Raw genomic sequence first — 144,179 nt, 5'->3', positions numbered from 1 at the left:
GGGTTCCTATTATTTGGATTTGGTAATGGCTGAGAGGGAAGTTGATTAGATTTCTGCTGGGATTGAAGTGCTAATTGAGAATTTTGATTTTGTGGAGGAGGTTGTTGTTGTTGAGGGTATGGCAATGATAGTTGTTGACCTTGGTTTGGAAGTTGTGGAGCTTGCTGATTCTAAAATGATGGAGGATATTGATAGAATTGTGCAAATCTCCCATAAGGATTTTGCATGCTTTGCATCCATGCTTGGAAAGCATTTTGAGGTTGAGGCCAAGGTTGTTGCCAAGGATTCCAACTTGGTTGGGTTTGAGAATTCATAGAGTTGTTAAACCCTTGATTCTGTTGTCCTTGCCAAGGTCTCCTTGCAATAAAACAGAGAGATTCAAGTGTATCTGGATCCTCTTGAAAGACTGCTTTGAGGCCAGGAATTGAGGGACAATCCTTGGTCTCATGAGTTTCTGAGCAAATTACACATGTTTCTACAACGTGTGCATCTAAGGGACATTCCCTTAAAGCATGTTTCTTTCTACATTTCGGGCAAAAGATAGCCAAAGCCTCGGCTTCTGCTTTTTGTTTATTGTGAATCTTAAGGGTATCAAGTTGTTCACTAAGACTCCCTAAGATGTCAGTTTTAAATTCATCAAGCATACTGCCGATTTCAGCCCTACTCACTGATCCTGTTGCAGATTTATTTGCCCTAAGGAGAGAAGGATCTCTAGGCCCTTTTTGAGTTTTTGATTTGCCCCTTGAGAGATGGATACAAAGTTCTGCTATGTCATTGAGAGAAAGTTGAGAAATATCCCCTTTCCCCATCATGTTTAAGATGTCTATCCATTCATCCCTAATGGCTTTCAATAAGAGGGCTTTTAAGGTCTCTTCATCCAAGGTATTCATTTTTTCTCTTTTCAAGTTATATTGAAATCTTTCAAGTAAATCTTCTAGACTCTCATCTTCTTTTTGTACCATTTTAAAAACCTCGTCCTTGTGATTAGTAGGCATGCAATAGTCTAAATACCTATCCAAAAATGTCTGTTTCATCTCATCCCAAGTCCTAATGGATTGAGTGAGTAACCCCATGAACCATTTCAAGGCTTGATCCTTCAGTGTTGAAGGGAACAACTTGAGTTTCTGAGAGTCATCCAGGTAGTCATAAGTTCGACACACCACTTCAAACTCAAATAAGAATGTTTCAGGGTCCTCAGTCCTTAACCCATGGAAGTTAGGGAGGACAGATGGTGATATGTTTTTCATAGTGGCTCGGGAATCCTCATTAACAATGGGAAACCCAAATGAATTATCCCCATTTCTATTTCCTCCTCCAATGGGACCTCTACCTCCATTATTATTATTGTTATTTCCTCCTCCTCCTCTACCTCTACCTCTACCTCCTCCTTCTTCCTCTGCCATGATGATTCTCCTAGGGATTTCAAAATCTTCTGGTTCCTCTACAAAAGGTGAATGAGAAGAGATTTCTCCTTCTTCTTCAGATGATTCCAATTCCTCAATTACAATTGGTCTTCCTGTAGGAGAAAGAGAAGAGTCTCTTCCTGGTTCAAACTCAATAGAAGGTGTAGGAGAGTCAACTCTTGGCTCTTGAATTCCAGGAATTCCAGGACTAGGAGTTTCGGTTGGAGATAAGGGGGGTGTCTCTTGTCTATCCCTTGAAGCAGATGGACTTGTAAAAATTGAACTTCGAGCTCTAGCTAAAAACCGTCCTCTAGAATCTCTAGCTCTATGCATGTCATTTTTTTTTATTATTTTTCTTCAAGTCAAGTTAATAGTTCTTTTTCTGATCTTCCAGTTCACTCTAGGTGCAAGAAGAGAGCATACTCAAGAAACTACTAAATCAATAACTTTCTCCTTTCTGATCCTCCAGATCACTTTAAAGTGCAAGAGGAGAGCATACTTGGATAGGTTATTAACTTCTTTCCTTGAAATTTTTATGTTTTTTTTTTTTTTTTTTATCTAAGTATGGCTACTTAATTTCACTTCCCCGGCAACGGCGCCAAAATGTTTAGTCAATTTAGTGTTCCTAAATTGATGTCATTAATTGTCAACCCGGGGCTCGTAAGCTGATGAAGTGAAGGTGTACTATATGTACTTAAGCAACTTTCTTAGAGCTTTTGTCGTTTGGGGTGTTGTTTATGGTTAACTTATCTTCCTAAGATGGAGTGATGATTATAGACAGATGAGTGCAAGTGTGTGAAAAGTGAGTTCTAGATGAGTGAAAGTGTGTGAATGGTGATTTCTAATTACTTGCTGAATTTGTAAAGGAAAAGAACTTGAAAGAAGTAAATAGCTTGAAATGACTTGAAAGCAAATGACCACGTTCTAATGGCATTAGTCTCTATCCATATTGCTGCAAATAAAAGAAACAAGAAAATCACTTCAAGGATTGATGATAATGGTTATCTCTTCCTAACTCCCTGCTTCTACCACATAGTACTGCGTAAAACACGATTAGGAAGTAGCTGAAGACAAATCCAAGAATTGATAAAAACTCTAAGTGACAAATTATAGCACTACTAAGCCTTTTCCATCATACTGCTTCCTACATGTGTGATTATGTGTAACAAGTGGAAAAAGTATTAGTGCCACAAGCCAAGACTACTTAAAAACAAGCTGCAATTAATTAGTGTTCTGTTCTCTGAAAGATAAACCATTCATGATAAAGAGAACATAAATTAGTTAGCATCCAACTTGTAAAACTAAGCTAAAAACTAGTCTAGAAAACAGAGTAAAAAGGGCAGCGTTATGAATAAGACAACTGCAACTACCATTAGATATTAAAGCAAATACAATACACTTAATCCCGGGTCAAAACCTGCAAAGAGACAAAGCTGATCAGTGAAAATAAAGGCTGCAGCAATGAAAAGAAAGTAAGTTGTACATAACTTCAAGAAAAGGAAATGCTGTAAGTAAAATAAAGAAATTGCAGAAGTATGAACATGAAATACTTATACACGGGCAGTCATGGACAGGGGCCCTCCATCCAAACAACCCACAGAAAACTCAGATGATGTAGAACTTCAAAACAGCACTGTTTCCATTACTTTATATGCAGAAATACATAGTCAAAGGGCTGGAACAGCACTATAAAACAGAGTTTTAAAAGTGTGCTAAAATTCTCACAAAGTCATAAACTACAACAGCTCAAAAAGTTAACATAAGCGTACGCAGACGCAAGTATTTATAGGCGTCTGCAAGATAGCCTAATGCGTAAAGCATAAAACAGAAAATCAACAGAATGTCATGTGTAATTAAGTGCAGTCAACACGTCATATGCCTCATGGTCGAGCTGGAGGTCCTGGTCGTTATGGGCAATGAATCCAACGTTGGATCATGTTCCCCACGGCTTGCAAAACACGGACAAGTCACCTTTTCCACCGACGTAACCTAACAGCTTACGCATCAACGTTAAGCTGCCTTTATTTGACCGAAACTTGACCCTCTTTGACCGGAGGTACAGGTGACGTGGCTGGCTGAACTGATGGCACAGGAACCTCGAGCACATATATTCCAACATGCCCATGTGGCTCGTTCTGCAAAATGGCACGTGGAACCTTGAGATCAACAAAATGGCTGTGGGATCATCAGATGGCTGCGGAATCAGCAGATGGCTACGGAATCAACAGATGGCTGCGGAATGCCTGTAAGTATGTCAAAAACTAAACAAAACAATCACCCATTAGCAAAGCTCACTTGATCATGTTTAATGACAACTAATGTAATGATCTGGGTGGAAAATGAGGCAAAAGAGAGAGGAAAGTGATGAAAACAGTAGGTAATGATGGATGATAAGGTGTAAAGTAGAGACTCTACAATGCCCACAACAACCTCAGGAAGGTTTGCTGATGAGGAACTCAAGGATGATGACAGGTAAAGAATGGGGTCTGTGGTGTACATCATCTCAACATTGGGGGGAGAGATCACAATATTAGGGCCAAAGTTTCCTTGTTCTGGTTGACTGGTGGTACTAGAATCCACAAGTAGAGGAGTAGAGGCTCCATTATGAGTGGCCTCATATTCATGAGTTTCCTCAAGGAAATCATGAAACTCATAGAGACGAGGGCAACAATGGGAATAGTGACCATGAAGATCACACAAGGCACAAGGTGGTTTATGTGAAGCATTTTTAGTTTCTTAGGTGGGACTTGTATGTTAACATGGACTTTGTGGGTGTTCAAATTAGGGAATGCTTCGTGAATGAAAATTTTAAATTGAGGAAGTTTAGGACAATTGTTGGTGGCGTACCTAACAACTTCACACAAAGCATACGGGGGTGTCGGCTTTGGGGCCTTAGGGGCTGGAGGAGCTTGGGGATCCTTGTCCTTTGAATACTTTCTTTTAGCTTTTCCGCCCTATCCAGATGCATTCGCAATAAGATTTGGTTCCTGTTGAAGTTGTAATGGCACTGAATCAATGACAGGGGTCATGGGGACCGGTTGAACTGGGGTCAAAGCATGATATGGTCTTGGCTGACCAGGTAAAATGTTTGCAGCGGGATCAATGTACCATGCTGGGATCCCTAGAGTCATGTTACGAAGGACCAGAGAAGCCATGACAGGTACAGAAAAATTCCCGGAGGCGGAAATAAGAAAGGTGTCTGGCCGACAGGATAATGTCTCCGTGGAATAACTCCTAGATGGATGAGACCTAGACGAATAGTTCCTGGTGGAAACATATGAGAGGCACCCACAAATGGAGGAGTCCCTAGGGAAGTGGGTCCAGATGGTCCAACTGGAAGAGTAACATCAAGGTGTTGAGGACCTGGATATTGGTCAGATGTATCAAACTGCTTAAGAGCAGTCCATGATGCTTGTAACATGCAAACACTCATAGAATAAGGTTCATAAATGAGATGGGGAGGACCAGGGAAGGCACCCAAAAATGAAGAATCCTTATAGACTTCTGTTGAGACACTGGTGCAAGGAGTTGAATGCTCGTTGTCGGACATCGACGAGATGATGGACTTGGGGTAGGTCATAGATGTCAGCTCGTAGTAAGTCAACTGATCAATGGTAATGATCTTCCCTTCATGGGGGAAGCACATCTTCCGGAACATCACAGATGTGACAGCTGACATGGGATGTGTTTAACTACTCCCTAAGAGGACGTTCTAATCCAAATGGGCATTAATGACTTCGATATGAACATGGGCATTCTTGCCCATAAGGTTCACTCAATAGTTGTGGTACATGCCAAGGGGTTGGGAGGAGTGTCCATCCTAAGCACGCAAGGTGATGGTTGAGGGGGATAGCTGAGGTGACTTGAGTTGTTTCCAAATAGTAGCAAACATCACATAGGTGGATGCACCTTTTTCAATAATGCATTTGGAGATGATGACATTATGGACTCGAACTGGTATCTGAAAAGAAACAGATGAAGGTAATGGGGGTTGCTCTGATGTATCAACCAGAAGGACAATCAAACGATCGTCGAAAGGATCCACTGCACCCACGGCAATTAGTAGAGCCTTCTTTTGGGAAGGGCATGACTGGAGGACTTGCATTATTGACATGGTGACAAGTGATTGCCCCAAGTCATCTACTATAATGTATGTATGGGAAAATTTGATAGAAGCCACATTATGTGGTAATGGTCCCTTTGGGATCTTGGGAATGGCCTCAACTTTGGGTTGAGGGATCTATAAAGGACCATTTGGTGTCATAAGAGGCTTAGCAGACACTTTGGTTTTAGACTTGGTAGCTGACGAAGTGGAGGGCTTGTCATATTGACGCGAACAAGTTTGTAGGTTGATATGGGAGGGGTAAACCTCATCAAAGTTCATCATCAAGATCTGGTAGTCACTGGGACTAGAAGGTTGGGGGAGGTGAGCTGCTTGACCTGGCTAGGGTTGAGTAGCGAAAAATCCTTCCTGGGGGAAGGATTTGTGACCACGACCGGTTGAGATGGCGTAGGATTTTGAGGCAATTGTTGACCTTGATAAACTGCTTGAGCTTCCCACATTTGGCACATCTAGGGTAAAATAGAAAACTCATGTGTATAGTGGCCATGTACACCACAAAATGCACAAGGCTTGATCATACAAATAGCCTTGTTCTTCTTGGGCTAGCCACCCCATTGCTGGTCATTGGTGTTACACTGTTTCCCCTGGGGTTCACTAGGTTGGTTACCTTGGTTACCCTGTTTACCCTTCCCCTTATTATTTTTCTTCAAATTCTAGGGATTGGTAGCACTCTATTGCACAAACACTTGTCCCTAAGGGGGAAGTGGTTGTTGGGGTTGAGGATGTATGGGAGGGTGTAGTGCTAATGCTTGAGGGGATGGAGCACCAGGTTGTGCATAAGAAGGAGCAATAGTTTGGTAGATGGGTTAGGACCCTGGAAAAATGTTGCTAGAAGGAGGGGCATAAATGTTGGAGGAACTGATGCCCGCATAAATATAGCCATAACTCAGCTAAGAATATGGTGAAGAGTGTGAAAGGGATCCAACAATACCATCGACAGCATGAGATGCCCTCAGTGCATTGGCACTTCTAGGACGAGGGAGGTCTAGAATTACAGTATAGACATAACCATATTGAGCATAAATCAGATCATATCTTAAAGTGGTCTGGAGAGCTTCTTCCTTGATCTGACGAAAATGCGACGCAAAATCTTTCCCGATGGGGGATAGAAGGCTCTTGATAAACCAATCTAGATAAACATGGTCTTCGAAAGGTGGGGAACGACATGTTCTCCTCTTTCGATGCCACTCTTAAACATGGTCAGAAAGGCGAGTGGTAGAGGACTGGCAGAATGTGGTCAGTAACTCAGTACCAGTGTCGTACTAGAGAGGTAATTAGAAATATGATAAGAATTATTTAGCAAGCGTCATGAAAACGGAATCAGAGGTGGAGGGCTAGTTTACATACCATTTTGCAGCGTCTCCAGTGAGTGTGTGTTGGAAGAGCCGAAGATGAATGGAGTCATTGGTTATGGAGTTCGACGAACACCAGATGTGGAAGGATCGAACATGGTTGGTAGGATCCTCTCCAACAATACCCTCAAAATTTGGGATGCCTGAGGGAAGCTTAGTCATCATAGAGGGCCAACCAACATCATGGTGTATGGGGCTGCTTATCAACTGGTTGAAATCCAGTAGACTTAACCTAGCCTTAAATGGGAGCACGGAGGCTGCTGGAACAGTTCCTGAGATTGTTTCGCTTGATGTGATGACTGGTATAGCACCAGAGCCACCACCAGTTTGGGTTCTTGCACCAACTGTGGGTTTAGACATGGTGATGATATGCGGTGAAGGAGGCTCGAAATCAGATGAAAAATCAAAAGGACTAGGAGAAGAGTCAGGATGGGGACTGGAAGGGCTATGAACTCGAACCCGATGGGGAGGAGTAATATGCCCAAGTGGAAACTGGGGGTGAAGGCCTAATAGTATCCACAACACACTCCTTGGTGGCACAATGATGGAAGGACACACAGAACATAGAAATGGTGAAGGGAGATCAACAATATATCTTTTGTCTCTGATACGGTGAAATAAATTTATTATGTTAAGTCTTGGCTTGGTGGTGTAAGCCAAGTGCCCTTTGCTTAAGGTGTTCTTGTGTGTGCAAGTGTATTAATTGATTAAGCCCAGATCATGTTTTTAAAAAAGAAAAAAGTTTACTGCAAATTAACTAAAATAAATAACAAAAAATGAACAACAAAACAATTAACTAAACCCCACCCAAACTGGGTTTACAAACATTGTACTGCTTGGTGGCTAAACCTATGGAAAATACACTTAAACAATCAAGAGATCTGAATGTTGGTGTGACTAAGATCAAGTGACTCTAAACTACTGGAAAGTGGTGTAGCAACAACAAAAAACCAGAGGGGAAGATTGTTGCAAAAAGATAGGGAGATGGGTGAAACACCTAGGGCAACTGATAGGACCCTAAGGGAATGACCAAACAAGTTTAAAGCAAAAAATTTGGATGGTAGAAACCTATCTTATCATATCTGAAACAAAATGTTACAGATTTGATAAATGTGGCTGAAAGTGTTGTAGAAACTCAGACTTCTCACTCAGCTAAAATCCTCCTAGAAAGGTGGAAGTGTACTACAAGCCATAGGGGAAGCTAAATTCGACTTCGACAAGTAAAACAGAATGGATCAAGGCCTAAGCAAGATGAGATAGAGTTCAGACGCCCAGCAGACAGCTCTCAACAAAACCTAGAAACAGATATGAGAAGAACTCTAAAACCTAGAAATCATAGGTTATGACCTGTTTTTTTATGAAAGCTCACTTTTTGGGCTGAAAGCTACATTCTAGAACCCAAATCACACATTTTGGGCTTAAAATTACGATTTCTATTCCGAGACTCTCGTCTGCAAATTTCGGAAAAAAGTGTTTCCTTTGTTGTGGCTGGTTCTTGTGACCTACGAAAAAGACCAAAAAGCTTGTGGAAGTCAGAAATTTATCTGATCTAGGGTTAAAACACTAGGAAACATTAATAGAATTAAAAAATGAAGAAACCCTAAGCTGAAAACCAGAGGTCACCCAAGTTTCTGGTTCTAAAGTATAAAACCTAGCGGAGTCACCAATTTGTTGTGGTGTTTTCTTCTCAATGATGTACAAAAATAACCCATTTAAGATTGTGGATGACAAATAATCTAAACAATAGAAATAACTATTAAACATTGTAGATCTGCAACTATTGATAGAAACAAAACTTGCCAAAAATTTTGATCTATGCTACGATCATAGTTAAGTAGTGAAAGAAAGAGTAATAACCGCAATTATTCAATGGAATCTAGATATGTAAAGAATAATTTTATAATAACACCTTTGAAGAGAACATATAAATGTTACCAGTCCCCCTCTATGGGATGGGTTCTTGGCTATCCTCAAACATCTTCAGCTCTTGTAGAGTCTCTCTCCTCTATAATGCATAAACCCAACAAAAATATGGTGTGCGACAATGAAAATAGTCAGAGTTACAATAGTGAATGCAACAATTAAAATAATCAAAATTGAACAATGAATGGAAAACCCTCCTATTTATAACAAAATATTGAGTTATCCTCCAATAATGAGAAATAATAAAATATTATTGATCTCATTCTTGGAATAATCACTTGGAATATTTTATTATATTTGTTTAGGAGGGAAAAGATATTTAAACTTTTATTTAGAAATAATAATTAAATAAATGATTTATTTATCATCTCAATTAATTAGTTAAGGAACAATAAACAAATAAGGATTTATTTAATTATTCCTAAGGGATTTAGTCAAATTTAACAAAGAATAATAATTAATTAGTGATTAATTATTTATTCTTAAACAAAAATAAGATAAATAATGGTTTATCTATTTATTTTTCATGATTGGGTCAAATTTGACAAGGAATAATAGTAAAACAATGGTTTAATTAATTATTCCTAGAAGGAAAACAAATAAATAGTGATTTATTTAATTATTCTTCACGGGTTTAACTATAAATTACTTAATATAGGTAGTTTATTAGGTAATTTCTCACAGTGAAAGCAATTTTACTAGGGTGAAATTGGCTTTACATGGTGTACTTCGATCCATCTAGTAAATTAGGCTAGATGATCATTTTTTTGGTGATAAAAACAAGCTTCAAAATCATAATATTATTGTTGGTTTCATCTCTTGGACATGATTTGGTTAATTTTGTTGGACAATATTGTGAATGAATAAATGGCTGATCATTTTTTGGTGATAAAAACAAGCTTCAAAATCATAATATTATTGTTGGTTTCATCTCTTGGACATGATTTGGTTAATTTTGTTGGACAATATTGTGAATGAATAAATGGATTATTGTACTTTCTCTTTGCTTAAATTTTTATGAAAATCTAATAACAAGAAGAATTTTAAAGGGTTTTCCCCTTGTCTCTGACCAATCCTGGTGTCTCTATTTGTGAATGTTTCTATTCTATTGTTCCTTTATTTTCCGCTGCATTGATGATGATATTGTTCTTTCTATATAATTTCATATGTTACTAATGATATTATGATGTTGTGGGGTGAATTAAATATGTAAATAATGAAATGCAATTATCAAAGCAAAGAAAGATATAGCCCTAAAGGAAATTAACAAGAGATAAAAAATGAAAGTGTATTTCCATAGGGTATTGGTATTATAGAAATCTAATAATATCTCCTAGGTAGAGAAACAAGCCATTATGGATAAGTGGTTCTTCCATGATTGGATTTATTATTTGATTGAATTGGAACTTGAAATGATGGATGTATGGTTTATTTGGTTGCATATTAGTCCCAAATCCACCTTCCTTGTAGTTGGTCTCTTCCTAGAAGGAAATATAAAAACAATGAGCAGTATTAGTGATTAAACATAGACTAACAAAGAATTAAATTAAGTGGAAACAATTCATAAACAACAACTAAATAAAACTAAAATAAAACAACCTAAAACAAGCTTATGTAGCAAAACAAATCAATAAAGAAGTAGGAAAAGGGTCCAATTTATTGCAGAAGAGTTACAAATGAATTTCAAAAGACACTTGCAGATATTTTATTGAGAAATGGTTGTCAGTTGTTCTCAACAAGGATTTACCCTTCTCAATATCTTTTGCAAACTCTTGCTCTCTCAAAGAAGCAAATAAAACTCTCTCAAATGGTGGAATTATCCTAGCATTGGTATGCTTGATTTCTTTGGACAAATTTCGGCAACATAAAAATACACAAATTATTTTTGTTTTTGGTTATTGGCTGGATGGGCCCTGACCCAGGTTCAGCATTAGTCAGCCAAGAAAATCCCTACACTATTGGCCCTTTTAGAATCAGTCCATGGAGCGCGAACCGAAGTCTCACCTGAAGTAGTATGGGGGGATGCATGAACCAAGTTTCCACACCTTGAGATGGTTGTGATGTCGACTTTACACCTTAAACCCTTTCTTCATGCAGATCGATATGCCTTTAGGTCTTATCAATGTACTCTCTCTTCTGTCTCTTCGAACCCTCACGAAGGTAGACGATCGTCCTTCACACAACCCTAAATGATGATTTAAGCCTTTACGCACCTTTGTAAATGTGCTACTGTATAAGTTCAAAAATTATCTCAAGTGTTCACCAACTTTATTATACAATTAATATTGTCTTCGTGTAAACGTATATTCTTACTTGCGTTCAAACAACAGATAGAAACATATATATTCGTGCATCAAATTAGCATTATAACATAAACCTAGAACTTAACATAACATAATCACATGCGATCCACAGACGAAAAATACACAGTAATTTCAGAATAATTCTCTTTATTGATGGTTTAGATTTTCAATACATACTCTATCTACCCTGCGCACACAGTTGCAGGGGTCTGTGCACTCAGCTGCGGACTTCTATCCTAGGCCTCTGTGCACTCAGCTACAAGGCCTCTTCCTATGCTAAAACTCTCACTCTTAGCTATTTATAGACTCATCAAGCACTTCTACTTCAATTGTTTTCTCCTTAGACTCCTCTAAGATCTCCTTTTTATACAATCCCATGGTTTGCGGACCAAGGGTAGATCTCTAAAACCAACACAACCTATCTAGACTAAAGGCAGAAAACCATTTTTGACTCTTGATATCTTCATGCTCCGCAACCACAAAATGCAGAGACTTTACATTTCTTCATGCAAACTTTGGGCCTTTTGCCCCAAAACTTGGGGTTTTAACCCCAAAATTGACCCCTAGGGAACCATTCCTAACAGGCCCCAAACACAAACATGGTGACTCACCGTCGAGTCACTCACCTAGTTCGTAGATCTTGTCGTGAAGACCTCCCAGCTTGACTTGGAAAATTGCTACCTCAGTGGTGCACTTTATTGCTTCCTGCTTCATCCCCTCGACCAACTGCTCTGTTGCTGGCCCTACGTTGTCTGACTTAATCTTTTGCTGAGTCTCCTGTAGACTAGTCAGCATGCCTTCAATAATGGCCATGATCAAGTAGGTCTCGTCCAACCAAGGCTTCAAGCAAGCCTTCAGAATAGCTTCCTTGTGTTGAGCTGCATCTACATGCTCTTTCAACGCCTTGGCCTCGTGCAACTTGGCTAACCTCTGTGTGATGGTGATAGTGCACGCTGTCGCTTTGACTTCATCGTAATGTTGTTGCATCTCTTGCACTTTTATTTCTAGCTACTGTAGAATAGGATCTTCTTGCAGGTAGGTGACTACCTTGAGTGACTCTTCGAAGAGTGTACTCTCTACTGCTGCTACTGCATCTTTCACAGCAGTCTCGCGCTACTCTCTGATCTCTAGTGGATTCGAAGGCTAGGCCTTCAAACACAACTCTACAATTTTAAGGTTCAGCTCTAGCTGAACCTTTGGCAATTCAGTTTGTGCATCTTGCACTCTAGCAGCTAGATTCTGAACCCTCACATCTATTGGCTCAGCCTTGGCAATGCCCAGCTCTGGGACAATCTTGCACGCCTTAGCCACGATTGTGGTAATACGATGGTTCTTGTGTGTAATTTCATTTACAATGTTAAGGGTAGAGTCTCTCTACATAGTTAGCTGGGTGTTGTTGACCTTTTATTCATTGATCACCTGCAACGCATGTTGTTCACGGGCCTAAATTTTTGTAATCACATCATTCTATAAAAGGCGAAGCACCTCATTGGGAAGTGTGGCTAGGTTGAGTCCAACTCTCTTGAGGGCACTGACAGTGGGTATGTCAGCTTTAGTCTCTGTTGTCAGTGCTCCATTTGGTAGCACTATTGCTCAGGGATCCCTTGCGTGCAACATCCCTGCGGCCTCTGAGGTGTCAGGCGCCAAGCTGGTTGACACTGCACTGGTTTGTATTTGTGATGTGTGGATATGTAACTCATGCATACCCATCTGTATAGCACCCAATGCCTGCTATTGTTTCTTCTCAAACTTCTGCAGTAATTCTACGGCGGCATCCCGCACCATATCACCTATGTCATTTAAGTCCCCCTCTGTTAGGGTGATCGGGTCTAGAGACATCTTGCTAGCATTGGACTTCTTCTGCGACCCTACTTTTTCTAGATCTCTGGTGTGCTTGGTGCAAAACAGAGTCATATTCAGGTCCACTCCTCCTTGCTTTGTCTGATCATCATCTTGCTCGGTCTCCAGGGAAGGTGATTTCTGAATCTAGTCAAAACTGTGGCCCTCTTCGCCTCCATGTCCACCCGACTACTGTGCAGCAGTGAGCTCTACCTTAGCCTTGTCACCAGCCTCCTTTTCCTCTTCGTGGTCAGCTGTTCCATCTTCAGCTTGGCTTCTTCCTTCTTCCGCTACTCGGTGGTCTTGCTAGATCCTGTTGTCAAATTCGTGGCATTACGCCAATCTGTCAGCCAGCAGTCGAGGAATACTGCAATTACATCATCTATGGCTAAGTATGGCAGGTCATGCCATTTCTGCTCAAGGTCCTTTCATGCCCATATTGACACATGGTGGAATTCAACCTTGAATTCCACGTACTCCTACAACTTTTCAAAATTGGTAGGTGTCAGCCGTGGCTTGTGGTTGATGGCCATATGGATTCTCATCTCCTTCAAGATACAGAAGATCTTGCTGTCCTTTATCCATTTTGGATCCTTCATCACCCACAGTGAAGTAAACTTCGCTGCCTCTAGTAGGTCCAATGTGACTGGAGGAAATTGGATATCTTCAGTAGCTCCCATGCAACCAGTACTATGGATAGCAATAGCCATGCATAGTGGAAAGCCTTTCTGTGATCTTGTGCCTCGTGGTAGTTTGCAAGGAAATCACCGCAGAGGTAGCATGCCCAGTTAAATTGAACTCCCTCCGCACACTGGGCTGCCTAAGATATCACTGGTGCCATAACTTCATCTGCGCGACACTTCCGCATGATCTTACCTACAAAGATTTGCATCGCCACTTTGATCATGGGATCAGAGATACTCGAAATGGTGTAGTCATGTGACTTCTTTACGAGCTTGAATTTTTCCTTCATTTCCTCGGCAAGTGCATGCTCACTAAACTTTCCACCAAATTCCATGGCCCGATTTTCTCCTATGTATGGAAGCTGTGTGATCCTATGAATCAGCATGGCAGTGATGGGTATCAGCTCCTCCATCCATAGTCACCTATCATACACCAAGCACATCAGTTTCTTGATCACTACCATCATTATAGGTGTGCGGTTGTAATGTGGTACCCATAACAGGTTTAACAAGCTTGCCTTGTCACGCCTTTCAGAAACTTCCTCGACTCCAAAGTGGTCACTCCAGTATTTTTGTGGAAGACACAATGCGTAAGTTGGTCTGTTTCTAAATGAGGGATGCACTCCATGTCAACTAAGTCCCAGTCTTCCAAGTTCAAATGGGGACATGCCCCAAGCGTAGTCCCTCAAAGACAATTTGGTTCGACAGGAGGCGTGTGTGCAGGGTGACCTTACTCTCATCAATATCTTTGGGCACCTTTGTCTTGCCCCTGCACGGAGGAATGTATTCAGGAAGCTTAGAGATGGGGTCCAACCCCTCCATTTCAATGTCCTCTGTTTCCACTGCAATATCGTTAGCATCGATGGGGATTTCTTCAACCTCTTCTTCCAGCTCTAGGTAAATGATTTTGGCCTTTTCTTGCGTGGTGGGTTTTCCCAGCCATGGGTGCTTCCTAGGTGATGCACGCATCGGTGACTGCATTTTCTACTTGTCCTTCTTTGGTTTTGGACCCTCCTGGGTCGGCGTAGGCCTTGGCCTAGGTGTCCTGGGGGATTTAGGCACTTCTCCTGGTACTTGCACCAGTGCAACTTCCGGGGCAGCTCCCTCGGCTGTCATTGTTTTAGTGCTCATAGCTTCTGCAAGCATCGACATGATGCAAAGAAAAGACTCTTGTGTATCCTTTGGAAACGTCTCTGTTGTAGCCTACATTTTCATTTAAATTTTTAGTATTATTTAAAAAAAAATGAAATTGTTTTGAAAATCAAAAGAGAATTTGAAAATTTGAAATATTAGTTGCATTAATGATGGAATTGGAGGTGTTATGAAAGTGGGCCTAATCCATCTATTAAAGCTCGAGCACATCCATGAAGCACGATCAAAATCTTGGCAGAGGAGTCACATTAAGTTCTATGCAAGGGAATAAGGAACACGGATTATAATTCATAGCCCAACCCCCATAGTTGACCCTGACAACGACACGGCTGATTGAAATCTATGGCCCATGATCACTGTGGGGGTTCAACCTTTATCAACCTCCCATACACTCCCTACCCCCACAGCAAACCACCCCCATCACTCCACTCCATCTCATCTCCTCCACATCAATCGCCATCCTGATTCATTACCGTCCACCTCATTCACCATACCCCATCACCTCATCTGCCACTCCATTAATTAGTTACATTAATTACAGATTTTCCCCCCCGTTTGAATAATATATGTTTAAAGACAGGAAAAACCTCATTGTATTAGTCTTTTGTTTTAGTATTAAGCAAAATTGTAGCCAGTTCAGCAAATATGAGTCAGCAAGCTGCAAAACCCTCTACTCAAGCCACAGATTCAAACAGTGAGCAGTAATAAAAAAATCATACTCTGATTTCTTTTACTTCTTATTATCTTATTTTATTCAGAAGAATGAGGTGTCTTTTACCCTCCAGTGTAATATTTTGTAATGGATTTTACTTTAGACAATTAGAAGGTAGTTAACAACTGCCCCTTGATGTATAAAAAGAGGAAAAAGTATAGAATAGAAGGTCCGAATTTTGAAGAACCTAGAGACTATGTTATTGTATTTTTGATAAACTGATGATTAATGAAAGAATTAGGAGTTTTCCACACATTGTTGGGTATGATTTTGTAATTTCACTGTTATGTGTCATCATGTGTCTTACTTTCTTTAAGTATCTTAATGAAGTTGTGGGTCTTTGTTTACTTATGTGAATGAGGTTAAAATTCCTTAAAAGGGCGCTCCTATATTTAAGGTTCCTACTTCTACATTTCTTCTAAGTTATAGATAATAATTTCTGTGAAAAACAACATATTGTCTCTAACTTCTCAAAGCATTCTTCACTCAACATTTGTATTCAACATCCTTTGGCATTCTGAGACTTCCATATCACCTAAATATTAAGGGTTCTATTGAAGCCCTGAAAATCAAGTCTACAACAAGGGGGATACCCACCCAATCCAGACCTTGGTTAGCAGCTCCTTTTCCATTTGGTGTAGTGGGTCTGACTAGGGATATGGGACCAGTTTCCCAATTTATGTGTGTGTTTGTGAATAATTGATATTTCCCTTCTAAAAGTTCCTAAGTGAGATGCTTTAATTCTAACTCTAATCTAATAACATGAAAATTTTATTCTAATAAACAGAAACATTTAATTCTACACTAACCCAGGGTGTAATCCTTCTGTTATGCGATCTAAAATGATTTCAAATAACAATTGGTAATAAAGATCATTCAACTGCTATGAGAAAAGAATTCAATAAAGATGAACTACTTTGTATAAAAAGTTAGACGAAACAGTTGTGAAAAACATATCGCATAATAAGCTATTCATACATCAAGCATAAATAAATAGCTATCACCATACAAAAGTGCCAAATGATAACTTAAGCATTCACACATCAATATATAAACAACCGAACTTGAATATCACTTTTGACACAAAAGGCGTAAATAGTTAAGAGATAGAATTACCATTTATAACTAGTCCTACTCATGAGCTTCAAGTGATAATGACTTATCTCTTCTTAATCCAACGTCCACTAAGAGTACAGAAGTGCAACATCAGTAGCATATATCAAATACAGATATCAATAAATCCTGTTCCATTCATTCATCAAAACCTCCTTAGAGGATACAAAAGTGCATGTTTTGGGGATAAGTTTTTGACAAATTTCAGGACCCTTCTCTAAATGCATGAGAAGGGTTTAAATACTACTTAACTAAACCTAAAAATAACTTATTACAAAAAATGTAGGATGCGGTTTAAATGACCGTCCTCACTTTGGGCAAAAATAAAACTAAACTAAAACCAAAATTACTAACTAACTGTGTATCTGATCCTTGAAATCACATGCATTCAGCATCTGTTTGAGAAGAGTCAGTTGGCTGACTTCCGATTTCAGCTGTGCTGAGAAAACAGAATCAGTGAGAGCTGGCACCATCTTCTTGGCAGAATTGATGATATACTTGAGAGTCATCCATTGGCTATGTGGTTTTACCAAGTACATTCAGTAAGAATCTCAATTCAACTTGGTTAACATTTGGATTGATTCTGCCTTTTCTTGAGCCTTCTGTCTCCAGTCTGTCTGTAGTTGTTGTGCCTTAGGTAGATACCCTGGAGTGGTCTCTGAGATCAGGTTTTCTCTATGCAAATTTTCATTTATACAATCAATAACGTTGTTTTCTACCATTGCCGCTTCTTCTGCTACTTGTTCTGCTTCCCTGAGTTGTGCATCTCATTTATTAAAGAACATTTCTTTGTGATTGTCGTTGATCCTTGGTGCGCCTGCTCTTTTTCCCTCCTCTATTTCTTGCCAAGTCAAATAATCAGTAACTCGCTTATAAATTAAATCATAATCATTTCATAAATATATGACTTGATTAGTGATTTTATCGCTTATTTCGCAGTAATAGTTCCATTGTGATATCTTTTGGCACAATGCTTCCTGCTGCTGTAGTAGTTGATCATTCAAGGAAATGGATTCTGTGATGATTTCTGTAATTTTAGGGTCATCCTTGTGCATCTCCTGCATATCCAAAAAAAAAATTTCTTTCTCTACCAAACTATTCTGGTAGCTTATCTGCATTTGTTGGAAGTCCTGCTGTGGTTTTTCAAATTGTTTCTGCGCTTCATTGTTGGCATTGGCTTGTTGCAACTATTGTTGAAAAACTTGTATCTGGTTTTCCCTTTCTTTTAGCAGTTGTTGTACCTCAAATTCTTTGTCAATGGTTGCAAAGGCATATGCTCCTGCGATCTGCGATAATTTGGTGAGATTCTCAATGGGATCGGTAGTAGGATCTTTCCATAGGACGTCTAATTGTTCTGCCTCATTAGCAAGCACGTTTTCAAATTTCATTTTCTTCCTTTGTCTCCTTACTACTGCCTTGTGTTGCAAACTATAGAATACATCAAGAGGAGCAATTTCTTCTATCCTGAGGATGAGTTTAGAGGATGGGGTGATGGGAATATATTCGATCTCTGGGACATTGCTAATTGTTCTTGTGATTATATCTTCTGTTGCCTGTACATCACTTGCAGGTGTCTTTGTACTTGGTCCCTCTAGATTGATCAATTCATTGAAGGTATCCCATTCTTTATCTGCTTCGGTTTTTTTTGTTGATGGCAGAACTATGAGAGGGGGAGGATCTGCTTGTGGAGAGGTAAAAGCCTGGTGCTGTGGGAGCTCTTTTGATTGGGTGGTATCCTTTATTGACCCCTCACTTTTACCATGGTCACTTTCTGATCTTTTGGAATGTTCAGATGTTTCTTTTCCGGACTTAGATTTAGAGCTCTCTGTGCTTGAACTTCTACTGAGACTGATACTCAGATTTGGTTCCCTTTTGGGTTCCAAGCATAGATTTTCTAAAGGGATACTAGCTAATCTCCTTTCCCTGTATATCTTAAACTCTTGAAATTCTGCTGGAGAGAATTGCATTTGGGCCGAAAGTAGAATTTCTTCAAGTGCATTTTTGTGTTGGAATATGTCATCAAAAAGATCATATTTTCCAGAAAACACCTTTATCTTAAGTGCAGTAGTAAAATTCTTAGCAACATCATGAGGGTCGAACGGTCTTGCTGAAAATTTGAATAATTATAAACATATTATGTTGTTTACTTCTATGAATGCATGGCCTACATCAAATAGTGAAAAGGCTCCATAGGCTATAGGAAATTGTGGCCAAACAACCTTCTTTTTATCTTTCAAATCTTTAGTCAAACCTCCTTCTTCGCAGGTTTGATAAGCAATTTCTTGTGCCATGAGTTTATTAGGTACATACAAAGGTAAGACATGAGGGGAAGCATAACTTCCGAATACCCTGATATATGTAAACAGTTCTTCCCTGAACCATCTCGCAATGGGGAGTATGTCTACTTCTGCTTCAGGAGAACATCTTGGAGCATTCTTATCATACAACATTTTGTACAGGGGCAGCATGATTCCATGACAAATCTTGTAGAAGTGTGGAGTGAACTTAGAGTCCCACAATTCTTTATGATAGATATGAATGGGTAAGGGGTCTTGAGTCATCCATTTCCAACCCATCACAGGAAACTTAGAAACATAACATATTGCATCCATCACTAAGCAGATAAGTAAAAAGGGGGGATAAATTCTCTGAGAAACAGTTCTTTTAAACCGGTAATTTACAATGGCTGTGACTAGGTTATCAGACAATATTTTAGCCCAATCCACAATAGTAGCATCCGCGGCGACATCTAATAATGGTAGCCATTCTGATGAAAATTTGTTAATGTCTAGCATTTTAAAAAGTCTACAGAGCATGGTAATAGCAAAGAAATACAGGGAGGTGAGAGAAACAGTACTATACATACCATGTTTATCCTTCTTTAGCAGTTCACCCCTCCTCGATTAGTCTTTGGTGGTTTCTGCCAGGTCTTGATTTTATTTTGAAAATTTCTCCACGAAATGTTTGTTATAAGTGGCCTGTGGCTTTGGCAAATGATACATGAGCCTCAAATATTGTGCAGCAAATGAGCCAATGAGTCCTTGACCCTGAGTCTTAAACTGTCTATTTTTGATATCCACATTGTCCAGTATCCATTTAACCATGTCTGTGTATGGAAGAATTTTGGGCCTCGCTACTATTCAGTGTAAGAACGAACAGGCTAGCTCTGTAAGGGATGCTTCAGAGGAACTATGTGAACCTACAGTAGCCTCAACCTCCATTACTCTGGGATTCTCTTCCTCAAGTAGATTGTACATGCTTTCCAAGGTAGAAATACTAGCATCTCGGTTGCAGGCGGTGTCTGTATACAAGGGTGCCATTTCCTTCTCTTCAGAGCTCGAGGCTTTGCCTTTCTTTCCCATAGTATCCTGCGTACTGCTTTGTATCGTTCTCTGTTCTTTGTTCCTGTAATTTACAAGTGAAGTGAGAATAATGATAAGGAAAGGTGACGAGAAATATTTAAATGCCCGAAGACATATAAAATACACCACCTTATGTGAAATGATTTTTTGATAAGCACAAAACCCTATTTCATTAATTACTGGCAACTAATTCATTAATTAGCATTAAAGTGCATAACCAGGTCTCGGTTTATGGAAACTACTTTTTTGAACAATGAGCCCGCAAGATCTGTGATTTTGCGATTTTGCGATTTGCTTCGAAATATCGCAGATCGCAACATCGCAGAATCATGAAATCGCAGAATCACGACATCGCAGAATCACGACATCGCAGAATCACGACGTCGCTTTCTTTCTATATCGCAAACTTACAATATCGCATTATCGCATAATCGTGCTATCACATTGCCACTTTTATCGCAATATCGCAGAATTGCTCTATCGCAATATCACAATATCGCGATATCGCGGGAGCATGGCATATGACAATTTTCATTAATCTGTTTCCTGCGATTTGCGATATGCGCCATCGCATATCGGTAGTTTAAAGTTTTTCAATGGAAGCAGTGTTTGACGCATGCGATGCAATATATGTCCATAGTCCCATATCGTGATTTCACATTTTTAGAATTTGGCTTGCAAGGGGGTATTCATGATCCTTTTGCGATGCGATATTTCCCAAGGAATAATGCTACTTTATCATAAAACTTAGGTTTTTTTTATTTTTCAAGGGTTTTCTCCTAAGTTTAAGATGGTAAGTTTTATTGAAAAAGGAAACATAAGCACTAGTTGATTTTTTTAAACTTTTTATGAAGGGTCCCCACTTATTTGTTATTAGTAATAACACCAAATAAGAAGGGGGGTTGTTGCTGGACACAACAGGTTCAAAGTCAGGTCCTTCAGGCCCTTCACATGAGGATATATCATGCAAGTAGGTGACATGAATAATAAAAATTAATGTCTTAAACAAAATTTCTACACAACCAAGAAATTGGCTTGTTAATGGACAACATTAATTGGCACCGTTGTCAACGACGAAATCAATAATATTTTGCACTAGGTTTTCAATATTTTCCTCTGGTTGTTCAGTGAGGAGGGAATATTTGGTGGTATTGAATAGAAAAAAATAAATCTGGCTTCAAAGAGGCCTCACACGAGATCAGATACCACACAACATAAAGCTAAAGCTCTTTCAAACCCTGAGAGATTAGTTTCCAAGAGGGTTGGAAAGCCAAAACTCCATTTACACCAAGTCCTACACTGTCTGCACCTAGCAGCAGTTCAACACATCTTTCATCTAAACATTCACCTTTTATTAACCAAGAACTACCTTTTACATCCACTTCACTTCAAGAACCCAACTGTGAAGAACAACCTTTAGAGTTTTTTTCTTTCTTAGTATTCAAAAATATATCTGCTATAGTTGTTCAACCTAAGCCTATAACTACATTGCCACCTTTTCATACTCCATTTACTCCTCAGATAGGTTCTACATCTACTGGTACTCAAGGTTTAGTAAGTTCAGGAGCAAACATGGCAACACTTTCATTCTTGTTGAATAGGTATGCACCTATTTAGTTGTCACAATACTTGAATCCAATTCCTCAAGAATACTTAAAAATTCTTCCTCGTTTCTTAGGAGAGGATGAATAAACAACAGAGAAGCATATAACAATGTTTTGTAATTTTGCAGAAAATCTCAATGTTGAACACCTGGATGTTGTTTTAGGATTTTTTGTGCAATCCTTGGATGGTGAAGCAAGAAAGTGGTTTAAAGGGCTTCCTAATAACTCTATTCCTACATGGGAAGAGATGGAGCACCAGTTCACCCAGAGATGGGGAGAGAAAGGAGACCATGGGTATTCACTTACAGAGTTTAATGCTATTAAAAGGAAATATGATGAAAGTGTTGTTGAGTTCATAAGAAGGTTTAATAAACTTTACAATAGTCTTCTAGTGGAGATCAAGCCCCATCCTACTAGTGAAAAAATAACTTTTGCAGGAGCATTTGAATCAAATTTTGGGTTCACATTGAGGGAGAGGATCCACAACCCTTGATCAAATCCAAACTGATGGTTTAGAAATAGAAGCAAATCTGGTGGCTGAAGGTAAAGCACCAGAGGCACAGCCTACCCAAGATAAGGGAAAGGCTAAAGTGGAATTCTCTCAAAATCAAACATTAGAGGATATGAATAATGTGATTAAAAATTTTTCTAGTAAATTGATTAAATTGGAATTGGAGAGTAATGATTCTCAGAGGCAAGTACATCAAAACATAAACTTTAATCCCCAATATAGAGGACAACCTCTACAAATTTTGTAGAAGGAGAGAAAAGACCAAGATCGGGTTCAAGCACCACTTTACTTAGAGGCAGATCTTGATGAAGTACCAGAGCATTCCAAGGATCATGATGATCATATTTCCACATTGTATGCAAGAGATGAAGATGAACTAGGTGTTGAGGGAGAAGAATATGCTGAAATAGATGCCATGTATGATGAGAATGAAATTGATGAATATTGGAAGTAGTTTACTGATTTTTTGTAGGTAGAATTACATCAGAAATATGACTTGAGATCAAGAAAAAGATCTAGAATTCAAGAAAATGAAGGTGAGCGACAAGTTCCAGCTCCCCTTCAAAAGGTGACTCCACAAGAACCACAACCTGCAAAACAATTAAATAAATGAAAGCAACAGTAGAATAAAAATAGAAAAACTCAAATACTTCAAGGTGAGTCTTCTCAAGATAAAAGTGATAAAATTCATTTAGAAAAAAATGTTTCCATTCTACAAGAGATTTCAGTGATGAAGAAAAGTGAAGATGAAAATGAAAGGAATACTAAACAAGTTCATGTATTTAGTGTCACTAAAGAGATAGAAAAAATCAGAATTCAGGTGCCCCTCACAAAGTTGGTCAAAACACCAGTTTATCAAAGAGAGATTGCTAAGTTTATCAACCTATCTCAATATGTGAATATAAATGACACTGTGAACCTACAGGAAGATAAACCAACAGTGGTTTTTGGTCGACATGTGGAGGAGGTAGATTCTTCAACACCTCCTTTCTACATTTCTTTATTGATTCATGATTTCCTCTTGCATAATTGTATGTTTGATTCAAGAGCCTCACATAACCTTATGCCACTATTAGTAATGAAACATCTAAACCTACAAGTTACTAAACCTTACAGAGACCTGTATTCCTTTTATTCAATTAAATTCAAGTGTCTCAGGGTCATTAAAGATATGGTGGTGTCATTAGCCCATATCCTAGCTAGAAGCTTGGAAAATGATGTAGTGGTAGCAGATATCCCCGCTAGGTTTGGAATGTTGCTATCTAGGTCATGGGGGGGGAAATTGGATGGTGTTTTGAAATTGGAATTTACTTATGCTATCATACCAATTTTTGTTGGAGAAGAAAGAAGGTCGTATAGAGAAACAAGATTTGTTAACGCAAGCTCAAAGAATGGAGCAATTAATTCACCTATTTATAGCCAAGAAAAAGATGACTTTTCTTGCTTCATGCTACATGTCAATGCAGAGTTGGCTGAAGATAACTAGAGGCAGCTTACTTTAGCCTGTGTAAATACAAAGCTATAAATAGAAGGGGTGTGGAAGTGCTTCTTTGATGGAGCCTATTCTAAAGAAGGAACATGTGCTAGTTTCCTTCTAATTACACCTGTAGATAATATGATCCCATTTTCTTTTAAATTGGAGTTTGAAGCATTTAATAATGTGGCGGAATATGAATCCTTGATCATTGCTTTGCAAACAACAAAACAAATGGGAGTTAAGTCAATTTCCATTTTTGGATATTTAGAGCTGATTATAAAGAAAATTAAGAACCATTGTCAAACAAAACAACCTAGGCTCGGGGCATATAGAAATGAAGTGTGCAATTTATTTGAGAACTACTTTGAGGCTTTCAACATATATTTCATTCCAAAAGATGGGAAGGCATTAGTAGACTCCTTGGCTGTGGCTGCCAGTACTTTTATTCCTCCTATAAATCCAAAGGTAAGATATGAGGTTGAAATGAGGAATAGGCCTTCTGTTCCAGATAATATAAAACACTGGCAGGATTTTGAGGATGATTAGCAGATTAAGGAATTCTTGACTATGATTGAAGATTTTCAAGGCACTGAGATTGATCAAGATGGACATGAAACAACAGAAGGTGCAGAAGTATGTGGTTTTAAAAATTCCATTGTTAATCAAAAAATTATTCAATTGAAAGATAATATTTTACCAAGGGGGCTTGTCCCTCTGGAAATAATTTTTAACTCCAATGATGTTGTTGTTAGTTCAGAAAATAAAATTTAACAGGATGAGCAGATTCAAGATCACAATATTGGAACCCAAAAGGAGCCCAAGTTAGTCAAATCATTTAAAGGAGTTCCACTTAATTATAAGGAGAGATATATTGAGATTTTCAAGAAGTACACTGATGTTTTTTCCTGGTCCTATGAGGATCTCAAGACATATGATGTAAGCATTATTCAGCACAAGGTCCTCTTGAAAGAAGGGATGAAACCATCTAAGCAAAAACTCAGGAAGATCAATCATTCGCTTTTACCGTTCATTGAGAAAGAAGTTAAGAAACTTCTTGATGCCAAGATAATAGTTCCACTCTGATACTCTGATTGGGTGGCTAATTTAGTACCTATAAGGAAGAAAAATGTAGAAATAAGGTTATGTGTGGATTTTAGAAATATGAATAGGGCTTCCTTGAAAGATAACTATCCATTACCAAAAATGGATCATGTACCGCAAAAGATAACTGGATCATTCAAAATGTCAATGCTGGATGGGTTCTCTAGGTATAACGAAGTGGTTGTTGATAAAGAGGACCAGAAAAACACTTCCTTCACAACTCCTTGGGGAACCTTCATGTATGCTCAAATGCCTTTTGGGTTGATGAATGCAGGTGCAAAATTTTAGAGGGCTATGGAGATTGCATTTGTGGGTGATAAGTTTGTAGTGATATACTTGGATGACATTACTATTTTCTCTAAGTCATATGAGGAGCATCTAGACCATCTTAAAAAGGCTTTTGAGAAATGTAGAAAATTTGGGCTTTCTTTGAATCCTAAGAAGTCTATTTTTGCTCTAGAAGAAGGAAAAATGTTGGGGAACATTGTTTCCAGAGATGGAGTGAAGATAGATCCAACAAGGGTGCAAGATGTGCAGAAAATACCCTTGCCTAGGAGTAAGAAAGACATTCAAAAATTTCTGGGAAATATAATTTTTCTGAGGTTTGTGTCTAATTATGCTGAAATTGCAAAAGAGATTACCAATATGTTGAAGAAGGAAAATGAAGTACATTGGACCAAGGAAGCCAGAGAGTCATTCTCTAGGAACAAAGAAGCATTACAAGAAACTCCAATTTTAATTAGCCCTGATTATCAAAAGCCCTTTCAAATTTTTCTTTCGCATCACTTAATTCAATAGCTGCTATTTTGTTATAGAAAAATGATGAAGGAAAAGAGTAGCCAGTTGCTTTCTTTAGCAAGATTCCCAGAGAAGTTGAACTCAAGTACAATATTCTTGAAAAACAGGTATATGCTTTGGTAAAAGCCCTAAAGGCCTTTAGGACTTATGTGCTATAGTCACAGATCACTGCTTATGTACCAAACGTTACAATAAAGGATGTCTTAGTCCAGAGTGATGTGGAAGGCAATAGAGGAAAATGGATAGCCAAGATCCAAGAGTATGATTTGGACATAAAGCCCACAACGTTGGTGAAAGGGCAGGGAATTGAAAAGGTGTTGATAGAGTCAAATTTTTAGGCATTGGGAATCAGCCTTCTAACACTTTTAAATGAGGAAAACATTGAAGAAGGTGAAGAAAAATCAAACCCATGTATGAAGATCCGATATAAATTTTATGTTCAGAATGGTACAAGAACATAGTTCATTATTTATGTTTTCTCTCTTATCCCCAATCATTGGATAGAACAACATATAGAGCATTAAAAATCAAAGCACAACCATATGTGATTGTAGAGGACAGATTATATTGGAAAGATCCTCTGGGAATTTTATTGTTATGTTTAACAGAAGATGAATCTACAAAGACCATTAAAGATTATCATGAGAAGTTATGTGGTAGGAATTATAGTTGGAAATATACTGCACACAAAATCCTCTAGGCAGGATTTCATTGTCCCACCCCATTTTGTGATATATATAAGTTTGTCAGAAGATGTTAGAAGTGTCAACTTTTTTCCGAGAAGAAGAGGTTAGCTCCTTTGCAATTGATCCTAGTCTTCATAGAAAAACCATTCAGACAATGGGGGCTAGACTTTGTTGGACAAATTAGCCCACCTTCAAGTGGACAACATAAGTGAGTTCTTATAGCTACTGATTATTTCACCAAGTGGGTAGAAGCTATGCCTACAAAGAGTGCAAATGACCAGGTGGTGATGAAGTTCTTAGAGGAAAACATTTTCAGCAGATTTGGATGCCCTGTCAAAATCATAACTGACAATGCTAAATTGTTCAATTCAAGTAAGTTTGTTGCTTTTTGTCAAAAGTATAATGCCATTTTATCTCATTCAACAACTTATCATCCCCAGGAAAATGGACTGGCTGAATCCACAAATAAAACATTGATGAAAATTCATAGAAAAACTATTGGAGAGAATCAAGAAGACCCAGATTCGAAATTAAAGTTTTCCCTTTGGGTTGTCCAAGTGACTACAAAAAGATCTATAGGCAAATCACCTTTTGAGTTAGTGTATGGAACTCAAGCTCTGTTTCCTAGTCAGCTTATGAAGCCTGTGATTGCAATGATTCAGGAGGCAAAAGAAGAGCCCAATGCTCTAATAAGAAGGATGCATAAGGTAGTGGAGTTGAGTGAAAGCAGAGATGAGGTAAGAGATAATTTGATTATGTATCAATAAAAAATGAAGGGTATTTTTGACAAAAAATCCAAATAAAATGATTTTAAAATTGGAGACCTGGTGTTCAGGTAGGATACGAGGAGAGAAGATAAGGTAAAACATTGGAAGTTTGATCCTCTCTAGTATGGCCCATTTAGGATTATAGAAGTAAGGGAAAATAATGCATTCTTCCTAGAGAATCTTGATGGTGGAACTTTACTGTTGCTTGTCAATGGATAGTACCTCAAACATTATTTCCAATTCTGAAGCACAAGCATCCTATCATTGTATATACCAGAGTGAATTCATTGTACAAATTCCATAGAATTAAATTTGGCATAGAAATACATGACTCCATGCCCGAAGTGAAGGCACTGATCTACGGTTCTTAGTGCTTTTGTAGAAAAATCACTATCCCCGGGTGGAGCCAGGTGTTGTAGGCTACACTGTCATTTAAATTTTCAATATTATTTAAAATTAAAAAAAAATGAAATAGTTTTGAAAATCAAAAGAAAAATTGAAAATTTGAAATACTAGTTGCACTAACTATGACATTGAAGGTGTTATGAAAGTGGGCCTGATCCATCTATTAAAGCCCGAGCACGTCCATGAAACGCGATCAAAAGGTTGGAAGAGGAGACACGTTATGTGCTCTATGGGGGAATAAGGAGCATGGGTTATAATTCATAGCCCAACCCCCGCAGGTGACCCTGATGTCAACACGGCTAACTAAAATTTACGGCCCATGATTGGGGTTCAACCTTGATTAACTTCCCGTACACTCCATACCCCCGCAGCGGGCCACCCCCATCGCTCCACTCCATATCATCTCCTCCACGTCATCTGCCACCCTCATTCAGTACCATCCACCTCATTCACCGTACCCCGTCACCTCATCTACCAATCCATTAATTAGTTACATTAATTACAGGTCTTCCCTCCCGTTTGAATATTATATGCATAAATACAGGCAAAACCCCATTGTGTTAGTATTTCATTTTAGTACTAAGCAAGGTTGCATCCAGTTCAACAAATCTGAGTCAGCAAAACCATCTACTCAAGCCACAGATTCAAATAGCTAGCAGCAATCACCAATCATACTCTAATTTATGTTACTTCTTCTTATCTTATTTTTTTGAGAAGAATGAGGTGTCTTTTACCCTCCAATGTAATATTTTATAATGGCTTTTACTTTAGTTAGTTACAAGGTAGTTAAGCAGTTTTGACAGTTTTGGTAGTTACCAATTGTCCCATGATGTATAAAAAGAGGAAAAATTATAGAAAAAACGTCCGAATTTTGAAGAACCTGGAGACTATGCTATTGTATTTTTGATAAATTGATGATTAATGAAAGAATCAGGAGTTTTCCACACATTGTTGGGTATGATTTTGTAATTTCTTTTTTATGTGTCATCATGTGTCTTCTTTTCTTTAAGTATGGTAATGAAGCTATAGGTCTTTGTTTACTTATGTGAACGAAGTTAAAATTCCTTAAAAGAGCGCTCCTATATTAAAGTTCCTACTTCTACATTTCTTCTAAGTTACAGATAATAGTTTCTGTGAAAAACAACATATTGTCTCTAACTTTTCAAAGCATTCTTCACTCAGCATCATGTGGCATTTGGAGACTTTCATATCACCTAAATATTAAGGGTTCAAAGTCAGGTCCTTCAAGCCCTTCACACGAGGATACATCATACAAATAAGTGACATGAATAATAAAAACTAATGTCTTCAGCACAATTTCTACACAGCCAAGAAATTGGTTTCTTAAGGGACAACATTAATCAATTAATGTTGTCCCTTAAGAAACCAATTTCTTGGCTGTGTAGAAATTGTGCTGAAGACATTAATTTTTATTATTCATGTCACTTATTTGTATGATGTATCCTCGTGTTAAGGGCCTAAAGAATCTGACTTTGAACCCTTAATATTTAGGTGCTATGAAAGTCTCAGAATTCCATAGGATGCTGAATATAAATGCTGAGTGAAGAATGCTTTGAGAAGTTAGAGACAATATGTTGTTTTTCATAGAAACTATTATCTATAACTTAGAAGAAATGTATAAGTAGGAACTTTAAATATAGGAGGGCTCATTTAAGGAATTTTAAGTTCATTCATATAAGTAAACAAAGACTTGTAGCTTCATTACCATACTTAAAGAAAGGAAGACACATGATGACACATAACAAAGAAATTACGAAATCATACCCAACAATGTGTGGAAAACTCCCGATTCTTTCATTAATCATCAGTTTATCAAAAATACAATTGCATAGTCTCCAGGTTCTTCAAAATTCAGACCTTTTTCTACAACTTTTCTTCTTTTTATACATCATGGGATAGTTGGTAACTACCAAAATTGTCAAAACTGCTTAACTGCCTTCTAACTGTCTAAAGTAAAAGCCATTACAGAATATTACATTGGAGGGTTAAAAACACCTCATTCTTCTCAGGAAAATAAGATAAGAAGAAGTAACAGAAATCAAAGTATGATTGGTGATTGTTGCTCGCTGTTTGAATATGTGGCTTGAGTAGATGGTTTTGCTAACTTAGATTTGCTGAACTAGCTGCAAGGTCACTTAGTACTAAAACAAAAGACTAATACAACGGGGTTTTTCCTGTCTTTATATAGATAACATTCAAACGAGGGGAAAGACCTATAATTAATGTAACTAGTTAATGGAGTGGCAGATGAGGTGATGGGGTACAGTGAATGAGGTGGATGGTAATGAATGAGGGTGGCGGATGAAGTGGAGGAGATGAGATGGAGTGGAGCAATGGGGTTGGCTCGTTGTAGGGCTAGGGAGTGTACGGGAGGTTGTGTTATATACCTAGGGGGGATAACATGGGGTACAAGGGGAGGTATCCAAGGGAATAATGTAATAATGGGTTGGGCCATAGTAAAATAAGGTGGTTAACCCATATCATGTAAGGGACCACAAGTAGTTAGTAATAATGTAATGGGTCCATGGTATTAGATAGATGGTATTGAGGGAACCATGGTAATGACCCATGGTATTGTATGTATGAGGCCTATAAAGAGGCTAGAGACTCCACATTGAGGGATCACGAGTCATAGATTTAAGTCAGTCATGTTGACGTCAGCATCAAATGTGGGGGTTGGGCTATGAATTATAACCTGTGCTCTGTTACACTAAAAAATGTCACCTTGACTACTTACAGTTAGTATGGCTCAAATCAGCAGTCATGCTACCCTCTTAGGCAAGTCTTATGCCTCTGTTATCCATCTCAAACTCAAAGAAGAGAGAAAGTCTTGTAAAAACTATGTTTATCTCTGGGGTCGCAGGTTCTCTCTAGCCTTACCTGCGGGGACGCGGACCATGTTCACAAACTCCGCGTCCATGGACGCTCTGTATGTTAAGGGACAGGTGCGTCCCTCTGTAAAAGGCAAAATGCGCGAGTTTTATCTTGAAAAAGTTACTTGTGGTTACTTCTAGAACATTCTAGAGGTCGGTTTGATGAAATGGATGCGCCTCCAGTTGGTTCATGTATCTCTATTAAGGGGGAACTTATCCCATCAATAAGGGAGCTATCCCACCCATAGAGGGGGATGATCCCATTGATAGTGGACCTGAATAACCTCTTACAGCACTATAAATAAAGGCATTGAGCCAGAAGGAGAAGAGGTTGGAACTATACATTTTCTTTGGGTAAATGCTGCAGGATTTAGGTCTTCCATTAGAGCCTTTGTGAGGAGAGATTGTCTTCACTTGATTCTACTTGGGAGAGGGTGAGCTTTGTCAAAGTAGAGGAAAACCCTTGATGGACCCTGGGAGGAACTTGCACAACACCAAGGCCAGGTTGTAAGAGTTTCTTTGTTTCGTTATTAATACAAACTGGTTTATTTTTCTCAATAGCTTGTGTTAATGAGTTATTTCATGTGTTCCTTGGTCTGCATGTTGAATATATGTTTTATTATATGAAATGCAAGTGCTTGGTAATTGTTTGATTGTTTGTGGTTGCAGGAATTGACTTGAAGGAGGAGCTCATCCGGATCGTCAAGAACGGACTTCAACAACAGCGTTTTGGAATAAGGTAAGCCTAAACACTTGTAGTTTTCATGTTGTAAAAGGTGTATTTAGAGAAAGATCACTCCATTTTGTCTTGTTTGTCATTAGAATGTCTTAGACTTCTAGGAAGGTCAGTCGTGTCCGCACCCTTGACAGATTCCGTGTGACAAATTGGCGACTCCGCTGGGGAATCCATTAATGAGAGAGTCTTTTCCTTTATATGAACTTTGCTTTGAGAAAATCATCTTTATTTTCTGGTTTTTGACTGTGAGAATTAGTATTTGGGTGGCTTAGCTTTAGATTTAGTTAGATTTGGTTTTTCTTCATTTTTCCAGAAGGACGCACCCTCTTAGTACTGCACAGTGCGTCTTTGGACGCGCTGTTGCCGTCTGCACAGAGCGGGGCCGCACCTGTGACAACGGGTTGCCTGCGTCTTCCTGTAAAACTTAAGAAAATTCCATTTTTGCTTTAAATTGCTTTTAGATTTTGTTTTTCCTTAGTGTTTTCTGCCCAGATCCTTTAGTACCCTGTCAAGAATTTTCACCTAAACTTGTTTTGTGAGCTTTGAGTGTTTTAGTGGTTTTCAACGAAGTTTTCGACCTAGGGTTTGATTTTTTGGAAAGGCTTTGTAGTGACTTTGATAGTAGAAAGTTGTCCAGCCTTAGATCTCTCTGGTTAGTCAACCTTCTTAGAAGTCGGGCCTGTCGTAAAGTCTCCTTTTGTGAGCAACTTTCCATTTGAGTTGTTTTGGGTCAAATTTCGAATTACTTGTTTATAAAGTATTGATTTCCATTTTACAAAAAGAACAAAAAGATTAGAGTTTTGTTTTGGCTAGTTTTTGATTCTGCAATAAGCTAGTCCTTGATTTGATTGTGATCAAGTAAAACACCTTAGAAATAATCATTGTTAGTTTTGGCCTCGTTAAGATTGCTTAGAGTAAATTTGCCTTTAGTTTGTTTATGAGTGCATTTTCATAGATGGTTTTGCTAACTTAGATTTGCTGAACTAGCTGCAAGGTCACTTAGTACTAAAACAAAAGACTAATACAACGGGGTTTTTCCTGTCTTTATATAGATAACATTCAAACGAGGGGAAAGACCTATAATTAATGTAACTAGTTAATGGAGTGGCAGATGAGGTGATGGGGTACAGTGAATGAGGTGGATGGTAATGAATGAGGGTGGCGGATGAAGTGGAGGAGATGAGATGGAGTGGAGCAATGGGGTTGGCTCGTTGTAGGGCTAGGGAGTGTACGGGAGGTTGTGTTATATACCTAGGGGGGATAACATGGGGTACAAGGGGAGGTATCCAAGGGAATAATGTAATAATGGGTTGGGCCATAGTAAAATAAGGTGGTTAACCCATATCATGTAAGGGACCACAAGTAGTTAGTAATAATGTAATGGGTCCATGGTATTAGATAGATGGTATTGAGGGAACCATGGTAATGACCCATGGTATTGTATGTATGAGGCCTATAAAGAGGCTAGAGACTCCACATTGAGGGATCACGAGTCATAGATTTAAGTCAGTCATGTTGACGTCAGCATCAAATGTGGGGGTTGGGCTATGAATTATAACCTGTGCTCTGTTACACTAAAAAATGTCACCTTGACTACTTACAGTTAGTATGGCTCAAATCAGCAGTCATGCTACCCTCTTAGGCAAGTCTTATGCCTCTGTTATCCATCTCAAACTCAAAGAAGAGAGAAAGTCTTGTAAAAACTATGTTTATCTCTGGGGTCGCAGGTTCTCTCTAGCCTTACCTGCGGGGACGCGGACCATGTTCACAAACTCCGCGTCCATGGACGCTCTGTATGTTAAGGGACAGGTGCGTCCCTCTGTAAAAGGCAAAATGCGCGAGTTTTATCTTGAAAAAGTTACTTGTGGTTACTTCTAGAACATTCTAGAGGTCGGTTTGATGAAATGGATGCGCCTCCAGTTGGTTCATGTATCTCTATTAAGGGGGAACTTATCCCATCAATAAGGGAGCTATCCCACCCATAGAGGGGGATGATCCCATTGATAGTGGACCTGAATAACCTCTTACAGCACTATAAATAAAGGCATTGAGCCAGAAGGAGAAGAGGTTGGAACTATACATTTTCTTTGGGTAAATGCTGCAGGATTTAGGTCTTCCATTAGAGCCTTTGTGAGGAGAGATTGTCTTCACTTGATTCTACTTGGGAGAGGGTGAGCTTTGTCAAAGTAGAGGAAAACCCTTGATGGACCCTGGGAGGAACTTGCACAACACCAAGGCCAGGTTGTAAGAGTTTCTTTGTTTCGTTATTAATACAAACTGGTTTATTTTTCTCAATAGCTTGTGTTAATGAGTTATTTCATGTGTTCCTTGGTCTGCATGTTGAATATATGTTTTATTATATGAAATGCAAGTGCTTGGTAATTGTTTGATTGTTTGTGGTTGCAGGAATTGACTTGAAGGAGGAGCTCATCCGGATCGTCAAGAACGGACTTCAACAACAGCGTTTTGGAATAAGGTAAGCCTAAACACTTGTAGTTTTCATGTTGTAAAAGGTGTATTTAGAGAAAGATCACTCCATTTTGTCTTGTTTGTCATTAGAATGTCTTAGACTTCTAGGAAGGTCAGTCGTGTCCGCACCCTTGACAGATTCCGTGTGACAAATTGGCGACTCCGCTGGGGAATCCATTAATGAGAGAGTCTTTTCCTTTATATGAACTTTGCTTTGAGAAAATCATCTTTATTTTCTGGTTTTTGACTGTGAGAATTAGTATTTGGGTGGCTTAGCTTTAGATTTAGTTAGATTTGGTTTTTCTTCATTTTTCCAGAAGGACGCACCCTCTTAGTACTGCACAGTGCGTCTTTGGACGCGCTGTTGCCGTCTGCACAGAGCGGGGCCGCACCTGTGACAACGGGTTGCCTGCGTCTTCCTGTAAAACTTAAGAAAATTCCATTTTTGCTTTAAATTGCTTTTAGATTTTGTTTTTCCTTAGTGTTTTCTGCCCAGATCCTTTAGTACCCTGTCAAGAATTTTCACCTAAACTTGTTTTGTGAGCTTTGAGTGTTTTAGTGGTTTTCAACGAAGTTTTCGACCTAGGGTTTGATTTTTTGGAAAGGCTTTGTAGTGACTTTGATAGTAGAAAGTTGTCCAGCCTTAGATCTCTCTGGTTAGTCAACCTTCTTAGAAGTCGGGCCTGTCGTAAAGTCTCCTTTTGTGAGCAACTTTCCATTTGAGTTGTTTTGGGTCAAATTTTGAATTACTTGTTTATAAAGTATTGATTTCCATTTTACAAAAAGAACAAAAAGATTAGAGTTTTGTTTTGGCTAGTTTTTGATTCTGCAATAAGCTAGTCCTTGATTTGATTGTGATCAAGTAAAACACCTTAGAAATAATCATTGTTAGTTTTGGCCTCGTTAAGATTGCTTAGAGTAAATTTGCCTTTAGTTTGTTTATGAGTGCATTTTCATAGATGGTTTTTCTAACTTAGATTTGCTGAACTAGCTGCAAGGTCACTTAGTACTAAAACAAAAGACTAATACAACGGGGTTTTTCCTGTCTTTATATAGATAACATTCAAACGAGGGGAAAGACCTATAATTAATGTAACTAGTTAATGGAGTGGCAGATGAGGTGATGGGGTACAGTGAATGAGGTGGATGGTAATGAATGAGGGTGGCGGATGAAGTGGAGGAGATGAGATGGAGTGGAGCAATGGGGTTGGCTCGTTGTAGGGCTAGGGAGTGTACGGGAGGTTGTGTTATATACCTAGGGGGGATAACATGGGGTACAAGGGGAGGTATCCAAGGGAATAATGTAATAATGGGTTGGGCCATAGTAAAATAAGGTGGTTAACCCATATCATGTAAGGGACCACAAGTAGTTAGTAATAATGTAATGGGTCCATGGTATTAGATAGATGGTATTGAGGGAACCATGGTAATGACCCATGGTATTGTATGTATGAGGCCTATAAAGAGGCTAGAGACTCCACATTGAGGGATCACGAGTCATAGATTTAAGTCAGTCATGTTGACGTCAGCATCAAATGTGGGGGTTGGGCTATGAATTATAACCTGTGCTCTGTTACACTAAAAAATGTCACCTTGACTACTTACAGTTAGTATGGCTCAAATCAGCAGTCATGCTACCCTCTTAGGCAAGTCTTATGCCTCTGTTATCCATCTCAAACTCAAAGAAGAGAGAAAGTCTTGTAAAAACTATGTTTATCTCTGGGGTCGCAGGTTCTCTCTAGCCTTACCTGCGGGGACGCGGACCATGTTCACAAACTCCGCGTCCATGGACGCTCTGTATGTTAAGGGACAGGTGCGTCCCTCTGTAAAAGGCAAAATGCGCGAGTTTTATCTTGAAAAAGTTACTTGTGGTTACTTCTAGAACATTCTAGAGGTCGGTTTGATGAAATGGATGCGCCTCCAGTTGGTTCATGTATCTCTATTAAGGGGGAACTTATCCCATCAATAAGGGAGCTATCCCACCCATAGAGGGGGATGATCCCATTGATAGTGGACCTGAATAACCTCTTACAGCACTATAAATAAAGGCATTGAGCCAGAAGGAGAAGAGGTTGGAACTATACATTTTCTTTGGGTAAATGCTGCAGGATTTAGGTCTTCCATTAGAGCCTTTGTGAGGAGAGATTGTCTTCACTTGATTCTACTTGGGAGAGGGTGAGCTTTGTCAAAGTAGAGGAAAACCCTTGATGGACCCTGGGAGGAACTTGCACAACACCAAGGCCAGGTTGTAAGAGTTTCTTTGTTTCGTTATTAATACAAACTGGTTTATTTTTCTCAATAGCTTGTGTTAATGAGTTATTTCATGTGTTCCTTGGTCTGCATGTTGAATATATGTTTTATTATATGAAATGCAAGTGCTTGGTAATTGTTTGATTGTTTGTGGTTGCAGGAATTGACTTGAAGGAGGAGCTCATCCGGATCGTCAAGAACGGACTTCAACAACAGCGTTTTGGAATAAGGTAAGCCTAAACACTTGTAGTTTTCATGTTGTAAAAGGTGTATTTAGAGAAAGATCACTCCATTTTGTCTTGTTTGTCATTAGAATGTCTTAGACTTCTAGGAAGGTCAGTCGTGTCCGCACCCTTGACAGATTCCGTGTGACAAATTGGCGACTCCGCTGGGGAATCCATTAATGAGAGAGTCTTTTCCTTTATATGAACTTTGCTTTGAGAAAATCATCTTTATTTTCTGGTTTTTGACTGTGAGAATTAGTATTTGGGTGGCTTAGCTTTAGATTTAGTTAGATTTGGTTTTTCTTCATTTTTCCAGAAGGACGCACCCTCTTAGTACTGCACAGTGCGTCTTTGGACGCGCTGTTGCCGTCTGCACAGAGCGGGGCCGCACCTGTGACAACGGGTTGCCTGCGTCTTCCTGTAAAACTTAAGAAAATTCCATTTTTGCTTTAAATTGCTTTTAGATTTTGTTTTTCCTTAGTGTTTTCTGCCCAGATCCTTTAGTACCCTGTCAAGAATTTTCACCTAAACTTGTTTTGTGAGCTTTGAGTGTTTTAGTGGTTTTCAACGAAGTTTTCGACCTAGGGTTTGATTTTTTGGAAAGGCTTTGTAGTGACTTTGATAGTAGAAAGTTGTCCAGCCTTAGATCTCTCTGGTTAGTCAACCTTCTTAGAAGTCGGGCCTGTCGTAAAGTCTCCTTTTGTGAGCAACTTTCCATTTGAGTTGTTTTGGGTCAAATTTCGAATTACTTGTTTATAAGGTATTGATTTCCATTTTACAAAAAGAACAAAAAGATTAGAGTTTTGTTTTGGCTAGTTTTTGATTCTGCAATAAGCTAGTCCTTGATTTGATTGTGATCAAGTAAAACACCTTAGAAATAATCATTGTTAGTTTTGGCCTCGTTAAGATTGCTTAGAGTAAATTTGCCTTTAGTTTGTTTATGAGTGCATTTTCATAGATGGTTTTGCTAACTTAGATTTGCTGAACTAGCTGCAAGGTCACTTAGTACTAAAACAAAAGACTAATACAACGGGGTTTTTCCTGTCTTTATATAGATAACATTCAAACGAGGGGAAAGACCTATAATTAATGTAACTAGTTAATGGAGTGGCAGATGAGGTGATGGGGTACAGTGAATGAGGTGGATGGTAATGAATGAGGGTGGCGGATGAAGTGGAGGAGATGAGATGGAGTGGAGCAATGGGGTTGGCTCGTTGTAGGGCTAGGGAGTGTACGGGAGGTTGTGTTATATACCTAGGGGGGATAACATGGGGTACAAGGGGAGGTATCCAAGGGAATAATGTAATAATGGGTTGGGCCATAGTAAAATAAGGTGGTTAACCCATATCATGTAAGGGACCACAAGTAGTTAGTAATAATGTAATGGGTCCATGGTATTAGATAGATGGTATTGAGGGAACCATGGTAATGACCCATGGTATTGTATGTATGAGGCCTATAAAGAGGCTAGAGACTCCACATTGAGGGATCACGAGTCATAGATTTAAGTCAGTCATGTTGACGTCAGCATCAAATGTGGGGGTTGGGCTATGAATTATAACCTGTGCTCTGTTACACTAAAAAATGTCACCTTGACTACTTACAGTTAGTATGGCTCAAATCAACAGTCATGCTACCCTCTTAGGCAAGTCTTATGCCTCTGTTATCCATCTCAAACTCAAAGAAGAGAGAAAGTCTTGTAAAAACTATGTTTATCTCTGGGGTCGCAGGTTCTCTCTAGCCTTACCTGCGGGGACGCGGACCATGTTCACAAAATCCGCGTCCATGGACGCTCTGTATGTTAAGGGACAGGTGCGTCCCTCTGTAAAAGGCAAAATGCGCGAGTTTTATCTTGAAAAAGTTACTTGTGGTTACTTCTAGAACATTCTAGAGGTCGGTTTGATGAAATGGATGCGCCTCCAGTTGGTTCATGTATCTCTATTAAGGGGGAACTTATCCCATCAATAAGGGAGCTATCCCACCCATAGAGGGGGATGATCCCATTGATAAAGGCATTGAGCCAGAAGGAGAAGAGGTTGGAGCTATACATTTTCTTTGGGTAAATGCTGCAGGATTTAGGTCTTCCATTAGAGCCTTTGTGAGGAGAGATTGTCTTCACTTGATTCTACTTGGGAGAGGGTGAGCTTTGTCAAAGTAGAGGAAAACCCTTGATGGACCCTGGGAGGAACTTGCACAACACCAAGGCCAGGTTGTAAGAGTTTCTTTGTTTCGTTATTAATACAAACTGGTTTATTTTTCTCAATAGCTTGTGTTAATGAGTTATTTCATGTGTTCCTTGGTCTGCATGTTGAATATATGTTTTATTATATGAAATGCAAGTGCTTGGTAATTGTTTGATTGTTTGTGGTTGCAGGAATTGACTTGAAGGAGGAGCTCATCCGGATCGTCAAGAACGGACTTCAACAACAGCGTTTTGGAATAAGGTAAGCCTAAACACTTGTAGTTTTCATGTTGTAAAAGGTGTATTTAGAGAAAGATCACTCCATTTTGTCTTGTTTGTCATTAGAATGTCTTAGACTTCTAGGAAGGTCAGTCGTGTCCGCACCCTTGACAGATTCCGTGTGACAAATTGGCGACTCCGCTGGGGAATCCATTAATGAGAGAGTCTTTTCCTTTATATGAACTTTGCTTTGAGAAAATCATTTTTATTTTCTGGTTTTTGACTGTGAGAATTAGTATTTGGGTGGCTTAGCTTTAGATTTAGTTAGATTTGGTTTTTCTTCATTTTTCCAGAAGGACGCACCCTCTTAGTACTGCACAGTGCGTCTTTGGACGCGCTGTTGCCGTCTGCACAGAGCGGGGCCGCACCTGTGACAACGGGTTGCCTGCGTCTTCCTGTAAAACTTAAGAAAATTCCATTTTTGCTTTAAATTGCTTTTAGATTTTGTTTTTCCTTAGTGTTTTCTGCCCAGATCCTTTAGTACCCTGTCAAGAATTTTCACCTGAACTTGTTTTGTGAGCTTTGAGTGTTTTAGTGGTTTTCAACGAAGTTTAGACCTAGGGTTTGATTTTTGGAAAGGCTTTGTAGTGACTTTGATAGTAGAAAGTTGTCCAGCCTTAGATCTCTCTGGTTAGTCAACCTTCTTAGAAGTCGGGCCTGTCGTAAAGTCTCCTTTTGTGAGCAACTTGCCATTTGAGTTGTTTTGGGTCAAATTTCGAATTACTTGTTTATAAAGTATTGATTTCCATTTTACAAAAAGAACAAAAAGATTAGAGTTTTGTTTTGGCTAGTTTTTGATTCTGCAATAAGCTAGTCCTTGATTTGATTGTGATCAAGTAAAACACCTTAGAAATAATCATTGTTAGTTTTGGCCTCGTTAAGATTGCTTAGAGTAAATTTGCCTTTAGTTTGCTTATGAGTGCATTTTCATAGATTTTAAGAGTTGTTAAGATTGATTTTTTGGTTACATTAGATTTACTTGCTTTATTAAAAGAAAAATACAAAAACATCTTCTTAAAAAGTCTTGTTTCAAGTAGCTTTTTGTTTTCAAAAGAAGAAAAGAGTTTTTTCGTGCATGTAAAGAGAAGTTATGTTTTTATGCTTGGAAAAGAAAAACGAATTGTTTCTTTGATTGTCTTCAATTAAGAAGTTGCTTTTATAAAGATTGCATTCTCTCAACTTTTTAGTTAAGCAATTCATCGAAAAAGTAAAGTAGTGGATAAATCATTCTAGGTGCATTTTGTAGTGGTTTCGAGTCGAGTCAACACACCACTAGTTTCACTTCCATCACCTTTTGACTTAAGAAACAACCTTAAAAGTAACGCTTAAATTAAAATCAATCTAGTAATCTTTATTTTTCTAGGGCTCTGAAGCACCAACATAGCTTAGGCTAGGGTCTTGGAGTAGGTGAGTACTTAACTCTCCAAGACTACAAAACCAAACAGATAGTCTATCTTGAGTAGAACAAATCCAATTGTTTCAGTTACATTCTGGGAAAGCTCCTCTTAAAGGAGAAGCACGAGCTCGTGTCCGAACCAGTGAGGGGATCATTCCTCCCTCGTTGGGAACGACGCCAGGCAGTACGTATTACAAACGGTAAACCTCGGATTAACCATTGTCGAGGAGCCAGGGGTCACTTATCGGTAAACCTTGGATTGTTGTCAAGGAGCCGGTAAGGGGATTGGAGCTTGCTACTCTGCCCTTGCGTGCTGTCGGAGTTTAGACTGTTCCCCCAGGTGTAATTGTTGTGATTGGTAACCTTAGTGGCCATAATATCTAGGATTCTACCCAAGGTGACGGTGGAGGGAAGGTCCCACTGTACCTGGAGCAGACGTCGGTTATACTCACTTGGATTTTCTGGGGGGTTCGCTTCACTTCGAGACGGTTAAAGTGGAGGAACTTGGTCCAGTCTATTCATTAAGCAGGTTGCCGGGGTAACTGTTCCACCCACTATTTCTGTACTGAATCCTGCGAGGTTGGGCCTAATCACCAACTAGCGTTTTTGGTCCGGAAGACTACTGTTTGTGTGTGGTTTGACGCTCTAGATTATTTAGGCGTGTGCTTCAAATTTGATTGGTTCTTTAGAAGACTTTAGGTGGTTTGATTTGAAATTTTTTACTTTGTTTTCGTGTGTTGTAGTTAAAATCTTTAATTGTGGCGGAATTACCGAGAAGGTCCCGTCGAATTGCGGGCCAGTCTCCTGAAGTTGTTTCTGTGGCCGAATTGTTGAGAAGATCCCGTAGACTTAGGGGATCCCCTCCTCGAGACGACCCAGGTAATTTAGAAGGGTTAAAGGTCCTTGTAACTCCTCCTAGTGGCAGTAGAGTAGGATCACCTGAAGAAGGAGAATCTTCCTTGGTAGTCCATCCAGATTACCAAAGTTTAGAAACAGGTTACAATCCCGAAGCTGTTACAGTTTCCGAGCTTGCTGGTAGTTTTTCATCTGCCAGTGAAACAGGCGAAGAACCTGAAATTTCAGAACCTGTTACTCCAACTCCTAGTGTTCCTGATTCACCAAGAATAGAAAGAATTATCACCGAAAATCTTCCTGTTGGATTAATTGCTATAGAAGAACTTGTTCCAGAGGAAGAAATAGGCGTTTCTGATTCTGAAGATCTAATTACCCTTGATCTAAGGGAGCGTGAATCCATCTTTTACAGTCCTCCTAGAAGTGAATCTTGGTACCTTGCATTAACCAATTTTTTAGACAACTCAGTAGGTTTTTCTACACCTCGTACTCCGGTTCCACCTAGAGGAATTCATTCTCCTGTAAATATGTCTGGTCAGTCATCTGTGTTTTCACAAAGTCCTGAATCATTTTTACATGGCGGTCCTTCTGTTCCTACTGGGTATCAATCACTTTCTGGTACCTTTGCGGGAGCATCTCCTCAACCCATTGATCATGGGTTATTAGTTGGAAACAGTGGTAATGTACCATTGAGTATAGGTGAAGTTTATATGATGTCAGGTTCAACTCCCATTAACCAACCTCAAGGTGGCCAATTACCGCCTGGGGGGCAACCTTCGTTAATGCCTGGGGGGCAACCTCAAGGTACTTCATTTGTGACTGGGGGGCAACCTCAAGGGTATCAACCCCAAGGGTATCAACCCCAGCCTCAATATGTACCCCAAAGTCAACCTCAGTATCAGTATCAACCTCAAGGATGGCAACCTCAAGGATGGCAACCCCAAGGGTATCAACCCCAAGGGTATCAACCTCAAGGATACCAACCTCAAGGTCAAGGTCAACCCCAGTATTCGTATTTACCTCAAGGTTATCAACCTACGGGTCAATACCCTGGTCAAGGTTATCAACCACCTCAAGGGCAATCATATGGGACTGCACCTTACAGTTATCAACCCTATCCTCAATACGGCTATGGATCTCAGTATCCTCAACCTGTTACGAGTCAATACCCTGGAATGTTAACATGGGATCCGTCACAGGGTCAACAGATGTCGCAACCAAGTATACAGTCGGTACCTCAAGCAGGACAACCTGCAGTTCCTGGTCCACCCCAGCAACCGCAACCTGTCCAGTCAAGTGTTCAGACCCCTGTAACTTCTGTAGTTACTCAGCCGCCAATTGCACCTGGTACTCCACCTCACACGGCTGCAGCAACTACCGCTTCATCTACCATGCTTACTTCTGGAGTATCGGCAGCTCCGGTTTCTACTGTCCCTGTAACCACTCCTCAGACATCTGTACCGTTGTCTGGACCCACGGTTCAAACCACAGTCCAGATGCCTGCAGGCCAACCTGGTACAAGTACGGTTGTTACTACTCAACCTCAATTTGTTCAACCTCCGTACCAGGGACAGTATCAACCTGGGCAAGCTGCCCAACAACCGGTTTACCAGTATCAACCGTATCCTGGGTACACTTATCAACCACCTCAGCAACCCCAGTACGGTCCGGTTAATCCTGGTTTTCCAGGAGGATATAATATCCCAAATGCGACTCCTGTTCCTAGTTATCCTGGATATCCTCCTCCTGGGGCTGGTATTGTGACTCAGAGTTTTAGAGATCCTAACCGGCAGTTACCGTTTATTGCGACTTTAGATTTACCCGACTTGACGCGCCTAACGAACGATCCAATTCAATATCTTCCGTTCTGGCCGCCAATGCCAAATAAGTTGCCCAGCGATATACCCAAGTTCGAAGGTAAGTCTGGAGAGGATCCGTCTAATCACGTGATGACTTACCACCTCTGGTGTGCATCAAATTCCATCTCAGATGATTCCATCCGCTTACGTCTTTTCCAGCGTACACTCATTGGTCTCGCAGCCAAGTGGTACATTGAGTTACCACGGGCCTCTTTTTACAACTTTAGCCAGTTAGCTACCTCGTTCTTAACTCATTTTCAGTTACCAGTCAGATACGATAATGGTACAGAATTATTAACTTCGCTAAAACAATCGACATCCACGTACATTTCTGATCACATCCATGAGTGGAGACGTCGAAGAAGATTAGTGAAAGTTTTTATCCCGGACCAAATCTTAGCTGAATGGTTTGTCAAATCATTATTACCAAGAATTACTGAAGATGTAGCTAAGGCCGGAGTAGTTACTGAGGAGCAAGTCATTGCTCAGGCACAATACCTTGACTTAGTTTACACTCAGTCGGGTACGTTACACGAGAAAATTCCGGATCTTCCAAAGTCAAACCAAATCGCTGCTGCTCCTTCGGGATCTCATGCCGCTGATGGTATGATCGGTATCGTGACTACGAAGAGTAAGAAGAAGTCTTCCAAGGCCTCCAATACTCCAATTATCACTTTGCCTGATTCTCCGACAGGAGAGTCTTCTCCTCCTGAACTTACCGCCGACATTCACGCTGTAGAGTCATCTACGGCCAAATCCAAAAACGGTGGAAAGAAGAAAGGAAAGAAGAAGGCTAAAGCAGACAAGGCTCCAAAGGAGAAAACGGAAAAGTCGGAAACCAATGACGAAAAGCGCAAACCTCGATATCCTTGTCTTATTTGTGAAGAAGATCATTTTACGAGAGACTGCCCTCATCGGGCCGAGGTAGTGAAAATAGTCAAAGGTTCTCCCACTCCTGCTGTGTTAAAAAATCCATTTCCAGAGCAGGAGAATAAGATGATAGGTTCTTCTTCGAATGCCAGTGAAGAACCCATTTTGATGATGTCTCATGTCAGGATTGCGACTCGATCGCAAGATTATGGTAGTAAGGCTCCTGTTGATGGTAAGGAAGCAGAATCTTCTCACTCTAACCCATCAACCTCAGCTCCTGGTTCCGATCCACTACAGATCGAAAAACCTAACCCAGACTTAGTGATTAAGCCGCCCGCCAAGGGTGTACTTCGAAGGTCTGCTTTCAATCCACATGCGAGAGCAGCCCAGAATTACAACATTGTTGAAGACTTAGCTGTTTCACCTTCAGCAATGTCGGCACTCGAAGTGCTGCAATCATGTCCAGCGCAACGAAAATTGCTTTTGTCGGCTATTGGAGCTGTCGATGTTCAGGACCCGAACCTAATGATCTTTGATCTAGAAAGTAGTACACCGCGTCTCCCCCATCAAATGGCTTTCCAAATTCCAGTGATAGTCAAAAACAGGCCTATTCATCGGACTGTGATTGATGAGGGAGCTTCTACGTGTATTATGTCGATTCAATGTTGGAGATCGCTTGGTTCTCCTTCGTTGAACCAATCCCCCACCATCCTTAAGGCCTTTGATGGCCGTGGGTTCCGTCCGTTTGGTATTCTACAAGAATTGCCTATAGGGGTCGAAGGTAAAACCGTTAGTCTGGATGTGGAAGTGGTTGATGCCCCTCTAGACTACAACCTTCTTTTGGGTCGAAGTTGGTCATATGCTATGACAGCGGTCGTTTCATCGGTCTTCAGAGTCATTAAGTTTCCACATAACGGTAAGATCGTGACTATTGATCAGCTGACATACTTTTCATCCGACCCAACCTCTTTAGAAACTATCCAGCATGTTGGTAAAACGACAATCCCTTATAGGGACATTGGTGTAGGTTTAGTTAAGGATTCCGGTTTACTGGGAACTTTTCCTCTCCCTCCACTCAATGCAGACCCTTCGTTCGCAACAATTCATATGATCACGTCAGAAAACATTATTTATGATGATCCTTGGTATGTTCCCTCTGACTCTGAGCTAGACTCACTCGGTGATGTTATGCCGTTGAGTCCGTATGAGATTGCTTATGAAGCTCTTATGTCTTTTACCGACTTTCATTCAACCGACCAAATGAATGTGGTCAGTGAAGAGTCACTTTTCACCTCACCCTTAGAACGGATAACGTTTCCCGAAGAAGTGTCATCTGACGAACAACTTCGCGAAATCCTAAGTGTAGATGATCTACCATGGGAAGATCTCCATCACAGATCTTCGTTTTTACCTAAGGATGATGCATTTGAAAATGATTTTTCATCTATCTTTACCGCTGAATATGTCAAAGACGCTCAGGATCCAACGAAACATTCTGATTCAGAGCTGAATTTAGGGAATATTTCTCGTACTATTCCCATTGATATTTCAGTGAAGCCCGGAATCGAGGAGAACATTCATATAGGTGCCGCATGTACTGAAGAAGAAATCCAAACTTACAAGGCCCTATTCCAAGAATTCCGCGACGTGTTTGCCTGGTCTTACGAGGAAATGCCGGGAATTGATCCTGCCATTGTTGTTCATGAAATCAAAACCTACCCGGATGCTAAACCCATTCGGCAACGGTTGCGTCAGATTCACCCTCGAAAAGCGGCTGCGATTAAAGCAGAAGTCGAAAAGCTGTTGAAAGCAGGTTTCATTTATCCGATCCCGTTAACGGATTGGGTATCGAATATTGTTCCCGTCAATAAAAAACAAGGAACAATAAGAATCTGTATCGACTATAGGGATATCAATCGAGCTTGTCCAAAAGACAACTATCCTACGCCTTATATCGATCAAATTATTGATGATTGTGCCGGAAGTGAGATGTTTTCCTTCATGGATGGTTTCTCAGGCTATAATCAAATCAATATTCTACCTGCCGATCAACCAAAAACGGCATTCATTTGTCCATGGGGGACATTTGCTTATTGCAAATTACCTTTTGGACTTAAGAATGCCGGGCCACTTTTCAACGGGCGATGTCTTATGCATTTCATGACATCAAGCACATTGTGCAACCCTATCTCGATGATTTGCCTGCTCATTCTTTACAACGAGCTGATCACCTTGTCCACCTACGAGCAATCTTTATGAGGTGTAGGCATTATCGAATTCGGTTGAATCCCCACAAGTGTGTTTTCTGTATAGAAACAGGTCGATTGCTGGGATTTGTTGTTTCAAAAGCCGGCATTCGCGTCGATCCCTCGAAAGTCGAGGCTATCATCAAATTGCCTCCTCCTTCGAGTTTGCGCCAACTCCAAAGTTTGCAAGGGAAAGCGAACTTTTTACGCCGATTCATCCCAAACTACGCCGAGGTCACTAAAGGTTTTACACGGTTGTTGAAACAGAACGCACAATTCTTTTGGGACGAGATTGCCCAACAATCTTTTGATGCACTGAAACACGCGTTGACCCATGCACCGTTATTGCATCCTCCCAACTACAACCAGGACTACTTCTTATACCTCGCAGCTTCGCATTCCACCATTGGAATGGTGTTAGTTCAAGAAGATGAATTCAAAGCAGAGCATGTGATATATTATCTTAGTAGAACCTTAAATCCCACTGAGTTAAAATATTCGCATGTGGAGAAATTGGCCCTGGCAGCCGTTCAAGCTGTCCAGCGTTTTCGTCACTACATTCTTCTCCGCAAGACTACAGTTATTTCGGATTGCAACCCTATGATTTATATTTTGACAAAACAACTGCTAGGGGGCAAGTACTCTAAATGGATTGTTATCCTGCAAGAGTTCGACTTGGAGTTCGAGAAGTCCAAGTCTAAGAAATCTTTAGTTTTTGCGGAATTGATGTGTGATTTCCCGAGTGCTGACACAGAGACTGTGGCAGAGGAGTCCATTGCGGACGAATCTTTGTTTCTTATTAGCACTTTAGATCCGTGGTATGGGGATATAATCATCTATCTCCAAACCCAAACCTTTCGGCCTGAAGCTTCCAAGGAAGACCGTCGAAAAATTCGGTTTCGATCCCAGCAATACAGAATTATTGGAGATACACTTTATCGCCGGGGGGCAGACTTAGTTTTTCGACGTTGTTTAACTCACGAAGAGGCTGAGAGAGTTTTGAATGATTGTCACTCTGGAGCATGTGGCGGTCATATGTCTGGGTATGCCACAGCTCAGAAGGTGTTGCGCGCTGGCTATTTCTGGCCGTCTATGTTTAAAGATTGTATCCTTGCTGTCAGAACATGCCACAACTGTCAAGTGTTTGATCGAAAGATGCGCGCTCCACCTGCTCCTCTCCACCCTATAATTGCCGCTGGTCCATTCGCCAAATGGGGCATTGACTTTATTACTTGTAACCCTCACTCGGCCGGGGGGCATGCGTATATCATCCTCGCGGTTGATTATTTTACAAAATGGGCCGAGGCGATGCCTACATTCGACGCAAGCGGCAAGACAGCTGCAGTTTTCGTATTCAATCATATCATAACTAGGTTTGGTGTCCCACAAGCAATCATTACTGACCATGGGAGCCATTTTCGAAACGTCATGATGACTGAGCTTACAAGCCAGCTTGGTTTGCGCCACGATAGCTCTACTCCTTATTATCCGCAAGCCAACGGTTTGGTTGAGTCAATCAACAAAGTTCTAGTCATCATGATTCGACGGATCATTGGTATCCATCGAACGAATTGGCATAACATGTTATTTTCGGCGCTATGGGCATATCGAACTTCAGTGAAAAATTCAACAGGTTTCACCCCTTTCCAGCTAGTTTATGGCTTAGAAGCTGTGTTACCTATTGAATGCGAAATCCCATCACTTCAAATGGCTGTCGAATTACTTCCAGCTACTTCCGAAGAGGAGAAACGGTTATTATACTTGGCTAAATTAGATGAGACTCGACGTGACGCTACTTTAGCTATCGAGACTCACGCGAAACGAATGAAAGCTCAGTACGATAAAAATGTAACCCCTCGAAGTTTTTCGGAAGGAGACCTAGTACTATTATATGATCAAGCTAACGATAAGCTAGGTGCCGGAAAATTCGTTCCCATGTGGCATGGGCCCTACATTGTAAAGCGAAAGCTAGCAAAAGGGGCTTATGAGTTAGTTGATTTTGATGGGGACTCTTTGGGTAAACCCAGAAATGGACTTTACCTAAAGAGGTATTATGCTTAAAATGATGGGTATGGAGAAATTTTTAGATAGGTTAGATTTTCTTTCTAGCTAGCAAGTGTGTTAGTTTAGTCAGTGTGCTTAGCTTAGCAAGTGTGGTTTTTCGTCATTATTCTGGCTTATCTTGGTTTTACTCTTGATATTGTAGATGTCGACGCCTCTCCAAACATACATTGGATTTGCTGATGGTGCTTGTCGTAATACACGGAATATCTCTTCCGCAGCTTGGGTTATCTATTCGCCCTCTGACGAGTTAGTTTCTATGCATGGGGTAAGCCTCGGTCAAACAACGAATAACATTGCAGAATACAGTGCAGTGGTTGAATTATTATCCGAATCTATTTCATTTGGAATTCGACGTTTGATAGTGAGGTTAGATTCTGAACTTGTTGTATTACAGCTTAATAGAGTTTATGCCATTAGAAATCCTGTGTTATTAAGGTTGTTTTTGAGAGTGCGTCTCTTGGAACGTGAATTTGATTACATTGAATATCAACATATTCCAAGGTCTTTGAATACATTAGCAGATGCAATTGCTTCTCGAATGTTGGACAGACATTTACAATAATCATGCAAGTAAATTTAAAAACATTTCATCACATATGTTAAACAAGATAAGCCGGTAATAGTGATATATATAGATAGAAGTGTGTCAAAAAATATATACATCGTCTTCGATCATAGGTTTAAAACACCTTATGATCGGCAAAATGATAGTACAAAAAGTCAAAAATGTCACATGTGACTACAAAAGTGACTAGTCAATCACTGGTGGTGCTCTCTGTACGACACCACTGCGCGGGCTACCTTACGCAAAAATCTCCTAAACGGTCCAGGGACCGCGACTACGAAGCGCTGAAGCCTGATAGGAATGTCGTCCATAGTAGTCTCAGGTATATCTGCCGTGAGACGCTCTAGATCATGCTCCAACTCAGCTAGTACTTCTGCTGTCGCATCCTGTGGGGCCGGTACCGGTGCAGCTGGATGTAGTCTATCATAAGGCCGGAGGTTGGCTGGACGCTGTGGACCAACATCTGCATTTTGAAAGATTTACTATTAGTTTTGAGACGATATATATAAAAAATACAAAAAATACATAACTAGAAAACTTGTGAAAATAAAAAGTACCTCTGTCGTCCCATTGTTCTCCCTGTGGAAGAACCATGTCCGGATCACCTCTGAAATCCATTCCGGCATACGGAAAGTCCTGTATCACAAAAAGCTGGCCCTCTAACCAGTCAAAATAACTATCTGAGAATCGAACTACTGTCGCGCCCTCGTCAGGATGCCGGGCCATCACCGCAACCCATCGTATCAGCTTTGGCTGCTGAGGACCCAAGATATCAACAGTGAGTTGCTGAGGGATCAGCATTGGAATTCTCTCCAAGGCAAAGCTCACGACTATAGGCCCATATCCAAAAGTCTTTAGTCGTCCGTTCTTTGCCTTGGTCAGTTGGCTCTTCATATGAGCCGACACAGCTTCACACCAGTTGAAAATGGTGCCTTGGTAACAGTCAATTGCCATCCGCATTTGGGATCCGGAAGCAATGTGTAAAGCGGCCGCGCCGCAAATTCTGGTAACCGTGAACGCTATGACTTTGAGTTCCGGTAGAGTGATGTGTTTTATCTCTATGCCTTTTGAATGGTGAGCCCCAGGTGTGCACCAATTCTCGCGGAGACTATCAAGGGATTGGCCACCCGGCCTAGTCCCCGCAAGACTGAGTTGCTCACCTCTGTTTGGCAAGCCAGTGAGAAAGTATACATCCGAGGGCTCTATCTCGAGCTGGTGCCCTCCTATGTAAAAGCATTGTTCTTGTACGTTCCATCGCTCAACCAGCCATTCCAAGAATCTTACCTGGCCCCTCATGCCCGGTATGGTCCAATATTTGTATAATCCGCATGCTCTTAGGGCATCCAGGGAAGGTTGATGATTTATTGCAGCTTCATCTTCCTCTACATGCTCTCTTTCTCTCCAGTCTAACATGATTAATGCCCTGCATATCAAAAATAGCAATTAGAAATTAATTTGGGAATTTTTGGTGGTTTTTTGAGAGAGTTGGGGTTTTGAAATGCGCGTTTCTCGGAGGACGCACCCCGGCTTTGTAGCACAGGGCGCCCGGACGCAGCTGGCCTGAAGGCGGGCTGCGTCTTCCGACCGTTTTCCCGTATGAGAAAAAGTCGGGGGACGCAGGTCACCCGAAGGGCACCTGCGTCCGCCGAGAGGCGCATTCCAAAACCAAAACCCCCCCAAAAAATGAAACTAAAACCTAAAAATTGATTCTAAACGGATAGAAATGCAGAGTAGGATGTGTAAAATACCTGGATGAGACGGCGTTCGATTCCAACGGTCAGATTTTCCGCAGCGACCACGGGAAGTTTCTTGTCAAAAGCTCCTTTTTCAACCTCAACAGTGAAACGGTAAAAATGACATGGTAAAAGGTCTTTTTATAGGTTTTTTGGATGAATTAGTTCATTTTTTACCATGAAAAGATGTTTTTGAATGTATTTTTGCCTATTTTAAACAGGTATGAGTAATGTGTCGCTTTTGTGCAGGACAAAGGGATTTCGAGGGAAATTGTAATTTTTCACAAACAAAATTTCAGAGTCATCTTTTAAGCCCTTTTCTGACTCCTAAAACATGAAAAGATCGCCGAGTGTTTCTTTTTCACTCGTTAAAACGGAATTAAAAGACGGTCCCCTTTTAGCTCTTTTCTGACCGCAAAATCAGGAAAAGATTGCCGGGTTTTTGTCGTTTCGAACTCGATAAGGAAATAAAACGACGTGTCCTTGATCGCTTTTTACTTTTCAGGTTAACGACACTATTATGAAAGTACTCCTTGGTCGCAAGATCAAGCGGTTCCCCCAGGTATTATTTTATACTTTTTCGGGCTTGAGGGACACAAATATACGAAAAAGTTCAACGTGGAGTCTCCTTTAGTTTTTTCAGACTCTCTAAAATTGAAAAACGCCGAGTTTCTCCTATACTGGGCTCGTTAAACTTTTACAGTAGAGGACCTGTTCAATTACAAACAGGAACGAACCACTCCTTCCTAGGGTTCGAATTTAAACTAGGTTGGACTCGTCCGAAGGATGAGCTTATAATCAAGCATATGTTATCCTCCTCAAGCTTGTTAAAAATAAAGAGGTACTTGCCAGAAATGGTGGGGGAAAAAAGAGAAGAATGAACCTATTTGTCACCTTTTGTCTCAGAAGAAACTTTATTACCGCTCTTGAACACGACACTTTTCATTCACCTGGGTTGGGAAATCTTTTACCTCACAGTTGACCAAATCACTTTGAAAGTCTTTAACCGGGTTCCAGGGGTTAACTTTGAGTTATTCGTCACCAAGCCATCTGTTGTGTCGTTATGTGTTCAAGAGGTCTGCAAGAAAAAACTTTCATCTGCAAAATACTTGTCATCCATTTGACCATCCCTGAGTCAGTCCTTACAGCAACATTTCTTCAACTTGAACAATGATTTCGTGTTGCGGGCTTGCCTGCAACGGGTCGCTTTCTATCGACATCGACACATTATCTAGAAAGATGACTTAGGAATCGACAGTACCTTGAAGTCTGCATGCATCAATGGCAGGTTTCTCGCCTTTGACGTCAGTTTACATCATTGACTTTCGATCAGAGGATTCCGTGAAGTGTTCGACATCAAAACATCTATTCACATTTCACGGGTTGTGCTTGGTACTTTGAGAACCATTGACATTACTGGTGGTTTCTCTCACGCTTGTTAACAGTTTACATCATTGACTGGTAATCAAGTGGTTTCTACCATGTTCGACATCGAATCATTTAATCACATGGCTAGAATCGTACCAATTCGGGAAGTAGAAGTGAAGACCCTGGATCTAGTTTCTACCATCCAGGCTGCGAGGAGTTTTGTATTCATTATCTATGTAGACTAATCATAAACAGATGGCTGCGTCCATACTGTGTCTACAAAAGTCTATAAAAATGATGTACTGCAAGATCATTCCTGTATCAGAATAGTTAGTCCATTAGTTAAAGTTTTGAATCTGAGTATGGGAATGCCTACCTCAGTGATGATATAATCTTATCCATGTATTTTGTGTTGAAAATTGCAGGTTCCAACCAGGCCATCCACAAGGCAATCCTTGAAATGATAAAGCGCTTCACCCTTCCTAGAATTACAAAACCCTATTCTATTCCAGGCTTCGCACTTTAGGGGGCAATCTGTTACACTAAAAAATGTCACCTTGACTACTTACAGTTAGTATGGCTCAAATCAACAGTCATGCTACCCTCTTAGGCAAGTCTTATGCCTCTGTTATCCATCTCAAACTCAAAGAAGAGAGAAAGTCTTGTAAAAACTATGTTTATCTCTGGGGTCGCAGGTTCTCTCTAGCCTTACCTGCGGGGACGCTGACCATGTTCACAAAATCTGCGTCCATGGACGCTCTGTATGTTAAGGGACAGGTGCGTCCCTCTGTAAAAGGCAAAATGCGCGAGTTTTATCTTGAAAAAGTTACTTGTGGTTACTTCTAGAACATTCTAGAGGTCGGTTTGATGAAATGGATGCGCCTCCAGTTGGTTCATGTATCTCTATTAAGGGGGAACTTATCCCATCAATAAGGGAGCTATCCCACCCATAGAGGGGGATGATCCCATTGATAGTGGACCTGAATAACCTCTTACAGCACTATAAATAAAGGCATTGAGCCAGAAGGAGAAGAGGTTGGAGCTATACATTTTCTTTGGGTAAATGCTGCAGGATTTAGGTCTTCCATTAGAGCCTTTGTGAGGAGAGATTGTCTTCACTTGATTCTACTTGGGAGAGGGTGAGCTTTGTCAAAGTAGAGGAAAACCCTTGATGGACCCTGGGAGGAACTTGCACAACACCAAGGCCAGGTTGTAAGAGTTTCTTTGTTTCGTTATTAATACAAACTGGTTTATTTTTCTCAATAGCTTGTGTTAATGAGTTATTTCATGTGTTCCTTGGTCTGCATGTTGAATATATGTTTTATTATATGAAATGCAAGTGCTTGGTAATTGTTTGATTGTTTATGGTTGCAGGAATTGACTTGAAGGAGGAGCTCATCCGGATCGTCAAGAACGGACTTCAACAACAGCGTTTTGGAATAAGGTAAGCCTAAACACTTGTAGTTTTCATGTTGTAAAAGGTGTATTTAGAGAAAGATCACTCCATTTTGTCTTGTTTGTCATTAGAATGTCTTAGACTTCTAGGAAGGTCAGTCGTGTCCGCACCCTTGACAGATTCCGTGTGACATGCTCCTTATTCCCTCATAGAGCTCTTAATGTGTCTCCTCTACGAACCTTTTGATCATGCTTCACGGACGTGCTCAGGCTTTAATAGATGGATCGGGCCCACTTTCATAACACCTTAAATGCCACCATTAGTGCAACTAATATTTCAAATTTTGTAATTTTCTTTTTATTTTCAAAACTATTTCATTTTTTATTTTATTTTAAATAATATTGAAAATTTAAATACATTGTAGGCTACAACAATCTCAAATACTAAACTTGCTATCAAAACTTCAAAGTTTTCACGATTCATGTGCGCCTGAGAGCTCAACACCTCAATTCTCAAAATGCCAAGTGTTTTCCACTAGGAAACCCTCTATAATTTATAGGTATTTTTGAATTCAAATCTGACCATTCCCCCCAAAATTGGTTCATTAATGTGAGATTGGCAGTAAATTTTCAAAGATCTGGTACAAACTTCTAACTTAAATGTCGCCCCCTCCCCCATTTGGATATTTTTTCATTGTCAAATCATGAACAGTGACTTTAATGGTCACTTTCCAGCTATTCTACATGGTTTTCCTTTGGTAGCGTAGTTGCCTCCATGCTACTACGGGCTCTATGAAATTTATTCATTCCACACAGTTCTCCCCTCATGCAGCTCCCCAACCCAGGCAGTGTAGTTTATAGTCCCACACCTCCTTTCAGCTGCTTGGAGTGCTAAGAATATTCTTCCCTCATATAATCACCTAGCGAGATGACTGGTGTATGCCTTCAATCGACTGCCATTCACCTTCCCTGGGAAGGGTTCTCCATTCAATTTGACTGGCTGAACTGATCCACCATTGGTAATCTCCTTGATGACATGTGGCCCTAGCCAGTGCATCCTAAATTTGGCTGGAAATTTATCAAATTTACTGTCATATAACAAGACCAGATCATTTACCTTGAAGGTGTGTAATTTGATGTGCCGATCATGCCATGCCTTTTAGCTCTCATTTTGAACTTGTTGATGAAATCCAGTTAGAAATCGGTCCTCCTGAAGCTCTTCTAGCTGCACAGGCCTCTCTTCCAGGGCTCCACGATCCTCCATTCCTATGAGTGTCGCTATGTGTAGACTAGGTACAATGTATTCCATTCGCATCACAACTTCTATGCCATACACAAGTCTGAAAGTCATTTTTTTAGTTAGCTTCTTGCAAGTCATTCTATACGCCCATAGCACCACGAGTATGCGCACATCCTGGTCATTTCTCTGAGCGTTGCAGACCTTCATCAATGTGCTCTCCAGTATCTTATTGAATTCTTCCACTGTCCCATTAGCCCAGGGATGATAAGGCATACTTTTCTGATGATACACCTAAAATTCTTCTGTGAACACATTGATTCTTTCATTAAGAAAGTGTGTACCATGATCACTCATCAAGATCTTTGGACAGCCAAATATTGTCAACACATATTCAAAAATAAACTTTGTTGTTGTCGTGCCTGTACAGTCCTTCACAGGCTGTGCCTCTGCCCACCTGGTCAAGTACTCAGTCGCGGTGATGATGTACCACACACCCGTCTTCTTTCCTTAAGGCTGAATTGGACCCACAAAGTCAATCGACCATTTCTTGGATGGTTGTAACATCACCTGCAGCATCATAGGTATTCCATCCCTCCGTGACGGCTTGCCAATCCTTTGACATGTGTCACATGCCCTACAATATGCTTTCGAATCCATATGCATGGTTGGCCACCACAACCTAGTGCGTAGAATCTTATGCGTTGTTGCTTTCACTGCATAATGTCCTCCTATAGCTCCTCCATGAGCCTCAGTGAGGATGTTGCTTCATTCAAAGTCAGGAACATAAAATTGCAATATTTCATCTGACTGCATTTTGTACAAGTGCCTTGCAATGATAGAAACGTCTACCACGTGCACTACCAGTTCCTTCTTCTGTTGACTTGTATAGCCTGCCAGAGCTGTTCCTGTCATCAGAAAGTGGATAATATCTTCAAAGTGCCTCTCCGTGATTCACACTGTAAAGAGTTGTGCATCAGGTAGCCCTTCCTCCAGATTGGTAGGCTCCTCTCAAGTTTCAATGCGCGACAGATGATCTAGTCCCACATTCAACTGTCAAGGTTTCACAATGACTTCAAAATCATACTCCTGGAACAACAACATCCATCTACATATTTTCCCCCCAATGTAGTACTTTTTACCAGGTACTTCAATGTGGAATGATCCATATACAGCTTAAAGTGTCTTCCCAACAAATAGTTCCTGAACTTTTGGAGTGCATACACCATAGCTAATCCTTCGCGCTTTGTCATGGAATATTTTTCTCTACTTTAGATAGCTTCCTACTTGCGAACGCTATAGGATGATCTAGTTCTCCCTCACCAGCCTGTGTCAGTACGACCCCTAGGGAAATACATGATGCGTCCACGTGCACATGAAATCCCTTCTTCCAATCTAAGAAGACTAGGATCGGTGCGGTGACCATTTTCTCTTTTAGCACATCCAAGCTCTTTTGAAATTCATCATTCCAACAAAACATAGCATCATTTTTCAACAATTTCTCCATAGGCACGGTGATGTGGGCATAGCTCTTGATGGAATTCCTATAGTATCCAGTATGGCCTAGAGTTACACGCAGCTATTTCACATTCCTCGGTGCCTCCAAGTTGAGTATCACCGCAATATTCACGGGGTCTACCATTAATCCTTGTCTGCATACCACATGACCCAACAAGATCCCAAAAGGGACACAAAATAGACACTTCTTCATATTGAGTGTGATCTGGTATCTCCCACATGTATCTAGCATCAAGCGCAGACTCGTCACATGGCGCTTGACCAATCCAAAAACTTTCCAATCGTCAAAGTATACCTCAAGAAATTTATGAATGAATTCTTCAAATTCCACAATGACTACGCGTGAAAATATCACTGGCACATTCTTCAGCCCAAAATGCATTACGGTGTACTGAAAACATCCCCATTTAGTCAAAAAAGTTGTCTTGCTTCTATCCTCAGGGGTGATTCTGATCTAATGGTACCCAGAGAACCCATCAATGAAAGAGTATGCTTATTGGATGCCTACATTATCCAGGACGTCATCAGTGAATGGGGTCAGGAAAGGATCATGCACACAAGCGTCATTCAATTTTTGGAGATCTATGCATATCCTTATTTCTTCCTTATTTTTCTTTTCTTGAACCACTATTGGGCGCACCCAATCAAATTCTTCCACTGGTTCAATAATACCTTCTTCGAGCATCTTATCTAACTCAGCATGGACCCTTTCCTTATACTTCAGATTAAGGTGGTAAGGTCTTTGTTTCACAGGTTTCGTGTCTGGTTTGAGGGTGATCTTCATGACACATAGGTCTCCTATTATTCCCTTCAGATCAGGAAACTCTATGGGGAAAAAATCCTGATATTCATGGAGGAGCTCAGCAACCTTATCTGCTGTTGTGTCATCCCAATAGTCCCTAATCTTCATAAATTTTGGCTCTGCCTTTGTGCCAATGTTGACCTGTCTAGTTTTTAGTGGTGCGTTATGTCAGGATCCTCTATCTGCAGTCCTTCAACCACATGGTGATCTTTAGTCTGTAGAATATTAATCTTTCTGGGATCCTCATCTTCTTCGTCAGCGGTCACATTATAGCATTCTAGTGCGTGGATCAGCTGGGTAGTCCAATTAGGTTGAATCAGGTCCAAAGGATCCTGCGGTATCATAAAGATCACTGCTTTAACCTCATGTAGAACTGCATCAATACAGTCAAACCCATCCTCAAAGCTAAACTTCATTATAAACCCCTGGTACAAGATGTCCCATTCTTCAGTGCCATGGTGGAGCTATGTTTCCAAGTACAATTTCATTGGTATGACATCCAGTGTATGACAAAATAGATGCACCCATTCAGGTTGGGCCTCTGCTCCATAAGCCTTACTCCATTTAACCAAGTGATCACACAGATCATCCCTTCCATCATACTTTTTTGTCATCCGTAATTTTAGCTATCCAAAACCTATTCTCATCATCCTCCTATATTCATGCCAATCACGAAAATTATCCTTGTGTGTACCCCACCATCTTGCGAGCGTAGCGCACAACACCCAATCCAAGGCCTGGAAGCGATGCTTCTCCAAAATTTCTCTTTAAAATGCATCTAAAAATATATCCACATCAGTCAACCCATCACAAGAAGGCAGATTCCTTACTTCAGATGACACGCAGCACAATGACTTGGTCATCATATTACAGCGCAACGTAGATACTTCATGCAGCAGGTTCTACCAGTGCTCTAGTTCTTTGTCTAAATCCGATGTGCAGGATCTCTCGTGGTCCCATGAAATATGTCTGTCTACTATTGGATTTACCCAATCCTAGTCTTGTGTCATTATCTTGTAAATCTGGTTCAAATTGTCATCACTTTCATAATTATGGACCGGTTCTGTATAGCACAGTCATTCTACAGGATCCAGTGGCAGCACTACATGGAGCGATTTCTTTTCAAATATCATCTTTCACTTCTTCAGTTTGATTACCCCACTCATGTTAGTGGACCAATCAATCCCAAGGAGCATAGTGTAGGGATTTATATCATCCAAAATCTCTATTACTTCAAAATCTGCCAGTGCACTCACGCCTTCGATGTCAACTATTACTCACTACAACCTTCCCATTGGGATAATTTTTTATTGATTCACCATTCTTAACTTGATCAGAGACCACTGGAACACAGGTCTCCCCATTCTTTCCAATGTTCTTTTTGGCAAAACATTCACGCTAGACCCCGAATCCAAGATAACATGGCCCATTTCGCATTCCCCTATCTATGCGGAGAGTCTCATCTCACGTCTAATTCTTTCCTTATGCTTACCAATATTTCTGACTATTTACAGCTCACCAGTAGTGTCATCCTTGTCAGCACACTGACTGTTGTGTGTGGAGCTTGATTATCTTTTGTATTCAAAGGTTTCAGCCAGATGTATACCCTAGGAAGTTTGTACACCCCTCCCAGGAAAATTTCCTTTTAAAAGTCTAGTAATTTCTAGTTTGTCTAGGCCGTTCATTAGGCAGATGATCTGATGGTAGAAGTTATGTTTAGTTTAGGTTTTTTTACCCTGGAAGGAAGCCCCTCACTATATATGAGGGAATTATATTGCGTCTATGTAGATCTGTATTCTAAGTGAGGAAAATAGAGGAGATTGAGAGCGAAGAGGGAGTTACAATGGATCTACTATAGGTTGTATCTCTTCAATTTGCTGGATAATATAATAAAAGAAGGACTAGTTGTTTCTCCATGGACGTAGCCCAAACTGGGTGAACCATGTATATATGTGTCTCTCTTGTTTTTATGCGTTTTCTGTGTTTATATTTATGCAATATTTTATGTGTTCCATTGCTCTATAATATATAATTTTCTAACAATTGGCATCAGAGCCGAAGGTCTATTTGGCCGATAAACTTGCAGGAGAGAAGGGTTCCTGGTTCGAGTGGGAGAAATGGTGGAATATGGTAGGTTTAGGGTCGAAAAATTCAATAGCCAAAACCACGAACTGTGGAAGATGCAGATGGAATATTATTTGTATCAGAGAGATATGTACCTACCATTGAGTGGAAAGACAAAGAAGCTGACGAGTATGATAGACACAGAATGGAATATTCTCGACAGAAAGGCACTTGGAACAATACGGCTGTGCCTAGCGGCGTCGGTAGCATTTAATATTTCAAAGGAAAAGACAACAGAGGGTTTAATGCTGACGTTGGCCAAACTATATGAAAAACCCTTGGCCTCAAATAAGGTATTTCTTATGAAGCGTTTATTTAATATGAAGATGTCAGAAGGTGGATCTATTGTAGACCATTTAAATGATTTTAATACAATTATAAGTCAGTTAAGTTCTGTAGGGGTAACTTTTGATGATGAAGTTAGGGCTCTGTTATTTCTGTGCTCATTGCCAGAATGTTGGAATGGTTTAGTTATGGCCATTAGTAACTCTGCCTCTGGATCTAGTATTTTAAAGTTTGATGATGTTGTCGGTGCAATCCTTAGCGAGGAGATGCGACGGAAAATCTCCCGTGAGACATTAGGTAATGCTTGACTACAGATACTAGGGGAAGAAAAATGAAAAGAGGAAAGAGCCCAGGATATTGCAGTAAGTCAAGAAAAGGCAGATCCAAGTCCAGATCAGGGATAGTGTGCTGGAAATGTGGGAAGAAAGGACACATGGAGAAAGACTGCAAGTCTTGGAAGGGAAAAGAAGGATATGCGGAACAAGAAACTAATCATGAAGCAAATGTAACAGGTGATGTGTTGCAAGATGCTTTGATTCTTTCATTAGAAAATATTATTGATGCCTAGGTGGTAGATTCATGGGCCTCATTCCATGCCACACTTGATACGAAACCATTTCATGATTATGTTCAAGGAGATTTTTGACAGGTTCGATTGGGTGATGATAAACCCTGTAAAATCTTTGGAATGGGTACAATTTTCATAAAACAGCAGAATGGAAATCAATGGCTATTGAAAGAGGTAAGGCATGTTCTAGATGTTAACACTCAGGTTGTCCTTCAAACTCCTGAAAGGATACGGCCGAGGTAACCACAAACGAATCTTTGGACTGCAGGTTCTAGCCCACCTGCAATCAGATAGGGCTCTCTCTTTCTGATTTAGCTTTGTTGAAGATGATTTTAGGCTAGTTATTTAGTTCAAGGGGTTTTGTTTTGATTTTGGTGGGAAGATTGATGTTTTCAAGTAGAGAGGCAGAGATAGCATGAAGGTTTTAGAACCATTGGGCATGGAGTCATGGAGTAAGACTGCTGGTGCATTTTCTTGGTCACAAGAGAGGAAAATGGAGCAAGACAATTGCATATGAAGCAACCATTCAAGGTAAAGAGATGGATTGAAAGGCTAAGGAATGAGAGGCAATTAAGAATCTCTCATTCAGGTCAGCAAGGGGAAGATAAATGAGCCCTATCTAGGAGCAACTAAGAATTCCTAGACAACATTCATTCATATGTGAAATAGATCAAACATGAGCCATAAAAGAATTCATATTTATGCCTAAATCAAGAGGAAAAACATTAAGAAGCCACAGAAACTGAGCATAAAGTGCAGTTAAGCAAATTCTAAACCAATCCTTCGTTCTGTAACTTGAGCATATATGAAATTGAAATAACAGAGGTGAGGAACACTTATTGATTCATATTGCAGCACAAGAATTCCAAATTCATTCTCTAGAAACCATTAACAACACATCAAACAGTCGCTTCTCCAAGCTTTCAAGAATCTTTGATTAAGAAAAACATATCAGATATACAGTGCGAGTCTCTCATGAGGATTATCAACCAACCAACCCTTTAAACAGTGAATTAGGGTTGTTTATATAAGCAAAATATCTACCCTAATCAGATCTCAGACAGATCTGTTGTAATAAATGTTTTAAACCTAACACATGTCTGAAATAAATGCGGGAAAATATCCTTGAGCTGCGCTGGGTGCAGCTGTAACAAAAAGGAATTAATGTGTTGTCTTTTTGGCTCGGTGCTGATCACTTAGCCATAACTATTCTTTGGGTTTTGATCCACTAATCTCATGTGGCTTTAAATGCTTTAATCACTGATCTGAGAGCTTTAAATGGCTTAGCGTCGTTTCATTGACTTTGCTGGGGGGCTCTTTAATGTTTTCCTGCTTCGGGCCGCTGACATATCTTCACTGATACACTTTGCCGCTTCTTGATACTCTTTAATGTCTTCTGAGTGCTTTAGACTGTCTCATCGACCTTTCATGGCAGCTGTTCGGCCCTCTGTTTCTTTAAAAATTGTGTTTGCCCCTTTCTGAATGCTTCGCGAAGAAATTCTGGTCATTTTGCACCTTTCGGGCTTGCTGGAGGCTGAGTCACGAAGGGGCTTTCCATTTTGGCCTATTTCCCGTAGCCATGCGTGATTAGCGCTAGGCGCTAATCGCACATGAAAAACTGCCTCAGATTTTGATTTCGGGCTTCCTAGGCTGCGATTTGCGCCTTTTGTGCTTTTTGACGGTGACGTCAGCATGACATCAGCGGTGGGTCCCAGTACGGCAGTGACGTGGCAGGATGACGTCAGCAGGGTGACGTCAGCAGTACGGTGGATGACATGGCAGTGACACGGTGGCAGGGACGTGGTAGGATGATTTGGCGATATGGTGGCAGGATGATTTGGCGGTAAGGTGGCAGGAGGCCGACGCAGTTTGATGACGTGGCAGGATGACGTCACTCGGCAGAGGCGGTATCCGGTTTCATGGTGCACCGCCTTTCCGCATAGGTGGTATTGGAGGAGGGGGCTCTGCCACAATTGAGAGGGCGACGCGTGGCGGGAGTACGACGGGAAAACCACCGATCTCCCGGGCGTTAACCCTCGTCGGCTTCGGAGATGACAAGACCCGCCCACCGTTAATCTACGGTGTGCCAGATCTCATGGTCGACGGCACAGATGAGGCAGCAGAGGGATAAAGGACGGGACCCGCGGCGCATTTGAATAATTTATTAAATGGCAGGGGGGGTTTAAACATTAGAAGAGTGGGTTTACAGGGTTATAAGTGGGTGGGGTAGATATTTACATGTAAAACTTTAGGATAAGGGCAGAATATGGGTGATGTAGGGTTGGGGTTAAGGGGGAATGGTTGTTAGCATGACCAGGTGTCAGACTAACTCCAATTAGGACACGGATAGGTTAATAGGAGCCCCATATGGACTACTGCCTCCCGAAATTAGAAAAATATGGCTATAGTGCCAAGGGGGGATTATTTAATATTTTTTGGATTTTATATATTTTTGCATAGTAGGGGATAGGAAAATGATTTAGGGAGCTAAATAATAGAATTAGTAGTTAATATGGAGATGACAAAAAGCGCTAAGTATGTGGATCTTAGGCTATCGAGGGGAGAAAAGTGACTCATAGTGGAAGAATGGAAATCCTTGAGTGAAGCAGATCTTCACCCAGGCAAATGATATGGAAAATAATGAAACTAAGAGGAATCAAGCAGATCTTGACCTCTTTAGGAAATTAGTGAGTCATTTGGGGAATAATAAGAAAGGGGAGTTAGCCATGCCTTGCTTGAGCTCCTTCAAATGAAAACTTCCTTGTACCTGTGACCTAAAGTGCAATATCACTTTGAAACACAAAATTGATCACAAATCAACATTCTGCAACCTCAAAACTACCTACCCAGCCTACTTACCTAGCATTTTTTCTCCTTTTTGGTTTGGGTGCACTTAGGCTTGCAGACCCTGCTTCTCCTTTTTTTCTTTTGACTACCCTCCTATCTAAATCTACACTTATTTCTTCCAAGGGCCCAGATTAAGCAGTTGGGCTCCTTTGATTCTCTACCTATCTACAAATCTACCAAGATTAAGCTATTTGGACAGATATTCATTCTCTATATTCTAAAGCAAGAAATTGAAACCTAGGGGAGCCAAGATTAGGCTGTTCGGACTTCCCTTAACAGAACATTCTTCAAAAATGGTTAAGTCATCAAAATTGGAATACAACAGTGGCATTTAGACTGGCACACTTTCATGGCCTCTTTCTTGACCTCTTTCTGGAAATATGGAGCATTGCAGCATGCAAAGTATGACATATTTGGCATGTAAAAATGTCAATCATGAAAGATGAACACCTCTTGCAACAGGAGGCTAACAGTGGCTCCACTTGGGGATGGATTTTCCTTGTGAAAAGCCAATAAGAGCAGGTCAGACTGCCTTGATTTTCTATTGTTGCTGTGGATTGAAAAAAATTCTTTATGCTGGCTACTAAAAGTGTGAAACTTGGAAATATAAACAACCCTCTACTCAATTGTATTGTCATAAAAATTGAAGCACTGCCTGCTTTATTTTGCGTGCTTGATATTATATACAATGTTGCTTGAGAATTGCCTTTAAAATAGATCCAAAACATGGATCAAAACTGATGCATTTCCTTAGCCTCTGATCTGGAAACAGTTGCTGATGTGAAACTAAAAAAATTGCTCCTCTCTTATTGATACTGTTTGGCTGAAGACTGCAAGCTGCAAACAATTTCTTTTTACCATGAATTTATGTGATATGACAGTGCTACTCTTGTTGTTTTGTTGAGATTAATGCTGAGACAGAGCTTTAAAAAATGGAATACTTGCATTGGTTGTGTCTTCACAAACTTTGTTGCTGCTCCTCTAACACTCAGACTGCCTATACAAAAAATAAAAACAAAGTTCTGATATATACAAATATTGATGTACAAAGAGATATATACAGAGCTGCATTGTATCCCTTAAAAGGGATCATGGTAATGTTTTAACATTCGGCCATTTACAGGGCCTTGTTCAACCGTGCTGCCCTCTACAGATTTGAGAAAATATGTTTTATTTCCCTGAACAACAAAAATAATGAATGGCCCTTTCCATAAAAAATCAAATTTTGTATGTTTTCCCTTGTCTTCTCTTCGTGAATCCCACCTTAGAACTTTGTTGCCAACAAAGAAATCTTCCGCCTTAGCTCTTTTATCAAACATCTTTTTGAGCTTCTCTTGCAAAATCTAAGCTCTATCATAAACTTGCTCTCTAGTTTGCTGAAGATGAATGGTCTGATTGTTTCTTCGTTGAATTTCGTTTGGTTCAGCCTGAATCTCCTATAACAGTTTGATAGTAGGGATGCCCAAGGATGAAGGAAATCTAGCCTCCATGCCATATACTAGCTCATAGGGGCTCATCCCAATGGATTTCTTTGTTGAAAGTCTGTCTGCCCATAGGGCATTTGTGAGTTTTCTATGCCAGTTCTTCTTCTTTTATTCTAGCACTTTCTTTATGATATTAATCAGACTCTTATTAGATGACTCAGCCAAGTCATTACCTTGGGGGTAATAGGTTGTGGAATGCCCCAAGGTGATGTGAAATTTATGGCAAAAATTGATCATTTTTTTGGATTTAAAAGCAGCGGCGTTGTCAGTAATGATCTTCTCAGGGCAGCCAAATCTAGGAAGGATATTGCACTCAAGGAACTGGATTATGATGGAGTCATTGGCCTGTCTGCATGGGATGGCTTCAACCCACTTGGTGAAATAGTCGGTGGCTGTTAGAATCCACTTGTGCTGGCCTGAGGAAGAGGGATGGATTTCTCCAATGAAGTCAAGACCCCATTGTTGAAAAGTCTTTTCAGTTGAGATGGGTTTAAGGGGCAGGGGCAACAACTTTCTTTTACCCTCAAAGATTTGGCATTTATGACATGAAATTGAAAATTTCCTTACATCTGCAAAAAGAAAGGGCCAATAGAAACTGGCCCTTAAAATTTTATCAGCAATGGACTTCCAATATAGATGTCCTCCACAGTCACCTACATGGAATTCTTTCATGACATTGTTAGTTTCATTCATGGTTAAACAATTAGGCAATATACCTTCATGATTTTTCCAAAATAATGCACCATCTATGGAACAAAACTTTGAAGCCTTCATTTTTAAAAATCTTTTCTTAGTTCTGGACAATCCTGGGGGAGAAAATAGGTTTAACAATACAAAGCATATATCAGCATACCATGGGGATTGCAAAAAGGTTTCACTGATCTGTGGAGTTGCCAGCTCCTGTTCATTGTCCAATTGGTTGATGTCTAAGGCTTGAAAGTTTGTTTCGGACATTAGTTTGGCTAAACCTTGTCCCTTTATCAGTTTGGTTGGTTTTATTTCTATGTCATACTCAAGGATGTTAGCAATCCACTTGCCTCTTTTTCCCTCTAATCCCTCTTGGGTTAATATGTCTTTTACAACAGCGTTTGGTACATAAGCAATCACATGTGAATATAAAATGTAGACTCAGAAATCTTTGATTGCTTTGACCAGGGCATAGGCCTGCTTCTCCATGATTGGGTACTTCAGAGGGGCATCTCTTAAGGCTCGGCTAAAAAATGCAATTGGCTTTTCAGCTCCCTGGTCATCCTTTTGCAAAAGGACAACAGCTATGGTGTGATCAGATGCAAAAGAAAATATGATAAAGTCCCTATCAAATTGCGGACTTGTGAGGACAGGGGCTTGGGTTAAGGCAGTTTTGATACTCTCAAAGGCTTGCTTGGTCTCAAGAGACCATTTTACCTTAGCATCCTTTTTTAACATGTTACTTAACAGTCTTATTAGCTCGGCTAGATTTGGAATGAATCTCCTCAAGAAGTTGATTTTTCCAAGGAATGCTTGCAACTCTTTTATGTTTCTTGGATATGGGACTTGGAGGATGGCTTGGATTCTTTCAGGATCAATTCTAATCCCATCCTTTGATATGATATGGCCAAGTAGTTTGCCTTCTTCAAGGCCGAAGAGGGATTTCTTGGGGTTCAAGGAAATGCCATATTTCCTACATGTCATGAATATTTGCCTCAAATGTTTTAGATGCTCTTGATCAGATTTGGAGAAAGGGGTTAATTCATCAAGGTAGACAACTAGGAAATCATGTATTTCTTTGGCAAATGCAATGTCCATTGCTCTTTGAGATGGGGAGGACCAGGGAAGGCACCCAAAAATGAAGAACCCTTATAGACTTCGGTTGAGACACTGGTGCAAGGAGTTGAATGCTCGTTGTCGGACATCGACGAGATGATGGACTTGGGGTAGGTCATAGATGTCAGCTCGTAGTAAGTCAACTGATCAATGGTAATGATCTTCCCTTCATGGGGGAAGCACATCTTCCGGAACATCACAGATGTGACAGCTGACATGGGATGTGTTTAACTACTCCCTAAGAGGACGTTCTAATCCAAATGGGCATTAATGACTTCGATATGAACATGGGCATTCTTGCCCATAAGGTTCACTCAATAGTTGTGGTACATGCCAAGGGGCTGGGAGGAGTGTCCATCCTAAGCACGCAAGGTGATGGTTGAGGGGGATAGCTGAGGTGACTTGAGTTGTTTCCAAATAGTAGCAAACATCACATAGGTGGATGCACCTTTTTCAATAATGCATTTGGAGATGATGACATTATGGACTCAAACTGGTATCTGAAAAGAAACAGATGAAGGTAATGGGGGTTGCTCTGATGTATCAACCAGAAGGACAATCAAACGATCGTCGAAAGGATCCACTACACCCACGGCAATTAGTAGAGCCTTCTTTTGGGAAGGGCATGACTGGAGGACTTGCATTATTGACATGGTGACAAGTGATTGCCCCAAGTCATCTACTATAATGTATGTATGGGAAAATTTGATAGAAGCCACATTATGTGGTAATGGTCCCTTTGGGATCTTGGGAATGGCCTCAACTTTGGGTTGAGGGATCTATAAAGGACCATTTGGTGTCATAAGAGGCTTAGCAGACACTTTGGTTTTAGACTTGGTAGCTGACGAAGTGGAGGGCTTGTCATATTGACGCGAACAAGTTTGTAGGTTGATATGGGAGGGGTAAACCTCATCAAAGTTCATCATCAAGATCTGGTAGTCACTGGGACTAGAAGGTTGGGGGAGGTGAGCTGCTTGACCTGGCTAGGGTTGAGTAGCGAAAAATCCTTCCTGGGGGAAGGATTTGTGACCACGACCGGTTGAGATGGCGTAGGATTTTGAGGCAATTGTTGACCTTGATAAACTGCTTGAGCTTCCCACATTTGGCACATCTAGGGTAAAATAGAAAACTCATGTGTATAGTGGCCATGTACACCACAAAATGCACAAGGCTTGATCATACAAATAGCCTTGTTCTTCTTGGGCTAGCCACCCCATTGCTGGTCATTGGTGTTACATTGTTTCCCCTGGGGTTCACTAGGTTGGTTACCTTGGTTACCCTATTTACCCTTCCCCTTATTATTTTTCTTCAAATTCTAGGGATTGGTAGCACTCTATTGCACAAACGCTTGTCCCTAAGGGGGAAGTGGTTGTTGGGGTTGAGGATGTATGGGAGGGTGTATTGCTAATGCTTGAGGGGATGGAGCACCAGGTTGTGCATAAGAAGGAGCAATAGTTTGGTAGATGGGTTAGGACCCTGGAAAAATGTTGCTAGAAGGAGGGGCATAAATGTTGGAGGAACTGATGCCCGCATAAATATAGCCATAACTCAGCTAAGAATATGGTGAAGAGTGTGAAAGGGATCCAACAATACCATCGACAGCATGAGATGCCCTCAGTGCATTGGCACTTCTAGGACGAGGGAGGTCTAGAATTACAGTATAGACATAACCATATTGAGCATAAATCAGATCATATCTTAAAGCGGTCTGGAGAGCTTCTTCCTTGATCTGACGAAAATGCGACGCAAAATCTTTCCCGATGGGGGATAGAAGGCTCTTGATAAACCAATCTAGATAAACATGGTCTTCGAAAGGTGGGGAACGACATGTTCTCCTCTTTCGATGCCACTCTTAAACATGGTCAGAAAGGCGAGTGGTAGAGGACTGGCAGAATGTGGTCAGTAACTCAGTACCAGTGTCGTACTAGAGAGGTAATTAGAAATATGATAAGAATTCTTTAGCAAGCGTCATGAAAACGGAATCAGAGGTGGAGGGCTAGTTTACATACCATTTTGCAGCGTCTCCAGTGAGTGTGTGTTGGAAGAGCCGAAATGAATGGAGTCATTGGTTATGGAGTTCGACGAACACCAGATGTGGAAGGATCGAACATGGTTGGTAGGATCCTCTCCAACAATACCCTCAAAATTTGGGATGCCTGAGGGAAGCTTAGTCATCATAGAGGGCCAACCAACATCATGGTGTATGGGGCTGCTTATCAACTGGTTGAAATCCAGTAGACTTAACCTAGCCTTAAATGGGAGCACGGAGGCTGCTGGAACAGTTCCTGAGATTGTTTCGCTTGATGTGATGACTGGTATAGCACCAGAGCCACCACCAGTTTGGGTTCTTGCACCAACTGTGGGTTTATACATGGTGATGATATGCGGTGAAGGAGGCTCGAAATTAGATGAGGAATCAAAAGGACTAGGAGAAGAGTCAGGATGGGGACTGGAAGGGCTATGAACTCGAACCTGATGGGGAGGAGTAATATGCCCAAGTGGAAACTGGGGGTGAAGGCCTAATAGTATCCACAACACACTCCTTGGTGACACAATGATGGAAGGACACACAGAACATAGAAATGGTGAAGGGAGATCAACAATATATCTTTTGTCTCTGATACGGTGAAATAAATTTATTATGTTAAGTCTTGGCTTGGTGGTGTAAGCCAAGTGCCCTTTGCTTAAGCTGTTCTTGTGTGTGCAAGTGTATTAATTGATTAAGCCCAGATCATGTTTTTAAAAAAGAAAAAAGTTTGCTGCAAATAAACTAAAATAAATAACAAAAAATGAACAACAAAACAATTAACTAAACCCCACCCAAACTGGGTTTACAAACATTGTACTGCTTGGTGGCTAAACCTATGGAAAATACACTTAAACAATCAAGAGATCTGAATGTTGGTGTGACTAAGATCAAGTGACTCTAAACTACTGGAAAGTGGTGTAGCAACAACAAAAAACCAGAGGGGAAGATTGTTGCAAAAAGATAGGGAGATGGGTGAAACACCTAGGGCAACTGATAGGACCCTAAGGGAATGAACAAACAAGTTTAAAGCAAAAAATTTGGATGGTAGAAACCTATCTTATCATATCTGAAACAAAATGTTACAGATTTAGAAAATGTGGCTAAAAGTGTTGTAGAAACTCAGACTTCTCACTCAGCTAAAATCCTCCTAGAAAGGTGGAAGTGTACTACAAGCCATAGGGGAAGCTAAATTCGACTTCGACAAGTAAAACAGAATGGATCAAGGCCTAAGCAAGATGAGATAGAGTTCAGACGCCCAGCAGACAGATCTCAACAAAACCTAGAAACAGATATGAGAAGAACTCTAAAACCTAGAAATCATAGGTTATGACCTGTTTTTTTATGAAAGCTCACTTTTTGGGCTGAAAGCTACATTCTAGAACCCAAATCACACATTTTGGGCTTAAAATTACGATTTCTATTCCGAGACTCTCGTCTGCAAATTTCGGAAAAAAGTGTTTCCTTTGTTGTGGCTGGTTCTTGTGACCTACGAAAAAGACCAGAAAGCTTGTGGAAGTCAGAAATTTATCTGATCTAGGGTTAAAACACTAGGAAACATTAATAGAATTAAAAAATGAAGAAACCCTAAGCTGAAAACCAGAGGTCACCCAAGTTTCTGGTTCTAAAGTATAAAACCTAGCGGAGTCACCAATTTGTTGTGGTGTTTTCTTCTCAATGATGTACAAAAGTAACCCATTTAAGATTGTGGATGACAAATAATCTAAACAATAGAAATAACTATTAAACATTGTAGATCTGCAACTATTGATAGAAACAAAACTTTCCAAAAATTTTGATCTATGCTACGATCATAGTTAAGTAGTGAAAGAAAGAGTAATAACCGCAATTATTCAATGGAATCTAGATATGTAAAGAATAATTTTATAATAACACCTTTGAAGAGAACATATAAATGTTACCAGTCCCCCTCTATGGGATGGGTTCTTGGCTATCCTCAAACATCTTCAGCTCTTGTAGAGTCTCACTCCTCTATAATGCATAAACCCAACAAAAATATGGTGTGCGACAATGAAAATAGTCAAAGTTACAATAGTGAATGCAACAATTAAAATAATCAAAATTGAACAATGAATGGAAAACCCTCCTATTTATAACAAAATATTGAGTTATCCTCCAATAATGAGAAATAATAAAATATTATTGATCTCATTCTTGGAATAATCACTTGGAATATTTTATTATATTTGTTTAGGAGGGAAAAGATATTTAAACTTTTATTTAGAAATAATAATTAAATAAATGATTTATTTATCATCTCAATTAATTAGTTAAGGAACAATAAACAAATAAGGATTTATTTAATTATTCCTAAGGGATTTAGTCAAATTTAACAAAGAATAATAATTAATTAGTGATTAATTATTTATTCTTAAACAAAAATAAGATAAATAATGGTTTATCTATTTATTTTTCATGATTGGGTCAAATTTGACAAGGAATAATAGTAAAACAATGGTTTAATTAATTATTCCTAGAAGGAAAACAAATAAATAGTGATTTATTTAATTATTCTTCACGGGTTTAACTATAAATTACTTAATATAGGTAGTTTATTAGGTAATTTCTCACAGTGAAAGCAATTTTACTAGGGTGAAATTGGCTTTACATGGTGTACTTCGATCCATCTAGTAAATTAGGCTAGATGATCATTTTTTTGGTGATAAAAACAAGCTTCAAAATCATAATATTATTGTTGGTTTCATCTCTTGGACATGATTTGGTTAATTTTGTTGGACAATATTGTGAATGAATAAATGGCTGATCATTTTTTTGGTGATAAAAACAAGCTTCAAAATCATAATATTATTGTTGGTTTCATCTCTTGGACATGATTTGGTTAATTTTGTTGGACAATATTGTGAATGAATAAATGGATTATTGTACTTTCTCTTTGCTTAATTTTTTATGAAAATCTAATAACAAGAAGAATTTTAAAGGGTTTTCCCCTTGTCTCTGACCAATCCTGGTGTCTCTATTTGTGAATGTTTCTATTCTATTGTTCCTTTATTTTCCGCTGCATTGATGATGATATTGTTCTTTCTATATAATTTCATATGTTACTAATGATATTATGATGTTGTGGGGTGAATTAAATATGTAAATAATGAAATGCAATTATCAAAGCAAAGAAAGATATAGCCCTAAAGGAAATTAACAAGAGATAAAAAATGAAAGTGTATTTCCATAGGGTATTGGTATTATAGAAATCTAATAATATCTCCTAGGTAGAGAAACAAGCCATTATGGATAAGTGGTTCTTCCATGATTGGATTTATTATTTGATTGAATTGGAACTTGAAATGATGGATGTATGGTTTATTTGGTTGCATATTAGTCCCAAATCCACCTTCCTTGTAGTTGGTCTCTTCCTAGAAGGAAATATAAAAACAATGAGCAGTATTAGTGATTAAACATAGACTAACAAAGAATTAAATTAAGTGGAAACAATTCATAAACAACAACTAAATAAAACTAAAATAAAACAACCTAAAACAAGCTTATGTAGCAAAACAAATCAATAAAGAAGTAGGAAAAGGGTCCAATTTATTGCAGAAGAGTTACAAATGAATTTCAAAAGACACTTGCAGATATTTTATTGAGAAATGGTTGTCAGTTGTTCTCAACAAGGATTTACCCTTCTCAATATCTTTTGCAAACTCTTGCTCTCTCAAAGAAGCAAAGAAAACTCTCTCAAATGGTGGAATTATCCTAGCATTGGTATGCTTGATTTCTTTGGACAAATTTCGGCAACATAAAAATACACAAATTATTTTTGTTTTTGGTTATTGGCTGGATGGGCCCTGACCCAGGTTCAGCATTAGTCAGCCAAGAAAATCCCTACACTATTGGCCCTTTTAGAATCAGTCCATGGAGCGCGAACCGAAGTCTCACCTGAAGCAGTATGGGGGGATGCATGAACCAAGTTTCCACACCTTGAGATGGTTGTGATGTCGACTTTACACCTTAAACCCTTCCTTCATGCAGATCGATATGCCTTTAGGTCTTATCAATGTACTCTCTCTTCTGTCTCTTCGAACCCTCACGAAGGTAGACGATCGTCCTTCACACAACCCTAAATGATGATTTAAGCCTTTACGCACCTTTGTAAATGTGCTACTGTATAAGTTCAAAAATTATCTCAAGTGTTCACCAACTTTATTATACAATTAAGCTTGTCTTCGTGTAAACGTATATTCTTACTTGCGTTCAAACAACAGATAGAAACATATATATTCGTGCATCAAATTAGCATTATAACATAAACCTAGAACTTAACATAACATAATCACATGCGATCCACAGACGAAAAATACACAGTAATTTCAGAATAATTCTCTTTATTGATGGTTTAGATTTTCAATACAGACTCTATCTACCCTGCGCACACAGTTGCAGGGGTCTGTGCACTCAGCTGCGGACTTCTATCCTAGGCCTCTGTGCACTCAGCTACGAGGCCTCTTCCTATGCTAAAACTCTCACTCTTAGCTATTTATAGACTCATCAAGCACTTCTACTTCAATTGTTTTCTCCTTAGACTCCTCTAAGATCTCCTTTTTATACAATCCCATGGTTTGCGGACCAAGGGTAGATCTCTAAAACCAACACAACCTATCTAGACTAAAGGCAGAAAACCATTTTTGACTCTTGATATCTTCATGCTCCGCAACCACAAAATGCAGAGACTTTACATTTCTTCATGCAAACTTTGGGCCTTTTGCCCCAAAACATGGGGTTTTAACCCCAAAATTGACCCCTAAGGAACCATTCCTAACAGGCCCCAAACACAAACATGGTGACTCACCGTCGAGTCACTCACCTAGTTCGTAGATCTTGTCGTGAAGACCTCCCAGCTTGACTTGGAAAATTGCTACCTCAGTGGTGCACTTTATTGCTTCCTGCTTCATCCCCTCGACCAACTGCTCTGTTGCTGGCCCTACGTTGTCTGACTTAATCTTTTGCTGAGTCTCCTGTAGACTAGTCAGCATGCCTTCAATAATGGCCATGATCAAGTAGGTCTCGTCCAACCAAGGCTTCAAGCGAGCCTTCAGAATAGCTTCCTTGTGTTGAGCTGCATCTACTTGCTCTTTCAACGCCTTGGCCTCGTGCAACTTGGCTAACCTCTGTGTGATGGTGATAGTGCACGCTGTCGCTTTGACTTCATCGTAATGCTGTTGCATCTCTTGCACTTTTATTTCTAGCTGCTGTAGAATAGGATCTTCTTGCAGGTAGGTGACTACCTTGAGTGACTCTTCGAAGAGTGTACTCTCTACTGCTGCTACTGCATCTTTCACAGCAGTCTCGCGCTACTCTCTGATCTCTAGTGGATTCGAAGGCTAGGCCTTCAAACACAACTCTACAATTTTAAGGTTCAGCTCTAGCTGAACCTTTGGCAATTCAGTTTGTGCATCTTGCACTCTAGCAGCTAGATTCTGAACCCTCACATCTATTGGCTCAGCCTTGGCAATGCCCAGCTCTGGGACAATCTTGCACGCCTTAGCCACGATTGTGGTAATACGATGGTTCTTGTGTGTAATTTCATTTACAATGTTAAGGGTAGAGTCTCTCTTCATAGTTAGCTGGGTGTTGTTGACCTTTTATTCATTGATCACCTGCAACGCATGTTGTTCACGGGCCTAAATTTTTGTAATCACATCATTCTATAAAAGGCGAAGCACCTCATTGGGAAGTGTGGCTAGGTTGAGTCCAACTCTCTTGAGGGCACTGACAGTGGGTATGTCAGCTTTAGTCTCTGTTGTCAGTGCTCCATTTGGTAGCACTATTGCTCAGGGATCCCTTGCGTGCAACATCCCTGCGGCCTCTGAGGTGTCAGGCGCCAAGCTGGTTAACACTGCACTGGTTTGTATTTGTGATGCATGGATATGTAACTCATGCATACCCATCTGTATAGCACCCAATGCCTACTATTGTTTCTTCTCAAACTTCTGCAGTAATTCTACGGCGACATCCCGCACCATATCACCTATGTCATTTAAGTCCCCCTCTGTTAGGGTGATCGGGTCTAGAGACATCTTGCTAGCATTGGACTTCTTCTGCGACCCTACTTTCTCTAGATCTCTGGTGTGCTTGGTGCAAAACAGAGTCATATTCAGGTCCACTCCTCCTTGCTTTGTCTGATCATCATCTTGCTCGGTCTCCAGGGAAGGTGATTTCTGAATCTAGTCAAAACTGTGGCCCTCTTCGCCTCCATGTCCACCCGACTACTGTGCAGCAGTGAGCTCTACCTTAGCCTTGTCACCAGCCTCCTTTTCCTCTTCGTGGTCAGCTGTTCCATCTTCAGCTTGGCTTCTTCCTTCTTCCGCTACTTGGTGGTCTTGCTAGATCCTGTTGTCAAATTTGTGGCATTACGCCAATCTGTCAGCCAGCAGTCAAGGAATACTGCAATTACATCATCTATGTCTAAGTATGGCAGGTCATGCCATTTCTGCTCAAGGTCCTTTCATGCCTATATTGACACATGGTGGAATTCAACCTTGAATTCCACGTACTCCTACAACTTTTCAAAATTGGTAGGTGTCAGCCGTGGCTTGTGGTTGATGGCCATATGGATTCTCATCTCCTTCAAGATACAGAAGATCTTGCTGTCCTTTATCCATTTTGGATCCTTCATCGCCCACAGTGAAGTAAACTTCGCTGCCTCTAGTAGGTCCAATGTGACTGGAGGAAATTGGATATCTTCAGTAGCTCCCATGCAACCAGTACTATGGATAGCAATAGCCATGCATAGTGGAAAGCCTTTCTGTGATCTTGTGCCTCGTGGTAGTTTGCAAGGAAATCACCGCAGAGGTAGCCTGCCCAGTTAAATTGAACTCCCTCCGCACACTGGGCTGCCCAAGATATCACTGGTGCCATAACTTCATCTGCGCGACACTTCCGCATGATCTTACCTACAAAGATTTGCATCGCCACTTTGATCATGGGATCAGAGATACTCGAAATGGTGTAGTCATGCGACTTCTTTACGAGCTTGAATTTTTCCTTCATTTCCTCGGCAAGTGCATGCTCACTAAACTTTCCACCAAATTCCATGGCCCGATTTTCTCCTATGTATGGAAGCTGTGTGATCCTATGAATCAGCATGGCAGTGATGGGTATCAGCTCCTCCATCCATAGTCACCTATCATACACCAAGCACATCAGTTTCTTGATCACTACCATCATTATAGGTGTGCGGTTGTAATGTGGTACCCATAACAGGTTTAACAAGCTTGCCTTGTCACGCCTTTCAGCAACTTCCTCGACTCCAAAGTGGTCACTCCAGTATTTTTGTGGAAGACACAATGCGTAAGTTGGTCTGTTTCTAAATGAGGGATGCACTCCATGTCAACTAAGTCCCAGTCTTCCAAGTTCAAATGGGGACATGCCCCAAGCGTGGTCCCTCAAAGACAATTTGGTTCGACAGGAGGCGTGTGTGCAGGGTGACCTTACTCTCATCAATATCTTTGGGCACCTTTGTCTTGCCCCTGCACGGAGGAATGTATTCAGGAAGCTTAGAGATGGGGTCCAACCCCTCCATTTCAATGTCCTCTGTTTCCACTGCAATATCGTTAGCATCGATGGGGATTTCTTCAACCTCTTCTTCCAGCTCTAGGTAAATGATTTTGGCCTTTTCTTGCGTGGTGGGTTTTCCCAGCCATGGGTGCTTCCTAGGTGATGCACGCATCGGTGACTGCATTTTCTACTTGTCCTTCTTTGGTTTTGGACCCTCCTGGGTCGGCGTAGGCCTTGGCCTAGGTGTCCTGGGGGATTTAGGCACTTCTCCTGGTACTTGCACCAGTGCAACTTCCGAGGCAGCTCCCTCGGCTGTCATTGTTTTAGTGCTCATAGCTTCTGCAAGCATCGACATGATGCAAAGAAAAGACTCTTGTGTATCCTTTGGAAACGTCTCTGTTGTAGCCTACATTTTCATTTAAATTTTTAGTATTATTTAAAAAAAAATGAAATAGTTTTGAAAATCAAAAGAAAATTTGAAAATTTGAAATATTAGTTGCATTAATGATGGAATTGGAGGTGTTATGAAAGTGGGCCTAATCCATCTATTAAAGCTCGAGCACATCCATGAAGCACGATCAAAATCTTGGCAGAGGAGTCACATTAAGTTCTATGCAAGGGAATAAGGAACACAAATTATAATTCATAGCCCAACCCCCATAGTTGACCCTGACAACAACACGGCTGATTGAAATCTATGGCCCATGATCACTGTGGGGGTTCAACCTTTATCAACCTCCCATACACTCCCTACCCCCACAGCAAACCACCCCCATCACTCCACTCCATCTCATCTCCTCCACATCAATCGCCATCCTGATTCATTACCGTCCACCTCATTCACCATACCCCATCACCTCATCTGCCACTCCATTAATTAGTTACATTAATTACAGATTTTCCCCCCCGTTTGAATAATATATGTTTAAAGACAGGAAAAACCTCATTGTATTAGTCTTTTGTTTTAGTATTAAGCAAAATTGTAGCCAGTTCAGCAAATATGAGTCAGCAAAACCCTCTACTCAAGCCACAGATTCAAACAGCGAGCAGTAATAAAAAAATCATACTCTGATTTCTTTTACTTCTTATTATCTTATTTTATTCAGAAGAATGAGGTGTCTTTTACCCTCCAGTGTAATATTCTGTAATGGCTTTTACTTTAGACAATTAGAAGGTAGTTAACAACTGCCCCTTGATGTATAAAAAAAGGAAAAAGTATAGAATAGAAGGTCCGAATTTTGAAGAACCTAGAGACTATGTTATTGTATTTTTGATAAACTGATGATTAATGAAAGAATTAGGAGTTTTCCACACATTGTTGGGTATGATTTTGTAATTTCACTGTTATGTGTCATCATGTGTCTTACTTTCTTTAAGTATCTTAATGAAGTTGTGGGTCTTTGTTTACTTATGTGAATGAGGTTAAAATTCCTTAAACGGGCGCTCCTATATTTAAGGTTCCTACTTCTACATTTCTTCTAAGTTATAGATAATAATTTCTGTGAAAAACAACATATTGTCTCTAACTTCTCAAAGCATTCTTCACTCAACATTTGTATTCAACATCCTTTGGCATTCTGAGACTTCCATATCACCTAAATATTAAGGGTTCTATTGAAGCCCTGAAAATCAAGTCTACAACAAGGGGGATACCCACCCAGTCCAGACCTTGGTTAGCAGCTCCTTTTCCATTTGGTGTAGTGGGTCTGACTAGGGATATGGGACCAGTTTCCCAATTTATGTGTGTGTTTGTGAATAATTGATATTTCCCTTCTAAAAGTTCCTAAGTGAGATGCTTTAATTCTAACTCTAATCTAATAACATGAAAATTTTATTCTAATAAACAGAAACATTTAATTCTACACTAACCCAGGGTGTAATCCTTCTGTTATGCGATCTAAAATGATTTCAAATAACAATTGGTAATAAAGATCATTCAACTGCTATGAGAAAAGAATTCAATAAAGATGAACTACTTTGTATAAAAAGTTAGACGAAACAGTTGTGAAAAACATATCGCATAATAAGCTATTCATACATCAAGCATAAATAAATAGCTATCACCATACAAAAGTGCCAAATGATAACTTAAGCATTCACACATCAATATATAAACAACCGAACTTGAATATCACTTTTGACACAAAAGGCGTAAATAGTTAAGAGATAGAATTACCATTTATAACTAGTCCTACTCATGAGCTTCAAGTGATAATGACTTATCTCTTCTTAATCCAACGTCCACTAAGAGTACAGAAGTGCAACATCAGTAGCATATATCAAATACAGATATCAATAAATCCTGTTCCATTCATTCATCAAAACCTCCTTAGAGGATACAAAAGTGCATGTTTTGGGGATAAGTTTTTGACAAATTTCAGGACCCTTCTCTAAATGCATGAGAAGGGTTTAAATACTACTTAACTAAACCTAAAAATAACTTATTACAAAAAATGTAGGATGCGGTTTAAATGACCGTCCTCACTTTGGGCAAAAATAAAACTAAACTAAAACCAAAATTACTAACTAACTGTGTATCTGATCCTTGAAATCACATGCATTCAGCATCTGTTTGAGAAGAGTCAGTTGGCCGACTTCCGATTTCAGCTGTGCTGAGAAAACAGAATCAGTGAGAGCTGGCACCATCTTCTTGGCAGAATTGATGATATACTTGAGAGTCATCCATTGGCTATGTGGTTTTACCAAGTACATCCAGTAAGAATCCCAATTCAACTTGGTTAACCTTTGGATTGATTCTGCCTTTTCTTGAGCCTTCTGTCTCCAGTCTGTCTGTAGTTGTTGTGCCTTAGGTAGATACCCTGGAGTGGTCTCTGAGATCAGGTTTTCTCTATGCAAATTTTCATTTATACAATCAATAACGTTGTTTTCTACCATGGCCGCTTCTTCTGCTACTTGTTCTGCTTCCCTGAGTTGTGCATCCCATTTATTAAAGAGCATTTCTTTGTGATTGTCGTTGATCCTTGGTGCGCCTGCTCTTTTTCCCTCCTCTGTTTCTTGCCAAGTCAAATAATCAGTAACTCGCTTATCAATTAAATCATAATCATTTCATAAATATACGACTTGATTAGTGATTTTATCGCTTATTTCGCAGTAATAGTTCCATTGTGATATCTTTTGGCACAATGCTTCCTGCTGTTGTAGTAGTTGATCATTCAAGGAAATGGATTCTGTGATGATTTCTGTAATTTTAGGGTCATCCTTGTGCATCTCCTGCATATCCAACAAATTTTTTTCTTTCTCTACCAAACTATTCTGGTAGCTTATCTGCATTTGTTGGAAGTCCTGCTGTGGTTTTTCAAATTGTTTCTGCGCTTCATTGTTGGCATTGGCTTGTTGCAACTATTGTTGAAAAACTTGTATCTAGTTTTCCCTTTCTTTTAGCAGTTGTTGTACCTCAAATTCTTTGTCAATGGTTGCAAAGGCATATGCTCCTGCGATCTGCGATAATTTGGTGAGATTCTCAATGGGATCGGTAGTAGGATCTTTCCATAGGACGTCTAATTGTTCTGCCTCATTAGCAAGCACGTTTTCAAATTTCATTTTCTTCCTTTGTCTCCTTACTACTGCCTTGTGTTGCGAACTATAGAATACATCAAGAGGAGCAATTTCTTCTATCCTGAGGATGAGTTTAGAGGATGGGGTGATGGGAATATATTCGATCTCTGGGACATTGCTAATTGTTCTTGTGATTATATCTTCTGTTGCCTGTACATCACTTGCAGGTGTCTTTGTACTTGGTCCCTCTAGATTGATCAATTCATTGAAGGTATCCCATTCTTTATCTGCTTCGGTTTTTTTTGTTGATGGCAGAACTATGAGAGGGGGAGGATCTGCTTGTGGAGAGGTAAAAGCCTGGTGCTGTGGGAGCTCTTTTGATTGGGTGGTATCCTTTATTGACCCCTCGCTTTTACCATGGTCACTTTCTGATCTTTTGGAATGTTCAGATGTTTCTTTTCCGGACTTAGATTTAGAGCTCTCTGTGCTTGAACTTCTACTGAGATTGATACTCAGATTTGGTTCCCTTTTGGGTTCCAAGCATAGATTTTCTAAAGGGATACTAGCTAATCTCCTTTCCCTGTATATCTTAAACTCTTGAAATTCTGCTGGAGAGAATTGCATTTGGGCCGAAAGTAGAATTTCTTCAAGTGCATTTTTGTGTTGGAATATGTCATCAAAAAGATCATATTTTCCAGAAAACACCTTTATCTTAAGTGCAGTAGTAAAATTCTTAGCAACATCATGAGGGTCGAACGGTCTTGCTGAAAATTTGAATAATTGTAAACATATTATGTTGTTTACTTCTATGAATGCATGGCCTACATCAAATAGTGAAAAGGCTCCATAGGCTATAGGAAATTGTGGCCAAACAACCTTCTTTTTATCTTTCAAATCTTTAGTCAAACCTCCTTCTCCGCAGGTTTGATAAGCAATTTCTTGTGCCATGAGTTTATTAGGTACATACAAAGGTAAGACATGAGGGGAAGCATAACTTCCGAATACCCTGATATATGTAAACAGTTCTTCCCCGAACCATCTCGCAATGGGGAGTATGTCTACTTCTGCTTCAGGAGAACATCTTGGAGCATTCTTATCATACAACATTCTGTACAGGGGCAACATGATTCCATGACAAATCTTGTAGAAGTGTGGAGTGAACTTAGAGTCCCACAATTCTTTATGATAGATATGAATGGGTAAGGGGTCTTGAGTCATCCATTTCCAACCCATCACAGGAAACTTAGAAACATAACATATTGCATCCATCACTAAGCAGATAAGTAAAAAGGGGGGATAAATTCTCTGAGAAACAGTTCTTTTAAACCGGTAATTTACAATGGCTGTGACTAGGTTATCAGACAATATTTTAGCCCAATCCACAATAGTAGCATCCGCGGCGGCATCTAATAATGGTAGCCATTCTGATGAAAATTTGTTAATGTCTAGCATTTTAAAAAGTCTACAGAGCATGGTAATAGCAAAGAAATACAGGGAGGTGAGAGAAACAGTACTATACATACCATGTTTATCCTTCTTTAGCAGTTCACCCCTCCTCGATTAGTCTTTGGTGGTTTCTGCCAGGTCTTGATTTTATTTTGAAAATTTCTCCATGAAATGTTTGTTATAAGTGGCCTGTGGCTCTGGCAAATGATACATGAGCCTCAAATATTGTGCAGCAAATGAGCCAATGAGTCCTTGACCCTGAGTCTTAAACTGTCTATTTTTGATATCCACATTATCCAGTATCCATTTAACCATGTCTGTGTATGGAAGAATTTTGGGCCTCGCTACTATTCAGTGTAAGAACGAACAGGCTAGCTCTGTAAGGGATGCTTCAGAGGAACTATGTGAACCTACAGTAGCCTCGACCTCCATTACTCTGGGATTCTCTTCCTCAAGTAGATTGTACATGCCTTCCAAGGTAGAAATACTAGCATCTCGGTTGCAGGCGGTGTCTGTATACAAGGGTGCCATTTCCTTCTCTTCAGAGCTCGAGGCTTTGCCTTTCTTTCCCATAGTATCCTGCGTACTGCTTTGTATCGTTCTCTGTTCTTCGTTCCTGTAATTTACAAGTGAAGTGAGAATAATGATAAGGAAAGGTGACGGGAAAGATTTAAATGCCCAAAGACATATAAAATACACCACCTTATGTGAAATAATTTTTTGATAAGCACAAAACCCTATTTCATTAATTACTGGCAACTAATTCATTAATTAGCATTAAAGTGCATAACCAGGTCTCGGTTTATGGAAACTACTTTTTTGAACAATGAGCCCGCAAGATCTGTGATTTTGCGATTTTGCGATTTGCTTCGAAATATCGCAGATCGCAACATCGCAGAATCATGAAATCGCAGAATCACGACATCGCAGAATCACGACATCTCAGAATCACGACGTCGCTTTCTTTCTATATCGCAAACTTCAATATCGCATTATCGCATAATCGTGCAATCACATTTCCACTTTTATCGCAATATCGCAGAATTGCTCTATCGCAATATCACAATATCGCGATATCGCGGGAGCGTGGCATATGACAATTTTCATTAATCTGTTTCCTGCGATTTGCGATATGCGCCGTCGCATATCGGTAGTTTAAAGTTTTTCAATGGAAGCAGTGTTTGACGCATGCGATGCAATATATGTCCATAGTCCCATATCGTGATTTCACATTTTTAGAATTTGGCTTGCAAGGGGGTATTCATGATCCTTTTGCGATGCGATATTTCCCAAGGAATAATGCTACTTTATCATAAAACTTAGGTTTTTTTTATTTTTTAAGGGTTTTCTCCTAAGTTTAAGATGGTAAGTTTTATTGAAAAAGGAAATATAAGCACTAGTTGATTTTTTTAAACTTTTGACGAAGGGTCCCCACTTATTTGTTATTAGTAATAACACCAAATAAGAAGGGGGGTTGTTGCTGGACACAACAGGTTCAAAGTCAGGTCCTTCAGGCCCTTCACATGAGGATATATCATGCAAGTAGGTGACATGAATAATAAAAATTAATGTCTTAAACAAAATTTCTACACAACCAAGAAATTGGCTTGTTAATGGACAACATTAATTGGCACCGTTGTCAACGACGAAATCAATAATATTTTGCACTAGGTTTTCAATATTTTCCTCTGGTTGTTCAGTGAGGAGGGAATATTTGGTGGTATTGAATAGAAAAAAATAACTTTGGCTTCAAAGAGGCCTCACACGAGATCAGATACCACACAACATAAAGCTAAATCTCTTTCAAACCCTGAGAGATTAGTTTCCAAGAGGGTTGGAAAGCCAAAACTCCATTTACACCAAGTCCTACACTGTCTGCACCTAGCAGCAGTTCAACACATCTTTCATCTAAACATTCACCTTTTATTAACCAAGAACTACCTTTTACATCCACTTCACTTCAAGAACCCAACTGTGAAGAACAACCTTTAGAGTCTTTTTCTTTCTCAGTATTCAAAAATATATCTGCTATAGTTGTTCAACCTAAGCCTATAACTACATTGCCACCTTTTCATACTCCATTTACTCCTCAGATAGGTTCTACATCTACTGGTACTCAAGGTTTAGTAAGTTCAGGAGCAAACATGGCAACACTTGCATTCTTGTTGAATAGGTATGCACCTATTTAGTTGTCACAATACTTGAATCCAATTCCTCAAGAATACTTAAAAATTCTTCCTCGTTTCTTAGGAGAGGATGAATAAACAACAGAGAAGCATATAACAATGTTTTGTAATTTTGCAGAAAATCTCAATGTTGAACACCTGGATGTTGTTTTAGGATTTTTTGTGCAATCCTTGGATGGTGAAGCAAGAAAGTGGTTTAAAGGGCTTCCTAATAACTCTATTCCTACATGGGAAGAGATGGAGCACCAGTTCACCCAGAGATGGGGAGAGAAAGGAGACCATGGGTATTCACTTACAGAGTTTAATGCTATTAAAAGGAAATATGATGAAAGTGTTGTTGAGTTCATAAGAAGGTTTAATAAACTTTACAATAGTCTTCTAGTGGAGATCAAGCCCCATCCTACTAGTGAAAAAATAACTTTTGCAGGAGCATTTGAATCAAATTTTGGGTTCACATTGAGGGAGAGGATCCACAACCCTTGATCAAATCCAAACTGATGCTTTAGAAATAGAAGCAAATCTGGTGGCTGAAGGTAAAGCACCAGAGGCACAGCCTACCCAAGATAAGGGAAAGGCTAAAGTGGAATTCTCTCAAAATCAAACATTAGAGGATATGAATAATGTGATTAAAATTTTTTCTAGTAAATTGATTAAATTGGAATTGGAGAGTAATGATTCTCAGAGGCAAGTACATCAAAACATAAACTTTAATCCCCAATATAGAGGACAACCTCAAATTTTGTAGAAGGAGAGAAAAGACCAAGATCGGGTTCAAGCACCACTTTACTTAGAGGCAGATCTTGATGAAGTACCAGAGCATTCCAAGGATCATGATGATCATATTTCCACATTGTATGCAAGAGATGAAGATGAACTAGGTGTTGAGGGAGAAGAATATGCTGAAATAGATGCCATGTATGATGAGAATGAAATTGAAGAATATTGGAAGTAGTTTACTGATTTTTTGTAGGTAGAATTACATCAGAAATATGACTTGAGATCAAGAAAAAGATCTAGAATTCAAGAAAATGAAGGTGAGCGGCAAGTTCCAGCTCCCCTTCAAAAGGTGACTCCACAAGAACCACAACCTGCAAAACAATTAAATAAATGAAAGCAACAGTAGAATAAAAATAGAAAAACTCAAATACTTCAAGGTGAGTCTTCTCAAGATAAAAGTGATAAAATTCATTTAGAAAAAAATGTTTCCATTCTACAAGAGATTTCAGTGATGAAGAAAAGTGAAGATGAAAATGAAAGGAATACTAAACAAGTTCATGTATTTAGTGTCACTAAAGAGATAGAAAAAATCAGAATTCAGGTGCCCCTCACAAAGTTGGTCAAAACACCAGTTTATCAAAGAGAGATTGCTAAGTTTATCAACCTATCTCAATATGTGAATATAAATGACACTGTGAACCTACAGGAAGATAAACCAGCAGTGGTTTTTGGTCCACATGTGGAGGAGGTAGATTCTTCAACACCTCCTTTCTACATTTCTTTATTGATTCATGATTTCCTCTTGCATAATTGTATGTTTGATTCAAGAGCCTCACATAACCTTATGCCACTATTAGTAATGAAACATCTAAACCTACAAGTTACTAAACCTTACAGAGACCTGTATTCCTTTTATTCAATTAAATTCAAGTGTCTCAGGGTCATTAAAGATATGGTGGTGTCATTAGCCCAGATCCTAGCTAGAAGCTTGGAAAATGATGTAGTGGTAGCAGATATCCCCGCTAGGTTTGGAATGTTGCTATCTAGGTCATGGGGGGGGAAATTGGATGGTGTTTTGAAATTGGAATTTACTTATGCTATCATACCAATTTTTGTTGGAGAAGAAAGAAGGTCGTATAGAGAAACAAGATTTGTTAACACAAGCTCAAAGAATGGAGCAATTAATTCACCTATTTATAGCCAAGAAAAAGATGACTTTTCTTGCTTCATGCTACATGTCAATGCAGAGTTGGCTGAAGATAACTAGAGGCAGCTTACTTTAGCCTGTGTAAATACAGAGCTATAAATAGAAGGGGTGTGGAAGTGCTTCTTTGATGGAGCCTATTCTAAAGAAGGAACATGTGCTAGTTTCCTTCTAATTACACCTGTAGATAATATGATCCCATTTTCTTTTAAATTGGAGTTTGAAGCATTTAATAATGTGGCGGAATATGAATCCTTGATCATTGCTTTGCAAACAACAAAACAAATGGGAGTTAAGTCAATTTCCATTTTTGGAGATTTAGAGCTGATTATAAAGAAAATTAAGAACCATTGTCAAACAAAACAACCTAGGCTCGGGGCATATAGAAATGAAGTGTGCAATTTAGTTGAGAACTACTTTGAGGCTTTCAACATATATTTCATTCCAAAAGATGGGAAGGCATTAGTAGACTCCTTGGCTGTGGCTGCCAGTACTTTTATTCCTCCTATAAATCCAAAGGTAAGATATGAGGTTGAAATGAGGAATAGGCCTTCTGTTCCAGATAATATAAAACACTGGCAGGATTTTGAGGATGATTAGTAGATTAAGGAATTCTTGACTATGATTGAAGATTTTCAAGGCACTGAGATTGATCAAGATGGACATGAAACAACAGAAGGTGCAGAAGTATGTGGTTTTAAAAATTCCATTGTTAATCAAAAAATTATTCAATTGAAAGATAATATTTTACCAAGGGGGCTTGTCCCTCTGGAAATAATTTTTAACTCCAATGATGTTGTTGTTAGTTCAGAAAATAAAATTTAACAGGATGAGCAGATTCAAGATCACAATATTGGAACCCAAAAGGAGCCCAAGTTAGTCAAATCATTTAAAGGAGTTCCACTTAATTATAAGGAGAGATATATTGAGATTTTCAAGAAGTACACTGATGTTTTTTCCTGGTCCTATGGGGATCTCAAGACATATGATGTAAGCATTATTCAGCACAAGGTCCTCTTGAAAGAAGGGATGAAACCATCTAAGCAAAAACTCAGGAAGATCAATCATTTGCTTTTACCGTTCATTGAGAAAGAAGTTAAGAAACTTCTTGATGCCAAGATAATAGTTCCACTCTGATACTCTGATTGGGTGGCTAATTTAGTACCTATAAGGAAGAAAAATGTAGAAATAAGGTTATGTGTGGATTTTAGAAATATGAATAGGGCTTCCTTGAAAGATAACTATCCATTACCAAAAATGGATCATGTACCGCAAAAGATAACTGGATCATTCAAAATGTCAATGCTGGATGGGTTCTCTAGGTATAACGAAGTGGTTGTTGATAAAGAGGACCAGAAAAACACTTCCTTCACAACTCCTTGGGGAACCTTCATGTATGCTCAAATGCCTTTTGGGTTGATGAATGCAGGTGCAAAATTTTAGAGGGCTATGGAGATTGCATTTGTGGGTGATAAGTTTGTAGTGATATACTTGGATGACATTACTATTTTCTCTAAGTCATATGAGGAGCATTTGGACCATCTTAAAAAGGCTTTTGAGAAATGTAGAAAATTTGGGCTTTCTTTGAATCCTAAGAAGTCTATTTTTGCTCTAGAAGAAGGAAAAATGTTGGGGAACATTGTTTCCAGAGATGGAGTGAAGATAGATCCAGCAAGGGTGCAAGATGTGCAGAAAATACCCTTGCCTAGGAGTAAGAAAGACATTCAAAAATTTCTGGGAAATATAATTTTTCTGAGGTTTGTGTCTAATTATGCTGAAATTGCAAAAGAGATTACCAATATGTTGAAGAAGGAAAATGAAGTACATTGGACCAAGGAAGCCAGAGATTCATTCTCTAGGATCAAAGAAGCATTACAAGAAACTCCAATTTTAATTAGCCCTGATTATCAAAAGCCCTTTCAAATTTTTCTTTCGCATCACTTAATTCAATAGCTGCTATTTTGTTATAGAAAAATGATGAAGGAAAAGAGTAGCCAGTTGCTTTCTTTAGAAAGATTCCCAGAGAAGTTGAACTCAAGTACAATATTCTTGAAAAACAGGTATATGCTTTGGTAAAAGCCCTAAAGGCCTTTAGGACTTATGTGCTATAGTCACAGATCACTGCTTATGTACCAAACGTTACAATAAAGGATGTCTTAGTCCAGAGTGATGTGGAAGGCAATAGAGGAAAATGGATAGCCAAGATCCAAGAGTATGATTTGGACATAAAGCCCACAACGTTGGTGAAAGGGCAGGGAATTGAAAAGGTGTTGATAGAGTCAAATTTTTAGGCATTGGGAATCAGCCTTCTAACACTTTTAAATGAGGAAAACATTGAAGAAGGTGAAGAAAAATCAAACCCATGTATGAAGATCCGATATAAATTTTATGTTCAGAATGGTACAAGAACATAGTTCATTATTTATGTTTTCTCTCTTATCCCCAATCATTGGATAGAACAACATATAGAGCATTAAAAATCAAAGCACAACCATATGTGATTGTAGAGGACAGATTATATTGGAAGGATCCTCTGGGAATTTTATTGTTATGTTTAACAGAAGATGAATCTATAAAGACCATTAAAGATTATCATGAGAAGTTATGTGGTAGGAATTATAGTTGGAAAGATACTGCACACAAAATCCTCTAGGCAGGATTTCATTGTCCCACCCCATTTTGTGATATATATAAGTTTGTCAGAAGATGTTAGAAGTGTCAACTTTTTTCCGAGAAGAAGAGGTTAGCTCCTTTGCAATTGATCCCAGTCTTCATAGAAAAACCATTCAGACAATGGGGGCTAGACTTTGTTGGACAAATTAGCCCACCTTCAAGTGGACAACATAAGTGAGTTCTTATAGCTACTGATTATTTCACCAAGTGGGTAGAAGCTATGCCTACAAAGAGTGCAAATGACCAGGTGGTGATGAAGTTCTTAGAGGAAAAAAATTTCAGCAGATTTGGATGCCCTGTCAAAATCATAACTGACAATGCTAAATTGTTCAATTCAAGTAAGTTTGTTGCTTTTTGTCAAAAGTATAATGCCAGTTTATCTCATTCAACAACTTATCATCCCCAGGAAAATGGACTGGCTGAATCCACAAATAAAACATTGATGAAAATTCATAGAAAAACTATTGGAGAGAATCAAGAAGACCCAGATTCGAAATTAAAGTTTTCCCTTTGGGTTGTCCAAGTGACTACAAAAAGATCTATAGGCAAATCACCTTTTGAGTTAGTGTATGGAACTCAAGCTCTGTTTCCTAGTCAGCTTATGAAGCCTGTGATTGCAATGATTCAGGAGGCAAAAGAAGAGCCCAATGCTCTAATAAGAAGGATGCATAAGGTAGTGGAGTTGAGTGAAAGCAGAGATGAGGTAAGAGATAATTTGATTATGTGTCAATAAAAAATGAAGGGTATTTTTGACAAAAAATCCAAATAAAATGATTTTAAAATTGGAGACCTGGTGTTCAGGTAGGATACGAGGAGAGAAGATAAGGTAAAACATTGGAAGTTTGATCCTCTCTAGTATGGCCCATTTAGGATTATAGAAGTAAGGGAAAATAATGCATTCTTCCTAGAGAATCTTGATGGTGGAACTTTACAGTTGCTTGTCAATGGATAGTACCTCAAACATTATTTCCAATTCTGAAGCACAAGCATCCTATCATTGTATATACCAGAGTGAATTCATTGTACAAATTCCATAGAATTAAATTTGGCAAAGCAATACATGACTCCATGCCCGAAGTGAAGGCACTGATCTACGGTTCTTAGTGCTTCTGTAGAAAAATCACTATCCCCAGGTGGAGCCAGGTGTTGTAGCCTACACTGTCATTTAAATTTTCAATATTATTTAAAATTAAAAAAAAATGAAATAGTTTTGAAAATCAAAAGAAAATTTGAAAATTTGAAATATTAGTTGCACTAACGATGACATTGAAGGTGTTATGAAAGTGGGCCTGATCCATCTATTAAAGCCCGAGCACGTCCATGAAGCGCGATCAAAAGGTTGGAAGAGGAGACACGTTAAGTGCTCTATGGGGGAATAAGGAGCACGGGTTATAATTCATAGCCCAACCCCCGCAGTTGACCCTGATGTCAACACGGCTAACTAAAATTTACGGCCCATGATTGGGGTTCAACCTTGATTAACTTCCCGTACACTCCATACCCCCACAGCGGGCCACCCCCATCGCTCCACTCCATATCATCTCCTCCACGTCATCTGCCACCCTCATTCAGTACCATCCACCTCATTCACCGTACCCCGTCACCTCATCTACCAATCCATTAATTAGTTACATTAATTACAGGTCTTCCCTCCCGTTTGAATATTATATGCATAAATACAGGCAAAACCCCATTGTGTTAGTATTTCATTTTAGTACTAAGCAAGGTTGCATCCAGTTCAACAAATCTGAGTCAGCAGAACCATCTACTCAAGCCACAGATTCAAATAGCTAGCAGCAATCACCAATCATACTCTAATTTATGTCACTTCTTCTTATCTTATTTTTTTGAGAAGAATGAGGTGTCTTTTACCCTCCAATGTAATATTCTATAATGGCTTTTACTTTAGTTAGTTAGAAGGTAGTTAAGCAGTTTTGACAGTTTTGGTAGTTACCAATTGTCCCATGATGTATAAAAAGAGGAAAAATTATAGAAAAAACGTCCGAATTTTGAAGAACCTGGAGACTATGCTATTGTATTTTTGATAAATTGATGATTAATGAAAGAATCAGGAGTTTTCCACACATTGTTGGGTATGATTTTGTAATTTCTTTTTTATGTGTCATCATGTGTCTTCTTTTCTTTAAGTATGGTAATGAAGCTATAGGTCTTTGTTTACTTATGTGAATGAAGTTAAAATTCCTTAAAAGAGCGCTCCTATATTTAAAGTTCCTACTTCTACATTTCTTCTAAGTTACAGATAATAGTTTCTGTGAAAAACAACATATTGTCTCTAACTTCTCAAAGCATTCTTCACTCAGCATCATATGGCATTTTGAGACTTTCATATCACCTAAATATTAAGGGTTCAAAGTCAGGTCCTTCAAGCCCTTCACATGAGGATACATCATACAAATAAGTGACATGAATAATAAAAATTAATGTCTTAAGCACAATTTCTACACAGCCAAGAAATTGGTTTCTTAAGGGACAACATTAATCAATTAATGTTGTCCCTTAAGAAACCAATTTCTTGGCTGTGTAGAAATTGTGCTGAAGACATTAATTTTTATTATTCATGTCACTTATTTGTATGATGTATCCTCGTGTGAAGGGCCTAAAGAATCTGACTTTGAACCCTTAATATTTAGGTGCTATGAAAGTCTCAGAATTCCATAGGATGCTGAATATAAATGCTGAGTGAAGAATGCTTTGAGAAGTTAGAGACAATATGTTGTTTTTCATAGAAACTATTATCTATAACTTAGAAGAAATGTATAAGTAGGAACTTTAAATATAGGAGGGCTCATTTAAGGAATTTTAAGTTCATTCATATAAGTAAACAAAGACTTGTAGCTTCATTACCATACTTAAAGAAAGGAAGACACATGATGACACATAACAGAGAAATTACGAAATCATACCCAACAATGTGTGGAAAACTCCCGATTCTTTCATTAATCATCAGTTTATCAAAAATACAATTGCATAGTCTCCAGGTTCTTCAAAATTCAGACCTTTTTCTACAACTTTTCCTCTTTTTATACATCATGGGATAGTTGGTAACTACCAAAATTGTCAAAACTGCTTAACTGCCTTCTAACTGTCTAAAGTAAAAGCCATTACAGAATATTACATTGGAGGGTTAAAAACACCTCATTCTTCTCAGGAAAATAAGATAAGAAGAAGTAACAGAAATCAAAGTATGATTGGTGATTGTTGCTCGCTGTTTGAATATGTGGCTTGAGTAGATGGTTCTGCTAACTTAGATTTGCTGAACTAGCTGCAAGGTCACTTAGTACTAAAACAAAAGACTAATACAACGGGGTTTTTCCTGTCTTTATATAGATAACATTCAAACGAGGGGAAAGACCTGTAATTAATGTAACTAGTAAATGGAGTGGCAGATGAGGTGATGGGGTACAGTGAATGAGGTGGATGGTAATGAATGAGGGTGGCGGATGAAGTGGAGGAGATGAGATGGAGTGGAGCAATGTGGTTGGCTCGTTGTAGGGCTAGGGAGTGTACGGGAGGTTGTGTTATATACCTAGGGGGGATAACATGGGGTACAAGGGGAGGTATCCAAGGGAATAATGTAATAATGGGTTGGGCCATAGTAAAATAAGGCGGTTAACCCATATCATGTAAGGGACCACAAGTAGTTAGTAATAATGTAATGGGTCCATGGTATTAGATAGATGGTATTGAGGGAACCATGGTAATGACCCATGGTATTGTATGTATGAGGCCTATAAAGAGGCTAGAGACTCCACATTGAGAGATCATGAGTCATAGATTTAAGTCAGTCATGTTGACGTCAGCATCAAATGTGGGGGTTGGGCTATGAATTATAACCTGTGCTCCTTATTCCCTCATAGAGCTCTTAATGTGTCTCCTCTACGAACCTTTTGATCATGCTTCACGGACGTGCTCAGGATTTAATAGATGGATCGGGCCCACTTTCATAACACCTTAAATGCCACCATTAGTGCAACTAATATTTCAAATTTTGTAATTTTCTTTTTATTTTCAAAACTATTTCATTTTTTATTTTATTTTAAATAATATTGAAAATTTAAATACATTGTAGGCTACAACAATCTCAAATACTAAACTTGCTATCAAAACTTCAAAGTTTTCACGATTCATGTGCGCCTGAGAGCTCAACACCTCAATTCTCAAAATGCCAAGTGTTTTCCACTAGGAAACCCTCTATAATTTATAGGTATTTTTGAATTCAAATCTGACCATTCCCCCCAAAATTGGTTCATTAATGTGAGATTGGCAGTAAATTTTCAAAGATCTGGTACAAAATTCTAACTTAAATGTCGCCCCCTCCCCCATTTGGATATTTTTTCATTGTCAAATCATGAACAGTGACTTTAATGGTCACTTTCCAGCTATTCTACATGGTTTTCCTTTGGTAGCGTAGTTGCCTCCATGCTACTACGGGCTCTATGAAATTTATTCATTCCACACAGTTCTCCCCTCATGCAGCTCCCCAACCTAGGCAGTGTAGTTTATAGTCCCACACCTCCTTTCAGCTGCTTGGAGCGCTAAGAATATTCTTCCCTCATATAATCACCTAGCGAGATGACTGGTGTATGCCTTTAATCGACTGCCATTCACCTTCCCTGGGAAGGGTTCTCCATTCAATTTGACTGGCTGAACTGATCCACCATTGGTAATCTCCTTGATGACATGTGGCCCTAGCCAGTGCATCCTAAATTTCGCTGGAAATTTATCAAATTTACTGTCATATAACAAGACCAGATCATTTACCTTGAAGGTGTGTAATTTGATGTGCCGATCATGCCATGCCTTTTAGCTCTCATTTTGAACTTGTTGATGAAATCCAGTTAGAAATCGGTCCTCCTGAAGCTCTTCTAGCTGCACAGGCCTCTCTTCCAGGGCTCCACGATCCTCCATTCCTATGAGTGTTGCTATGTGTAGACTAGGTACAATGTATTCCATTCGCATCACAACTTCTATGCCATACACAAGTCTGAAAGTCATTTTTTTAGTTAGCTTCTTGCAAGTCATTCTATAGGCCCATAGCACCACGAGTATGCACACATCCTGGTCATTTCTCTGAGCGTTGCAGACCTTGATCAATGTGCTCTCCAGTATCTTATTGAATTCTTCCACTGTCCCATTAGCCCAGGGATGATAAGGCATACTTTTCTGATGATACACCTAAAATTCTTCTGTGAACACATTGATTCTTTCATTAAGAAAGTGTGTACCATGATCACTCATCAAGATCTTTGGACAGCCAAATATTGTCAACACATATTCAAAAATAAACTTTGTTGTTGTCGTGCCTGTACAATCCTTCACTGGCTGTGCCTCTGCCCACCTGGTCAAGTACTCAGTCGCGGTAATGATGTACCACACACCCGTCTTCTTTCCTTAAGGCTGAATTGGACCCACAAAGTCAATCGACCATTTCTTGGATGGTTGTAACATCACCTGCAGCATCATAGGTAGTCCATCCCTCCGTGACGGCTTGCCAATCCTTTGACATGTGTCACATGCCCTACAATATGCTTTCGAATCCATATGCATGGTTGGCCACCACAACCTAGCGCGTAGAATCTTATGCATTGTTGCTTTCACTGCATAATGTCCTCCTATAGCTCCTCCATGAGCCTCAGTGAGGATGTTGCTTCATTCAAAGTCAGGAACATAAAATTGCAATATTTCATCTAACTGCATTTCGTACAAGTGCCTTGCAATGATAGAAACGTCTACCACGTGCACTACCAGTTCCTTCTTCTGTTGACTTGTATAGCCTGCCAGAGCTGTTCTTGTCATCAGAAAGTGGATAATATCTTCAAAGTGCCTCTCCGTGATTCACACTGTAAAGAGTTGTGCATCAGGTAGCCCTTCCTCCAGATTGGTAGGCTCCTCTCTAGTTTCGATGCGCGACAGATGATCTAGTCCCACATTCAACTGTCAAGGTTTCACAATGACTTCAAAATCATACTCCTGGAACAACAACATCCATCTACATATTTTCCCCCCAATGTAGTACTTTTTACCAGGTACTTCAATGTGGAATGATCCATATACAGCTTAAAGTGTCTTCCCAACAAATAGTTCCTGAACTTTTGGAGTGCATACACCATAGCTAATCCTTCGCGCTTTGTCATGGAATATTTTTCTCTACTTTAGATAGCTTCCTACTTGCGAACGCTATAGGATGATCTAGTTCTCCCTCACCAGCCTGTGTCAGTACGACCCCTAGGGAAATACATGATGCGTCCACGTGCACATGAAATCCCTTCTTCCAATCTAAGAAGACTAGGATCGGCGCAGTGACCATTTTCTCTTTTAGCACATCCAAGCTCTTTTGACATTCATCATTCCAACAAAACATAGCATCATTTTTCAACAATTTCTCCATAGGCACGGTGATGTGGGCATAGCTCTTGATGGAATTCCTATAGTATCCAGTATGGCCTAGAGTTACACGCAGCTATTTCACATTCCTCGGCGCCTCCAAGTTGAGTATCACCGCAATATTCACGGGGTCTACCATTAATCCTTGTCTGCATACCACATGACCCAACAAGATCCCAAAAGGGACACAAAATAGACACTTCTTCATATTGAGTGTGATCTGGTATCTCCCACATGTATCTAGCATCAAGCGCAGACTCGTCACATGGCGCTTGACCAATCCAAAAACTTTCCAATCGTCAAAGTATACCTCAAGAAATTTATGAATGAATTCTTCAAATTCCATAATGACTACGCGTGAAATATCACTGGCACATTCTTCAGCCCAAAATGCATTACGGTGTACTGAAAACATCCCCATTTAGTCAAAAAAGTTGTCTTGCTTCTATCCTCAGGGGTGATTCTGATCTAATGGTACCCAGAGAACCCATCAATGAAAGAGTATGCTTATTGGATGCCTACATTATCCAGGACGTCATCAGTGAATGGGGTCAGGAAAGGATCATGCACACAAGCGTCATTCAATTTTTGGAGATCTATGCATATCCTTATTTCTTCCTTATTTTTCTTTTCTTGAACCACTATTGGGCGCACCCAATCAAATTCTTCCACTGGTTCAATAATACCTTCTTCGAGCATCTTATCTAACTCAGCATGGACCCTTTCCTTATACTTCAGATTAAGGTGGTAAGGTCTTTGTTTCACAGGTTTCGTGTCTGGTTTGAGGGTGATCTTCATGACACATAGGTCTCCTATTATTCCCTTCAGATCAGGAAACTTTATGGGGAAAAAATCCTGATATTCATGGAGGAGCTCAGCAACCTTATCTGTTGTTGTGTCATCCCAATAGTCCCTAATCTTCATAAATTTTGGCTCTGCCTTTGTGCCAATGTTGACCTGTCTAGTTTTTAGTGGTGCGTTATGTTAGGATCCTCTATCTGCAGTCCTTCAACCACATGGTGATCTTTAGTCTCTAGAATATTAATCTTTCTGGGATCCTCATCTTCTTCGTCAGCGGTAACATTATAGCATTCTAGTGCGTGGCTCAGCTGGGTAGTCCAATTAGGTTGAATCAGGTCCAAAGGATCCTGCGGTATCGTAAAGATCACTGCTTTAACCTCATGTAGCACTGCATCAATACAGTCAAACCCATCCTCAAAGCTAAACTTCATTATAAACCCCTGGCACAAGATGTCCCATTCTTCAGTGCCATGGTGGAGCTATGTTTCCAAGTACAATTTCATTGGTATGACATCCAGTGTATGACAAAATAGATGCACCCATTCAGGTTGGGCCTCTGCTCCATAAGCCTTACTCCATTTAACCAGGTGATCACACAGATCATCCCTTCCATCATACTTTTTTGTCATCCGTAATTTTAGCTATCCAAAACCTATTCTCATCATCCTCCTATATTCATGCCAATCACGAAAATTATCCTTGTGCGTACCCCACCATCTTGCGAGCGTAGCACACAACACCCAATCCAAGGCCTGGAAGCGATGCTTCTCCAAAATTTCTCTTTAAAATGCATCTAAAAATATATCCACATCAGTCAACCCATCACAAGAAGGCAGATTCCTTACTTCAGATGACACGCAGCACAATGACTTGGTCATCATATTACAGTGCAACGTAGATACTTCATGCAGCAGGTTCTACCAGTGCTCTAGTTCTTTGTCTAAATCCGATGTGCAGGATCTCTCGTGGTCCCATGAAATATGTCTGTCTACTATTGGATTTACCCAATCCTAGTCTTGTGTCATTATCTTGTAAATCTGGTTCAAATTGTCATCACTTTCATAATTATGGACCGGTTCTGTATAGCACAGTCATTCTACAGGATCCAGTGGCACCACTACATGGAGCGATTTCTTTTCAAATATCATCTTTCACTTCTTCAGTTTGATTACCCCACTCATGTTAGTGGCCCAATCAATCCCAAGGAGCATAGTGTAGGGATTTATATCATCCAAAATCTCTATTACTTCAAAATCTGCCAGTGCACTCGCGCCTTCGATGTCAACTATTACTCACTACAACCTTCCCATTGGGATAATTTTTTATTGATTCACCATTCTTAACTTGATCAGAGACCACTGGAACACAGGTCTCCCCATTCTTTCCAATGTTTTTTTTGGCAAAACATTCACGCTAGACCCCGAATCCAAGATAACATGGCCCATTTCGCATTCCCCTATCTATGCGGAGAGTCTCATCTCACGTCTAATTCTTTCCTTATGCTTACCAATATTTCTGACTATGTACAGCTCACCAGTAGTGTCATCCTTGTCAGCACACTGACTGTTGTGTGTGGAGCTTGGTTATCTTTTGTATTCAAAGGTTTCAACCAGATGTATACCCTAGGAAGTTTGTACACCCCTCCCAGGAAAATTTCCTTTTAAAAGTCTAGTAATTTCTAGTTTGTCTAGGCCGTTCATTAGGCAGATGATCTGATGGTAGAAGTTATGTTTAGTTTAGGTTTTTTTACCCTGGAAGGAAGCCCCTCACTATATATGAGGGAATTATATTGCGTCTATGTAGATCTGTATTCTAAGTGAGGAAAATAGAGGAGATTGAGAGCGAAGAGGGAGTTACAATGGATCTACTATAGGTTGTATCTCTTCAATTTGCTGGATAATATAATAAAAGAAGGACTAGTTGTTTCTCCATGGACGTAGCCCAAACTGGGTGAACCATGTATATATGTGTCTCTCTTGTTTTTATGTGTTTTCTTTGTTTATATTTATGCAATATTTTATGTGTTCCATTGCTCTATAATATATAATTTTCTAACAATTGGCATCAGAGCCGAAGGTCTATTTGGCCGATAAACTTGCAGGAGAGAAGGGTTCCTGGTTCGAGTGGGAGAAATGGTGGAATATGGTAGGTTTAGGGTCGAAAAATTCAATAGCCAAAACTACCAACTGTGGAAGATGCAGATGGAAGATTATTTGTATCAGAGAGATATGTACCTACCATTGAGTGGAAAGACAAAGAAGCTGACGAGTATGATAGACACAGAATGGAATATTCTCGACAGAAAGGCACTTGGAACAATACGGCTGTGCCTAGCGGCGTCGGTAGCATTTAATATTTCAAAGGAAAAGACAACAGAGGGTTTAATGCTGACGTTGGCCAAACTATATGAAAAACCCTTGGCCTCAAATAAGGTATTTCTTATGAAGCGTTTATTTAATATGAAGATGTCAGAAGGTGGATCTATTGTAGACCATTTAAATGATTTTAATACAATTATAAGTCAGTTAAGTTCTGTAGGGGTAACTTTTGATGATGAAGTTAGGGCTCTGTTATTTCTGTGCTCATTGCCAGAAAGTTGGAATGGTTTAGTTATGGCCATTAGTAACTCTGTCTCTGGATCTAGTATTTTAAAGTTTGATGATGTTGTTGGTGCAATCCTTAGCGAGGAGATGCGACGGAAAAGCTCCCGTGAGACATTAGGTAATGCTTGACTACAGATACTAGGGGAAGAAAAATGAAAAGAGGAAAGAGCCTAGGATATTGCAGTAAGTCAAGAAAAGGCAGATCCAAGTCCAGATCAGGGATAGTGTGCTGGAAATGTGGGAAGAAAGGACACATGGAGAAAGACTGCAAGTCTTGGAAGGGAAAAGAAGGATATGCGCAACAAGAAACTAATCATGAAGCAAATGTAACAGGTGATGTGTTGCAAGATGCTTTGATTCTTTCATTAGAAAATATTATTGATGCCTAGGTGGTAGATTCATGGGCCTCATTCCATGCCACACTTGATACGAAACCATTTCATGATTATGTTCAAGGAGATTTTTGACAGGCTCGATTGGGTGATGATAAACCCTGTAAAATCTTTGGAATGGGTACAATTTTCATAAAACAGCAGAATGGAAATCAATGGCTATTGAAAGAGGTAAGGCATGTTCTAGATGTTAACACTCAGGTTGTCCTTCAAACTCCTGAAAGGATACGGCCGAGGTAACCACAAACCAATCTTTGGACTGCAGGTTCTAGCCCACCTGCAATCAGAGAGGGCTCTCTCTTTCTGATTTAGCTTTGTTGAAGATGATTTTAGGCTAGTTATTTAGTTCAAGGGGTTTTGTTTTGATTTTGGTGGGAAGATTGATGTTTTCAAGTAGAGAGGCAGAGATAGCATGAAGGTTTTAGAACCATTGGGCATGGAGTCATGGAGTAAGACTGCTGGTGCATTTTCTTGGTCACAAGAGAGGAAAATGGAGCAAGACAATTGCATATGAAGCAACCATTCAAGGTAAAGAGATGGATTGAAAGGCTAAGGAATGAGAGGCAATTAAGAATCTCTCATTCAGGTCAGCAAGGGGAAGATAAATGAGCCCTATCTAGGAGCAGCTAAGAATTCCTAGACAACATTCATTCATATGTGAAATAGATCAAACATGAGCCATAAAAGAATTCATATTTATGCCTAAATCAAGAGGAAAAACATTAAGAAGCCACAGAAACTGAGCATAAAGTGCAGTTAAGCAAATTCTAAACCAATCCTTCGTTCTGTAACTTGAGCATATATGAAATTGAAATAACAGAGGTGAGGAACACTTATTGATTCATATTGCAGCACAAGAATTCCAAATTCATTCTCTAGAAACCATTAACAACACATCAAACAGTCGCTTCTCCAAGCTTTCAAGAATCTTTGATTAAGAAAAACATATCAGATATACAGTGCGAGTCTCTCATGAGGATTATCAACCAACCAACCCTTTAAACAGTGAATTAGGGTTGTTTATATAAGCAAAATATCTACCCTAATCAGATCTCAGACAGATCTGTTGTAATAAATGTTTTAAACCTAACACATGTCTGAAATAAATGCGGGAAAATATCCTTGAGCTGCGCTGGGTGCAGCTGTAACAAAAAGGAATTAATGTGTTGCCTTTTTGCCTCTGTGCTGATCACTTAGCCATAACTATGCTTTGGGTTTTGATCCACTAATCTCATGTGGCTTTAAATGCTTTAATCACTGATCTGAGAGCTTTAAATGGCTTAGCGTCGTTTCATTGACTTTGCTGGGGGGCTCTTTAATGTTTTCCTGCTTCGGGCCGCTGACATATCTTCACTGATACACTTTGCCGCTTCTTGATACTCTTTAATGTCTTCTGAGTGCTTTAGACTGTCTCATCGACCTTTCATGGCAACTGTTCGGCCCTCTGTTTCTTTAAAAATTGTGTTTGCCCCTTTCTGAATGCTTCGCGAAGAAATTCTGGTCATTATGCACCTTTCGGGCTTGCTGGAGGCTGAGTCACGAAGGGGCTTTCCATTTTGGCCTATTTCCCGTAGCCATGCGCGATTAGCGCTAGGCGCTAATCGCACATGAAAAACTGCCTCAGATTTTGATTTCGGGCTTCCTAGGCTGCGATTTGCGCCTTTTGTGCTTTTTCACAGTGACGTCAGCATGACATCATCATGACATCAGCGGTGGGTCCCAGTACGGCAGTGACGTGGCAGGATGACGTCAGCAGTACGGTGGATGACATGGCAGTGACACGGTGGCAGGGACGTGGTAGGATGATTTGGCGATATGGTGGCAGGATGATTTGGCGGTAAGGTGGCAGGAGGCCGACGCAGTTTGATGACGTGGCAGGATGACGTCACTCCGCAGAGACGGTATCCGGTTTCATGGTGCACCGCCTTTCCGCATAGGTGGTATTGGAGGAGGGGGCTCTGCCACAATCGAGAGGGCGACGCGTGGCGGGAGTACGACGGGAAAACCACCGATCTCCCGGGCGTTAACCCTCGTCGGCTTCGGAGATGACAAGACCCGCCCACCGTTAATCTACGGTGTGCCAGATCTCATGGTCGACGGCACAGATGAGGCAGCAGAGGGATAAAGGACGGGACCCGCGGCGCATTTGAATAATTTATTAAATGGCAGGGGGGGTTTAAACATTAGAAGAGTGGGTTTACAGGGTTATAAGTGGGTGGGGTAGATATTTACATGTAAAACTTTAGGATAAGGGCAGAATATGGGTGATGTAGGGTTGGGGTTAAGGGGGAATGGTTGTTAGCATGACCAGGTGTCAGACTAACTCCAATTAGGACACGGATAGGTTAATAGGAGCCCCATATGGACTATTGCCTCCCGGAATTAGAAAAATATGGCTATAGTGCCAAGGGGGGGATTATTTAATATTTTTTGGATTTTATATATTTTTGCATAGTAGGGGATAGGAAAATGATTTAGGGAGCTAAATAATAGAATTAGTAGTTAATATGGAGATGACAAAAAGCGCTAAGTATGTGGATCTTAGGCTATCGAGGGGGGAAAAGTGACTCATAGTGGAAGAATGGAAATCCTTGAGTGAAGCAGATCTTCACCCAGGCAAATGATATGGAAAATAATGAAACTAAGAGGAATCAAGCAGATCTTGACCTCTTTAGGAAATTAGTGAGTCATTTGGGGAATAATAAGAAAGGGGAGTTAGCCATGCCTTGCTTGAGCTCCTTCAAATGAAAACTTCCTTGTACCTGTGACCTAAAGTGCAATATCACTTTGAAACACAAAATTGATCACAAATCAACATTCTGCAACCTCAAAACTACCTACCCAGCCTACTTACCTAGCATTTTTTCTCCTTTTTGGTTTGGGTGCACTTAGGCTTGCAGACCCTGCTTATCCTTTTTTTCTTTTGACTACCCTCCTATCTAAATCTACACTTATTTCTTCCAAGGGCCCAGATTAAGCAGTTGGGCTCCTTTGATTCTCTACCTATCTACAAATCTGCCAAGATTAAGCTATTTGGACAGATATTCATTCTCTATATTCTAAAGCAAGAAATTGAAACCTAGGGGAGCCAAGATTAGGCTGTTCGGACTTCCCTTAACAGAACATTCTTCAAAAATGGTTAAGTCATCAAAATTGGAATACAACAGTGGCATTTAGACTGGCACACTTTCATGGCCTCTTTCTTGACCTCTTTCTGGAAATATGGAGCATTGCAGCATGCAAAGTATGACATATTTGGCATGTAAAAATGTCAATCATGAAAGATGAACACCTCTTGCAACAGGAGGCTAACAGTGGCTCCACTTGGGGATGGATTTTCCTTGTGAAAAGCCAATAAGAGCAGGTCAGACTGCCTTGATTTTCTATTGTTGCTGTGGATTGAAAAAAATTCTTTATGCTGGCTACTAAAAGTGTGAAACTTGGAAATATAAACAACCCTCTACTCAATTGTATTGTCATAAAAAGTGAAGCACTGCCTGCTTTCTTCTGCGTGCTTGATATTATATACAATGTTGCTTGAGCATTGCCTTTAAAATAGATCCAAAACATGGATCAAAACTGATGCATTTCCTTAGCCTCTGATCTGGAAACAGTTGCTGATGTGAAACTAAAAAAATTGCTCCTCTCTTATTGATACTGTTTGACTGAAGACTGCAAGCTGCAAACAATTTCTTTTTACCATGAATTTCTGTGATATGACAGTGCTACTCTTGCTGTTTTGCTGAGATTAATGCCGAGACAGAGCTTTAAAAAATGGAATACTTGCATTGGTTGTGTCTTCACAAACTTTGTTGCTGCTCCTCTAACACTCAGACTGCCTATACAAAAAATAAAAACAAAGTTCTGATATATACAAATATTGATGTACAAAGAGATATATACAGAGCTGCATTGTATCCCTTAAAAGGGATCATGGTAATGTTTTAACATTCGGCCATTTACAGGGCCTTCTTCAACCGTGCTGCCCTCTACAGATTTGAGAAAATATGTTTTATTTCCCTGAACAACAAAAATAATGAATGGCCCTTTCCATAAAAAATCAAATTTTGTATGTTTTCCCTTGTCTTCTCTTCGTGAATCCCACCTTAGAACTTTGTTGCCAACAAAGAAATCTTCCGCCTTAGCTCTTTTATCAAACATCTTTTTGATCTTCTCTTGCAAAATCTAAGCTCTATCATAAACTTGCTCTCTGGTTTGCTGAAGATGAATGGTCTGATTGTTTCTTCGTTGAATTTCGTTTGGTTCAGCCTCAATCTCCTATAACAGTTTGATAGTAGGGATGCCCAAGGATGAAGGAAATCTAGCCTCCATGCCATATACTAGCTCATAGGGGCTCATCCCAATGGATTTCTTTGTTGAAAGTCTGTCTGCCCATAGGGCATTTGTGAGTTTTCTATGCCAGTTCTTCTTCTTTTATTCTAGCACTTTCTTTATGATATTAATCAGACTCTTATTAGATGACTCAGCCAAGTCATTACCTTGGGGGTAATAGGTTGTGGAATGCCCCAAGGTGATGTGAAATTTATGGCAAAAATTGATCATTTTTTTGGATTTAAAAGCAGCGGCATTGTCAGTAATGATCTTCTCAGGGCAGCCAAATCTAGGAAGGATATTGCACTCAAGGAACTGGATTATGATGGAGTCATTGGCCTGTCTGCATGGGATGGCTTCAACCCACTTGGTCAAATAGTCGGTGGCTGTTAGAATCCACTTGTGCTGGCCTGAGGAAGAGGGATGGATTTCTCCAATGAAGTCAAGACCCCATTGTTGAAAAGTCTTTTCAGTTGAGATGGGTTTAAGGGGCAGGGGCAACAACTTTCTTTTACCCTCAAAGATTTGGCATTTATGACATGAAATGGAAAATTTCCTTACATCTGCAAAAAGAGAGGGCCAATAGAAACCGGCCCTTAAAATTTTATCAGCAATGGACTTCCAATATAGATGTCCTCCACAGTCACCTCCACGGAATTCTTTCATGACATTGTTAGTTTCATTCATGGTTAAACAATTAGGCAATATACCTTCATGATTTTTCCAAAATAATGCACCATCTATGGAACAAAACTTTGAAGCCTTCATTTTTAAAAATCTTTTCTTAGTTCTGGACAATCCTGGGGGAGAAAATAGGTTTAACAATACAAAGCATATATCAGCATACCATGGGGATTGCAAAAAGGTTTCACTGATCTGTGGAGTTGCCAGCTCCTGTTCATTGTCCAATTGGTTGATGTCTAAGGCTTGAAAATTTGTTTCGGACATTAGTTTGGCTAAACCTTGTCCCTTTATTAGTTTGGTTGGTTTTATTTCTATGTCATACTCAAGGATGTTAGCAATCCACTTGCCTCTTTTTCCCTCTAATCCCTCTTCGGTTAATATGTCTTTTACAATAGTGTTTGGTACATAAGCAATCACATGTGAATATAAAATGTAGACTCAGAAATCTTTGATTGCTTTGACCAGGGCATAGGCCTGCTTCTCCATGATTGGGTACTTCAGAGGGGCATCTCTTAAGGCTTGGCTAAAAAATGCAATTGGCTTTTCAGCTCCCTGGTCATCCCTTTGCAAAAGGACAACAGCTATGGTGTGATCAGATGCAAAAGAAAATATGATAAAGTCCCTATCAAATTGCGGACTTGTGAGGACAGGGGCTTGGGTTAAGGCAGTTTTGATACTCTCAAAGGCTTGCTTGGTCTCAAGAGACCATTTTACCTTAGCATCCTTTTTTAACATGTTACTTAATAGTCTTATTAGCTCGGCTAGATTTGGAATGAATCTCCTCAAGAAGTTGATTTTTCCAAGGAATGCTTGCACCTCTTTTATGTTTCTTGGATATGGGACTTGGAGGATGGCTTGGATTCTTTCAGGATCAATTCTAATCCCATCCTTTGATATGATATGGCCAAGTAGTTTGCCTTCTTCAAGGCCGAAGAGGGATTTCTTGGGGTTCAAGGAAATGCCATATTTCCTACATGTCATGAATATTTGCCTCAAATGTTTTAGGTGCTCTTGATCAGATTTGGAGAAAGGGGTTAAGTCATCAAGGTAGACAACTAGGAAATCATGTATTTCTTTGGCAAATGCAATGTCCATTGCTCTTTGAAAGGTAGCACCAGTGTTTTTAAGTCCGAATGGCATCTTCACATACTTAAATGTTCCCCACGGTGTGGTAAAGGCTGTCTTGTCTTGGTCATCCGGGTGAACCAGTATTTGATCGAAACCTGAAAAGCCATCTAGCAAAGAAATTCTAGATGACCCCACTACTCTTTGTAGAATATGATCCATTTTGGGCAATGGGTAGTGGTCTTTTAGGGAGACTTGGTTTAAATTTCTTAGGTCTACACATAGCCTACTCTCACCTGTCTTTTTTCTTGTGGGAACAAGATTGGATACCCATTTAGAAAATCTAATGGGTGCTATGATACTTGCTTCAAACATTCTTTTCACTTCCTTTTCAATCAAAGGGAGAAGCATAGGATTGATTCTCCTCAGTTTCTGTTTGAAGGGATTTTGGTTTGGTTTTAAGGGAATGGTGTGTTGGATTATTGAGGTGTCATGGGACTTCAAGTTCTCATAACTCCAAGCAAATACATCTTGGAATTCTTTGAAAAAATCAACATATTTAGGCTTTTGATCGGGTGGCAAATTTTTTGATAATTTGATCATTTTGGGCTTCTCTGTTGTCCTGATGTTATGTTCTTCTATAGCAGTGTTTAAGGGTTTCATTTTTGGCTTCTTGGGAACATCATTTGCATCAAACATATCTTGTAACGGAGTGAGGCCAGCAGGGAGCCTGCAAGATGGTGGGGTACACATTAGAGTAGTTTTAAAGACTAGCACGGATGCAAGAGGATGATGAGCCTACGTTTGAAAAACCCTAGCTAAGGATGAGAGCGAGTTATCAGGGATAGAAAAACTTGCGCACCCACCTTTCCCGATGGGTACAAACATATGATATGTAGCTCACACAAGGACACACCACTCCCAAAATAGAGAATCAGAACAAAACACATCAGTAGGAAATGCAAAGCGCGCAAAGAATAATCCACATAGAAGCATTCGATAGGGTGTGTGAGGTGCTGAACAGAGTTCACCAGCTGAGATGCACTGACTTGGACGTGCCGTACCAGTGATTCAATGGGCCTATAGGACCATGTGAGAAACCCTGACTGCAAAAACAATTCTAAGGTTGAGGAACAAGGTATGGACCATAGTTTCTGAGGGGCATGGAACGATGAATCCACACATAATAGCACCTGCAAGTGTGATAGTGCACAAAGCCCAGGATGAAGAAATAACATAGCTATGCGAGGTAGAACACATAAGGCTTCAAGAAGCCATTTGGCAAGGGAACCATAGACTTTGCGAACTCGAAAAGGACTGGGTACGACTAAGGAAGAAAAGCATTTTGATGGACACAAAGGTTAAGGGGTTAGAAAATGAGATCAAGAAAGCATGTCTCATCGATAAACCAAGGATGGCAAGGTAAGGTGTGGATGAGCATACCAATGAATTAGAAGACTATCGCCAAGAATTGATTAGTCTGCTACCATGGCTCGGACCATATATCACCAAATGCAGTAACTAGGGGAATGCATTACATATATTAGAGCGTGTGACGCTGACTATCGCGAGGGCAATTGAGGATTTTCCACGGACTATATTGGAAGCCGAAATGGAGCCCTGCATGGGTGGTGTGACCACCTGAATAGCCGTCAAAAGAATAGTCTCAGCGCTCTAGGCAGTTGAAAGGGAGCGCAGGATTATAAAAGAGTCTGCGTGGGAGGTGCGCGATGAGGGAGGTGCACACAAATTCGGCATGTCATGAGGTTCGCGCCCATGCACGAAGGGCTGCGCTACCATGTAGGTAGGCTGGGAAGTGACCATTGGTCTCACTGTTCATGAAAGGATGTCCAGTTTGAGGCCAAATGATGCGCGTGATAGACATTTAAGACAACAATTATGGGCAAGATTTTAGAAAATTTTCTGCCAAGCAAGCATTGATGGCCTAGAATTGGGGGGAACAGTCGAATTTGAATTCAGTAGGTGATATAAAACTCTAGGGGCTAGTCATGCAACAACACTTGTTCACTTGAGACTTGAGCAGTTGAATAGAGCAAAGAGTGTTGAGCGTCGAGTGATATTTGAGCCCCTAAGTTTGCAAAAGACTGCATACACTACAGAAAATATGACGAATACCAGGACAGGCTTGGGCTTTGAAGAAGGAATCGCCGGCAAGGCTGCACTGACCCATACAATACACAATGTTCCTGAAGGTACTGGGGTTGCACCAAAAATCTCGAAATCACCTCGAATGCTAAGACTGAAAAAAGATAAGCAGGAAATGGGACAAGTCCACATGTCCCTGAGGAATTCACGGTTTGGTAAGCTATCAATCGAGGAAAAGGGCAAGGCTGTCACCATTGAGATAAATGAAGAAGAGGATGACTTACAAGCTCTAATTGTAGAGGTAGAGGAAGAAGAAGACGTGGAGGCAGACATCCAATCAATGTGCTCTGTAGCAAAATTTCTCGAGTATGTCCCTCCGCGAAAAGGGAAAACTAAGGTACCAAAGGATGTGGATGCAATGAAGATTGCACTCCAGACCCCACTCCTCCCCAATGGAATTACCTTTGAGGGTCGGCTCCTAGGACATGTGCCTACCATGAAATTTGAAGACTGGGACCTCGCGGACAGCGAGAAGTTCCCACACTTAGAGTCAAAGAGTCTAATTAGACAGAATACAGAGGGGTTGGTGATCACATTACAACCATGAAAATGGTTGCGTGGTGTGGAGAAGGCCAGGTTGCTTCATTTACTCTGGATTCCATACTTTCACCGCACGCCCATCACCATTTTCATCATCATGCAACTGCATTTCCTGGTGCATGATGGGTACTTATGGTTGGAGGATCCTATTCCCATCATGGAAGATCTCATCCACAAAATTTGTTGGCTTCCCTGTAAGGGAAAGAACCCTGCAATGATAGTAGGAAAAAGTGATGATTTGTCTCTCATGGAAGCCGTGAAGAAAAGATATAAGCTCGAGAAGAAAAAGAGGGGTTACACCATCAGCAATATCAAGGATCAAGGTGTGCACGTAGCCACCCAACTCCTAGCCAGTAAAGTAATGAGAAAATGTCGTGGTGATGAAGTACCATCACTGGTAGTTGCGTTGGCCAAACAGTGTGTGGAAGGGGTCTAGTTCAACTAGGCCAAGTTCCTCTGTGAAGAATTTTTGCTCAACTACAAGGAGGCCCAGGAGCAGGGTAAGACCTTCCACTACGCATGGTTGCTCTTGTCCTTTTTTCTGGTAGTGGAAGAACTGCCAGAGGACAGTCAATTCCTGAGCATTAAGCATGACTTATCAGAGGCTGCAAAGTACGCTTTGCTCTGGGCTACTAAGAACGCAAAGCGGATTCATGATACAAAGACTTTTTGGGTGGTCATGGAGGTGAGCATCGAGATGTGGATTAATAGGAGGCCACACTTGTCCCCCATAGTGCACAACAATCTTTGGACTTTTGTAGACTTCATGGCAAACATGCACAATATTTACATCAGGGCATGAAGGGATATGACGTAGTAGTGGACAAAGCTCTCATTCATAGCCATTGATGACGTTATCTTTACAGTGTTAGAAACATGACCTCCTGAGTGGCATGCCTTGGATTTGGCTGAATTGGAGAAGACAATAATGTAGAAAAGGAAGGAGGATGCCAAGCTACATGTCTCCCAACTAGTCGAGAAAAGGCACAACGAAAAAGCGGTAGCCAAGGTCAGGGCAGCCCTCGAAGCAGCACAGGTAGCCACAGAGTAAAAGAAGGTCACCGAAGCAACAAAAAAAATGCAGATAACAAAGGCCGCAACAGTGCAAGCAGAGGAGGGCCAGGAAGTGTCTGCAGGAGAGGAGGCAGAGGACACAGACCTTGCAGAAGAGGACATGGACCCAGGAAACACTTCAATCCAACTTAAACGACCGCGTGTCCAAGAGAGATTGGGTTCATGTAAAAAGGTAAAGGCCTCGAAGCTGGCCGTTGACCTGATCACATTAACTGAAGGAGACCTCTATGACATCGACAAGATGGTTCGCGATGTCACCAAGGAAGCACTGCAAGAAGTTATAACGGAGCAGTAGACTGTGTTGGGGGCCCTAAGGAAATAGCTGTAGGAATTACATGTGCGGCCCCCACAGGAAGGAACCTTGTCCACCTATGTCGCAACAGGTAAATCATCAGCAGAATAGATGCTACGTGCAAGGATGGCCAATACCATAGTGTTACCAGAAGGAGCACTAGCAGCAGCAAATGAGATCGACAAAGCTGTGGCTGGCAGGATCAAAGGACTTGGCCTCAATTTGGCTGCCCTTGTGCGAGAAACACTGTACCAACTTCAGGATGAAATAACAACAGAACTCTGTACCAGGGAGGGCTGTGTGATACAGGTTCTGAGTGAGCAAAATATAAACATCGAACAGCTTAGCCTACAACATGATGAACTAGTATCATAAACTCAGTGGTTGGAACAAGTGGTAGATAATGCTTGCAAATGTGTCCCGGAGCTGGCCATCCCAGTAGATCTACCAGCAGCAGAGTGGATCCACAGGTTGGTGACCTGTGTCTTTGAAGCCAAAACAAAAATGAAAAAGGTTCAGTTGGAGCCGAATCCTCAAATCACCAAGCTACAGTTGAAGGCGCAACCTTCCACTCCCTCAAAATTCAGAGAAGAGCATGCTAATGCTATCCAAACAGGGTTGGAAGAAATTGGATGTGAAGTACAAGATTGTACTGGTATGTTGGAACAAGAATTTGCGGTCCTCGCATCTTTGAAAGAGGACCCCAACATATAGTGCTTGGAAACAGAGGCACGTGAACTTCGAGAGTAGTATGACAGTGTCTAAGGAACTACATAGACAGTAGTCCTCACTAAATGGCTTGCAAAGATGCAGCAAGTTAAGGCACTAAAGGAGTAGGTGGATGCAGCATGACAGAAAGAGGCAGTTCTCAAAGCACACGTCCAACCATGGATTGACAAGGCCTTCACCATCATGGCAGATATCGAAGGTAAGCTCACACATATGCAGGGGATGTACACACTAAGGTAGGGATTTTCTCCTAACAAAGATGCTTCAAAAGAGCACATGAAGTAGGTCCAGTAAACTGTAGAGCAGTGCGTTGCGGACCTCTGAGCAGTACAGGACCAGTTGGAGGGACTCCACGCCAAGATCGTCACGCAGATAGAGTGACTCGAGCATGAGTCATGATGTTTGTGTTGGGGGCTTGTTGGGCTTGGAATCCCCCCACAACATGTTTTGGGGCTCAAAACCCAAGTTTTGGTCAAATAATGTTGTAAGACTCCGCGAATTGCGGGCACGGAGCGCCAAATACAGGTTGAGTCATAGGGTTGTCCACCCTATGTTGTGTAATGTAATGTAATGTCATGTCGGCCTACCCATGGTTTGCGAACCATGGGATTGTATAAATAAGAATGAGGTTCTAAGTTGTAAGGATAGGAATCGATGGATGATGTAATGATCTAGTAGCATATAGAGAATAAGTCTAAGTGTCTTGGGTCGTAGTAGTAGGAAGAGGCTCTACAACTGAGTGTGCAGAGGCCTAGTAGAGTCCATAGCTAAGTCCTCAGACCCCCGCAGATGAGTGCACAGGGAGGAGTTGAGCCTGTAAACCAAGAAGAAGAATAATTTTGATTTCAAATATTGTTTATCTACTTTTGTATTACTTTCTATGCATTTATATTGTTTTGTTTATCACGCACACTTATATGAATACTAAACACTATTAAGTATAATTGGGCTCATACATATAAGTTAAGTAATCGAATAATATTGGGTTAATAGTATGGAACTTGGGTAATAACATGGATTGTGCCTCGAGCAGGGCTGTGTGAAGGCAACATTGTAGGCTGTGTTAACACTCAGGTTGTCCTTAAGCTCATGAAAGGATACAACCGAGGTAACCACAAACCAATCTTTGGATTGCAGGTTCTAGCCCACCTGCAATCAGAGAGGGCTCTCTCTTTCTGATTTAGCTTTGTTGATGATAAGTTTAGGCTCGCTATTGGGTTCAGGGGTTTTGTTTAAGTTTGGTGGGAAGGATGATGCTTTCAAGTGGAGAGGCAATGCATAGCGTAACAAGTTTCAAACCATTGGGCATGGAGTCATGGAGTAAGACTGCTGGTGCGTTTTCTTGGTCACAGAAAAAAAGGAGCAAGGTAGCTGCTCATGAACAATATTTAAGCTTGAAAGGATGGAATGAATGCTAAGGAAAGAGAGGCAACAAAGAATCTCTCAAACAAGTTAGCAGAAGGAAGATGAATGAACTCTATCTAGGAGCAGCTAAGAATTCCTAGATAACAGTCATTCATATGTGAAATAGATCAAACATGAGCCATAACAGAATTCATATTTATGTCTAGATCAAGAGGAAAACATAAAGAAACCACAGAACCTGGGCATAGAGTGTAGCTAAGCAAATTCTAAACCAATCCTTTGTTCTGTGATTTGAGCATATATGAAATTGAAATAACAGAGGTAAGGAAAACTTATTGATTCATATAGCAGCACAAGAATTCCACACTCAATTCTTCAGACCATTAGACACAGAGTAGACAGTCATTTTTCCAAGCTTGTAAGTAGTATTTGATTGTAGAAAAAGTATCAGACATACAGTGCAAGTCTCTCTTGGAAAACGTTAGCCGACCAACCCTTTTAACAATGAAGAGGCTGGTATATATAAAAAAATTGGATACAAAAATATCTAGATGAGAAGTTAATAGCTCATAACTTGTTTACCAACTCCTAAGGAGCAGTTGATGAGAAAGTAAATGCTGAAATAAAGACAAATGTAACAGTTGCCCTTTCTGTTAGTGAATATTGACTTTTGAGTACAATTGAGTCGGCTGGGGCTGTGCTTTCAAAAATTTGCGCTCTTAGGCCTACCATCTCAGCGCTTTGCTTTGTAACTGATCCGACCTGTCCTGCACGTTCCTTAATTGCTCTGTCCGGTGCTTTCGTGCCTTATCTTGCATTTGCTGCTGACTTGTGGCTGACCGAGATTTTGAAATAACCAAAAAGGGGCAAAAACTGAAATTACCTGGGAAAAACGGCCAGCATTGCCTGCCACCAATCCTCGGGAGGTAACTGATGCTTTTGTATTTTGACAAGTGTCTCATCGGCCTCTGTGTACTTGTAATAGTTGGGCGGCATTTCAAACAGGTGATTAATTTCATGCTCCATGTAAAATAAGCTTTCCAGCCTGTCATAGAGAGTTTGTCCTGAAGGCGGCCCTGCCTCTGCTGTAGAACTTGATGCGGCAGTAAGCTGATTTGTGACATAATTATTAAGCCTGGTTGCATATTGGTCACGTGTCAATAACTTTCCAGCGCTGGTCAATAGGCTGGGCAGTCCTCTAGTCTGCAGTGCTGCAAGTTTTATTTCAAAATTATCCACATCCTTTTGTATTTCTCGACACCTTGCTTCCAGAGTTTGCACCAAGCTTCTCAATGTGGGCACTCTCTTTACTGTCAATATAGCATCTGTTCTGTTCATGATATGCAGTGCTGCCAGTTCTTCCTTAGTCTGATGATTCAAAAAATTGATCATTCTGTTGGCCTGCTCAGGCATGTTTCCCAATGCTGCTTTGGCTCTCTGAACTTCAAACTGAGCAAGGCCAATTAGTTCTACCTGTTCATACATTGCTTGAATTGACCTCCATTGGCCAGTGATTGACTGATTAATTTTGGCCCACAGAATTCTTTTTATTTCAGCCAGGGTCTTGTCCAAAGACAACTCTTTTTCCAAAGTTTTAACTTTGTCCTTCAGGGCCTTAATTTCCCTTGTCTGCTCAGCCACTGTCATTTTGGACTTATCATATCTTTCTTCCAGTTTGGCCAGCTTTTCTTTGGCCTCTTTTATTTCTGTTGCCTGAAGCTTTAGCTCATTGACAGCTCTTGTCAATTCATCCATGCTCATGCTTGTTTCAGGTGCTGCTGTTGTTGCCGCTGTAGCATCTGTAGCTGTTGTGGTTGCCGGAATAATGGGAGGGGTCACCGTTGCTTGTGCAGGTGGAATAGCAGCAACAGTTGGGACTGTTTGAGGTAGCTGGGAGGTCGACTCTCCCTGCTTTCCTTGTAGTGCTCTCTCCAACTCCCCTTCCAAATCAATTACTCTTTGGTTCAATTTCATCATCAAATCCAATTGATCCTCAGCTTCTTTCTCTTTCTGCAGTTCTCCTGTTTGAGGGTGCTCAGTAGGAAGCAATCTCAATCTCTTTTTCAATGCAGCAATATCATCATCCTTCTTCTTCATAAGGGCCCTCACACCCTTAGGATCCTTAGGATCATGTCCTAAGTCCACAATAATGTCCTCCAATCTTTTGATTCTATTGTCTTTGGTTGTGGAGGACAGCCTTTCGAAATCTAGCTGAGTGTTAGTATTCTTCAATGATTCCTTCAACTCATGGGCCAATGTGGCCTTCTCTGCAAGGGTGGCATAGACCATTTCCCCTGTTTGCTTATGTAGCTCTATTTGATCCATGGGGTGAATGTCCTTGGCTAGGACCTCTAACCTTGTCTTAACAAAATCTGCAGCTGACTGTGGCTGCCGAACCTTGGGCTTGAAGTGGCTGAGAATCATCTTTTCTTGTTTGATGTCAAATGTTGCCATCAATCTTTCCTGCTTGGTAGGTGTTGCTTTAAGAAATTGATCATATAGTTGCACTCTAAGTAGCTCATTTTGAGCTTTGATTTCTTTGAAGCTGGCTTTGACGCTAGCTGGTCTCTTGCTTTTTTGTGTGGAGGAAGACACCTCCATGCCGTGCTGTCTGTCTTGCTCTTGCTGTAAAGAGCTTGTAGGTGTATGCTGGCTTACTTCCCTTCTCGGGCTTTCTATGACCTCTTCACTGACCTCCTCCTCGATTGGAGGTTCAACTCTTTGCCTCTTAGATTCAGGCTGCTATGTAGACCCACTAGCAGGTGTGGAGTCTTCTCGGTCTCGCTTTCTGCCTCTTTCTTCATTTACAGGAGTTTGCAGAGGTGGCACTTGTAGTTTTTCTGTTTGTTGAGGAGGGACTTGCCCTTGAGTTTCTTCCATTGAAGTGACAGGCTGTTCTGTGACCATTTCTTGCTTTGTCTCCATTGGCTCTTTTCCTTTAGCTGTACCTGTTGCTGATGTAGATGCTCCTTGGGCAGCTTGTGCAGCTGCAGCTGTGGATGTGCCCTCTTCAACTTGGTATGGCAGTTTGAGAGTTACCTGGCCAGCAGAATCCAAGTCAAGAGTTTTTTCAAGATCTTTAGCAGTTTGCTCCAAAATTTCCTCTTGAGTGAATTCTTCAACTAAAGTGCCTTGTGCCCATGCATCTTGATTAGCATATTTTTCGATGTGTGGGTTTTTACAGTGGTCATAGGGTGTCAATCTGTATTTGACCCTTCTGGCATTAATAAAGCCTAGCGGGTCATAAGGGACCCACCAGAAAGTTCTTTTCAATTTGAGTTGATCTTTTAGTATCAGGTCAGCATCTTACCAACCTTCCTTCTTGTTCATGATGAAGGGCCCTAGGTGGTCTTTGAACTTCAGTTGAGCCTTCTTCTTGGTGTTGTGAAAATGAGTCAAATCTGAATTTATAAGCTGCCTGTAATATTCCAAGGCAAAGAGTCTCATTGGCACATATCTTGGGAGCCTGTAAGGACAAAGCTCACAGCCATAGATTCTAATCACATTGTGCTTATGATATAGGTACCAATCACCTACTTTGTAGCTCTTAGATAGCTGCAATAACTTCTGCATCTCATAAGTTAGTCTGGGAGGGGGAGCTTTCATTAAGAGGCAGGAGACTAGATATACGAACTGGTCAATGAACTCACAGTACGAGTAAGGAGAATACTGGACTTGGTGGAATATTGATGACCAGAAAACTACAGATCTCCTTTCTCCCTTTGAATCCAGTTTCTTGATGGGACACTGGAAACTTTCAGACTGATAATACATGAGCAGATGATAGATGTATGAGGAATATTTGAAAACTCCTTGCCTATCTAGCTTAATGAGCTGGTCATGGATTTTATTTGCTATGAACTTGGCATAATTATATTTGACAGCAGGAGGTTGTCCTTGGCTAAATGAAGACAACAGAACCAATACTGTCTCATCCACATGCTCACTGGTCGTGAAACCCAACACATAAGACATCATGTCTATAAGTAACTTTCCCACCTCATTGAAATGGTCGTATAGGAATGGAGGTGGCTCCTTAGGTTGGCAATCTGCCCTCATAAATATCTTAGCAATTTTCTCAATCTTGGGGCCAGGGAGCCAGGGGGCCTCTTCCAGCAAGTTGTTCATGGATAAGGGCAACAGTCTCTGAGTTTGTTTGAAATTCAACATCTGGTTGATGGAGTCAGGTGTGATATGAAAAAGTATGCTCCCAGATGGAGACTTAACAACCCTCTGACTTGGCTCATAATTTGCAGCACACAGGTGAATAATCTCAGGAAAAATATTGACAGAAGGGAGGAAATAATGTGGCAGGTTGGACTCCCATATGCCATACATGTCAGATTTGTTTATGAAACTATTTCTCAGCTGGTAGTAGGTCTGTAAATGATTTCTATTTCCAACTAGATCTTGAATAAGATAGTCTGTATCAGCCAAGGCCATTGACTCAAGTTCTTTGCTTGGTGGATTTATGGGAGTGATGTTCAGAGCTGAAGGAGTGCCCATTATGCAACTTTTGAATTCTTGAGCTTGCGGAGTTCTGGGTCAACTTCGCTTCCCTTAGTGAATTCTCTGGAGTTGAAGACTGCGAGGAACAATCCCAAGGGGCAGAGGACAATTACAGTTTCAATGGACTGATTTAAGCAGTGGAATAAGGTAAAACAAGGCGATGCTGAGGTACTGCGAGAATTTTCCTGGGGGCCGAGTTCTAAACGGTACTTGCCAGTGCAATTATAAATGGGCACAAGGTTTATGAGGCTTTTCCTGAAGTAAAGAGTTTCCAGTGGGTTTTAATGGAGTTTTATGCGCGACAGAGCTGCCAATTGGGGAAATTTGCAGGTTTGCAGTATGTGTAGTGGATGAAATGAAGAACATGAGAAAAAAGGGGAAGATATGACAAATACCTGGTTCAACAGTGCCGAGAGTGGACAAGTTGGTGCAAAGGTAAGCTATGAAGCCGAATTTGCAGGCCGTGGCAGCTCAGTTGCTCAATTTCAAGCTTTGGGAAATGAGGAAACGAATAAAACAGTGAACCGAAGCCTTCAAATGAACCAATAAAAATGAACTACAATGGTCGTTTGCGCGCTCTTTCTAAGCAAAAATTGACATTTGGGTGCTTTTGGCGCTTTTTTAGAATGATGTCAGTGTGATGTCATTGGCGGGTCCTAGGTACAGATGGATGATGGGGCGGTGACATGGCAATGACACGGTGGCAGGGTTCGGGCACGAAAGGGATGAGGTGGCGGCAACGTGGCACTGATGTCATGATACAGGTGAGAGCAGTTTGTTGTTTCGGGCGCACCGCCTTTGTATTGAAGTGGTTTGGGAGGAGGGGGCTTCGCCACACCCGGGAGGATGACGCGTGGCGGGAGTACGACGGGAAAACTGCTGAACTCCCGGACGCTAACCCTCGGCGTTTTGGCGTGTGAAAAGACCCGCCCACCGTAGATCTTGGGCGGGCCAGATCTAACGGTCGACGGGATGGGTAAGTCGGTGGAAGGTTAGGGCGGGGACCTGCCGGCTATTTTATTTAATTATTCATGTGGTGGGGGGGGAACTTTAATAAAGACGAGCTTTTATGGGTTATACGCCAACGGCAAAACTTAGGAAACATGGGTTTTGTGGGTTAGGCTTAAGTGGGGGAATGAGAGCTTAATGTTTAATAAAGCATTTTAAACATTAATTTTGGGAAATGACTACGAAGGGGAATAAATGGCTATCAGTTCAACCAGAGGTTAACTGATCCCAAGGGACAAACGAGGAAAGGTTAAATATAAGTCCCAGATGGACTTAATATTTCCCCAATTTTTAGAACATATGGCTATAGTGCCAAGGGGGGGGGTTATTTAATATTTTTTGGGATTTTATATAGTTTTAGTAGTAAATGGGGATGGGGAATAGTTAGGGAGCTATATAGTAGAATCAGGGGTTAATATGATCTGGTAGAGTGGAAAGGAAAGGGACCAATGATAAGTCTATGAAGTGATGATAGACATAGAGATTGTGTAGAAGATGAAAACATGACTTTTACACAAGAAATGTGGCTTCTTTTAATGAAGAAAGCCAAAACTTTGACTTAATGTTTCACAAAAATGAAATGGACTCGGGACTTGTTGAGAAGATCCCAAGGTCCTTTAGGGATGTTAGTAAGAAACTTGGAGGGGGAGTGAGAGGAAATTAGACATGCTTCTAGAACTCTGCCATTAAAACACTGTGTTGGTACCTCTTCCACTGATGAGATGAGCTTTCTTTGCCAAGGCCAACACTGAAGATGATCTTACTTCTACAACCCCAAGCTACCTACCCAACCTAATACACCTAGCATCTTTTGTTACTTCAGGAAAGGTGCACTTAGACTTGCAAACCCTGATTGCGTTTTTTTTCTTTTTTAACTGCTCTCCTATCTAAAAACTACCCTTATTGCTTCCAAGGACCCAGATTAAACGATTGGGCTCCTTTATTCTCTACCTAGCTACTAACCTGCCAAGCTTAAACTGTTTGGACAGATTTTCTCTTTCTATCTTCTAAGACAAGCAATTTAAACCTAAGGAAGCCAAGCTTAGGTTGTTTGGCTTTCCCTTAGCTAAGAAATCTTTCAAAAATGGAACTTTGGCAGCAGGAAAAGATGAACATTTTTGGCACTTCCACTGTCGATCATGAAATATGAAACCTGTTGCAACAGGAGGCTAACAGGCTGCGAGGGACCGATAGATGTGCATAGTGATGTATGCACGGGGTCAAATATGCAAACCACTAAAAACCATCAGACATCTCTAGGGTAAGGAAACCTGGTTCTAGCACCCTCCCATACTACTTCGGATGAGACCTTAGTTTGCACTCCACGGACTATTGCTGAAAGGGCCAATAGTACCAGGATTTGTTTGGCTAAATCATCTATGAGCCTGGGTGGGGCCCATACAAGCCAACACTTTAATGCCACTATCACTACCCAGGAAAATATTGCAGGTGTGTTCTATAATCCGAATGGCATAATTGTATATTGGAAGCAACCCCACTCCATCACGAATGTTGTTTTTCTTTGATACTCCAGTGTGATCTTTCTTTGATGATAACTCAAAATCCATCAGTGAATGAATATGCCTCCTCTCTACCAACATTCTCTAATACTTTATCAGTAAACGGTGTCGGAAATAGGCATGCACACAAGCATCGTTCAGCTTCCTTAGATCTACAGATATGTGAATTTTGCCCTTTTGTTTCTTTTCTTGGACCACCATTTGGCTTACCCAATTGGATTCTTCTATAGGCTCAATAATACCAGCTTCCAGTATATTATCTAGTTCTAGGTGCACCTTTTCCTTATACTTTGGATTCAATCGATAAGGTCGCTACTTAATAGGCTTCGCATCTAGTTTCAATGTAATATTCATAATGCCTAATCTCTGACAATCCCTTTCAAATATGAAAACTTCGTGGGAAATATGTCCTAGTATGTAACTCAGCTACCTTATCAACCGTATCTTCGTCCCAATAATCTCCTATCTTCACGAACTTGGGTTCTTCTTTAGACCCAATGTTTACTTGTCGAGTTTTTAGAGGCTATGATATATCTGGGTTTTCTACCTTCAGTCATTCAATGGCACGTTGTCCTTCAGTCTTAGGGATCGTAATATTCATGGGTCATTCTTTTCTTCAAAAGGAAAATTATAGCATTCCAGCGCATGGTGGAGCTGTGTACTCCAATTTGGCAGAGTCCACTCTACTGGTTCCTTTAGCATCTTAAATATAGTTGCGTTTATTTCTTGCAGGGCTTCATCAATGATCTCAAACCCATCGTCGAAGTTGAACATTAATAGAAAACTCTCTCTCAAAATGTCCCATTCAACAGTCCCATGGTGAAGCTCTTTTTCCAAATACCAGTTCATTGGGATTTTATCTAGCTATGACATAATATATGCACCCACTGTGGTTGTGGTTCTATTCCCCAAGCCTTAGTCCATCATGCTAAATGATCATGTGAATCATCATTCCCACTATATTTTTTTGTCATTCTAGTAATAGCATAGTCGAACCTTAACTTCATCATTTTGTAGTATTCTCTCCATCCACCAAATCTTTCCTTGTGTACCCCACCAATAGGCAACCATAGCACACAACACCAATTCTAATGCCTAGAATTGATACACTTATGGTACTTCTCATTCAAACTCATCTAAAAAAAATTCCACATCAGTCAACCCGTCATAATGCAGAAGGTTTCTTACCTCAGTCAAAACACATCTTAGCGAATGGGTCATAATGTTGTAGTGAAGTATAGATACTTGATGTAGCTTATTCTACTAATTTTCAAGCTTTCCATCTGAATCTGAGGTGCAGGAGCTATCCCTCTCCCACTTGATTCATCCATTTGTTGTAGGATTGATCCAATCATCATCTCGCATTGTTATCTTGTATATCTAATTGAGATCATCATCACTTTCTACATAATCACGCATAGGTTCAGTGTAACATGTTCCGTCTGTAGGGTCTAATGGTACTACTACCCTGAGTGACTTCTTTTCAAATGACATCTTACGCTTCTTCAACTTGATTACTTTGTTCATATCAATAGCCCAGTCAATTCCCAGCAGTGTGGGGTATGGGTTACTGTCATCTACTATCTCAATGACTTCAGAGTCATCCAATGCACTCACACCCTCAATGTCCACCATTACTCTACATAAGTGCCCCATTGGAATAATTTTCTACTAATTTTCCATGCGCAACTAAATAGGAGACCACTGCAGCGCATGTCTCCCCATCTTTTCCCATGTTTTTTTAGGAGAGACATTCACATCAAACGCTAGATCTAAGATTACCTGGTCCATTTCATATTCTCCTATTTGCATGGTTAGCCTCATGTCACGCCCCGTTTGTGCCTTATGCTTACAAATATTCCCTAGTCTATGTTGTTCAGCAGGAGTCTTTTCCTTGTTGGTGCACTTGTCTATTATGTCTTGCAATCCTTCGATAGCTTTTTGATCACGTAGAAGCTTCATACAAGTCTTCAGAAAGGTGGCTAGTATTGAAGGATCTACTTCTTGTGATGCATTAGTCTCCAATATTTTCTCCTGACTTACTGAGGTGGAGGTGTGAGGAAGCTCTTCTTTGCTTCTAAGAAAGTTTCTTTAGTGCAATTCAGATCAAAGTCGACTTCCTTCTCAGCAGCCTTGCGTACCCATCCATCTTCCTCAGGATGCTTACCTTTATTTTCACCAGTCGTTATACCACTTCTCAACATGATATTTATGTTTTGATCCTCTTCATGTGGCTCAACCCTCATCATCTAAATGCTTTGCGTAGGCTGCTGGGGCTGCGCCTTCTTTTATTGCATTTTTACCATAAGTACCAAGCATTCCTCTGTGACATGATCAAACTATCAACAATACTGACATGAGGGATGCATGGGGTTCGTACAATCACGCATGAAGTGCCCTGCATCAACACAGTTATAGCAGATTATCTATCCATGCCCTCGACCTAGTCCAGCACCTCTTCAATGTCCTCAGCCTTGGAATCCTTCGTAAACTACTCCCACACCCTAATCCTGAGGCTGGTTCTCTTCTAGCATTATGTAAGTAGGGATTTTATCCATTATCAACTCATAACTCCTACAATGGCATTCATTGTGCCCTATTGACTTAAATAAACTACAAAATAATTGCTAAGGAGTCTATATAAAATTTTGCAATAGATGGCAGTTATCAGTATAACCTGACAAGTAGTGCACCAAAGCATAGCTCCCATGCTCGTCCCAACATTAGTCTCTGGTTTCAGGGATACATGCCCTCCCCCTATAATATAATTCTTAAAGACTAGAAAATGATCCTTATAATGTCCATGGATCTTACATTTCAGACACCATATCATAGCGTTCACCTCCAGCTGAGATTCCCTTCCTTTCTTCAATCTTTGCAACTCCAAGTGTAGAATTTCCAGCTGCGAATGAATCTATTGAACTCCAAGCTTCATATCCTGAATAGGTGATGCATCTAGTCTCATCATGATATCCAAGGCTTCCACTTGCGTTGCTATTTTCTTCTATGATAGAGATATTCTTAAATGTGGCAAGAGCAATGCTATAAACCAGTCACGATGTTGGGTATATGAGATTTGCATATTAGCCTTCCTGATCAAGAATTTCAACCTCTAATAAAAGTCCCAAGGTGTCTCATTGACCTTCTGTCAGATTTCCTTAAATTCAATTACTAACTGCACCTTTGACTTAGGCTTATTGAACTCCTTGTTCAAAGCTAGCTGGGTATTTTCCAATGATACATTGGGGTTATCAATGAAATACTTGATATACCATGTTAATGCACGATATTGTAAAGCTATAAACAACTATTATTTCTAATTAATATTATTTTCTGTGATCTGTTGTGATGTCCAAACAACATCTACAACAAACCAAAACTATTTTGGATCTTCGGTCCCTATTCCTTTAAAAATTGGCATATTCATTGTGTTTGCCATGTTGAATGGTGGGGGTGGAGGTGGAGGCATAGGCGAAGGTGTATGAGGTGGAGGCGGAGGTGGAGGTTGAGTGGATGGATGAGATATCCTCGAGATACCATGAGTTATTAACTGAACTTCACTTCAAAGCGTAGTCAACGCTATCCCTTCATCATCACTCGAAGGGGGTATAACGAGCAGACTATATTCTGGGCTAGATCCTCTGTTTCTTCTAAGGAATATCACACTTTGCAAAGCCCCAAACATCAAGGTGATTGCATAACCCTCTTTTCACATAAAAACATTTTAATCCAAGTCTTTAGTTATTTCAAGTACTTTACTTGCGGTCCTTTAAAGATCCTTCACTCTGCTTCACTCCACTTCGCTATAACTAATATTTCTATCGATTGCAAAATATGTCATAGAAATTTCCAACGTGCGATCAACCTAGTAATCCATAGCCCACGTGATATTTCTTTTTGGCGTCTCCAGACATTGCACTAGTTCAGGAGTCCACACTATAGGGCCTTCAAGCCTCCACACCCCTTGACTATCAGTCAATTTCAACAAGCACTCGTATAGTTCTTTAGGGAAGAAACAAAATAATGTGTCGGTCTCATCTATATACAAAAATCTCTGCAACCACTACTCCTTGGATAATTTAGGGCTCCTATTCTCCTGAGATGTGAATGCATGCAATTTTCAATCAATCCACTTATCAAGATCTTTTTTCATAGGAAACAATTTATTGCACATCTCTTAGATAGATCTCGATCCTGGCAACGAAACCATTTGTTGGCTTAAGGGAATCTGACCTAGGTTCAAAATTGTTTGCACCAAGCAAGAAAACCCTAACTACTGGTCCCTTCAGAAACAACTTGCATAGCATAGGTTGCAGTCTCACCCAAAGCAGTATTGGGGGATGTTAGAACTAGGTTTCTGCATCCAGTGACATGTGATAAATGGTTCTTAGGCTCTGACAGTTTAGATCTATCTTCATGGGGATCGGTATCTTTCTAGGGATCGTCACTGTAACTTAGTTAAAATGGATCCCAAACCTTCGTGAAGGTCTACGATTAGTCTTTGCGGACCTTAAACAAACAATTTATCTATTTTCACGCATCAATAAACAACCCTAGATCCGAGTTCATGTAGATCTATCCAATTCATCATAAAACAGAACATAAATAGATTTTAACTTCACAAAAGTTGATAAATACTCATATCATGCATCAATAAGATAGATTCATTGATTTCTTTATGTATCGATTCATTATTTCATAAAACCATATCATTAAGAGACACAATATAACATAAACAGATTCAACAGAAATGTATAGTAATTCTTCAAAATCATTCTTTATTGATCTTCAATGTTCAGATTACAAACTCTTGTAACCTACGCACTCAACTATAGGGGTTCGAGCACTCAGCTGCAGACTTACCAAGGCCTCCTACACACTTAGCTAGAGGAGCCTTCCCCTTCTCTCCTAAGTATAGGAAGAAGAGCCTTCTTGCCTTAGCACTCACTCAAAACAGTTCCTATCTTGACTTAGCTTACTTCTCTGTCATTAAGTTACCTCTAAGACTCACTATGAATCTATATAGACTTTCAATACAATACCATGGTCCATGGACCATGGGTGAGTCTCAAAACCGACTTGGCTATCTATCCAAAAGAGGGGCTAAGTCCCCTTTGACTTCTATCTATCTACATGCTCCACACCCCATTTTGTGGAGACTTTACATCTTTTACAAAAACTTATACAAAATTTGGGTTAAATAACCCCAAAATGGACCCTATCCGAACACAAGTCATCAACAAGTTTCATATTGAACTCAATCCTCTGGTTCACTAATTGAGAGTTAAGGTATCATTCTTCAGTAGCATGATAGGTTTCCCTAGAAGATTTACATATCCTCACATCATTTCTATGAAATTAATCATAAGTTCCATCATCTTGGCTATGTTTACTATCACCTTCCACTTGCACTTGGTAAAATTTCACTTTGGTCGATAGAGCTTTCTCCCTCATGGATTACCCCATTTTATAGTTCCCATGACACTATTAGTATCCATGACCATTTTCTTAGGCTCAAGAGCCATTTCATTTTCACGATTTAAAGACAAGCCTCATCTCTCTTCTTCACTTTCCTTCTTACCACCCTCCTCCATGGCCACCATTCTATTTAGATCATTATGAATGCACAACCACATTTCGCACTTGGTCTACCATCCATCCATATTGCATTAGATGATCTACATTATCACCTATGTTCCACCCACCTCACACTAAGACCAACCAATGGGGCACCCACTCTTTATAGATACCCCCCCCCCCACATCATTACACAAACCACCATACTCTTGGGGCACTCATCTCCGTGTTTGTACATCAAAAAGAACTTTTAAATTATTTTGGCAAGTGTACAAAGATAATTTTTTTTGGAAAAGGGAAATCACTCATATATTTGTGTCAATTACATAGTGACAATCTGTATTCACCGTTGGTTTGAGCTCTCTTTTACGTATCTCATACGCACATCATTGATCACCATTTTTTCATTCACCCACCACAACCATCAGAATATACATATACCTTGTAATTCCATCCTCCCACATTTACCCAAGTTAACTAGTCTGGTAGGGTAAACATGTGACGAGAGGGTACTATGATCTAATTAAACTCCCCATGTATAGTTAAGGAAGTGGAATTTACACAACACAACCAATTTGACCTTCTACACATGTCACAGAACCTCCAGGAGCTGATCAATCCGTGAGGAAACTTATCATTTTATTGACCTAGAGCCTCAATGGCCCCCATGACATGGGCATGCATGTGACTGGGACCCTCCAATCACTTTCACAACATAGGCATGTAAGTGACTGGGAACCTTTTCAGGTAGTTTAGAGCCTGCGACCCCAGATTATTTGCCAGTTTTTTAGATCCAGGACTCAAGAAACTCCCCAGAACTCCATGAAACTTCCAGAAATCAAAAGTAACATCGAAACAATGATATAAATGCAAATACTTAAACAATGACTTGTCTAGAACCCTAGTAGCCATGACATACATTTCATCAAACATGTCATAAATAACCATTATACAAGTCATAACAAAAGATATAAGCATAGGGGTCTCATACTTATCTTAGAATCAGTAAGAAGCATTGATGCCTTATCACATTAGATGCATTATCATCTATTAGGTCATATATTCATTGTTCATTCATTTACAAATCAAAAAATGATGAGGTCCATACATCATCAATTTCATAAAACATACTCATAACTATCATATAGACAACATAAATAATAACGATACAACAACCATAGAATCCACATATAAACGAGCACATTTACACATGAAATACCAAGGAGAAGGATCTCTTATTAATGATTGCAAAATGAAACTAGGTTTGGGACTTCAACGAACCACCTAACCATTTATTGGCTAAACGAAATATTAATTTCATCCAATCAACCTTGTGCCATATTCCAAGCATGAATGGAGGACACATAACTAAAAAAATCAACTAGCGCTTCCCGAGGCTACACCACCTCACTCTCATTAATAGAAAAAGGGCCTTGAAAATCCATTTTGGGATTCGAAACATCAACAAGATGTATATAATACTATGGAAAATCTGATCTATCATTTTCCAAAAGAAATCCATAGAAGTTTAAAATCTAACAACTAGGATTTTTCCCAATCCTCACCAAATCACTTGGTCCCAGAAAAACATGGATGCCACCAGATTTTTGCACCTACACTGTAAGGAATTTTATTGTCTCCTAGTTTCTAGGATTTACTACAATCCATAGTTTGATTCAAGGATCATTAGGCCATAATCGAGACTCCACCCTCTAGGATTTACCATATATCATGTCATTCATCATCCAAGGATTCCTAGGCCTAACTGAGGGCACCCACCTCTAGGATTTACCATATATTCTTCCATTCACTGGTCCTAGGCCCACCAAGGCAACACAAAATTTCGCTTTACTGCAACCCACAGTCTAGTTCAGGGGTTACTAGGCCAAGGATTTATCGAAATCCACAGTCTAGTTTAGGGATCACTAGGCCACGTGTTATTTCTTTCATAGATCCACCTCACTCAATTTAGAATCCATCTACCAATCCAAATAGAACCAAAAACACATATGCATAATGATGCATGCTAAATCGAGCAATCAAATCACACATGCACATCGATACCTGTAAGTAATCTCATTGTAGTTGGTTGATCCTACTCTTTCTTTCTTGATATTTACTTCCTCTTACCTTATTTTCTCTTCTTGATCCAATGCTGAAGTGCTCCAAGAAAACTCTAAGTGTCTAAGAGTGTGTGAGAGAGAGAGAGAATAGAGAGATAGCTCCAAAATTGAATTGACAAAAATACAAACTAGAAAAAGCTACCAACTGATCCTCATAAGCCTTTTTATCAATGACGCCTCTATTTTCTTCATTTTCCATTATTTTCCTTCATTTTACTCCTCACATGCAACTTGTGACCTTTCACCTTCCTTTTCTCTTAATTTCCATTATTTTCTTAAATAAAATTCCAATTAATGCCTCATTGCTTTCCAAATCGTTTTCCATTGTCCTTGCCAATTTCCCTAGCTATAATAAACCAAATGAACACCCACACTCGGAATACGTGCCCCATGACCTTGGTCTTATATTTTTCTTACATGAATTTTTAACCAGGGTTGTTACAAATCCTCCCCCCCCACCTTGAGGGAACATCATCCTCGGTGTTCAATAAAACCTATAAGCCAACAAATTACTGAAAATAAAAAAATACTACCCATGGGGCTTTATAACCCATCTTATTGGAGTATTTACAATTACCACCTGCCAAAAACATGACAAACATATTGTTTACTCGATATTTATAACACAACTCATTATGGTATTTTCTCAACCAAAAAATAACCATACTATCTATGGAGATTTATAAATCTAGCTCGATAAAGTATTTACAATAATATATGCATATACACATATGCACATTTTCTTGACCAACAAATAAAAGAATAGGATGCCTACATCCACAACAAGGGGAATCCAGAGGCTCACACCTCCAACCTCAAAGTAGTACCAGGATTCACCTCCCTCTAAGGAAGTCTAGAATCCACTACCAAAGTCAAATATGTATCCAATGTCTGGTGCTACAATCTGGTGCCATTTGTTCTCTCAGTGAACTAATACCGACTGATTCTTCTAGGGTACACTCCTAATCTACATATGATTCCGTTTAGCAATTCTAATGACCAAAACAAATTCATCGCTGACCTTCTCTTCTCTGCTACATAGACCCTCAAGAAATACAATCACCCTCTTCCATGCAGTCACACACCTTCCAAGTTCCGTAGGAATCCACTTCTATGCTACATAGTCCCTCGGGCGACCCCTCCCTTGGCAAGGTTTTCTCGAATCAGTATTCCAAAAAACCAAGGCATATCCTTACCTCAAAACCATCATACTAGTTAGAGAATTCTCATGGTAATCAATTGACACTATTGGGTACTAGTGTCCCATAATGGCCCTGCTCCTGAAGTACTTTCCCAATATACTAATGCTCATTCCAATTCATTTCACTGATGCTACTAATTCTTACTATCGGTTTCAACCATTCCGAACCAGGCATTGCATGACTTCCTGTACCAAGCACATAATTTCCATTAGATTCAAAATAAATTCAAATCATACCTCATTGGTGGGTTTTAATTAAGTTATACCTACAATTTTGTTCACTTCATGTGACAAAAAGTCAAATTAGTTATATGATTAAATCATCATGTATAAGCATATCACATCCAGTTATCTCAAAACACAAACATCATAAATTAAAATCATGAATAACATGAAATCATCATAAACTGTAATAATAAATCACATGTACCTATCATAAGTCAGAATCATACATCACATGCACAATAAAACTGAAATAAAATACCAATACTTATCCTTCATCTGTCCTTACTTCCTCCTTTGTTCTTTTTGTAGACACACTATATCAGTTTCCACACCCGGAAAGAACCCAGTGCCTTTGCTTCTCTTTAATCATGTACACATACACAATGTAAATCACAACACATACATCCACACACAATGTATGACACCACATAATACATACACCTACACTTGATATACATCATGACACATACACCTATAACTGGTGTACAAATCAAGACAATACATATTCCTACATCGGGTGTACAACATAATACATATATGTACACATAGTACAACACAATGAATACACATCACAATACCACGACTACACAATGCACATACCTAGTACTGCATGCCCGCAACACACCCAGTATGGCATGCACACAATACTACATGTACACTAGTACCATATGTAGAACATCTACACAGTACCACATATACATAGCATCACCTAAACAATGTGTGCACAACATCAAATGTACATGACACCACCTTCAAAATGTGTACATAGTGCCACATGTACACTGCACCACTTATACAATGTGTAAACAATACAACATGTACATAGCACCACGTACAACATGCACACAACACCAAATGTACATAGCACTTAATATACAACATGTACATAGCACCATATGTATATAACATTGCATATCCAACATGTGCACAACACCATATGCACACAACACCACATATCCATCATGTGCACAGTACAATATGTACACAACACCTCCTATCCAACATGTACATAGCACCATCTTCACCCAACACTACATATGTAATATGCACACAACATCATATATAAAATAGGTACACAACACCATAGGTACAATCACTGAATGTGCAATATGCACAACATATACACAATAGTAGCACAACATATCCAAAGCCACATTATCTCTACCAAACAACCTTGCTTCTAGTGTCTTTCCACAATCCATGCTTTTCCTAACATGCCACAAATTACATTGCTTTCATTTTGTTGATGTACCCCTCAGTATTACTTATCCAAAACATAGGCATAATATAAACAAATAATATCAACTCATATCCACATCATACTGACATCATAATTTTCTTAGAGCTGCTCTTCCCACTTGATTCCTCATAAGACCAGGAACCTCTTCATTCCATTCACTTCCATAAGAAATCTTTCCTCCATAAGAATGATCCTTGACAAACTTGTCAAATAGTGACATAGATACATAGATACACAAATACATATATATAAACATCAACATAATCATTATCACAACATAGTTACCAGATAACATAAGGCCAAGGATAAGAGAACACCCTTTATCCATGCACACATCCACAACATTAAGAATAACAATTCCCAACATTTCCAAGGCATATGATGCCTCCAATCCATTTACTTCACTTTTCTGGTTACCTTTCTCATTCCTCTACTTCCATTGTCCGTTTACCAAAATGGACCCAACCAGTCCAACCGAATGTAATATTCTTACCTTCAACTTCCCTTACTCATGAACTGAGCTTCATTTGGGCCTTACATTTACTGTTGGGTTTCATTCATCTCTCCCCGTGCTCCATTAAATTTCCTCCTACCCAAATAATTTCGAAGACCCTCAAAACATAAAAGGTAAGAACAAGAAACAAACAAGAATAAAACCATGAAACACCAATAGTAACACAACACAATAAACAAAGTGGCATGATTATGCATAGACACAATCAAGACCGTAAATCAAGTGTAACAAATCAAAGAATACCAAAAGCACAAGACTAAAAACAAATACCATGACTCAATCCCAAGGTTCTCAGTGCTTCCAAAAGAAAACTCAACCCAATCCTTCTTCAAGATTTCATGGCAGTCTCTTTCCATGCAATCCCCTACATCATACTGCCAGAAACATGTAACTGTCAGTGAATAAATAAATATAAAATATATCAGTTACCTTATCTTGTCATGACAAGAACACTTCCTTGTAAATTAAAAAATCCATTCCATTTCTCAATGGACTCCAATTCCCTTGACAATTCTAGCCACAACTAGAACAAGCTAATATACATGTCAAATATATGTTCATGAATCTAACACATATCCATGTAATGTCAAACAAAATCAAGGTTAAGAAGACTTCCTGTATAAAACGCACTCATTCGTTTGGAATTGTGGTTTCCAAACATAGCCATAGGAGTTTTCACCCAATTCCTTTCTTTTACCTTTTCCTTACTACAACTAAGTCTTACTATCCACTGTCACATTACCCAACTGTTAATTATATAAAAAAAATCAACTATTACCTTGTTACACTAATTCCAAGCATTTTTCCCTGCAACTCGTCACACATGTTCCAAACATCAATACCTCATATCTAGTAATTGAAATTAACCTTTACTGATACTATCAACCATGTCATAATCAACAATCAACTTATAATCATAAATCATAACACTACAACTAGTACTCACTTGCACTCAAGTACATACCAGCAGTCTCAGCACATAATGTGTTAGTACAACCATCTTAAAACAAAATCATTCTTTCATGCAATCTGATAGACACATACTCATATCATGCAATTAATCAAACATTTAATCAACTTCTAAACATACCATGGTATATAAACCGAATTGATGACATATGCAAACTCATACCTCAATGTACCTCAGGGGAGGCTATCACATCTGCACAAGTCAATCCAGATTAATATTAAACAACATAACAAGTATATCATCTCATACCTGAATGTCACAACCATAACCATCTACACAGACTAATATATATCAACAAAATACATATAACATCAAGATCTTAATGTAATAACCATAATCATAAAGTTAACTAACATATAACAACAACAAGATAACATAAAACATACTCATTAAAAACATATAACATAATCATCAAGTTAACTATAACATAAAATCGACAAGTTAACATATAACATACTTATCAATAACATATAACATAATCATGAAGTTAACTAACATAAAACAACAACATAAATTCATATAACAACACATTACTATCATTCATGACTATTCAACACATGTGGATATGAAACAACTGATTCACTAGAATCTACCATGCATGTAACCACAACAATAATAAAGTGACAAACATCTATATAAGTAACCCTAATTATTATAATAACCATTAACCACATACCTAAATGCCAAAAATACAAACCTATATTACGATCTTCTCTTACCCCGAAGTCCATTGCTGCAACCTCACTCTAATGATCTACATATCTTGCTTTATCTTAGCCAACACAACAACATCATATCTTATCAACAACATCATGATGACATAACTACATACAATGACCCCACAATGCATATATAACCTATTATGCATGCATAACCATAACCATAACCATAAAAATGCATGCACAACAACTTATAGACACTGACATGAATAACAAATGCATAATTGACATACACTCTGATAACCACACCTAATCAGCAACACTATCAACTTTCACATGGCGACACCACTGCAACTATGACCAATGCCATGCATATGTAACAAACACATATCCCATAAGCATAAGGAACACATATGAAATCAACATGAATACATGACCAACACACACCACCCATCTATTAGAATGGGTGAACCTTGCTTCGATACCACTCTTTGGTATCAAATATCACACAAAGAGAAAAAAAACAAGACACCACCTAGAGAGAACGAAGCCCTATCTGATACCACTATATAACACCCTCCTACTACATTTTCCCAAGTTAATCGGCCCACTGGGGTAAACATGTGATGAGAGGCTACTATGACCTGATTCAACTCCCCATGTACAGTTAAGGAAGTGGAACTGACACAACAAAACCAATCTGACCTTCTACATATGTCACAGATACTCCAGGAGCCAACCAACATTTCTACATGACCAACCCCTGAGGCCACTTAGAATTTTACTGACCTAGAGCCTCATTCACTCCCATGACATGGGAATGCATGCAACTGAGACCCTCCACTCACTCTGACAACATATGCATGAAAATAATTAGGGACATTTTAGGTAGTTTAGAGCTTGTGACCCCGGCTTCTGTGCCAATTTTTTAGGGCCAGGACTCACGCCACTGCCTATAACTCCATAAAACTTCCATAAATGAAAAGTAAAATCGAAACGATGACACAAATGTAAATACTTGAAAAAATACTTGACTGGACCCCTACTATCGATGAAAACCATTTCGTCAAACATGTCACAAATATGCATTCTACATCTCACAACATATTTGAGCATAGGGGTCTCCTACTTATCTGAGAATTTCTAAGAAGCATTGATGCCTTATCACATTAGCTACATTATCATCTATTAGGTCATATATTCATTTTTCATTCATTTAAAAATCAAAACATGATGAGAGCCATACATCATCACTATCATAAAACATACTCATAACCAGCATATAAACAACATAAATAATAAGGATACAACAACCATAAAGTCCACATATAAACTAGTACATTTACACATGAAATACCAAGGAGAAGGAAATCTTATTAATGAAGGCAAACGCCAACCAGGTTTGGGACTTACACAAACCAACCAAACATAGATTGGATGCATCAAACCTTTCTTTCATCTAATCACCCTTGTGCCATATTCCAAGCATGGATGTGGGACTCATAACCAAAATAATCAACCAGGGTTTCTTGAGGTTAAACCAGCTCACCCTCATCAATATAACGAAGCTTTACTATAATCCTCACTAGATCATTAAGCCTCAAACAAGCATCGATTCCATCGTTTTTATCCACCTACACCATGTGGAATTTCACTGTCCTAGTCTTTAGGATTTACCGCAATCCACAGTCTGATTTACGGATCACTAGGCTATAATCGAGACTCCACCCTCCAGAATTTACCATATATCCCGCCATTCACCAGCTAAGGATTCTTAGGCATTATCGAGGGAATCCACCTCTAGTATTTTCCATATATCCTACCATTCACCGGTCAAGGATTTCTAGGCCCACCGAATCAACACAAAATATAGCTTTACCATAACCCATAATCTAGTTTAGGGGTTACTAGGCCAAGGCTTTACTGCAATCCACAATCTAGTTACAGGATCACTAGGCCATGAATTCTTTCTTTCACAGACCCACCTCTCTCAATTTCAAATCCATTTGAACATACAGCTCAACCAAAACATGAGAGCCCCATCACAACATGGCTATCCAAAAATGGCAAGGCTAGGCTGAAAAATACTATCACACTTGGAAAAACCCATGCCCATGACAATAAGAGAACCAATAACACACATTCATAACCATGCATAACAAATCTAGCAAGGAAATCACACATGCATATCGATTCCTACAAGTAATCTCATTGTCATTGCTTGATCCTATGCTTCCTTGCTTGATCTTTGCTTCCTGTTTCCTTATTTTCTCTTCTTGATCCAATGTTGAAGTGATCTAAGAAAAATCTAAGTGTCCAAGGGTCTAGGAGGGAGAGGGAGAATATAGAGAGAGCTCCAAAAATGCACTGACAAAAAGTCTAAACTAGCAAAAGCTAACAACTGATCCTCATAATCCTTTTTACTAATGAGGCCTCTATTTTATTCATTTTGCATTATTTTCTTTCATTTTCCTCCTCACATGCAACTTGTGACCTTTCACCTTCATTTTCTCCTAATTTCCATTTTTCATAAATAAAATTCCAATTAATGGCTCACGCCTTTCCAAAGCCTTTGCCATTGCCTTAGCCATAATAAACCAAATGAGCACCCACACTAGGATGTTTTTCCCACCATTTAGCTTGGAATATATGTCCCATGACCTTGGTCTTATATTTTTTATACATGAATTTTTAACCAGGGTTGTTACATACCTCCCTTTGGTGTCCTCCTGACCCAAAGTCCTATCCCTTAGAATTGTTATTTTGAGTACTTGCACTTGCATTATAGCTTGAATTGCATGTATTTTTCCATATCCCTAATATGTAGTGTCAACCTTAATTATCATGACTTTGACCCATCATGTTACAACATCTACCTTGACTTCATATGGATATCTCAAAATCATTTTTCGGATGGTTGGCACTCATTTTATCTTGGCATCAACACTTATCTTCTACAATTGAAGTAGTTCCTTTGTTTCTCCCCACATTTTTTGGGATAGCCTCAAATGGAACATTGGGAACCCTCATTTCTAATTGATTTCACCCCAGCCTTTGATGCTTGAAACCAATATAATTTTCCATGTCAAGGGTTTATTGTACTTTATGACCATTGTAGTTCTCTCATTTAGTCAAAGACCCAAGAATCCATATCACACCTCCTTCAACAATGCTTTGTATCTAATGCATGGTGGCACCTAGTTTATTCTATTTTTTAGAGATGCCCATGATGGAAAACACAATTATCATCTTCAGCAAGTAGCACATCAGTTAGTTCAATGCTAATTTGACAGGCTTTTCCTATTTGTTTATAATATTTCATTCATAGTCATTATAACAATCATGGGACATGCCCGCTTCATATAAACACTTTTGTATCATTATTTGTTCAGAGCATGGGTTTCTTTTAGTTTTTAGTCAAGTTCATTTCCCCTAATCATCTCCACATCAAGTTTCTTTCTCTCAAAAAGTAAGCACGACCCATCCTCAAGAACAACAAAACATGATGTATTTCATCTATATGCTTGCTCCTAACCTCACACCTCAGGGGGAAACTATTATTATAAAAAAATGATACACTCATTTATACGTAGTAGAAGGAACTTAGAGTCAGTAAGAATCATGTACAAAGGACACATTTTGAGTTAGAAACATTATGAAAATAAAAAATAAAAAGGTTTTCCTAAAGTTGACTTAAAAAATAAACCCTTGCAAGTGCTCCAAAGACATTTAATTGCACCGTCGCAGATTTTTATTGGATAGCCACAAGGGTCATGAGAAGCCTATTAAACACCTTGAGAGGCACACTTTCTTGGAGAACATTCAAACTCTTGACATGATGGGATGAACATTCAAGCCTTGATCCTAAAAAATCCTTAATGGTAGGAGGATGGTAGATTTCATCTCATTTATGAGCCAAAGGAGGGAGAGAGTGTTCAATAATTATATAAATGCAAGAGTATGGAGAGCCAATGTTGTGAACAGGTCCCCTGGGGGTCAATTTTGGGGTTAAATGGGGTAGAAGGCTCGAAATTTGTATAAATAAATGTAAAGTCATTTCATTTTTTGGTCACGGAGCATGAAGATATCAAGAGTCAAAAATGGTTTTCCGCCCTTAGTCTAGATAGGTTGTGTCAATTTTAGAGATATACCCTTGGTCCATGGACCATGGGATTGTACAAGAGGGTATAGGAGTCTAAGGAGAAAAGAAGTGAAGTAGAAGTGCTTGATGAGTTTGTAAGGAGCTAAGAGCAAGAGTATTAGCGTAGGAAGAGGCTTTGGGGCTGAGTGCATAGAGGCTTAGGGTAGAAGTCTACAGCTGAGTGCTCAGACCACTACAGCTATGTGAGAAGGGCATATAGAGTCTATATTGAAAATCTGAATCATCAATAAAGAGAAGTATTATGAAATTACTGTGTATTTTTCCTTTGTGGATCAGATATGATTATGTTATGTTAAGTTATGGGTTTATGTTTCTTAAGTGTATGATAAAGTTGGTGAACACTTGAGATAATTTGGGAACTCATACAGTAGCATATTTACAAAGGCGCGTAAATACTTGAATCATCATTTAGGGTTGCATGAAGGATGATCATCTACCTTTGCGAGGGTTCTAAGAGACGAAAGAGAAAGTACATCGATAAGCCCTAAAGGCTTATCGATCTGCATGAAGGAAGGGTTTAAGGTATAAATGCGACATCACAACCATCTCAGGGTGCGGAAACTTGGTTCCTACATCTCCCCATATTACTTCGAGTGAGACTTCAGTCCGAACTCCGCTGACTAGTGCCAAAAGGGCTAGTAGTGTAGGGATTTTCTTGGCTAAATAATGTTGAACCTGGGTCAGGGCCCATTAAGCCAACAAATGGTTCCACTTCCAGGATATGGATCTACATAATGAGATGTGTGATGTAGCATCACTCAAATCAAACTAAGTAAGAGATCGAATACTGGTTGGATAGAAATATCCACGAATTCGTGGCGCAAGAGAATAGGAATCCATGATTAATGAAAGAATAGTGGTTGGATAGAGATATGTACACATAAATACACAAAATATTCTTATGTTCCTTCCCAGTTGAATTATACGAGTGGATCATGAAGTTGGAAGATGACCAAGGGAGGTGGAGTCTTGATAATCAGATTGTCTGGAACCCAGAGTTAAGGCAAAGATTGGAAGCCTCTAAATATAATATCAATTGTGCTCTTGACCAGTGGCTCAACTAGATCATAGGAGGGTTTGTGATAGAGTTTGTGATCTATACTTCTATCAGTTATAGCGAAGCAGAGTGCTGCTTCTTCAAAGGACCGTGAGGTAAGTATTTGAAATCACTAAATACTGGGATTAAGATGCTCTTGTGTGAAAAACAGGTCATGCATTTACCTTCATTTTTGGAGCTACGTGAAGTGGAAGGTACTTTAGGGATGACGGAAGAAAAGGTCTTGAGTATACCCTGTTGATTGAGCCTCCTTTGAGTGACGACGAAGGAGCAACATAGGCTTCTCCACTGAGCGTTATTCAGTTGATAAGACAAGGGTTCCCATGAATACCTACATGCCTCCATCCTCATCCCATCCATCCACACCACCCCCATCCTCACCTCCACCACTTACCCCATCCCCCACACCACCTCCACCTCCACCACTATTCAACATGGTGAACTCCATAAATCTACCTGTATTCAAGGGCGTAGGAAATGAAGATCCGAACTAGTTTTCATTTGTCAAAAAGGTTGTATGGGAAGCTCAAGGTATCATGAAAGACCAAATTAATAAATCCACATGGGTTAGTGCTTTGTAGGACTGTGCACTAACGTGGTACATTAAGTTCAATATTGATAACCCAACGTCCGCATTGGAAAATATCTAGAATGCGCTAAATAGAGAATTCAGGAGACCTAAGTCTCGAGCATAATAAATTGTGGGATTCGAGGAGATCATGATGAAGCCTAGGGAGACACCCTAAGGTTTGGATCAAATATTGAACTGTACAACCCATGAAGCCAACATGAACCTAACTGATGGGCAGCACCGCAAATGGTTCATGGCCTCACTCCTGCCCCACTTAAGGGTTATGCTATCATAATAAAAGATTGGGACCCAGGCAGAAGCTCTGGAAATCGCTATGAGACTGCATGAGACACTAATGCAGGATGCTAATATGGGGGTTCAACAGATTCACACGTAGTTGCAAAACCTTTGACTCGAAATGTAAATTCTGAAGAAAGACATAACAACTCGGCCGAAGGCATGTGAAGAAGTTTGGTGCCTGAAATGCAAATGTTAGGGGAATGAAAAGGATCATTTTCCAGTGTTTGAGAACTATGTTGCAACAGGGGGACCAATGCCTCTAAGGTTGGAGGCTACGATAGGGCCAAGTGCAGGGACCGAACTATGGTGCGTTATATGCCAGGTAGCTAGGAAACATGCAACCAAAAATTTCCATTTGTTGTAGAAATTCGTACATACACCACAACAACTCTTCTACAATTTCTCTCAATCAGTAGGTCATGATGAGCACAATTTTTGTAGTTATGAATTAATGATGGATAGGACACATGCATACAGGGTGTAGGTAGAAATGTGACCTCTGTTATACAGGAAAATGACCTCCTCATCAGCTCAGAGGGCAAAGACACGATGACAAAAGCAATGACCAAGCTCACAAGCCTTGTTTCCAAGATAATGTTGCCTATACACTAGCAACCTACTTTATAAAGCTTCTAATCAAGCCTAAGAGTGCATTAGTAACCTAGGTAACTCTACTTGCTACCTCGGGAACAACATTAGTAAAACCTAATGAGGATCTAGGGGTCAAAGGAGCGGATTGACTAAGAAATATCCCTATATTCTCTCCTAAATCAACTCAGAAAAGCCAGGAAGAATCAAAGTTTGACATATTTGGGGGATTACTAATCCTGATGGAGTATGCAAATGGGAAAGAGCTCAAAAGAATGGAAACATCATTTCTTTTATCTAAAGAAACGCATGGAGAAACTTGGCAACCCTAACCTCACATGCTACATAAGCAGAGTTAGGACTATTGTGAAAGGGGTTAGATCATTTGAAAGGATAACTTACTTGTTTGTCGAGCAGAGTCTCAAAATAAAGCATAATAAGTGGGTAAGAAGGGAGAGAGAGAGGGGAGCTAGAGCAATAAGGGAAGGCTAATGCAACCGATGGTTGTAATCACTCTTTCGACATTAATATAGAACTACATTTTTATTTTCCACTCCATGATGTTGGTACTATAATTCATTTATATGTTTATTCAATGTATTTTAGCATGAGTGGCATAGTTATGTGCAACTAGATGTCTTTTGCATATTCATGCATTGATTATCAAGGTTTTATGTTGTGATTACGTTTGTCTTTTCTATGTGCAGGACTTAATCAGGAGCCAGCTCAAGGGACTTCTGCCTAGCTGAGGCCTTTCCCTCAGGAAGTTAGGAGAAACTAGTTGAATAAATGGACCCATCCATGATTACCACGTTCTTAGATACTTGCATGAAACTACTCCGCTATAATAAGGCTATGAAGGGACGACAGGAACTGATCAATCGGTGTTAGAAAATTATATATTACAGAGCAATGGAACACATCAAATATTGTAGAAATATAAACACACAAAATGCATAAAAACAAGAGAGACACAGATATACGTGGTTCACCCAGTTTGGGCTACGTCCACAGAGAAACAACCAGTCCTTCCTTTATTATATTATCCAGCAAACTGAAGAGATACAACCTACAGCAGATCCACTGTAACTCCCTCTTCACTCTCAATCCCATCTCTTTTCCTCACTCAGAATACAGATCTACATAGACACAATACAATTCCCTCATATATAGTGAGGGGTTGCCTTCTAGGGAAAAAAAAACCCTAAACTAAACATAACTTCTACTGTCAGATCATCCACCTAATGAATGACCTATATTGACTAGAAATTACTATACTTTTACAAGACAATTTTCCTGGGAGGGGTGTACAATCTTCCTGGGGTATAAATCCAGCTAAAACCTTTGAATATAGAAGATAATTAGGCTCCACACCCAACAATATCCCACTTGGAGACTGGTTATAGCAACTCCACTACTGCTTCATTTGCTAGACAATGACTCCCCTTTGGACCTGGCTGTTTCTCATCTTGTTCATCATACTTGAAGACCAATTGAAACTGAGCAGATTCTCAGTTTCTCCCTGGTTACAACTTTTGTTAGCATATCTGCAGGATTCTGGCTATTGTGTATCTTTTCCAGCTTCAACTATCCATCTTCCAATGTTGACCATATGAAATGGTACTTGAGATGTATATTTTTGGTCTTGAAATGAAATGTAGAGTTCTTTGCAAGATGTATGGCACTTTGGTTGTCACTATATAACCTGCCCAACTCCTACTTCTTACCCAATTCATCCAGAAAGCATTGTAACAAAATCATTTCCTTACTAGCCTTTGTAGCAACAACATACTCTTCTTCTATTGTTGAGAGTGTAACAACACTGGATTTTTGAAACCCAACTGACAGTTGTTCCACCTACAGTAGATACATATCCTGTAGTGCTCCTCCTGTTATCTTTGTCACCTGCCATATCTACATCAACATATCCCTGTAGAGCAATGTTTGAACCACCAAAGCATAATGCTTGATTTGTGGTACCTCTAAAATACCTGAGAATCCACTTCACTACCATCCAATGTTCTTTTCTTGGATTGTTCATGTACTTGCTTACAACTCCCACTGCATGTGCAATATCAGGCCTTGTGCAGACCATTGCATATATTAAGCTTCCAACTGCTAATGCATATGGAACTTTAGACATATGAGCCATTTCTTCTTGAGTCTTGGGACACACCTCCTTACTTAATTTGAAATGGCTAGCCAAAGGTATACTAACTAGTTTTGCATTCTACATATTAAACCTTTTCAACACCTTTACTATGTTCTCAATTTGAGACAATGTTAATTTGTGATTCCTCCTGTCTCTAGTTATTCTCATACTAAGGATTTGTTTTTCAACACCCAAATCCTTCATTGCAAATGAGTTTGCCAATTTCCTTTTGAGCACATTTATTTCCTGCATGTTAGAACCTACAACAAGCATGTCATCTACATACAATAACAATATAATATAGCTGCCATCATTTTGCCTTTTGAGATAAACACAGTGATCAGAGTGACATCTAGTATAACCTTGTCCAGACATAAACCTGTCAAATTTTAGATACCACTACCTTGTAGCTTGTTTTAAGCCATACAAGCTCTTCTTCAACCTGCACGCTAGTTTCTCCTTCCAATTTACCTCATATCCTTGTGGTTGTTGCATATATATCTCTTCCTCCAAATCCCCATGGAGAAAGGTTTTCTTTACATCTAACTACCCAAGATGCCAATCTTCAGCTGCTACTAGACTTAAAATAGTTCTGATTGAAGTCATTTTAACAACAATAGAAAATATTTCATCAAAATCAATACCTTTCTTCTGTGCAAACCCCTTCACCACAAGTCTAGCTTTGTACCTTTGTTTTCCTCCATCTTCTTCCTTCAACTTGTAAACCCATTTATTCTGCAATGTTGTTTTACCTGCAGGAAAATTGACTAAGTATTAAGTCTGGTTATGTGCTAAGGAGTCCATCTCTTCTTTCATGGCTTGCTCCCACTTCTTCCTGGTTTCTACCTGCACTCCTTCTTCATAACATTCTAGTTCACCAGAATCAATCAACAATACATAATATAATGAAGGAGAGTATCGTTCAAGGGGTCTACTCATCGTGGTAGATCTTCTAACACCACCTTCAGGTGTTTGAAGTGCTTGTTGCTGTTGTGGTTGTTGTTCTAGCTGTTGATCATTATCATTTTTAGGCACCATCACTTTTTCTATGTTCTTTTCAAGCACTGTGTATTCTCTATTTTCTTTTTCTTGTTTCTTTTCCTGCAACTAATCCTTATACAGAACATTTTCATTGAGTATGACATCTTTGCTCCTAATGATTTTATGTTTTTCATAATCATAAAAGTGATAACCAAAATCATTAACACCATATCCAATAAAGGTAAATTTCTTTGATTTTTCCTCAAGCTTTGTTCTATTTTCTTTGTTAATGTGGACAAAGGCCTCACAACCAAAAGTCTTTAAAAAAGAGTAGTTTACCTTTTTACCTGTCCATGCCTCCTCTGGAATACCACCATCCAAGGAACTTGAAGGCCCTCTGTTTATTATATAGAAAACAGTATCTACAACATCTGCCCAAAATTGTAAAGGCAATCCTGCATGCAATCTCATGCACCTTGCACTCTCCATGATTGTCCTGTTCATCCTTTTCGACACGCCATTTTCTGTGGTGTTCTTGGAACTGTCTTCTCTCTACGAATTCCATTCTCTGAAGAGTACCTATCAAACTCTTTGTTGCAATATTCACCTCCATTATCTGATTTCAGACACTTCAACCTTTTTCCTGTCTCATTTTCAATGAAAGATTTCCATTTCTTGAAAGTATCAAATATATCAGATTTATTTTGAATAAAATAAACCTAGGTTTTTCTGGTTGCATGATCAATAAAAGCAACATAATAATGAGAGCCACTAAGAGATGATACCTAATCAAGTCCCCATATATCTGTCTGCAAAAGCTCTAATATTTCACTCTTCTTTTCTTTCCCAACTCTAAGGAATTTGACTCTCTTCTATTTTCCATAAACACAATTCTCATAGAATTTTAAATCAACATGCTTCAAACTTGGTAACAAATTTCTTGAGTGAAGAATCTACATCCCCTTGTCACTCATGTGCCTGAGCCTATGATGCCACAATTCCGTATCTTCTCCTGTAGAGGTTAAAGCATTAACAAAATTAGAAATACCATTGCATAAATACAACGTACCAACCTTTCCTCCTTTCGCTATTACCAGGGATCCTTTAGTGACCTTCCAGGTTTTATTTGTGAAAGTAGTTACACAACCTTCACCTCCCAACTGCCCTGTTGAAATCAGATTTTTCTTCAGATCTAGTGTTAGCCTCCTATTGCAACAGGTGTTCATCTTTCATGATTAACATTTTTACATGCCAAATATGTCATACTTTGCATGCTGCAATGCTCCATATTTCCAGAAAGAGGTCAAGAAAGAGGCCATGAAAGTGTGCCAGACTAAATGCCACTGTTGTATTCCAATTTTGATTACTTAACCATTTTTGAAGAATGTTTTGTTAAGGGAAGTCCGAACAGCCTAATCTTGGCTTCCCTAGGTTTCAATTTCTTGCTTTAGAATATAGAGAATGAATATCTGTCCAAACAGCTTAATCTTGGCAGATTTGTAGATAGGTAGAGAATCAAAGGAGCCCAACTGCTTAATTTGGGCCCTTGGAAGAAATAAGTGTAGATTTAGATAGGAGGGCAGTCAAAAGAAAAAAAGGATAAGCAGGGTTTGCAAGCCTAAGTGCACCCGAACCAAAAAGGAGAAAAAATGCTAGGTAAGTAGGCTGGGTAGGTAGTTTTGATGTTGCAGAATGTTGATTTGTGATCAATTTTGTGTTTCAAAGTGATATTGCACTTTAGATCACAGGTACAAGGAAGTTTTCATTTGAAGGAGCTCAAGCGAGGCATGGCTAACTCCCATTTCTTCTTATTCCCCAAACCACTCACTAATTTCCTAAAGAGGTCAAGATCTGCTTGATTCCTCTTAGTTTCATTATTTTCCATATCGTTTGCCTGGGTGAAGATCTACTTCACTCAAGGATTTCCATTCTTCCTCTATGAGTCACTTTTCCCCCCTTGATAGCCTACGATCCACATACTTAGCGCTTTTTTTCATCTCCATATTAACTACTAACTCTATTATTTAGCTCCCTAAATCATTTTCCTATCCCCTACTATGCAAAAATATATAAAATCCCAAAAATATTAAATAATCCCCCCCTTGGCACTATAGCCATATTTTTCTAAGTCCAAGAAGCAGTAGTCCATCTGGGGCTCCTATTAACCCATCCGTGTCCTAACTGGAGTTAGTCTGACACCTGGTCATGCTAACAACCATCCCCCTTAACCCCAACCCTACAGCACCCATATTCTGCCCTTATCCTAAAGTTTTACATGTAAATATCTTACCCGCCCACTTATAACCCCGTAAACCCACTCTTCTAATGTTTAAACCCCCCCACCATTTAATAAATTATTCAAATGCGCCGCGGGCCCCGTCCTTTATCCCTCTGTCGCCTCATCTGTGCCGCCAACTATCAGATCTGGCGCGCCACAGATCAACGGTGGGCGGGTCTTGTCATCTCCGAAGCCGCCGAGGGTTAACGCCTGGGAGATCGGCGGTTTTCCTGTCGTACTCCCGCCATGCGTCGCCCTCTTGACTGTGGCGGAGCCCCCTCCTCCAATACCACCTATGCGGAAAGGCGGTGTGCCATGAAACCGGATACTGCCTCCACCGAGTGACATCATCCTGCCACGTCATCAAACTACATCGGCCTCCTGCCACCGTACTGCCAAATCATCCTGCCACCGTACCGCCAAATCATCCTGCCACGTCCCTGCCACCGTGTCACTACCATGTCATCCACCGTACTGCTGACGTCACCCTGCTGACGTCATCCTGCCATGTCACTGCCGTACTGGGACCCACCGCTGACGTCATGCTGATGTCACCGTCAAAAAGCACGAAAGGCGCAAATCGCAGCCTAGGAAGCATGGAATCAAAATCTGAGGCATTTTTTCATGCGCGATTAGCGCCTGATGCTAATCACGCATGGCTATGGGAAATAGGCCAAAATGGAAAGCCCCTTCGTGACTCGGCCTCTAGCAAGCCTGAAAGGCGCATAATGACCAGAATTTCTTCACGAAGCATTTAGAAAGGGGCAAACACAGTTTTTAAAGAAATAGAGGGCCGAACAGCTGCCATGAAAGGTTGATGAGACAGTCTAAAGCACTCAGAAGACATTAAAGAGTATCAGGAAGTGGCAAAGTGTATCAGTGAAGATATGTCAGCGGCTCGAAGCAGGAAAACATTAAAGAGCCCCCCAGCAAAGTCAACGAAATGACGCTAAGCCATTTAAAGCTCTCAGATCAGTGATTAAAGCATTTAAAGCCACATGAGATCGGTGGATCAAAACCCAAAGCATAGTTATGGCTAAGTGATCAGCACAGAGCCAAAAAGACAACACATTAATTCCTTTTTGTTACAGCTCCACCCAGCTCAGCTCGAGGATATTTTCCTGCATTTATTTCAGACATGTGTTAGGTATAAAACATTTATTACAGCAGATCTGTCTGAGATCTGATTAGGGTAGATATTTTGCTTATATAAACAACCCTAATTCACTGTTTAAAGGGTTGGTTGGTTGATAATCCTCATGAGAGACTCACACTGTACATCTGATATGTTTTTCTTAATCAAATATTGCTGAAAGCTTGGAGAATCGACTATTTGATGTGTTGTTAATGGTTTCTGGAGGATGAATTTGGAATTCTTGTGCTGCAATACCAATCAATAAGTGTTCCTCACCTCTGTTATTTCAATTTCATATATGCTCAAGTTACAGAACGAAGGATTGGTTTAGAATTTTCTAAACTGCACTTTATGCTCAGTTTCTGTGGCTTCTTAATGTTTTTCCTCTTGATTTAGGCATAAATATGAATTCTTTTATGGCTCATGTTTGATCTATTTCACATATAAATGACTGTTGTCTAGGAATTCTTAGCTGCTCCTAGATAGGGCTCATTTATCTTCCCCTTGCTGACTTGAATGAGAGATTCTTAATTGCCTCTCATTCCTTAGCCTTTCAATCCATCTCTTTACCTTGAATGATTGCTTAATATGCAGCTGTCTTGCTCCATTTTCCTCTCTTGTTACCAAGAAAACACACCAGCAGTCTTACTCCATGACTCCACGCCCAATGGTTCTAAAACCTTCATGCTATCTCTTCCTCTCTACTTGGAAACATCAATCTTCCCACCAAAATCAAAACAAAACCCCTTGAACTCAATAACTAGCCTAAAATCATCTTCAACAAAGCTAAATCAGAAAGAGAGCCCTCTCTGATTGCAGGTGGGCTAGAACCTGCAGTACAAAGATTGGTTTGTGGTTACCTCGGCCGTATACTTTCAAGAGTTTGAAGGACAACCTGAGTGTTAACATAATGGCGACTCCAATGGGGACCATCCTCAGTTAATTTCACAAATCAAGTTGGAAAAGTCCATGGGAACAAAAATCAGTTGTTCAAGTGTTGTCTATTCATTAAAACTACAGATGAAGTCTGAATCTCAGCCAGGAAGCCTTTGAAACCATTCTTGCTTTGCATTTATAGGAGTAAATAAATGCTGCTTCAGGCAATCTTCATGCTAGTTTTAAACTGTAGATAGCTATCCCAAAAATTTGATCATTTCCTTGCCAATTCTAAAGAAACATTCACAGAAAATACCAAAGAAAATTCAGAATCTGGCTCCCAAAAAGAATTCTCATTATACAAGGACAAATCCAGACCCAAATCCCCCAACTACTTTTGAAAATCTGAACTTAATCCCAAAGATCCTTAGGAAGCAAGAACAAAGAAAAGATTTTGCTGATAATAGTCTTGAAGCAGTTCACCCAAGCAGTGTTCCAACCCCTGTCAAAGTTTTATTTCATTCAACCCCTGTTTCCCCTTGTTCATCATCCACATCTCAAAGCACTCCTTCCACACCTCCATTCACTGCACACACTACCACCACTGTTGTTACAACTGTTCCCGCCATCCCCATTGTCCCAGTTGTTCCACTTATCCCTGTAAACATGGCTAATAGATATGCACCCCTGCAATTACCTGCAAATCCTGGGGCTATGCCTCAGGATTATCAAACTAAAATCACATATTTTGATGGAACTGGTTCTTGCACAGCCCTTCAGCATACAAACAAAATGCAAGACTATTTTGAGAACTATGAAATAGATGATGATAGCATAAGAATGAAAATTTTTGTCCAAAGTTTAACAGGTGATGTAAGAACTTGGTTCCGAGCACTTGCTGCAAATTCCATAACCAATCCAAATGAGCTTTACCAATCCTTTACCAACAGATGGGAGAAAAAGAAAAACCCTTTGCACATACTAGCTAAATACGATACAATAAAAAGAGGCCCCCAAGAGTCTGTCCTAGATTACTGTGCAAGATTCAACAATGTCTATAATGCAATACCACAGAACATAAGACCTCCACCTGACCTTGCCTTGTATAAATTCCCTGATGAATTTGACCCAGATATGGCCTACCAGTTCCTTGCAGACATGCAAAATGTTGCTGTTAGTGTAGAGGCCAACCTAATTTCCAAAAGAAACAGAGCTAGAATGGAGAGAAGAACCACCTTCAAAGAAGAACCCTCAGCCTTAGATCAGAAACTTGATGCTATTATCAATGGAATGCAAAGGTTGGGAGACAGAGTAGAAAGTGTTGAGAGGAAATCATCATGGGAAGGACAACAGTCCAATAGCATAAGGAACCCAAATTTTAGGAAAACGCAGAACACACATGCTGGAAGGTCTAGCCTAG

Source organism: Pinus tabuliformis, chromosome 7, assembly GCF_031772625.1.
Source record: "Pinus tabuliformis cultivar Carrire ecotype Pingquan chromosome 7, CPIR1, whole genome shotgun sequence".
NCBI classification, from domain to species: Eukaryota; Viridiplantae; Streptophyta; class Pinopsida; order Pinales; family Pinaceae; genus Pinus; species Pinus tabuliformis.
This window is presented reverse-complemented; position numbering follows the sequence as displayed.